Raw genomic sequence first — 123802 nt, forward strand, 5'->3', positions numbered from 1 at the left:
AGTGCTGTTGAGACTACTGTAGACCTTCATTGCAAAACAGTGTGTTTTAATCAATTATTTGGTGACGTGAACATATTTAGTACAGCTTTATCTAAAAATGATAACTTTTTATATGTTTCACTATTTGTATTTTTCTGAAATTCACTGAGGAGGATGGTCCTCCCCTTCCTCCTTTGAGGAACCTCCACTGATGGATATAGATGTTCCATGAACCCGCAAACGTGAGTAGATGACCTTGAAAATAACAGGCAGACATCTTGGATGCAGTCCAGTTCTTCCTACTCCTCGATCACACCGACAGCGTAATGGCATTTTGGTACACCAGAAGTACATTACTTTTCAAGGGAACGCTGAGTTTGCCTTGCAGCATTGCGTTGCAGAGGCAGTTGCAGTGCGTTCTGTGTGGTGCATACGTTGGATTAATCGAACGTACACTACCGGTTAAAAGTTTTTAGAACACCTACTCATTCAAGGGTTTTTCTTTATTTTTACTATTTTCTACATTGTAGAATAATAGTGAAGACATCAAAACTATGAAATAACACATATGGAATCATGTAGTAACCAACAAAGTGTTAAACAAATCAAAATATATTATATGTTCTTCAAATAGCCACCCTTTGCCTTGATGACAGCTTTGCACACTCTAGGCATTCTCTCAACCAGCTTTGCCTGGAATGCTTTTCCAACAGTCTTGAAGGAGTTCCCACATATGTTGAGCACTTGTTAGCTGCTTTTCCTTCACTATGCGGTCCAACTCATCCCAAAACATCTCAATTTGGTTGAGGTCGGGGGATTGTGGAGGTCAGGTCATCTGATACAGCACTCCATCACTCTCCCTCTTGGTCAAATAGCCCTTACAAAGCCTGGAGGTGTGTTTGGTCATTGTCCTGTTGAAAAACAAATGATAGTCCCACTAAGCGCAAACCAGATGGGATGGCGTAAAGCTGCAGAATGCTGTGGTAACCATGCTGGTTAAGTGTGCCTTGAATTCTAAATAAATCACAGACAGGGTCACCAGCAAAGCACCACCACACAATAACACCTCCTCCTCCATGCTTTATGGTGGGAAATACAGATGCGGAGATCATCCGTTCACCCACACTGTGTCTCATAAAGACACGGTTGGAACCAAAAATCTCCAATTTGGACTCCAGACCAAAGTACAAATTTCCATCGGTCTAATGTCCATTGCTCGTGTTTCTTGGCCCAAGTCTTTTCTTATTATTGGTGTCCTTTAATAGGGGTTTCTTTGCAGCAAATCAACCATGAAGGCCTGATTCACGCAGTCTCCTCTGAACAGTTGATATTGCGATGTGTCTGTTACTTGAACTGTGTGAAGCATTTATTTGGGCTGCAATTTCTGAGGCTGGTAAATCTAATGAACTTATCCTCTGCAGCAGAGGTAACTCTGGGTCTTCCTTTCCTGTGGCGGTCCTCATGAGAGCCAGTTTCATCATAGCGCTTGATGTTTTTTTGCGACTGCACTTGAAGAAACTTTCAAAGTTCTTGAAATGTTCCGTATTGACTGACCTTCATGTCTTAAAGTAATGGTGAACTGTCGTTTCTTTTTGCTTATTTGAGCTGTTCTTGCCATAATATGCATTTGGTCTTTTACCAAATAAGGCTATCTTCTGTATACCCCCCTACCTTGTCACAACACAACTGATTGGCTCAAATGCAGTAAGAAGGAAAGAAATTCCAAAAATTAACTTAAGGCACACCTGTTAATTGAAATGCATTCCAGGTGTCTATTTCATGAAGCTGGTTGACAGAATGCAGAGTGTGCAAAGCTGTTATCAAGGCAAAGGGTGGCTATTTGAAGAATATAACATATATTTTGATTTGTTTTACTTTTTTGGTTACTACATGATTCCATATGTGTTATTTCATAGTTTTGATGTATTCACTATTATTCTACAATGTAGAAAACAGTAAAATAAAGAAAAACCCTTGAATGAGTAGGTGGTCTTAAACTGTTGACCGGTAATGTATGCATATGCATAGGCTTGACCGAAATGGTAGCAGAAGGTGAATGTTGAACTTTTGTTGCACACATATCTAGATGATGCTGCGTAAAAACACAATAGGTGTGATCAAGGCATTATACCTCAGTGGCCAAGTCCCCAACAACCTGGATGCTCCGGTTTTCAGAGGAAATGGAAAGAGAGCCTGTGAAGAGTGTCATCACTAGTGTCATCACTAGTTACCACAGCCACAACGTCATAAACCCCGCCTATTTCTAATTTATCTTCTTAAAATTGTATATTAAACCTAAACCTAACCCTAACCTTAACCACACTGCTAAGAGTATGCCTAACCCTAACCTTAAATTGAGACCTTAAGGCAACCCAAAATGTTTTTGCACTTCTACTATGTAGCTGATTTTGACTTACTGGCTGTGATAACTACTGTAAACAGGTAGAAAGGAGACGCTCCATCTTAACTCCTCCTCCACATTTACTGGATTGGTTGAATAGTGCCCCAGGTTGCTCAGCATGCGTAACAGTATTGATTGGTACTCCAGACTGCCAGTCATCGTCTAGCTCTACTATGAGCCCGCCCCCTCGGTAAGAATCACGCAAGTGACGCCCTAGTTTCTGCAGGTGCAACACTGGGTACTACTGCAACGGAGCTGCAGATAAAACAGACAATTCACGGTAAGCCGCAACCTGTATTGTCTGGCGAGGCATTTAAACAAATAACAGTAGCACCAGAAAGTGTTTGAATATGTTGGCAGATGTAAATCAAATAATGGAGGGCAAATGTAGTCGCAAAATAAGGAAGAGTAACCTTCATTTGACATATAGACAAGGATGCTTCGCTAGCATCAATAATAGCCTAGTATGCTAGCTAAGCCTAATTGCAGGGAGACATGTATTTTCTGGTGAACTAATGTTTATGCTGTCTTTAAAACGAAAAATAGCGACATTTTGTCATTAAAGCAACAGTCCTTTTGAATGACCGTGAGCAGCTATTACTGGGTAGAAGTGTTATTTTTTTCTTCTGATTGAATTGTACGCGAGACCCTGTACCCTTTAACCAGTTTCTGGACCTAGTTAGGAAACAGTGGTGACCCAAAGAGATGGTCTTAGCCTAATTGAWCTCCCTGTGACCAAGACGGCTAACCCATGCAAATGCAATTAGCTACCAACATACGTTGACTATAGTAAATGTCAAGTTAAACCGCCTGATGTAACTGCATGTCCATTCAATGTTAGACATGCGCTAAAATCTATTCTCAAGACACCCAGCCATAGCTTGTTAGCCAGTTTAGCCAATGATTGCCTAAGCCGCAACGTTTCCGCCTTGTTGATCTTGGTCGGGTGCGTTGGCAAAGACAGGAGTGCCATAGACGATTTTAGTGTCTAAAATGTCCAACCAATGTAAGCAGTAACTATCTACGTTTATCTATAACAAAATGTTTTTTTATTGAATTGCTAAACTGTGAATAATATAAAGATTATCGCAGTATCGTTTATTTCTGGTTAAACGTTATAAGCGCACTATAATATGCGGGACCAGACTAGCATCCCAGGACTTTCCCCTATCTGTTGTTGAAGATGGGGGAAATTGAATAATGTACAATACACGTTCCTTTAGGAATACCCTACATTTGGGAAGAGATGGGAAGGAAATTTCCACTTCCCCAAGATGGGGTTATGGACATGTTATTTTTTTWKGGGGGGGGGGGGGGGTGATCCTGTGCTTTAGCGGAAAGATGTCTTTTGAAGTAGGTTAGCTGATTAAACTCAACTCCACGATTTACAATGTGGTTAAGTGGCAAATAGTGTCTGCGGACTGGAGCGCCGACTTCACATAAAATTATTTTTAATCAAAAACGACTGATTACAGCACAAAGAATAGCCCACAATTACAGGGAATTTGGAAAGTATTCAGACCCCTTGACTTTTTCCACAGCCTTATTCTAAAATGGATGAAATTGTTTCTCTCAATCTACACACACTGCCCCATAATGACAAACTGGTTTTTAGAAATGTTTGCAAAAATAACAATTAAATATCAAATGTACATAAGTATTCAGACCCTTTACGCAGTGTTTACAGCCTTGAGTCTACTTATGTATAACGCTACAAGTTTGGCACTAGAAGTCGACCGATTATGATTTTTCAATGCCGATACCGATTATTGGAGGACAAAAAGTAGATACCGATTAATCGGCCGATTTATAAAAAAATATATATATATCATACACACACACACACACACACACATTTTTGTAATAATGACAATTGCAACAATACTGAAAGAACAATGAACACTTTTATTTTAACTTAATATAATACATAAATACACACACGCACACAGCTCTGAAGTGACAATGATACTGAAGAGTCTGCTTAGGAGACAAATACTCTCAACTGTTTGAATAAAAATAGAGTTTAAGTTACCTGTGATGAATGTTGAAAACAAAAACTTTAATTTCTATATGCAGGAAATCCTATTTTAATAATGGGCATGGTAAGAATTGACAACTAAAGTGCGAGTCATAATTCCCATGACACCTTCTAGCAAAATTTGAAAAGCGGTTCCTTCATTTATTCCATAGGATATTTTTAGATTCACTTAAAATAAGGTCTGTTTCGTGTAGGCTTACATCACCGTGCCAATTTTATAACTGTGTAGATATCCATAGGACAAGGTAACTCAGATCAATATTGGCTAAATATAAGCGAAGATTTAAAAAATTGTAGAGTGGATTTATGAAAATATGTTGACAAACGTTACCTTATCCTAGTGAGATTTACACGGGTATCAAAACGTCGAGGCGGTTTAAGCCTGCATGAAACACAGACCTTATTTGAAGTAGATCAAGACATTCTCTATGGAAGACATGAACGGTAAAATAACGAAGGAACCCCTTTCAAATTCAGCCGCAAGTTATTACAAGAATTATAACGCGTCGACTATTTCTCTCTAAACCATATACCTTTGACTAATCYGGAAACTATCACCTCGAAAACAAAACGTTTATTCCGTTCCGTATTTTATCYAACGGGTGGCATCCATGAGTCTAAATATTCCTGTTACATTGCACAACCTTCAWTGTTGTCATAATTACGTAAAATTCTGGCAAATTAGTTCGCAAAGAGCCAGGCGGCCCAAACTGTTGCATATACCCTGACTCTGCGTGCAATGAACGCAAGAGAAATTACACAATTTCACCTGGTTAATATTGCCTGCTAACCTGGATTTCTTTTAGCTAAATATGCAGGTTTAAAAATATATACTTGTGTATTGATTTTAAGAAAGGCATTGATGTTTATGGTTAAGTACACATTGGAGCAATGACAGTCATTGATTGATTGTTTTTTATAAGATAAGTTTAATGCTAGCTAACTAGCAACTTACCTTACCTTAGCTTACTGCATTCGCTAACAGGCAGGCTCCTCGTGGAGTGCAATGTAATCAGGTGTTAGAGCATTGGACTAGTTAACTGTAAGGTTGCAAGATTGGATCCCCCGAGCTGACAATGTTAAAAATCTGTCGTTCTGCCTCGTTCCTAGGCCGTAATTGAAAATAAGAATGTGTTAACTGACTTGCCTAGTTAAATAAAGATTAAATAAAGGTGTAAAAAAAAAWATATATAAATAAATCGGCGCCCAAAAATACCGATTTCCGATTGTTATGAAAATTTGAAATCGGCCCCGATTAATCGGCCATTCCGATTAATCGGTCGACCTCTACTTGGCACACCTGTATATGGGGAGATAATCTCATTCTTTTCTGCAGATCTTCTCAAGCTCTGTCAGGTTGGATGGGGAGCATTGCTGGACAGCTATTTTCAGGCCTTTCCAGAGATGTTCAATCGGGTTCAAGTCCGGGCCACTCAAGGCCATTCAGAGACTTGTCTTGAAGCCAGTCCTGCGTTATCTTGGCTGTGTGCTTAGGGTCGTTGTCCTGTTGGAAGGTGAACCTTCGCCCCAATCTGAGGTCCTGAGTGCTCTGGAACAGGTTTTCATCATGGATCTCTCTTTACTTTGCTCTGCTCATCTTTCCTTCAATCCTGACTAGTCTTCCTGGCACTGCAGCTGAAAAACATCCCCACAGCATGATGCTGCCACTACCATGCTTCACTGTAGGGATGTTGCCAGATTTCCTCCAGATGTGACGCTTGGCATTCAGGCCAAAGAGGTCTTGGTTTTATCAGACCAGAGAATCGTGTTTCTCATGGTCTGAGAGGTGCCTTTTGGCAAACTCCAAGCGGGCTGTCGTGCCTTTTACTGAGGAGTGGCTTCTGTCTGGCCTGATTGGTGGAGTGCTGCAGAGATAGAAGGACAACTATCTCCACAGAGGAACTCTGGAGCTCTGTCAGAGTGACCATCGGGTACTTGGTCAACTCCCTGACCAAGGCCCTTCTCCCCCGATTGCTCAGTTTGGCCAGATCTAGGAAGAGTCTTAGTGGTTCCAAACAGTGTTCTTGGGAACTTAAATGCTGCAGAATATTTTGGTACCCTTCCCCAAATATGTGCTTCGACACAATCCTGTCTCGAAGCTCTACGGACAATTCCTTCGACCACATGGCTTGTTTTTTGCACTGAAATGCATTGTCAACTGTGGGACCTTATATAGACAGGTGTGTGCCTTTCCAAATCATGTCCAATCAATTTAATTTACCACAGGTGGACTCCAAGTTGTAGAAACATTTCAGGGATGATCAATTGAAACAGGTTTCACCTGAACTCAATTTCAAGTAGTGATGCACCGATATGACATTTTTGGCCGATACCGATATCCAATATTTTCCTTGCCATTAAACCCAATAACCGATATTTAACATTTTAGCAGCCTTTTAAGCATTCTAGTACTGTTAAATAGTTAACACAAACACACAACGTACCAGCATCATTGCATACATATCGATGAATCATTGTGACATATGAAATACGAGTGATAGTGTAATCAATGTGTAATAACTACGTAAAAAATGTATGAACGCATTCAATTATTATGTGACGTGTAGTCATATTCAGGTCCTGATTGGTCAACAAGCTTATTTGACACGTCAAACAGTGTTATTTGACGTATCTCTGACACGCAAAGACCCAAACGGCGTTCCATAAAAATCCTGGTTGAGAATGAAATGACTGAACAACGAAACAGTACAGCAAGTAAGTGAAAAAAATAGCAAAATGACATCATCTGTTTCAGTAGCTATAGCTTGGTGTCATCTAAAATAACCCTAATTTATAAGAAATGTCATATTTGATTAATGGTGGTCGGACCCATCTATGTGAAGCTAATCACAATAAGGATTACCCACTATAGTGGACTTTGCGGTTAGCCTTCAAATTAAAATTATGGCATAATTCTACTATTTGTATTAATTTGCGTCACTGTCAATGACATACTTTTATTTTGTAGGCAAACCGCAAATTCCGCTATTGTGCCTAATCCGTATTGTGGCTAGCTTCACAACACATAACCCTGTCCGGTCGAGCGTCACTAGCCAGATGAAGCTAGCTGGCTGCTTATCACGTTAGCTTTGGTCAACAGGGTTAAGTAGCTGGCTAGCTATTTATTTTCATAAATTTAATTTAAATTTAATAGGCAAACAACAAGTGGCATCCTAGCTAATACTTACTCACAAGGATTCCTAAATCATTGCTAAGAATAATTAAAATGACTGCAGTTTCTACAGGTCATTGTTTTCAGGCTGGTTGTGTTGGTGCTAGCTACGTACCAAGCTAAAGCTAGCTACCCCAGAAGTTGCGGTCGAACAAATTATGCTTTATTACCAACGCGGAATTGTAAACACATAATTTGTGACCGGTGTTTGCTTGTTTGCAGACTTTTGTTCAGCTTTGACAGTGCTACTATATCTTTTTTGACACGCAAAGACCCAAACAGTGTTCCATAGTATGTATGTCGTGAAGCTAATAGCAGTGATGCTATTACTGTGTAACTCCGGTAGGGCAACATCTGAAAAATAGCGCACTTGGTACTGTGTACCGGTGCTCGACCAGTCGGCGAAGCCAACATCACCCACGACAGAGAACGGTTGATTGTCGAGGGCAATGAATTCCATTATCTTGGCTTTAATGGATTTCGCCTTTTGAGCTGTCTCGCCAAAATATTCTTACTCTTTCAAATGACTGCTCAACATGTTGACTGCTCGATCCACACCGCAGACATTGTGGGCTAGGTTAATAATGCTGTGTTGCATGTGTAGCGCCAAATTTTATGTGGTGTTATTACGTCATGTACCTACGTTATGTAGGTATGCACGGTACTTTTGACATCGGTTTTAGACATCGGGCCGATACCGATGTTGGCATTTTTAGCTATTATCGGCCGATTCCGATATGTTCACTGATATATCGTGCATCCCAAATTTCAAGTCTTATAGTAAAGGGTTTGAATACTGTGGTGGTTAATTTCTTTACTATCAAATGAGGAGAGAAACTTATCACACAAGTCAGTTATACATAAACTAAATCTTTATTCACTTATTAATAAGGGAGCAGGTCAATATAATTCTATAAAAGCCCCTAAGATATTCTGTGTTTTTATTTACAGTGGTGATGGACAGCTGGAGGCATTTTGTTTTTCACAAGCATAGCGGAATGTGAATTCTGCAAACAACAATTCCAGGATTGGAGGATTCTAGATGAATATCTACGGGGCATTTTTCATTAGGGCAAATCTGGTCTGTGAGAATATCTAAGGGACTTTTATATAATTATAAGGCAGGGTTAATAATAATAATACACGGTGGGTAACAGATCGGCTCTCGGAACTCATTAAGAGGCGGCTTCTATCTTCAATATGCTTTAAATGCTTTGTTTACAGTAGTGATGGACAGCTGGAGGCATTTTGAAAACATGTTTTCATACTAGAGGTCAACCGACTATGATTTTTCAACGCCGATACCGATTTTATTGGAGGACCAAAAAAAGCCGATACCGATTAATCAGCCGATTATTTAAAAAAATATATATATATTTGTAATAATGACAATTACAATAATACTGAATGAACAATGAACCCTTTTATTTTAACCTAATATAATACATAAAATCWATTTATTCTCAAATAATGAAACATGTTCAATTTGGTTTAAATAATGCAAAAACAGTGTTGGAGAAGTGCAATATGTTGCATGTAAAAAAGCTAACGTTTACGTTCCTTGTTCAGAACATGAGAACATATGAAAGCCGGTGGTTCAATATTCCCAGTTCTTCAATATTCCCAGTTAAGAAGTTTTTGGTTGTAGTTATTATAGGAATTATGACGCGTCGACTATTTCTTCTATACCATTTGTATTTCATATGATATCATAAGGTGAATGCACCAATTTGTAAGTCGCTCTGGATAAGAGCGTCTGCTAAATGACTTAAATGTAAATGTAAATGAAATATACCTTTGACTATTGGATGTTCTTATAGGAACTTTAGTATTGCCAGCCTAATCTCGGGAGTTAAACAGCGCTGTGCTTCAAGCATTGCTAAGACCTGCTCACAAACGCAGTAAAGTGCTGTTTGAATGAATGCTGCCTACCACCGCTCAGTCAGACTGCTCTATCAAATATCAAGTCATAGACTTAATTATAATAAACACACAGAAATACGAGCCTTTGGTCATTAATATGGTCAAATCTGTCAAATATAATTTAGAAAACAAATGTTTATTCTTTCAGGGAAATACGGAACCTTTACGTATTTTGTCGAACGGGTGGCAACCCTAACATGCTGACCAGCCCGGACACGTCGTGTGCGCGAGCGTCGCAAAATAAATTTAGAAATCCATGTTGTTCAATTATTGCACCCACACTGCTCGCGCGCACCAACAAGCATCTGCGACGCCATGGGCTAAAATAGAAGTTGTTCCTATTTCTGACGCAGATCGCGCTGAAAGTCATCTCCTCATTGGTTTATAGAAGCAGGTACCCACGTGCCATCTCCTCATTGGTTATACCCACGTGGGTGATTAAAAGACGAACTTTGTTGCCGGTTGTCGTGGTAATACAATGAAAGTTTAGATGCGAAAAAGCCTGGAAGGAGGATAGATGACTAGAAACGATTCGGTTGGCCGTTTTATGTGTGGATTAAATGTCGGAGGTCCTTGTGCATTTCAGGTAAAATAACAACTCAATGTTTATATCCCAGGACAAATTAGCTAGCAACAGCAAGCTAGCTAAATAGGACAAATTAACGTTAGCTAGCAAGTGCAAGCTAGCTAGCTAAATTGCCATACATGTTTAATGCTTTTCGACCTGTACCCAAATTAATGTCATTGGTTGAGAGTTTGTTTTGATATTTTAACCTGCGTGTCGTGATCGCGTTTGGTGTGGGGGGCAAAATAAATGTATGCACGATAGCGCACGATGGCGCACGCCATCGGGGTTGGGTTCCGTGTAAGTCTAAATATTGCTATTACATTGCACAACCTTCAATATTAATTCTGGAAAATTAATTACAGTCTTTGTTAGGAAGAAACACAGTTCACAACGAGCCAGGTGGCCCAAACTGTTGCATATACCCTGACTCTGCTTGCACTGAATGCAAGGGAAGTGACTGTCACGCCCTGACCTTAGTTCCTTGTTTATGTCTCTATTTTGGTTTGGTCAGGGCGTGAGTTGGGGTGGGCATTATATGTTTTGTTCTATGTTTTGTATTTCTATGTGTTTGGACTGGTATGGTTCCCAATCAGAGGCAGCTGTCAATCGTTGTCTCTGATTGAGAACCATACTTAGGTAGCCTGTTCCCACCTGTGTTTGTGGGTAGTTGTTTCCTGTTTAGTGTAGTGCACCTTGCAGAACTGTTCGTTTGTCGTTTTGTTGTTTTTGTTCAAGTGTTAGTATTTATTAAAAGTTAATGTGGACACTTACCATGCTGCACCTTGGTCGTCTTCTCCTTCTCCCGACGACAATCGTTACAGTGACACAATTTCCCTAGTTAATATTGCCTGCTAACATGCATTTATTTTKACTAAATATGCAGGTTTAAAAATATATACTTCTGTATATTGATTTTAAGAAAGGCATTGATGTTTATGGTTAGGTACATTTGTGTAACGAATGTGCTTTTTCTCCCGAATGCGCTTTTGTCAAATCACCCGTTTGGCAAAGTTGAAGTAGGCTGTGATTCGATGATAAATTAACAGGCACTGCATTGATTATATGCAACACAGGACAAGCTAGTTAACTACACATGGTTGATGATATTACAAGGTTAACTAGTGATTATGTAAAGATTGATTGTTTTTTATAAGATAAGTTTAATGCTAGCTAGCAACTTACCTTGGCTCCTTGCAGCCACAAGGTCCTTTTGATGCTGCACTCGTGTAACAGGTGGTCAGCCTGCCACGCGGTTTCCTCATGGATTGCAATGTAATCAGCCATAATCGGCGTCCAAAAAGGCAGATTAACGATGCAAACAATGTTTCCATGATGGGCTATTAGCAGGGCAATAATAGACTCTTCATAGCCCGGGTATTGTAGGTGTGAAAATCCCCCCCTACTTGCAATGTGTTCGATGCTTAAGTACTCTAAAGTGTTACATTTCTAACTAAAAACCTCATGCAACCGCAAAATGTTGGATAAAGCATACAGTATACTGTACAGTAGCTGTTCATCAACCTCTTTATGCTTTTGTAAAAAAATTATGAGAAAAAATACTTTCAAAATGCAGATGTTTATTCCAACTACATTTTAGTGGCACTATTACCCCCCCCCTCCCCCAGCTCCACGACCACTGGTAAAACCTTGCTGAGATCAATGTATTTGTAGCATTGTTGTATCGTCAATTTCTCAAGCCAAAACGTCTTGATGGCCTTCACCAGTTCATCATTGCTTGGCAGAGTTACGGATTAATGTTTTCAATGGATACCGAACAAGTTCGATCGGGTTTAAATCATGAGACCTACATGTGGAGATGAAAAATATATTTTTAGATATACTGTAGGCGACATGAGTCTAACTAGTGTTGAGTAATGTGCTGTTAAGTGTTGTAGGTCTTTTATTTATTTTTATTTAACCTTTTGTTGACTATATAAAGGTCTACTTACTCTGCTGGCGTCTTGACCCAGTTTATGCCCTCATTTGCAATGCAAACCCAGGCTGGAGTTTCAGTAAGCAACAATTTGTTACGTTCATTAGCCTACTTTATTCACATTGTTCTGTTATTCAGTGATATTTATTCCCATAGTAATCTATTATGGATCTATCCATCCACTGTTTCGTGCTGCTCTGAGCCAAGCATGAGGACTGGTCTTGATAAATCTGAGATTTTTATTTTCACTGAATCTCCGTTTTGGGTATTGGTTAGCCTACAATTAGGGTGTGGAAATGTTAGGATTATTTTGCTCTTCACTCGCAGTCACTTAGTAGCCTACTCCCGACCGGTCRCATTGTACAGCTCCATATTTTCCTGACGAAAACCCTGAGGATTTAGTTTTTCTTGGAATAGAAACACCATAATATTAATCAAATTAATTAAACAAATGTTGTTATATTCTCTAGTACAGCCAATATTAATAACAGTCAAATGCTTCTCAAAGATGCCCTCTGGTGGTCAAACTAGCACGAACTAGCATTAATGGCAACAATGGCTGCTGACACTTAAATAACGTGTCATAGAATTCTACGACGCAACTTTTAAAGGAAGAACCACTATGTACACTACCGGTCAAAAGTTTTAGGACACCGACTCATTCCAGGGTTTTTTCTTTATTTGTATTATTTTCTACATTGTAAAATAATAGTGAAGACAATAAACTATGAAATGACACATATGGAATCATGTAGTAACCAAAAAAGTGTTACACAAATCAAAATATATTTTATATTTGAGATTCTTCAAATGGCCACCCTTTGCCTTGAGAGCTTTGCACACTCTTGACATTCCCTCAACCAGCTTCATGAGGTAGTCACCTAGAATGCATTTCAATTAACAGGTGTGCCTTGTGGAATTTATTTCCTTAATGCATTTCAGCCAATCAGTTGTGTTGTGACAAGGTAAGGGGGGTATATCAATCAAATGTATTTMTAAAGCCCTTTTTACAGCAGCCGATGTTACAAAGTGCTATACAGAAACCCAGTCTAAAACCCCAAACAGCAAGCAATGCAGATGTAGAAGCACGGTGGCTAGGAAATCTTTTCAGTGGCAGGGACTGGGAGACTTGTCAGGATCAAGGRAAAGATGAATGAAGCAAAGTACTGAGAGATCCTTGATGAAAACCTGCTCCAGAGCACTCAGGACCTAAGACTGGGGTGGAGGTTCAACTTCCAACAGGACAACGACCCTAAGCACACAGCCAAGACAATGCAGGAGTGGCTTCGGGACAAGTCTCTGAATGTCCTTGAGTGGCCCAGCCAGAGCCCGGACTTGAACCCGATCGGACATCTCTGGAGAGACCTGAAAATAGCTGTACAGCGACACTCCCCATCCAACCTAACAGCTTGAGAGGATCTGCAAAGAAGATTGGCTTGAAGCGTCATACACAAGAAGACTTGGGGCTGTAATCGATGCCATAGGTGCTTCAACAAAGTACTGAGTAAAGGGTCTGAATACTTATATATATTTGTTTTATTCATGACGCTCCTCATCCATAATTATCGGATATACGGTAATTGTGCCAGCCCTACTGTAGAGATCTTTTCAGTGTCAAAAGCACTATACACTGAGTGTATAACACCTTAAGAACACTTTCCTAATGTTGAGTTGAACCCCCCCCCTTTTTGCCCTCAGCTTCAATTCATCAGCGTAGGTTTTTCGAAAGCGTTCCACAGGGATGCTGGCCCATGTTGACTCTAATACTTCCCACAGTTGTGTCAAGTTGGCTGGATGTCCTTTGGGTGGTGGACCATTCTTTATACACACGGGAAACTGTTGAGCTTGGAAAAACCCAGCAGCGTTGCAGTTCTTGACACAAACCGATGCGCATGGCACCTACTACCATCCCCGTTCAAAGGCACTTAAATCTTTTGTCTTGGCCATTCACCATCTGAATGGCACACATACACAATCCATGTCTCAATTGTCTCAAAGCTTAAAAATCCTTATTTTAACCTGTCTCCTTTTTATCTACACTGATTTTAAGTGGATTTAACAGATGACATCAATAAGGGATCATAGCTTTGGATTCACCTGGTCAGTCTGTCATGGAAAGAGCACGTGTTCCTAATGTTTTGTGCACTGTGTTTGGTACCATTAATAATACCATAATCTCATTGCATTTTTGAATGGCAAGAGTACGCAGTGACATTCAAGCCATCAAAATCACATGGGTCATTATACTGTAATAAGCATATGCCTATTTCCAAATTCAGTTTGGTTTGATTCAAGATAATGTAACATAGCATAGCATCCAGTGCTTGACTTGGCAGGAACTCATCAAATCAAAGTTTATTTTTCACGTGCACCGAATACAACAGGTGTAGTAGACCTTACTGTGAAATGCTTAGGCTCTAACCAAGAGTGCAAAAAATGTATTAGGTGAACAATAGGTAAGTAAATAAATAAAACAACAGTGAAAAATAACAGTAGCGAGGCTATATACAGTAGCGAGGCTATATACAGTAGCAAGGCTACATACAGACACCGGTTAGTCGGGCTGATTGAGATGGTATGTATGTGTAGAAATGGTTAAAGTGACGATGCATATATGATGAACAGAGAGTAGCGTAAAGAGGGGGTGGCGGGACACAATGCAGATAGCCCGGTTAGCCAATGTGCGGGGGCACTGGTTGGTCGGGCCAATTGAGGTAGTATGTACATGAATGTATAGTTAAAGTGACTATGCATATATGATAAACAGAGTAGCAGCAGCATAAAATAGTCCGGGTAGCCATTTGATTACCTGTTCAGGAGTCTTATGGCTTGGGTGTAAAAACTGTTGAGAWGACTTTTTGTCCTAGACTTGGCACTCCGGTACCGCTTGCCATGCGGTAGTAGAGAGAACAGTCTATGGCTGGGGTGGCTGGGGTCTTTCGACAATTTTTAGGGCCTTCCTCTAACACTGCCTGGAGTAGAGGTCCTGGATGGCAGGCAGCTTAGCCCCAGTGATGTACTGGGCCGTACGCACTACCCTCTATAGTGCCTTGCGGTCGGAGGCTGAGCAATTGCCGTACCAGGCAGTGATGCAACCAGTCAGGATGCTCTCGATGTTGCAGCTGTAGAACCTTTTGAGGATCTGAGGACCCATGCCAAATCTTTTTAGTTTCCTGAGGGGGAATAGGCTTTGTTGTGCTCTCTTCACGACTGTCTTGGTGTGTTTGGACCATTCTAGTTTGTTGATGTGGACACCAAGGAACTTGAAGCTCTCAACCTGCTCTACTACAGCCCTGTCGATGAGAATGGGGGCGTGCTCGGTCCTCCTTTACCTTTTAGGTTGTGTCATCTGCAAACTTAATGATGGTGTTGGAGTTGTGCCTGTCCATGCAGTCATGGGTGAACAGGGAGTACAGGAGGGGACTGCGCACGCACCTGTGGGGGGGCTCCAGTGTTGAGGATCAGCGTGGCAGATGTGTTGCTACCTACCCTCACCACCTGGGGGTGGCCCGTCAGGAAGTCCAGGATCCAGTTGCAGAGGGAGGTGTTTAGTCCCAGGATCCTTAGCTTAGTGGTGAGCATTGAGGGTACTATGGTATTGAATGCTGAGCTGTAGTCAATGAATAGCACTCTCACATAGGTGTTCCTTTTGTCCAGGTGGGAAAGGGCAGTGTGGAGTGCAATAGAGATTGCATCATCTGTGGATCTGTTTGGTTCGGTATGCAAATTGGAGTGGGTCTAGGGTTTCTTGGATAATGGTGTTGATGTGAGCCTTTACCAGCCTTTCAAAACACTTCATGGCTACGGACTTGAATGCTACGGGTCTGTAGTCATTTAGGCAGGTTGCCTTCGTGTTCTTGGGCACAGGGACTATGGTGGTCTGCTTGAAATGTTGTTGAAAATGTCAGTGAAGACACCTGCCAGTTGGTCAGCACATGCCTGGAGCACATGTCCTGGTAATCCATCTGGCCCCGCAGCCTTGTGAATGTTGACCTGTTTAACGTCTTATGGCTGCAATCCCGTTAACGGGATGATATGACAACAGCCAGTGAAAGTGTAGGGCGCCAAATTCAAACAAGAGTTTTAGAAACTTCAGAGTGTTTTCTACCCAATGCTACCACCAATTATATGCATATCCTAGCTTCTGGGCCTGATTTAACAGGCAGTTTACTTTGGGCACGTCAGTCATCCAAAATTCCGAACCTTTCCCTGTATGCCGAAGAAGTTAAGGATGGTGTGACAAAGTAACTGTAACTCAGTGTACGCATCCTATATATTATGTTTACATCTAAATGTTGAATAACATATATGATTAAATATGAGAATACTTTTGTGAAGATAGCAATGTGATTTTAGCCTTTTTAAATGAGAATTGCTTTTCATATAAACTTGTGCCCATTCAGTAACCACGCCCAAGTGAGCACAGACATTGTGTCGGCGTGATGGAACTCCCCCTTTTGGCTTAAAAGGACCCGCTAACAAAATGTCATTAGACCATCCTGATGGACAGCGTTAGCTGAATGTCACGAAATGGTTTAAAACTACGAGACCAAAACATGCCGGGTTGCTGCTGGCGTGTAAAGTGGTTGGGAGCCTGACCCTGAATAATCAACCATTGATACCAAAAGACGTGAGACGTTAGTCTACACGTTGAAATAGTGCGAAACTCTGAAGCTCTCAACCTCAACACTAGAAGCTAAGATAACCTCACATAAATGTGTGTGCATTAGGCTTGTGCAGTATATTGTTTACTGAGTTATTTGGAAATGGCCATGGGATGATTTTTCACTACCGTCAATACCATTTGAAACTATTTMTTTTAAGTATTTCAATACATTTTAATATTTGTAGCTACTTTTTAAAGTAATAAATACCTGCAGTCAACTTGTGCAATACGTTAGGAGATAAAGCAGATCGCTTTTTGTCTTTTCACTTGTCACATTATTTCACATTAGGAAGCTTACCGTAGTTGCCCAGAACAGTTGAGACAGTCATGTGTTTGTTTGTAAGTAGCACAACGGGAGAAAGCAGGAGCAGGTCCAGCTGTGTATAGACTGGGATCGTGTTTTGTAATGCAAGTAAAGGTTTTATTTTTCTTCAATAGAGTAATCAGGGACGTGCAACTATAGTATTCCTTCACAGAAAATACATTAGTGCAACACATTCATGAGAAAATAGCTTAATTTTCATCAGATGGCAAGAGAAGTGCAACACTATTTGGCTAGCAGCCACACAAGTAGGCTAAATGAGCTTACAATGAAAAAGCCAGGTCTTTTTTTGAAAAAAACTATGCATGGCCATCAGATTTCTAATGTTTATTATAAAAAGAGTGTAGCCAGCTACATTTCCTAATGTTTTGCTAAAATGTAATCTTGCATTTTTACCGGAGAAAAGTAGCTACACATCAGTCAGAGCGCTGTCTGCTGATAGAATGCCCGTCAGGGGAATTCTCAGTGGAGAAGTGCAGCTGAAGCACTAAATGTGTCTGATGTCGAGCAGAAATCACAATAAGAAGCATTTCAGATCTTCATTTACAAAACGCAGAAAGATATTTCTTATGTGTTGCATCTTCTTTTCCTGTAAGAAAAATGCAGAATTCTGCATTAACACAACCCCTAAATTTGACTTGCTAGTTAATCGAAGGAAGTGGCTGAATTAATAAGGTGACTGGGCATCATATTGCTCTCTGCTATGTTTGAGATGTCTAAAGCCCTTTTGGATGAGTTAGTGGCAGCTGTACAAATATCTAGATTTTCTTTTTTTCTCTCACTTCTCGGCTGTTTTCTCTCCTCTCTTCTTAGAGCAGAGCAGGCCTGTTGCCCTAGCGACTTAATATTACACACAGACACCACGTGTACACATGCTACTTCAGAGCCGGTACTGTTCTTCCTTCAGACGATCATGCGTCAACTTTGTTCATTAGCATAATTTCTCTCATTCACATTCGCTTATCCAAATTCACCAAAATTTATATTCGGTAGCTCCTAACTATATATGCATGACTATGAGCTGGATTACCTGTCTTTGCAATTAGTTTATTTTTGTTTACGCTTGTTAGCATATTTAGCTAGCAGCCTCCATGGAAATTCCCTATTACTTGTGCTATTTTTGTTAATATTCTGGTAATAGACGCCCAATGGGCTTTTTTGCATGTTTTGGCGCCCCCTTGTGTACTAAGCCAGTAATACCATATATCCCGGTATGACGATATGAAAATCTGGATACCGCCCAACCCATGTGTGTGTTGGAGTGTCAGTGTGTAGAGTCCAGTGTGCATAGACAGTGCAAAAATAAAATACAAGGGGCAACTCAGTCCGTCTAGCCATTTTGTTAACTATTTAGCAGTCTTATGGCTTGGGGATAGAAGCTGTTCAGGAGCCTGTTGGTGTCAGACTTGATGCACGTTCGGAAGCAGCGATAACAGTCTATGGCTTAGGTGGCTGGAGTCTTTAACCATTTTCCGGGCCTTAAGGTGAAGTTACCATTTTATTAGGCATATAAAATATAAATAGCTCCAATACACATATTCCTATACAAAAGGTGCAGAGATGCATTCTATAAGCGTCATGGTTCCTACAGCGGGCTCAGAATGCACTGTTTGAAAACTAATTATTTTGTAGTGGACGAACGTGCGCAGGTCAACTTTTTTTTCAATGTGATTTGTTTGACAATCGGAAGAGAACCTCCTTGGCAGGTTGTGTTCATGCCACTTTAATAGGTAATGCATATTTACCATTAAAATGCATGTCTTTACTATTAGTCCCATTTTATATATATTTTTTAATCACAAACTGAAAGTCCTGGGGAAAAAATTGAGACCCCGAATGTCCCGGTATGATTTGCGCTCTGCTTTTCTCCCTCCAAAGATGGCCTCAGCAACAGCCACCTATGGACAGAAGGAGTCCTCCGACCAGAACTTCGACTACATGTTCAAGATCCTGATCATTGGCAACAGCAGTGTGGGTAAAACCTCCTTCCTGTTTCGCTACGCTGACGACTCCTTCACGCCGGCTTTCGTCAGCACGGTGGGCATCGACTTCAAGGTGAAGACCATCTACAGGAACGACAAAAGGATAAAGCTGCAGATCTGGGTGAGACACTGACCTTAACTGATTCTGTCATCCTTCTGTTAACCACAAATGAGGTCATGTTCGTTATTAGTGGTGTTCTGGCTTTAAAGGTCCAATGCAACTGTTTTTATCTCAATATCAAATAATTTCTGGGTAACAATTAAGTACTTTACTGTGATTGTTTTCAACTGTGATTGTTTTCAATTAAAATGGTAAAAAAAAGAAACAAAAATAGCTTCTTAGCAAAGACCAATTTCTCAAGCAAGAATTTTGGTTGAAGTGTCTAAGAGTGAGGAGAGAAACTGAAAACAACCTGTTATTGGCAGAGCGGTTTGGAACCGTGATGTCACAAGGCAGGCCGAAACTCCATCCCACCAAAACAGGCTGAAATTTCAGGCAGTCTTTTGAAACRGCTCTTACACTAAAAGGGCAGTATCATACTTTTCACAATTTCACATTAATTTGAACTTCATAGTGTGAATATATATATATACAGTACCAGTTAAAAGTTTGGACACACTTACTCATTCAAGGGTTTTTCTTTATTTGTACTATTTTCTACATTGTAGAATAATAGTAAAGACATCAAAACTATGAAATAACACATGTATTAATCAAAAAAGTGTTAAACAAATTTAAATATATTTTAGATTCCTCAAAGTAGCCAATCAATCAAATGTATTTATAAAGCCCTTCTCACATCAGTTGATGTCACAAAGTGCTGTACAGAAACCCAGCCTAAAACCCCAAACGGCAAGCAATGCAGGTGTAGAAGCACGGCGGCTAGGAAAAACTCCCTAGAAAGGCCGGAACCTAGGAAGAAACCAGGCTATGAGGGGTGGCCAGTCCTCTTCTGGCTGTGCCGGGTGGAGATTATAACAGAACATGGCCAAGATGTTCATAGATGACCAGCAGGGTAAAATAATAATAATCACAGTGGTTGTAGAGGGTGCAACAGCTCAGCACCTCAGGAGTAAATGTTAGTTGGCTTTTCATAGCCGATCATTCAGAGTATCTCTACCGCTCCTGCTGTCTCTAGAGAGTTGAAATCAGCAGGTCTGGGACAGGTAGCACATCTGTTGAACAAGTCAGGGTTCCATAGCCGCAGGCAGAACAGTTGAAACTGGAGCAGCAGCACGACCAGGTGGACTGGGGACAGCAAGGAGTCATCAGGCCAGGTAGTCCTGAGGCATGGTCCTAGGGCTCAGGTCCTCCGAGAGAGAGAAAGGGAATTAGAGAGCATACTTAAATTCACACAGGACACCGGATAAGACAGGAGAAATACTCCAGATAAGACTGACCCTAGCCCCCCGACACAAACTATTGCAGCATAAATACTGGAGGCTGAGACAGAAGGGGTCGGGAGACACTGTGGTCCCGTCCGACAATACTCCCGAACAGGGCCAAACAGCCACCCTTTGCCTTGATGACAACTTTGCACACTCTTGGCATTCTCTCAATCAGCTTCACCTGGAATGCTTTCCCAACAGTCTTGAAGGAGTTCCCACATATGCTGAACACTTGTTGGCTGCTTTTCCTTGATTCTGTGGTCCAACTCATCCAAAACCATCTCAATTGGCTTGAGGTTGGGTGAGTGTGGAGGCCAGGTCATCTGATGCAGTACTCCATCACTCTCCTTCTTGGTAAAATAGCCCTTACACAGCCTGGAGGTGTGTTGGGTCATTGTCCTGTTGAAAAACAAATTATACTCTGGATCTTCCTTTCCTGTGGCTGTCCTCATGAGAGCCAGCTTCATCATAGTGCTTGATTGTTTTTGCGACTGCACTTGAAGAAACTTTCAAAGTTCTTGAAATTTTCCGTATTGACTGACCTTCGTGTCTTAATAATGATGGATGATCGCTTCTCTTTGCTTATTTGAGCTGTTCTTGCCATAATATGGGCTTGGTATTTTACCAAGTAGGGCTATTTTCTGTGTACCACCACTATCTTGTCACAACACAACTGATTGGCTCAAACGCATTAAGAAGGAAAGATATTCCACTATTTCACTTTTAACAAGGCACACCTGTTAATTGAAATGCATTCCAGGTGACTACCTCATGAAGCTGGTTGAGGGAATGCCAAGAATGTGCAAAGCTGTCATCAATGCAAAGGGTGACTACTTTGAAGAATCTCAAATATACACATTTTGTTTTACTTTTTTGGTTACTACATGATTCCATACATGTTTTTTCATGGTTTTGATGTCTTCACTATTATTCTACAATGTAGAAAATAGTAAAAATAAAGGACCCTTGAATGAGTCGGTGTGTCCAAACTTTTGACTGGTGCTGTATATAACACAGAACAATCTGTTTTTTGACTGCACTGGGGATTGCTCCCCCAAATTACAAATGTATCTCATCTTATGGATACATAGTCGCCTGGTTTGGGTGAAAAACTGACATTGACAGATTTAACTACAGTGGTAAGTAATCGCCAACCCTGGCCTTGGAGAGCAAATGTACAGGGTATACAGGCTTTTGTTTCAACCAAGCACTAACACACCCGATCCAAAGAATAAACTGCTCGACAAGAGCATGATCAGTTGACTCGGGTGTATTATTGTTGGACTGGAACAAAAGCTTGCATAACCTGTAGCACACCAGAACCAGGATTGGTGACTACTGTTTTACCTTATTTTCATATGAATGAGCTCAAAGGTCTTGGCATGCAGGCTAGTTCTCCAAGTTTGATACCAACAAGCTATACAGTAATGGGGGAAAGATGGGAAATATTGCATGACAATAGGCTAGACTCATACTAGAATAGTAATATATGCCATTTAGCAGATGCTTTTCCGTATGAAAGTTTGGCTTTTTAGGRGGCGAGTTTGTTTAGGATTTTGTCAGACCCCTATGCTTTCATGCACACATCTCCATTAGAGGCCTATGACAGGGGTGCCGGGAGAGGGAAGGGGGCGGAGAGGAGCAGTATCCGCAGTATCGGTACACTAGCAGGAGGTTTGTGTCTCTAGTGCCAGTCTCTCTCTTTCTCTTGCTGTCTGATTCTCTCTCCACCTCTCTCTCTGTCTGTGGCTCCTGTGAGGAATATGTTTAGTTCTGAAGAAGATTGGTTGTGACACCACGTGCGTCATGGTGGGTTGTCTGCATCCACCCCCTTCAGCAGAGTAGACCTCGCTGTCGAACAACACATACAGTACCAGTCAAAAGTTTGGAGACACCTACTTATTCCAGGGTTTTTATTTATTTTTACATTGTAGAATAATAGTGAAGACATAAGGAATCATGTAGTAACCAAAAAAAGTGTCAAACAAATCTAAATATATTTTATATGTGAGATTCTTCAAAGGAGCCACCCTTTGCCTTGATGACAGCTTTGTACACTCTTGGCATTCTCTCAACCAGCTTCATGGGGTAGTCACCTGGAATGCATCGCAATTAACAGGTGTGCCATGTTTAAAAGTTAATTTGTGRAATTTCTTTCCTCAATGCGTTTGACTAAATCAGTTGTATTGTGACAAGGTAGGGTTGATATACAGAAGATAGCCCTATTTGGAAAAAGAACAGCTCAAATAAGCAATACACACACAGCTCAGATCTAAGGTGGTGGTAGCTATTCTCATCACAAGACTTTAATAAGGAGAGTACATCCACACCCAATATATAATCTTGATTTATATGCTGCTTGACGTGTGGAATAAATCAAGATTATATGCTGTCAGTGTGGGTTTACTTTATTCATATGATTTTGTCAGCACGACCACGTCCCTGTGTCATAAGATAGCTGAAGACCGAAAATGAACAGAGATGCTGATAAATGTGTGTGGTTTCCTAAATCGCCTCGATTAATATGCCAAAGCGGCTGCCATTGCTGTCTCTCAAGTGTAGAATAATTTATGGCCTAATGACGCCCATCTATCGCACTGCTATCTCACTGCTTGTTTAAATGTGAAATATGCATAAATCGCTCCGCCATTTCCAGGTTGCTAAAATTCAAATAGTTCAAGCAATCCACACTATCCACACTATCCACAAGCAATGGATAGTGTAGAGAATCATTGTACCATATAAACCGTTGTGAAATATATTTTCATTAAACAAAAAATATTGTATTTTCAGCTGTTTGAAGCTGGTGTACAAAACCGAATGTAAAAGACACAAACTAAACTTAAGAATGGGAAGCATAGAAATAGAGCACATAGAACCAATCTACCACTTCTTAGACAAGCTTTCATTGAGAGTGACAGATCTATAACTCACATTTCTATGTGAATGTGGTCGGGTCGCCCCGAAAGTTACATATTTCAGGTATAGAACAGTGTTTTACCCTGATATACTGCACATGTGCTGCACATGTGCACAATATTCTGAAGTTAGTATCTTGTCTTTTTTTTATCCACAACTACATTGTTATATGCAGCTACAATGTTTAAACATGGATGTGGGGTTAAACTTAATGCGTTCTTTTTATATGCTGTAGTACATTGGTATTTGGAGTGCTTTTTCTGCTGCAGGACTATTTTTGTGCATGATTATGTGTGTGTAAGATAATGATTCATTGTGTGATATGTGTGTTTCTCCCAGGATACTGCCGGACAGGAGCGCTACAGGACCATCACCACGGCCTACTACAGAGGAGCTATGGGCTTCATCCTCATGTATGACATCACCAACGAGGACTCCTTCAACGCCGTGCAGGACTGGTACGGGACCTGTGTGTGTGTGAAACAACTGTATGCATGTTTGTCTGTCTGTATCGGTATTTACGCTATATACAAAAGTATGTGGACAGCCACACCGTTGCTGACAGGTTAATAAAATCGACCACACAGCCATGCAATCTCCATAGACAAACATTGGCAGTAGAATGGCCTTACTGAAGAGCTCAGTGACTTTCAATGTGGCACCGTCATAGGATGCCACCTTTCCAACAAGTCAGTTTTTCAAATGTCTGCCCTGCTAGAGCTACCCTGGTCAACTGTAAGTGCTGTTATTGTTAAGAGGAAAGATATATTAGCAACCACGGCTCAGCCACAAAGTGGTAGGCCACACAAGCTCACAGAATGGGACCGCCGACTGCTGAAGCGAGTAAAAATTGTCCGTCCTCGATTACAACACTCACTACCGAGTTCCAAACTGGCTCTGGAAGCAATGTCAGCACAAGAACTGTTCGTCAGGAGCTTCATGAAATGGCTTTCCATGTCCGAGCAGCTGCACACAAGCCTAAGATCATCATGCACAATACCAAGCGTCGGCTGGAGTGATGTGAAGCTCGCCGCCATTGGACTCTGGAGCAGTGGAAACGCGTTCTCTGGAGTGATGACTCATGTTTCACCACCTGGCAGTCCGACGGACGAATCTGGGTTTGACTGATGCCAGGAGAGCGCTACCTGCCCCAAGGCATAGCGTAAACTGTAAAGTTTGGTGGAGGAGGAATAATAGTCTGGGGCTGTTGTTCATGGTTCGGGCCCCTTAGTTCCAGTGAAGGGAAATCTTAACGCTGCAGCATACAATGACATTCTAGATGATTCTGTGCATCCAACTTTGTGGCAACAGTTTGGGGAAGGCCTTTTCCTGTTTCAGCATGACAATGCCCCCATGCACAAAGTGAGGTCCATACAGAAATGGTTTGTCGATCGGTGTGGAAGAACTTGACTGGCCTGCACAGAGCCCTGACCTCAACCCCATCGAACACCTTTGGGATGATTTGAAACGCYGACTGCGAGCCAGGCCTAATCGCCCAACATTCGTGGCCGACCTCACTAAAGCTCTTGTGGCTGAATGGGAGCAAGTCCCCCGCAGCAATGTTCCAACATCTAGTGGAAAGCCTTCCCAGAAGAGTGGAGGCTGTTTTAGCAGCAAAGGGGAGACCAACTCCATATTAATGCCCATGATTTTGGAATGAGATGTTCGACGAGCATTTTATTTGGTCATGTAGTGCATGTTCTGCAAAATGTGAATAATTTGATGACTGGGTGAAAAAATGGCAGTACCAGTCGCTTTGCCCGCTTGGATGAGGGTCAATGCATGGAACTCAATTTTCTTTAGTTGTGATAGGACCTGTAATATAACTACAACAATTGAATGTGTGTGTACAGGTCCACCCAGATCAAGACGTACTCCTGGGACAACGCCCAGGTCCTACTGGTGGGAAACAAGTGTGACATGGAAGACGAGAGGGTGGTGGCAGCAGACAGGGGCCGGCAGCTCTCTGACCAACTAGGTGAGTTGGAACACTGTACTTAATTACCCAGTAATATAATAATAAATCCTGTGTCCTTTCCCTAGAAAATGAGTCATTGTTTTATGTGCCTACTCTGCTATTACTGTGTACAGCTGAGTAATTACGTTCTGGTTACCGGAGTAGTTATTGAGCAACTTCACGCCATAAATACAAGTTCATGTAAAGTGTTGCTCATTACAACAAATACACATCACGTTACATTCAAACTACTCTTTAATTAATCAGACATCTGTCTTTCCTCTCCTCTGCAGGCTTTGAGTACTTTGAGTGCAGTGCCAAGGACAACATCAACGTCAAGCAGACGTTTGAGCGGCTGGTGGACATCATCTGTGAGAAGATGTCAGAGAGCTTGGACAACGCCGACCCCGCCGTCACAGGGGCCAAACAGGGGCCCCAGCTCACCGAGCAGCCCGAACGCCCCCACCAGGACTGTGCTTGCTAAACACCCACTACACACGCACCATACACACACACACACACCTGACCCCTCACACACCTTTTCCTACAGCCTATGCTGGTGGAAGAGGTCTGTGATGGGTTTGTGTTTTAGATGGAAGAGCCTGGCTGAAAACTATGTTATTCCATATTTCAGTCCCCCGTCTATCCAAAGGTGTTTAGAGTCCAAAGTTCACATTCTGACTCCCCTTACTGCGGCCTCGAACCTGAAGGGATTTCATGTATTTTTTCGAAGGGCCACATTGCTTATTATCTGTTTACTGTTGATAGTTTTGCTGTTTTTTTTAGATGTCCTCGATTGGCTGGTTAGCAATCAAATCTATTTAAGTGGCGTGAGTGAGGTATGTTCAAAGTCCACATTTTGCATAACAAATATTTTTATGAGATTTGTTTTTTCAAACTTATCCGACCAAAATCCCATGCATATCGGTTATCAGTCATGGTCATTTCCTAATATTTTATCATTGCTGGATTTAAGAAAAAGAACTTGATGATGTGGTAAGTACTGGTCCCTGTCCCAGTTTAAATGTTTTATTGTTATTTTTTTAACCCATCTTTTCTTTTCTTTTTTTTGCAAACCTAGAAAAGTGTCTTTAAGTAGAAGAGTATATTTAAATGTTCAACTTCGTAATATAATAAATATGCATTTTAGAATTCTTAAATATATAATCAAATGGTATAAAATTACAATACTTTAAGGTGAAAAAATATCTGTCCTTTGTGAGAGGTGCATGTTTTTTTTTTTTTTTGTTTTACCATGGAACATCTAAGAGCTGTTGGCCACGTCCCGCTGAATCAAACTGGTTTGTTTGTTTGTTTCGCTGTCAGGGTCGTGTGAACAACAGTTGAAAATGTAGCTTCTTATTCCTTGTCAGTGTGCATCACTGCTATTCTACAGCACAATCGCCTCTTCATGTGTATTCATGTGTACAACACACACACCCACAGTCAGGACAACACTGGGCTACTGCACCCATATACTACAACACTGACCAATGTTAACATCACGTTCCAATCTTTTTCCCATAGTCCATATGATTTGTCTTTTATTTTTATTTTTTTAGCATGTTCAACATCATGTTTGTGTGATTTTGGTCTGTTTCAGTGTAGAGATAATTGCTTGTTGGTATATACATGAGGAAATCGTAGCAACGAAATGCACTCAGGCACATGAAGATATTTGGTCAGTTATGTCACGACCATCTATATTTACACACAGTATTATGTCTTATTTATTTTTAGATGAAGTTCTTCATAGAGCGCAGCCCGCAAACAATCTATCACAGTTGAAAAAAGGCTGTTATCAGTATTGTATGGGGTGGTTAGTTTAAACCAGGCTGTCCTTTTTGAGATTGAATTGGGTTGAAATACTCCAGCCCGAAAACACTTACATTCCACTGTATGTTCTCCTGATTATGTACAAGCTGTTTCAATGGGAACTGCTTTCACTTCCATTTTCCATGTTTCTAAACCAACTGAACCTTTTAGGGTGGGTGTAGTACCAGTGTGAATACTGTATTACTCTCAGAGAAATACTGTGTCATTGGCCAGCCTGGTTCTCCAATATTAACTGCCAACAAACCTGCTAAAGGTCATGTCTGTTACAAATACTGTTTATGTGAAGTCTTTAGGCAGCTTTGCGTTCATGTTTTTTTCCAAAGATGTCCCAATTAGACTACCAAGCCAAAAATGACACCCACTGGGACAAGACTTGTTTGACATGTTTTTGGAGCTGCACTGAGTAAAAGGCCTGTAGTCGTGTAAGAGAAGCATTTGGTATGTATGCCTACTCCCTGTGGCAGTTTTCAAAAAGGGAGAAGTGTGTAAAGTATAATCAGTACTTTTTTATTTTATTTAACTTAGCCAGTCAGTTAAGAAAAAAATATTATTTACAATGACGGCCTACCGGGGAAAAGTGGGTTAACAGCCTTTTTCAGGGGCAGAATGACAGATTTTACCTTGTCAGCTCGGGGATTCGATTACTGGACCAGCTCGGGATTTGGTTACTCGCCCAAAGCTCTAGCCACTCGGCAACCTGCCGCCCCTAATCACGTCCTATTATTTTTGATGCAACAACTTTAGTTTTCCTTGTTTTGTGTTTTGCTACAGCTGTAAACTTGCCTCTGACTTAGGTATGTGTCCAATTCAGCTTTCTTAGCTCTCCTCCCTTCCCCCTGTAAATAAGCATTTTTTTGTTGGGTTTTAGTCTTGAATTGTCCTGTAATACTGTAACTCCAGGTTTGCTAAAACCAAGGAATTAATAAACAAAATATAAAAGCAGTATTTGTATAAACTTAGTAAACATTTATTCGAATCTGAGAGAACTCCACATTTTAGCTTTCGATGTACAGTAAGTAGTCCCTTAGTCCAAACTGATAATTGTATCACCCTCATCGAGCCACTAGGTGGCAGAAGTATAGAGCTCCCAGTACATCAAATAAATTTAGGGATGTAGTTCAGTTCAAGCATTATTTTTTCCCTTTTCATTCTGGTGACCGGTATTGTACTAATGTAACAAAGCCTGTAATACAACAGGATAATAGAGGGGGAAAAAACATTTGCACCTATACTAATCTGTCTCTGGGAGAGGCCCTAATAATAGCTGGCACAGTGTGTGATAGGGCAGTCAGCCCACAAGAAGACTTGACAGATTAAACAATTCAGTGAATTTAATAAACATCTTTGAGATAAAATCCCATTAAAAATGGCTACATGGGGCCAACAACAATGAAGGCTACATTCATGGTGACAACACATAGAACTGCACAACAGAATTACTGTACACGAGCTTACAAGACATGCACAATTTATATTTGCAAAATAAGACGTTTTGGTAAATAAAATATACATTTGTCATTGGTAAATAAGTGCTTGTAAACAAGTAAGGCATATTACACAGTGGATGACAGGCACTCAATGACATCCTGGTGTTTAGTTGCACTCATTGAGATTGTCCAGTTTACATGCAGATAATGCTATCCTTGTAGGCTATGTATTACATTTGTCCATTGGAGAGCTGATATGCTTGTTGCCCGAAAGAGGGCAGCAAAAATTGTCTGTGCTACAAAACGGGCTTATAGCCAACATTTTTAAGAGACCCATAGTGTTCCAGTTCTAATGGATTTTCAGGTATGAATTTGTATTCTATTATATGAGAAAAGGCAAATAGCCTACTGTATTTCAGTTAGTCAATATCCTCAGAGGATAACTAACCCCATGATGTTGGTTGCCTAAACAATCCTCTAGTAAACTTGTACTTGCTTTGGCATAAGCTGACATCCATTACTGACATGGTTCATAACCTTTTGTTTCAACTGGGCCACTTGCTCTCTGAGCACACTGGCTGTGGAGGCCAGTTCAGTGTTCTGAGTCTTCAGGTTTTTGACCTTGTCTTCAAGACGCGATATTCTCTCCAGCTTTCTTTTGCGACACTTGGACGCCGCTATTCTGTTGCGCAGCTTTTTCCTCTCAGCTTTGATGCGCTCCTGGTTGTCCATGTCAATAGGAGACAACGGCGGGCTGTCTCCAAAGTACTGCATGTCGGGGACCGTCTGCGGCTCGTCCTTGAACGCCTGAAGCCGTGACAGCGCTGCCGCAGCCGCCTGTTGATGGACGCTCATCAGATTAGAAGGTGGCGGTGGGAATGGAATGGTATCCGTGGAATAATTCACTGTGGTGCCCAGTGGGCTATTTCCATAGCCGTTCAAAGTCGTGTACACTGGCAGATCTGACGGCAAGCCGACCGGGGCTGCGTTGGAGCCGATTAGGTCCAGTCTGTCCGGTGGTACGCACGTCCCCTCGCTCAGCTGGTTCTGCTTGTGAAGATCCTCAAGCGCCTTCACGAAGCCTTCCGCGAATTCTTGTTCGTCGCTGGCTGACTTCGGATAGAGGAACTGAGAGGTTGGGGTCGTCGTAACCATTCCATTCGATTGGATAATCAATCGTTCTAGGTCCGGAGTGGCCAATTTCAAGAGTCCCAAGTCCGAAGAGTTCAGAATTCCGTCTGCGTCCCGGAGATTCGGTTTCAGATTGGAGCTGTGGTCGTCCAGGTTTAGACTCATGTCTTTTTTCATCATGCTGTTGTAGGAATAGAGGCTTGAGATCCCTCGAGTATTCAGCACACTACCAGGGTAAAGGGTTATTTCCATTATAACCCTTCACATGAGGGTCTGTTGAGCTTTACGCATAAACTAAGACGATTCAACAGTTAAACTCAGGAAATAAAACAGAGTTCAGGTTAGTTTCCTGTATTTTTCCTCTCTTCAAACTCTGATCGAGTTAATCGACTGTCCCCCTTTAGCCTACCTTTATGCCTGAGGCTGAAACAATAGTAGTGGCTTAGCTTTTCCTGCTCTTCTCGCCCGCGTCTAGCGCTTTTTCCCAATGGAACGACTGCTATGCACACACCCAACCCGCTGCTTGCTTCCTAACCCTAAAAATTCCATTATGTCACTTCATCGCGCTAAGATTGGCCCAAAATGACGTATGCTTCCGGTCTGATTTAAATAATGGGCTGAACCAGTCATTATTACCATGGAAACTTTAGGTAAACTGCAAACAGTGCAGTGCATTGTGGTTTGATGTCATAAAATAGAATACTCGGGGTAGCCAAAAGAGACTGGGCGGGGCATTATTGGAAACTAGGAAGGCGCAAATAAGGTTTATTCAGCTCACTCCACTTGAATTTAGACAATGGGGTCGTTTTGAGCGGTAAAGCGAAAGCAACCGACTGTAGATTGAAGTCGACGAGTGAAGTTGGGGGGAGGTGCATCTGTGACAGCCGAAAATCGGACACTGATGTGGTTTTCCAAATCTAGGTTTAGTGCGACATGGCAGTGTTGCCATTGTTTATTAATGTCGAAATGAACGTGTCTCCAACAACCCCTATATCACACACTCACAAGCTGAAAATATGAGTGTGCATTGTAAACCAATTGTTGAGAGAGCCTCAAATATCATATTCATTTGAATTACAGTAAAGTTGGTTCCTGTTTCAGTCACGTCTTATGTCAACCACCCAAATGAGCCTCCAACAATGCAGGCGATTGCTGCAGGATGAAAGTGGTGAAGAGCAACTGCAGAAACTTGCAGTCGACTACAGTCAAAACTTTATGAGCTTTAATCAGATCATATTTTGCAAGTCAGACACTTTTTATCCCCAAAATGCAACACACTGAAAGGCGGTGACCATGACAAGTGATCAACTCGGACGAGCCCATTGTTCACACGCCATTTCAAATCAAATGTTATTTGTCACATGCACCGAATACAACCGGTGTAGACCTTACAGTGAAATGCTTACTTACAAGCCCTTAACCAACAATGCAGTTTTAAGAAAAATACCTACAAAAAAAAGTTACAAATAATTCAAGAGCAGCAGTAAAATAACAATAGCAAGGCTATATACAGGGGGTACCGGTACAGAGTCAAGGTAATTGAGGTAATATGTGCATGTAGGTTGAGTTAAAGTGACTATGCATAGATAATAAACGGAGAGCAGCAGTGTAAAAGAGGGGTCTGGGTATCCCTTTGAGTAGCTGTTCAGGAGTCATATGACTTGGGGGGGTAGAAGCTGTTAAGAAGCCTTTTGGACCTAGACTTGGTACTCCGGTACCTCTTGCCGTGTGGTAGCAGAGAGAACAGTCTATGACTAAGGTGGCTGGAGTCTTTGACAATTTCTAGGGCCTTCCTCTGACACCCCCTGGTATAGAGGTTCTGGATGGCAGGAAGCTTTGCCCCAGTGCAGTGATATACTGGGCCGTACCCAGTATAGAGGGAGAGATTGTTGTCCTGGCATCACACGGACAGGTCTCTGACCTCCCTATAGGCTGTCTCATCGTTGTTGGTGATCAGACCTACCACTATTGTGTCATCGGCAAACTTGATGGCGTTGGAGTCGTGCCTGGCCATACAGTCATGAGTGAACAGGGAGACCAGGAGGGGACTGAGCACGCACAACTGAGGGGCCCCCGTGTTGAGGATCAGCGTGGCGGATGTGTTGATACCTAACCTTACCACCCGGGGGCAGCCCGTGAGGAAGTCCAGGATCCAGGGGGAGGTGTTTAGTCCTAGGGTCCTTCGCTTAGTGATTAGCTTTGAGGGCACTATGGTGTTGAACGCTGAGCTGTAGTCAATGAATAGCATTCTCACATAGGTGTTTCTTTTGTCCAGGTCAGAAAGAGCAGTGTGGAGTGCAATAGAGGTTGCCTCATCTGTGGATCTGTTGGGGCAATATGCAAATTGGAGTGGCTCTAGGGTTTCTGGGATAATGGTGTTGATGTGAGCCATGACCAGCCTTTCAAAGCACTTCATGGCTACGGACATAAGTGCTACGGGTCGGTAGTCATTTAGGCAGGTTATCTTAGTGTTTTTGGGCACAGGGACTATGGTGGTCTGCTTGAAACATGTTGGTATTACAGACTCCGACAGGGACATGTTGAAAATATCAGTGAAGACGCTTGCCAGTTGGTCAGCACATGCTCGGAGTACACGTCCTGGTAATCTGTCTGGACCTGCAGCCTTGTGAATGTTGACCTGTTTAAAGGTCTTACTCACGTCAGCTACGGAGAGAGTGATCACACAGTCGTCCGGGAACAGCTGATGCTCTCATGCCTGCTTCAGTGTTACTTGCCTCAAAGTGAGCATAGAAGTAATTTAGCTCGTCTGGTAGGCTTGTGTCACTGTGCTTCCCTTTGTAGTCCGTAATAGTTTTCAAGCCCTGCCACGTCCGACGAGCGTCGGAGCCGCTGTAGTACAATTCAATCTTAGTCCTGTATTGACTCTTTGCCAGTTTGATGGTTTGTTGGAGGGCATCCTTGAAAGCGGCAGCTCTACCCTTTAGTTCAGTGCGGATGTTGCCTATAATCCATGGCTTCTGGTTGGGGTATGTACGTATGGTCACTGTGGGGACAACATCCTCGATGCACTTATTGATGAAGCCAGTGACTGATGTGGTGTACTCCTCAATTCCATCGGAAGAATCCCAGAACATATTCCAGTTTGTGCTAGCAAAACAGTCCTGTAGCTTAGCATCTGCTTCATCTGACCACTTTCTTAATGACTGAGTCGCTGGTGCTTCCTGCTTTAGTTTTTGCTTGTAAGCAGGAATCAGGAGGATAGAATGATGGTCAGATTTGCCAAATGGAGGGCGAGGGAGAGCTTTGTACGCGTGCGTCTCTGTGTGTGGAGTAATGGTGGTCTAGAGTTTTGTTCCCTCTGGTTGCACATTTAACATGCTGGTAGAAATTAGGTAAAACGGATTTGAGTTTCCCTGCATTAAAGTCCCCGGCCACTAGGAGCGCTGCCTACGAAAAATGCACATAAACTCTCTTGGTAAATAGTGTGGTACAGCTTATCATGAGATACTTAGGTGAGCAAAACCTCGAAACTTCCTTAGATTTCGTGCATCAGCTGTTGTTTACAAATATACATAGACCGCCACCCCTTGTCTTACCAGAGGCCGCTGTTCTATTCTGCCGGAAAAGCTTAAAACCCGCTTAAATTCATGTCGTTGTTCAACCACGACTCAGTGGAACATAAGATATTACAGTTTTTAATGTCCCGTTGGTAGGATATACGTGATTGTAGTTCGTCTATTTTATTATCGAATGATTGTACGTTGGCTAATAGGACCGATGGTAAAGGTAGATTACCCTCTCGTCGTCGGATCCTTACAAGGCACCCGAGCCTTCGTCCACGATACCTAGTAGCTTTTTTCAGTCATTAAACACGGTGGCAGAAACATTATGTACAAAATAGGTTACAAATAACGTGAAAAAACATACACAATAGCACAATTTGGTTATGGGATCGTAAAACGGCAGCCATCTCCTTCAGCGCCATTCTATCATTTGACAGCTGTATGTGAATAAGCGCACTTAAACACTTTTATTTACCGAATATACACACACACACCCCACTGGGCAAACACTGGTTGACTCAAGTAGTTTCCACATCATGTCAAAAAAGTCATCAACGTAAGGGAATATCACATTTTTTCACCCAATTGTTTTACCTAAATCCAATGAAATTGTGATATTTTTTGTTGATTTCATGCTGAATTCAAATTAGTTTACAACTCAACCAAATGTTAATCAAAACTAGATGATGAAATTACGTATGTGCTCAGTATGAGACACACACTTCAATGAAGAATAAACTGACACTTCAACAAACTGAACTGGGCTGTGTGTATGCTTGAGTGTGTGTGTTTCATTGTGTCACTCAGTCTATTCTTCATTACAAGTGATCTACTGTATATATACAGTATCTATATGATGACAAAGAAACAGACAAAGAGGATACATCTCCAGATACATTGTATCAAATTGTATTTGTCACATGCGCTGAATACAACTGTGAAATGCTTACTTACAAGCCTTTAACCAACAATGCAGTTCAATGTGAATAGTCCGAGTGGCCATTTGATTAATTGTTCAGCAGTCTTATGACTTGGGGGTAGAAGCTGTTAAAGAGCCTTTTGCTCTTAGACTTGGCGCTCCGGTTACCTTCGCTTTCTTGGGCACAGGGACAATGGTGGTCTGTTTGAAACATGTCGGTATTAGACTCGGTCATGGAGAAGTTGAAAATGTCAGTGAAGACACTTGCCAGTTGGTCCATGCATGCTTTGAATACACGTCCTGGTAATCCGTCTGGCCCCGTGAATGTTGACCTGTTTAAAAGTCTTGCTCACATCGACTACGGAGAGCGTGATCACGCAGTCGTCCAAAACAGCGTGTGCTCTCATGCATGCTTCAGTGTTGCTTGCCTCGAAGCGAGCATAAAAGGCATTTAGCTCGTCTGGTAGGCTCGCGTCACTGGGCAGCTCGTGGCTGTGTTTCCCTTTGTAGTCCATAATATTTTTCAAGCCCTGCCACAACTGATGGGCGTCAGAGCCGGTGTAGTAGGATTCAATCTTAGTCCTGTATTGTTGCTTTGCCTGTTAGATGGTTCGTCTGTGGGCATAGCTGGATTTCTTATAAGTGTCCGGATTAGGGTCCTGCTCGTTGAAAGCGGCAGCTCTAGCCTTTAGCTCGGTGCGGATGTTGCCTGTAACCCATAGCTTCTGGTTGGGAAATGTACATACGGTCACTGTTGGGACGATGTCGTCGATGCACTTATTGATGAAACCGGCGACTGAGGTGGTATACTCCTCAATGCCATTGGATGAATCCTGGAACATATGTGCTAGCAAAACAGTCCTGTAGCGTAGTATCCATGTCATCTGACCACTTCCGTATTGAGTGAGTCACTGGTACTACTTGTTTTTAGTTTTTGCTTGTAAGCGGGTTTCAGGAGGATAGAATTATGGTCAGATTTGCCAAATGAAGGGCGAGGGAGAGCTTTGTGTGCGTTTCTGTGTGTGGAGTAAAGGTGGTCTAGAGTTTTTTTTCTTTCCCCTCTGGTTGCACATGTGACATGTTGGTAGAAATGAGGTAAAACAGATTTAAGTTTGCCTGCATTAAAGTCCCCGGCCACTAGGAGTGCCGCTTATGGACTTATACAGCTCGTTGAGTGCGGTCTTAGTGCCAGCATCAGTTTGTGGTGGTAAATAGATGGCTACGAATAATATAAATTAGAATTCTCTTGGTAGATAGTGTGGTCTACAGCTTACCATAAGGTACTCTACCTCAGGCGATTAATACCTTGAGACTTCTTTAATATTAGACATTGCGCACCAGCAGTTATTGACAAATAGACACACCCCCACCCCTCATCTTACCAGATGTAGCTGCTCTGTCCTGCCAATGCTCGGAGAAGCCAGGCAGCTCTATATTATCCGTGTCGTCGTTCAGCCAAGTCTTGGTGAAACATAAGATATTACAGTTTCTAATGTCCCGTTGGTAGGATAGTCTTAATCCTAGATCGTCCAGTTTGTATTCTAATGATTGCACATTGGCCAATAATACGGAGGGAAGTGGTGGTTTACCTACTCGTTGGCACGTTCTTACAAGGCACCCTGCCCTGTAAGAATTCATTAACATGGGCTCAGTAATAGGTGTGCAGTCAAACACTGAGTGGAAACATTTGATCTCAAAAATGGTTTAATACTGTGTCTTTCAATCCAAGCACATTTCTAAGAGAGATGGCACAGCTTGGCCAAATAGATTAAGGGGCGTTTTATTGAGGATGCAATTACCTAATAGGTTTTAACAGAAAAGAGGAAGGAAATACTGCAGAGGGAAAAGGAAACCATGTTTTTTCTTAAAAAATAACAGCCAATGTTTGACTAAGAACTCAACCAAAAAAATGTGAATGGTTAGCTTATAGCTCTTCTGTTGGTTATTGCAAAGGATATTTTATCTGCCCGGAAACACAATATTAGACTGGTTAAGCATGAGAGATATGCCACCTCAGACCAGAAAGCCCGAGTGAGAAATAAGGAGTGATGAAAAATGGTTTCAAGCTCTAGGCCTATAAGACTGTAAAGAGTGATGGCTGTCTGCTGTTCCTATGAATAGCCCAGCGCAGCGGGGTGGTAGGCAGCCAAAATAGCCAAATTCCCCCAGTAAAAAGTAATGACGTCCATAGACTGGCTGCATCAGCACCACAGAATAGCAAGGGCATCATTTGTTTCCATGGCAACATTGACATAGGCTGTGACGCAAGAGCATGTGAATGAATGGGGGGGAGGGGATCGAGGTTGTTGAAGACTGCAGTACAGGATGATGCGTGGGTGGTGAATGGAGGATCGGGCAGTATGTGTGTGTGTGATTGTCTCTCACCAATAAGCACACACACACAATCTCCAGATTTACATCTTCCAGCATTCTTCAGAATATTATACATAAAAAATACATATGGTTAGGATGTCATCAATTAAAATAGGTTCCTTTAGTGAAATAATCTCCCTTTGATGTCTCTTTCTTGGAATAGATTACGCACACCAACCAAAAGTTTCCTATTTTGACAGAAACAACTGCATTTTTTCTTTATTCATCCATAAGCAGCATGGCATTTAAAATCAGGCTAGAATGTATGAGTCATGTACCGAAACAGAGGTGTGGACTGAACACAAACTATGTTATTATGGTGAACAGATATCAACATGGGAGTGCCTTTATTATCAAATTCAATTCATGGATTCATATTTTGCTTTACATATGTGACGAAGCTGAGAAGATGGCTGAAGTGAGTTGTAACAACATTTACCTTTTTTGCAATGAAGTTTATAAATGGCTAAATGCAAACTCTATCAGGTCCTATGAAGTTAAAGGCCTCTACAGCTGGCATTGCTCTATTCTGCTGAACCTGTCCTAATTTTGGGAGTTGGGAAAATCATTTTATTATATGCAAAGTGCCAATGTTACCAAATGAAGAGATTATAAATGCATGAGGAAAATACATTTGATAGTGAAAAGAAGACTTGAAATGCCTTATGAATACAAAACATTTATTCATATACATTTGCTATCTTCTGGCTTTAGACAGCCTTCACAAATTGATCATTGCATGTGTCATTTCAACAATAGACTAAGCAAATTAGTCAAGCCAATAAACTCAGGAGAATGAACTATGGGAGGATGCATGCAGGGTCAGCTCTAGCATTTTGGGGGCCCTGAGCAAGATTTGGTTGGGTACCCCCCCCACCTTGCGGCAAAACAAGTTTTAAAGATATTCGGGCACAGAGAAAATGTTGCAATTTCATAACAAATTTCATGCAATTCTACAAATTTTGCTTGTTAGTATGATATCTGAGTGAGAATGACTAACAAAATGAATGGGGCCCCCCTGCCCTGTGTGCCCAATCAGTAATCGGCCATGATTACTACAAGTTTAGATAGCTGGCTAGACTAACTACCAATCTCAAAATTGTTAGCTGACAAAGGGAAGCCCAGCCTCGAGCTACCCAGTGACACAAGCCTATTAGACTAGCTAAATTACTTCCATGCACACTTCGAGGCAAGCAAAACTGAAGCATGCATAAGAACACCAGCTGTTCCGGACGACTGTGTGATCACGCTATCCGTAGTCGATGTGAGTAAGATCTTTAAACAGATCAACATTCACAAGGCCGCAGGACAAGACGGATGACCAGGATGTGTACTCAGAGTATACGCTGACCAACTGGCAAGTGTCTTCACTGACATTTTCAACCTGTCCCTGACCTACATGCAGACCACCAAAGTCCCTCTGCCTAAGAATGCCAAGGTAACCTGCCTAAATGACTACCGACCCGTAACACTCACGTCTGTAGCCATGAAGTGCTTTGAAAGGCTGGTCATGGCTCACATCAACACCATCATCTCAGAAACCCCAGACCCACTCCAATTCGCATACCGCCCCAACAGATCCACAAATTACGCAATCTCTATTGCACTCCACACGGCCCTTTCCCACCTGGACAAAAGGAACCCCTACGTGAGAATTCTGTTAATTGATTACAGCTCAGCATTCAACACCATAGTGCCCTCAAAGCTCATTACTAAGCTAAGGACCCTAGGACTAAACTCCTCCCTCTGCATCTGGATCCTGGATTTCCAATTGGCTGCCCCAAGGTTGTAAGGGTAGGCAACAACACACCTGCCACGTTGATCTTCAGCATGGTGGCCCCTCAGGGGTGCGTGCTTAGTCCCCTCCTGTACTCCCTGTTCACCCACGACTGTGTGGCCAAGCACGACACCATCTTTAAGTTTGTCGATGACACAACGGTGGTAGGTCTGATCACCGACAAGCTTCCTGCCATCCAGGACCTCTATACCAGGAGGTATCAAAGGAAGGCCCTAAAACTTGTCAAGGACTCCAGCCACCCTAGTCATAGGCTGGACCTAAGTCTATGTCCAAAATGCTCCTTAAGAGCTTCTACCCCCAAGCCATAAGACTGTTGAACAGTCAAATGACTACTCTATTTGCATTATCTGCCCCTTTTTTAAACTCTGCTGCTACTCGCTGTTTATTATCTATGCATAGTCACTTTACACATTACCTACATTGACAGTCACTCAATTATCCATGTCAAATCAAATTGTATTTGTCACTTGAGCCGAATACAAGAAGTGTAGACATTACCGTGAAATGCTTACAAGCCCTTAACCAACGATGCAGTTTTAAGAAAAATAAGATAAAAAATGATTTACTAAATAATCTAAAGTAAGAGAAAATAGGTAACACAATCAAAGAACAATAAMGAGGCTATTTACAGGGGGTACCGGCACCAAGTCAATGTGCGGGGTACAAGCACATTGACCAAAATGTCAATCCAAAAATTTTATCTAGAATCGGCTTCCTATTTCGCAACAAAGCATCCTTCACTCATGCTGCCAAACATACCCTCGTAAAACTGAAAGCATACAGGTCGCAGTAGTGGGTAGTATTTAGGGCTTTGGTGACAAAATGGAGGATACTGTGATAGATTGCATCCAATTTCCTGAGTAGAGTGTAGGAGGCTATTTTGTAATGACATCGCCGAAGTTGAGGATCGGTAGGATAGTCAGTTTTACGAGGGTATGTTTGGCAGCATGAGTGAAGGATGCTTTGTTGCAAAATAGGAAGCCGATTCTAGATTTAATTTTGGATTGGAGATGCTTAATGTGGGTCTGGAAGGAGAGTTTATAGTCTAACCAGACACCTAGGTAGTTGTCCACATATTCTAGGTCAGAACCGTCCAGAGTAGTGATGCTGGACGGGCGGGCAGGTGCGGGCAGCGATCGGTAGGTAAAGCCCCTTCCTTATCTCAGCTCACTGGTCACCATAGCAGCACCCACCTGCGGCAAGCGCTCCAGCAGGTATATTGCACTGGTCATCCCCAAAGCCAACACTTACTTTGGCCGCCTTTCCTTCCAGTTCTGCCAATGACTGGAACGAATTGCAAAAATCACTGAAGCTGGAGATTCATATCTCCCTCACTAACTTTAAGCATCAGCTGTTAGAGCAGCTTACAGGTCATTGCACCTGTACACAGCCCATCTGTAAAAAGCCCACCCATCTACCTCATCCCCATATTGTTGTTTATTTTTTTCCTCCTTTGCACCCCAGTATCTCTACTTGCACATTCATCTTCTGCTCATCTATCACTCCGGTGTTTAATTGCTAAATTGTAATTATTTCGCCACTATGGCCTATTTATTGCCTTACCTCCCTAATCTTACTTCATTTGCACACACTGTATATAGACTTTTCTATTGTGTTTTGACTGTACTTTTGTTTATTCCATGGGTAACTCTGTGTTTGTGTCGCACTGCTTTGCTTTATCTTGGCCAGGTCATAGTTGTAAAGGATAACTTGTTCTCAACAAGCCTACCTGGTTAAATAAAGGTGAAATATTTTTTTTTTAAACAGATTAGTCGAGGTAATTGAGGTAATTTGTATGTGACTGACAAAACAAGAGAGAAACTGCCAAATGATGCGCATCCTGGTGTATTCTACTATTGTTACTCTCGATAGCAAATTGCGTTCCTAAAATTACTCTTTTTTTTCTTCTTTTTTTTAAATCTATTGGGTTGGTGGCCCCCTATAGGTCGAGAGAGCCGGCCCTGCATGCATGCCATTACAGTAGATGGCGATAGACGGCTGGATGTTGAGGTGTACAGTGTTGTCAAAGCGTCGAAGAAAGAACGAGAACGCTTGAGCTCCTGCAAAATAACGAATCAATAGATAGCGAAAGAGAATCGAGGAGGAATTCTCAACTCAACGGCGTTCAGAAATAATTGATGACATCTTTGCAGAATTTACAATAACTCACAAATTATGGCGACTAAAAGCACGGTAATAGTGACAGGTAATTAATTTATGTAAATTGCTGATAGTTTGCTGTCAGTTTTCACTAAACTGTTGATTGAAATTAGTTGCCTGCACTATTTGAGCCATAAGAATAACAATTTTAGGTTTGAAGGACTTTAGCCTCTATTGTTGTGTTTCTACACCTTGAAAACTAAATTATTTTTAAACTACTGTACAGTATTGTCATCTTCCATTCAGGAAATGTCTGTCTGTCAGGTAGCCGACGAAACTCAACTCCGCGATTTACAATGGAGTTGTGCGGCGACTTGTGTGGCCCGACTGGAGCTCCGACGCCACATAAAATGATTTCAAGCACCTGAAGAATAGCCCGCAATTACACAGAACAATGTCTAATTGCGGGCTATTCTTTGGGTGCTGATATCAGTCGTTTTTAAAATAAAAAACGTCATCTTATRTGACTTCGAAGCTCCGGTCCGCCCACACTAGTTCTCGCTCAACTCCATGTAATCGGCTATCTGTCAGGTTGAAATCTATGATTTGTGATGAAGCAGAAGAGCAAACCAACCAATGACAAGCATATCAAGACAGAGGCGGCAATGTAGCCATTCAGCCATTCATGGATACATTGTTGCGTTATGATACTCCTGTGAAATATGTAGGCTACATTCGTATTGACAAGAAGTCTGGTTTTAGGGTGCTCTTCTCCTATACAACTAAAATGAAAATTATAGCAGCCTATAGTGTCATCTATTCTATAAAACCCATGTACTGATTGGCATATATTGTTTGACAATTGACTGTACGTGTCAGCTGTTGTCATGGATCATATTTAACTTGATCTAACCTTTAGACTTTGAATGACGAGTCTTGTCACTCTCATTCACATAGGCCTGGAGTGATAAAGCAGCAAGCTATAAAAACAGTGTTTCCCTCCGGCATTGGTGTTGCTATGTGATGACTTGAAAAGGCTATCAATATCATCTATATTTTGTTTAGGGTTTGAACCTTTTGGCGATCACACCATCAATGCTAGCTGGGTGGCAGTACAGGTACGTGAGTTTGAGTGTTCTGCATGGCGCATCATTAGGAGATCTAATGTTATTGGTAACAACTTACATTGATTACACTTGTACATGAGTAGTAACACTGCTATTATTTAGTAGCAAAATTCTATCACATGAAATGTCATTTAGTAATTACATAGTAACACTTTTATTATTTAGTAACACAATTGTATAACATTAAATGTAATTTAGTAATTACATAGTAATGGAGTTTAGCGTTTTTCCTTATTACACAAGTTGAATAAAGAATAGCACTAATACCTATTTAACAATGTGTGAATGTTGTTACTACAGTTATTAGTGTTATCATGACACACTACACAGGTATAAAATCAACAGGTTTTAAAACAATGATGCACAATAAATAACTCGAGGTATAATAAAGCTTTAGCAAATAAAATTGGGTTTGTGGTTTCTCGCACCCTTCCTGTTTCCTCTGTGTACAGGAACTGGAGAGGTTAGGCTTGGCTCAGAATGTGGATCTGCACGTCTGTGAGGTGCCAGTGGAGTACCAGGCAGTTCAAAGTCTGCTTCCATCTCTATGGAAACAGCACCAGCCACAGGTAGCCAAAAGAAATCATAGCAAGAGTCAAGTGTTGTTCCTCACTTTATATGTATTTATGGCATGGTATAAAAGCCCTGACGTAGTGTCTAGGTGCACAGTCTGCACACTTACTATATGACATACTGTAGGCTATTTATTTCTACTGTATGATGTAAACATAATGACATAATTTGTTGTCTTTATTGATATTACTCAGTAGCTCATGTTACAGTGAATACAATAATCTCTTTAAATTCCCGCTAACAACCCCAACCCCACACATCCTCTTCTCCGCTGGTCAACAGTTGGTGGTCCATGTCGGAGTCTCTGGCATAGCCACCACGGTCACCCTGGAGAAATGTGGCCGCAACCACGGCTACAAGCGGGTGGACAACTGCAGCTTCTGTCCAGACTCTCAGTGCTGTATGGAGGGGGGCCCTGAATGCATCGATTCAGTCATAGACATGGACCTGGTATGCAAGAGGGTCAACTCCTCAAGGCTGGGTGTGGCAGTGTCAGTATCAAAGGACGCAGGCCGGTGAGTGGTGTGCTCGACTCTACTTTCAATCAACCAATCATACTGTATACATCTGGCCCTTCTTTGGACACTGTGCTGACAAATCTCCAAACAAGCTTCAACGCCATACAACTCTCCTTCCGTGGCCTCCAACTGCTTTTACGTGCTAGTAAAACCAAGTGCATGCTCTTCAACTGATTGCTGCCCGTACCCTCCCGCCCGACTAGCATCACTACTCTGGACGGTTCTGACCTAGAATATGTGGACAACTACAAATACCTAGGTGTCTGGTTAGACTGTAAACTCTCCTTCCAGACTCACATTAAGCATCTCCAATCCAAAATTAAATCTAGAATCGGCCTCTAATTTCGCAACAAAGCCTCCTTCACTCATGCTGCCAAACATACCCTCGTAAAACTGACTATCCTACCGATCCTTGACTTCGGCGATGTCATTACAAAATAGCCCCCAACACTCTACTCAGCAAACTGGATGTAGTCTATCACAGTGCCATCCGTTTTGTCACCAAAGCCCCATATACTACCCACCACTGCGACCTGTATGCTTTCGTTGGCTGGCCCTCACTACATATCCGTCGCCAAACCCACTGGCTCCAGGTCATCTATAAGTCTTTGCTAGGTAAAGCCCCTTTCTTATCTCATCTCACTGGTCACCATAGTAACACCCACCCGTAGCACGCGCCCCAGCAGCACTGGTCATCCCCAAAGCCAACACTTACTTTGGCTGCCTTTCCTTCCAGTTCTCTGCTGCAAATGACTGGAACGAATTGCAAAAATCTCTGAAGCTGGCGTCTTATATCTCCCTCTCTAACTTTAAGCATCAGCGGTCTGAGCAGCTTACTGATCACTGTACCTGTACACAGCTAATCTGTAAATAGCACACCCGACTACCTCATCCCATATCCCATATTTTTACTTACCTTTTTGCACCCCAGTGTCTCTACTTGCACATCATCATCTGCACATCTATCACTCCAGTGTTAATGCTAAATTGTATTTATTTTCACCTCTAGGGCCTATTTATTGCCTTACCTCCCTACTCTTCTACATTTGCAGACACTGTACAAAGATTTTATATATTTTTTCCTTTTGTGTTATTGACTGTACGTTTGTTTATGTGAAACTCTGTGTTGTTGTTTTTGTCGCACTGCTTTGCTTTATCTTGGCCAGGTCGCAGTTGTAAATGAGAACTTGTTCTCAACTGGCCTACCTGGTTAAATAAAGGTGAAATAAAAAAATACAGCACTATTTATGATCCCTTACTTTTTTTCAATGAAACTCCATTAAAGGGATGGTTTACTCAAATTACAAATGTATTCTATCTATGAACATCCAAATCTGTAATTGTAGCATACTTTTTAGGTACTGATAAGATAGTGTTATGTCATAGTTTGGGTGGTGTATGCCTTTATAATCTGAATTTCTAATTTAAGTTTCCGCTTCAGAAATCCCATTCACCTGAATGGCAAATCCATTGATTCTGATAAAAGCTAATGCCTATTTTTGTCTCTCTTACCCTAACTCAACCATTGTCCCTGTCAGATACCTATGTGACTACACCTACTACACGTCACTGTACCTGGGGAATGGCAGGTCAGCGTTTGTGCACGTTCCTCCTCTGGGGAAGCCTTACAATGCCCAGGACCTAGGCAGAGCCTTGCAGGCCATAGTGGGGGAGATGCTGGAGCTTGTGGGTCAAGCTGAGGATGATGACCACCACCACCACCACTGCAGCCACCAGTACCATCAGCACGCTCACTAAAGAAGGACTTCCGGTGACCTTTGTCCTCAACTCACTGCTACTGTCCTCAATGGACAGATAAAGCACTTAAACATCATCAGCATCTACCCATGGTAGTCTGGGGAGCGTTAGCTAAAGAGAGGGGCATCGGCACTCCCCTGTTGTAGAAACTAGAGAAAGGAAGAGTATATGAATAAACATAGGCAGAGCCATGGCTCTATCCATGGATAGTATATCTATGGCTCTGGGTATGGATATTTGACTGCATTCCACAAACAGAGTACTGGTCCAATGAACGGTGCTGTAGATGAGAGAAACATCTTTGTATATCCAGTGTGCACGGACATGTGCTTTTAAGCCACGTCCTCCTGACAGCTATACTATTGGCTGCTTCTCACTATTTTAAATAGTTCCCCTTTTAGTTCCTTATTCACCTCACCAATCACTCTCGCTTTGACATAATGGTTAATGTAGTGTGCCGTTTATTGGACCAGCTCCAGCTCCCCCTTTGTCGTGTCATTAATATTTGTTGTGAAATTATACAATATCTGTATATTACTATAGTGTACAATATAAGGAGGAAACAATATGTTTTCTTTGATAAATGTACCTCAATCTTGTGTTAATATCTCAGGTAATTTATTGCATATACAATCAATATTTATAATGTGATGAATCATGATATGACATTTTTTATCTTGTGTTCGGTATCTGTATTCTCTACTTCAGAATATGGAACAGGTCTAATGCTGTGATTAAATCACTCATGTCTCAGTTAGCCTTTTCTGTATTTTTGTAAGAAATTCACAAAATAACTATTGCTGTAGTGTATATGGTAGTACAGTACCTGATGTTCTTCATTACATCTATTGCAAATGAAAAGCATTCAGTTGAATGTCATCTGACATAATATCATCAGGAAGGGTAAGCACTTGTGCTAAGCAATTTCTGACTGTACCATAAAGCTCAGTGGACTGACTGTACAGTGGGCCGAATCAAGGATGGTGAAAAATATTGACTTATGTGTAAACGTCATGGACACTCCTGTGCTCTATGCATTTGTTCTGCGGTGCAAGGTGTTACGTCATTATTTCGAGTGGGAGTTGAGGCTCTCGATCCCGTATCTTGTCAGTTCTTTATTCATTTGCGCAGGTTTTTCGATATTTTTTCAAGTACACTTTTGGCAGGGATATCTACACATTGCTGAGTTAGCTACTGTACCTAAAATATAATTCTGAAATATCACTGTTGGTGGAGAACATGAGTGTTGAGGCGTACGGGCCGAGCTCGCAGACTCTCACGTTCCTGGACACCGAGGAAGCCGACTTGCTTGGAGCAGATACCCAGGGTTCGGAATATGAGTTCACAGATTTTACCCTACCGAGCCAGACTCAAACAGGCCAGACTCAGAGTCAGTTGGACAACCAGGTTCGTGGAATAATTGTTGCCTGCTTTGTGGAAATCTAGCTAACAGCGTCCTTGATATGGATCTTGGAGGTAGTTAGCTAGTTAGCAGAAGCTATCTATGTTAGCATAGCTAGCTGTCGAGCTACATAGAAAACACATGCATCTGCCCCACAGGCCACGCAGCTGGCTAACGAATTAGCTTAGCCAGAATGTTTACATAATGACTTAGCATGCTTACATTAGTTAATATGCGTTCTGAGATGGACACCAGGAATATTTGACCAGCAGTCTCATTTTCTTGATAAGGTAGCCATGACTATACCATGTATCTGCATGACAGTCACAACAGGTAGTTGGTATGCTTTTAGATAGCTAGTAACGTAAATGCCTACTAACTGCTGCGAGTTTGCTACAGCAAGTGCATTTAATAGCAAGTTAGCTAACTAGCTGTCAAATGCACTTTTAGCGAAAACCTTTTTATTTGTGGTGGTGTGTCCTTTTCCAGGTCATTTACATTATTTTGCCAGTGTCTTTAAATGTCCACGTTACTCTCCAGGTGAATGGGCCTGATGGAGTTCTGCAGAATGGGGAAGACTCTGTTGTAAAAGCAAGTCAACTCCTTGCAGAGTTGAACTTTGAAGAAGACGAGGAGGACACCTATTATACTAAAGACCTCCCAGTGCATGCATGCAGGTAATGTTCAGAAATACTTTTTAGTTCTGTCGGACAGATAACAAAAAGAAGAAAAAAAAGGTTTGAAGTGTTGATAGCTTGTTTTATCCGACTTTACCTTGCCCAAAACACCAATATTAAAGTTGTCATTGTGTTATTTTTTTTCCGCCCAGTTACTGTGGCATTCACGATCCGGCATGCGTGGTGTATTGCAACACCAGCAAGAAGTGGTTTTGCAATGGACGCGGCAATACGTCTGGCAGGTAGGCTTCAAAGACCAACCAACCGGCGGTTGTTGACCTTCCATCTGTGGTGTATTTAGCTAAATGTAGTTGCCGTCTACTCGACGTGGGAGGCTGCACACATGAAGTAGAAATGTGATGCAAATGGAGACTGAATTGACTTATACCCTTTTAACATGGGTCAGAAAGACATTTACCTGAAATGTTGATATACCTACATTTCACAATTTCATTTGAGTCATTTAGCAGACTCTTATTCAGAGCAACTTACGGTAGGTAGAGAGTGCATACATTTTTGTGCTTTTTCTCTCATCTTTCATCTCAGTCACATTGTGAACCACCTGGTCAGAGCAAAGTCCAAGGAGGTGACTCTGCACAAGGACGGTCCTCTGGGGGAGACGGTGCTGGAGTGCTACAACTGTGGCTGTCGCAACGTCTTCCTCCTGGGGTTCATCCCCGCCAAGGCAGACTCTGTGGTGGTATTGCTTTGCAGGTAAAGCAGATCTATGGTGTTTGTTAACCTTCTTTATACCATTCTGTATCACAGTGATCAGATGCCCTTTTCTTGGGCCTTCTCAGACCCAGACCCAATGGCTCTAATCATTGAATCMAAGAGATTTTGTAATAGAGTGCATTGATAGATGTAATGTGTGTGTTTTGGTAATGCAGGCAGCCATGTGCCAGTCAGAGCAGTCTGAAAGACATCAACTGGGACAGCTCCCAGTGGCAGCCGCTGATCCAGGACCGCTGCTTCCTCTCCTGGCTGGTGAAGATCCCCTCGGAGCAGGAGCAGCTTCGGGCCCGCCAGATCACCGCCCAGCAGATCAATAAGCTGGAGGAGCTCTGGAAGGTTCATAAGATGACTTATTTAGCATAAGTTAGCCAGCAATTTACTATAGGCCAGTGGCCTACTACTTTGGTCCTTTTGATATAAAAGACAATTATAGAGCAGCAGTCTTTTAGTGGTTGTTGTTTGACTGTATCTGTCTGTCTGGGTGTCTTCAGGAAAACCCCACGGCCACTCTGGAGGACCTGGAGAAGCCCGGCGTGGACGAGGAGCCTCAGCACGTGTTGCTGCGCTACGAGGATGCCTACCAGTACCAGAACATATTTGGCCCCCTGGTCAAACTGGAAGCCGACTACGATAAGAAACTCAAAGAGTCCCAGGTAAGGCCAACTGTGTTTTGCTGGACTGTTCAGGCTAGCTCGTCCTGCTTTTGGATGTAAAGGCAGTTTTGGTTTTACATGTTTGATTGATCGCTCTCTCGTCTGTTTGTTTCACAGACCCAAGACAATATAACTGTCAGGTGGGACTTGGGACTCAATAAAAAGCGGATTGCTTATTTCAGCCTTCCCAAGACGGACTCAGGTGGTAATTCCTTTTTTTGTTCATCAACGTCACGTGTTCCATTCCATTCCGGCCACAACCTCCCCTCGCATTCTCCCTGACGTGCATGCTGGCCTGTCTTATAGTCTAAGTCTGAATGTGTGTGTGTGCATGTACGATTTACATTTTTGTATGATGAATGTTCTAAAATCTATCAATTCTATATTGTGCCTTTCATAAGCTAATTCTCTTTTCATTCTCTGTATTTCTGTAGACATGCGCCTGATGCAGGGTGATGAGATTTGCCTGAGGTACAAGGGAGATCTTGCCCCACTCTGGAAGGGTATTGGACATGTCATCAAAGTCCCAGACAGTATCCTTTTCATTGCTATGCTGTAACGTTGCTATCTTTTACTCTTCAGCATCTTGTGTGCCGCACAATTGATTTACGTAATTGTTTCTTTGTTTGGCGTTCTCCTCTCAGTAGCACCACAGTATCTCCACATTAGTCTCTGGGATGAATAGGTGTAAGGTTTTGTGGTGTATTGTCCTTAATCCTTCCCTAATAGACTATGGCGACGAGATAGCCATCGAGCTGAGGAGCAGTGCTGGGGCTCCTGTGGAAGTACCACATAACTTCCAGGTTGACTTTGTGTGGAAGTCCACCTCTTTTGACAGGTAGGAATCTTCTGACACATCAATATGTGATGCAATGGGTTGGGCTCAGCTTGCTTGACACGGGGACTTGTTTCMACTTTCCTCCAGGATGCAGAGCGCCCTGAAGACCTTTGCCGTGGACGAGACCTCTGTGTCCGGGTACATCTACCACAAGCTGCTGGGTCACGAGGTGGAGGATGTGGTCATCAAGTGTCAGCTGCCCAAACGCTTCACCGCCCAGGGCCTGCCTGACCTCAACCACTCACAGGTGGGTGTTATCGTAGACAGAATCTGAGTAGATTTGAGTTATTCCTTCGATCACGTTCGCTGACAGTTTGTCAGATGCCAACGTCGTGTGTCATCACGTAGGTGTATGCTGTGAAGACCGTGCTGCAGCGTCCTCTCAGTCTCATCCAGGGCCCCCCTGGCACGGGGAAAACGGTCACCTCTGCCACTGTAGTCTACCACCTGGCCAGACAGGGCAACGGGTAAGATGTGCTCACTTAATAGGGGACACCATATACAGTACTTAGTAAATAACTTTCACTACAAGAGTGGCTACATTAGTATTGGTAGAGGTCATCACTGCAAATGACACATTGTTCTCAGTTGACCAACCAAAAGGTTAATAAAAGCACCTTTATCCATCCCTAACACCAGTTGCGATTGTGTGTGTGTGTCCTCAGGCCAGTGCTGGTGTGCGCTCCCAGCAACATCGCGGTGGACCAGCTGACTGAGAAGATCCACATGTCGGGCCTGAAGGTGGTGAGGCTCTGTGCCAAGAGCAGAGAGGCCATCGACTCCCCTGTGTCCTTCCTGGCTCTGCACAACCAGATCCGCAACATGGACAGGTAACCTGGGACTGCTACCCGGGGAGGAATGGTTTCTTTATCTCATCATGTGTCCTGTTAACTAGAGACAAAGGATCGATTCCACTTGAGAACTTGGCTATGGGCCACGAGACATACTCAGTTTGAAAGCATAGATGTGCAGGTCATGTTCCCGAGGTCTTTCCTCTGTCTTACACCTTCATTATAGGCTACATAATTCCAGCACAGTAAAGAGCACTGGTTTCTCAGTTTGTGTTTTGCTGTATCTGTGTGCAGTATACCAGAGCTTCAGAAGCTGCAGCAGCTGAAGGACGAGACTGGGGAGCTGTCCTCCTCTGATGAGAAGCGCTACAGGGCCCTGAAGCGCACCGCCGAGAGGGAACTACTCACAGTAACGCCTGCTCCTTTTCCACACTCCCTTAAAACAAAGTCCTAAAAATGTCTTAATTCCACTGTGAATAAATATCTACTTCAAGTTGATTATGACTGACCACGACTCCCTTCACTCCCATCTCTGCTCCTCAGAATGCTGATGTGATCTGCTGTACCTGTGTGGGAGCAGGGGACCCCCGCCTGGCCAAGATGCAGTTCCGCTCCATCCTCATTGATGAGAGCACGCAGGCCACTGAGCCCGAGTGCATGGTGCCTGTCATACTGGGGGCCAAACAGGTACGTCTCAGTCTCTTAAGAAATCTCAAACCTCTAAGAAAAATGATGCCCAGTCACTTAGTTCAATGACAGGCCCCAACTTCTCTCTGTTTCTCGTACAGAATGTTTATCAATAGTTGTTGCTGATGGAAACGTGTAGTGTCATTTATTGCCTGCAGGTGTCTGTGCTTGGTTGAATTCGACATTGTTGCAGGTGCAGAACACTGAGTGAGGCACTCTACCTACACCCAATGCTAGTTCCCAAACCACACGACATTAGATTTGAATTGGAATCACCTTTCTGTTCATACTAAATCTAGGATTTCTCTGTTTCTCTCCAGCTGATTCTGGTGGGAGACCACTGCCAGCTGGGTCCAGTAGTGATGTGTAAGAAGGCAGCCAAAGCGGGCCTGTCCCAGTCCCTGTTTGAGCGTCTGGTGGTGCTGGGCATCAGGCCCATCCGTCTGCAGGTGCAGTACCGTATGCACCCAGCCCTCAGTGCCTTCCCCTCCAACATCTTCTACGAGGGCTCCCTGCAGAACGGAGTCACCGCGGGTAAGTCGCTGAGGGAGAAGGGTTCGGGGCCAGTGTGTAGAACCCTCACAAACAGAGGTTAGGGTTAGCTTGTTCTGCTGATGTGCTTGGCCATCAAGTGGGGAATGGACTCCCTGCTGTCTACTAACTAGATGGGAAGTTTACATAATCTGGCTCGAAAGACCAAGAAAACAGAACAACCATGTATTGCTTTATAACAGCAAGTTTTTACTAAGTTTGAACAAGGTGGAAAACACCAAAAACAAAGCTAAAACATGTCACTGGCTTCTACACTTAATTCTGGATTAACCTTAATGTAAATGTACTAGCTCTCCCCATCTTGACCCCTTTCTGTTATTTATACAGCTGACCGCATCAAGAAAGGCTTTGACTTCCAGTGGCCACAGCCAGACAAACCCATGTTCTTCTATGTGACCCAGGGCCAGGAGGAAATCGCAAGCTCCGGAACCTCCTATCTAAACAGGTATTTGACAAATGGAAGCATTTGTCATTTTTTGACCTGTTTTTTTTTTTTTTTTTTGTGACTAAGCTTTTCTTCTCTCTTTCTCTCTGTGTACAGGACTGAGGCTTCCAACGTGGAGAAGATCACCACCAGGCTGCTCAAGGCCGGGGCCAAGCCTGACCAGATAGGCATCATCACCCCCTACGAGGGCCAGAGGTCCTATCTGGTGCAGTACATGCAGTTCAGTGGCTCTCTCCACACCAAGCTCTACCAGGTACAGCATGCTCACAGGGTTAGGGAGAAAGAACGTAAAAATAATGGCACGCCACTGTCTGTGCAGTGCTTTCTGCAGTGACTTAAAAAAAAAAAATGTCTACCTTTACTGTTTTTAAGTGGAGGCCAGATGGTGATTGGAACAGTACTAGTTCGTAGTTTCTGTCTCTTGGCTGTCCCCAGGAGGTGGAGATAGCCAGTGTCGATGCCTTCCAGGGCAGAGAGAAGGACTTCATCATCCTGTCCTGTGTCAGAGCCAACGAGCACCAGGGCATCGGCTTCCTCAACGACCCACGACGTCTCAACGTGGCTCTCACCAGGGCCAGGTAAATAACACCAGGACATGTGCAGTCCTTCTGTCTCCTGATGCTCAACAGATAATTAGAAACATCTTATCATCCTGTCTTTTTTTTTAAAATAACTTTTGCAAGACTATTTGAATGTTTGTCTTTGGCGTTATGTCAACGTTTTACTGTGAGGATTCACCAATGATCATTACTCTGACAGTAAAGGAACTGTGCCCTGTGTGTAGGTATGGGGTTATCATCGTGGGCAACCCCAAGGCCCTGTCCAAGCAGCCTCTGTGGAACCACCTGCTCAACTACTACAAGGAGCAGAAGGTTCTGGTGGAGGGACCCCTCAACAACCTGAGGGAGAGCCTCATGCAGTTCAGCAAGCCTCGCAAGCTGGTCAACGCCGTCAACCCTGTGAGTCTTGTCCGGCCCCTTGAACACGCGCGTGTGTCTGACCGTGTACATGTTTATGCGGGTTGCACAGTGTTTTCCCGATTTTACTTCAGTGTAGACGGTACACCGTTATATAAAAAAAAAAAAAGAACATGTGCGTCAGCTTCTGTTTCGACTTAGTGAAGTGTTTTTTTCTATGTGTGGGTTTTTCAGGGGGGCCGTTTCATGAGCACAGCCATGTATGATGCCAGGGAAGCTCTTATTCCTGGATCTGTGTATGACCGCAGCAGCACTGGTGAGAGGCGACGTCAAACTGTAAACTTGTGTGTCTTTGTACTTGTTTTGCCGTTGTCTAAAAATTTTATCTTTTTTTTCTCCCTTCAGCACGTACATCCAACATGTACTTCCAGACCCACGACCAGATTGGCATGATTGGCCCAGGCCCCATGGCCTCTTTGAACATCCCCATCCCCTTCAACCTGGTCATGCCCCCCATGCCCCCGCCAGGCTACCTGGGCCAGGTCAACGGCCCCCAAGCAGGCCGTGGCGGAGGTATGAAGGGTAAGGCGGGCGGAGGGGCACGAGGCGGGCGCCAGAGGAGTCGTGGTATGGCGAGCCATGGCGGGGGCAACGGGCAGCACGGCCACATGAGTGGCAGCCAGGCCAGCCAGGACCTGGGCTCCCAGCCCTTCTCCCAGGGACCCCTGACCCAGGGCTACATCACCATGAGCCAGCCCTCCCAGATGAGCCAGCCTGGCCTGTCCCAGCCTGAACTCTCCCAGGTAAGTCAACAGAACCCTTTACATATTCATTGTTTAGCAGACTTTATTGGTCTGACATAGACATACCAGGCATGAAAATCAGCAGGCTAATAGCTTCTCCTTTGTTGTTTTCCTTACAGGACAGCTACCTTGGCGATGAGTTCAAGTCCCAGATTGACGTGGCCCTCTCCCAAGACTCCACCTACCAGGGTGAACGAGCCTATCAACATGGTGTGACTGGACTGTCCCAGTACTAGAGTGTAAGACGACAGTTATCTGTGAACGTTTTGCACTGTACATTCTATGAGCTAAGCCAACCGTTACTGTAAGATGTTATTTAGTAATATCATAGTATCAGGTGGAGTAAGTAGGATACCAGAAGCTCTTTATCAGGGTATTACAATTATCTTTGTTTTTATTTTACTCTTAGGTCGTGGGAAAAGGAGCTAAGCCTGTGCTGAGCTTAGTTCGCCTGCATTTTAATCTGGGTAAAATCAAAAAAAGAAACATGGATACCCGTTTTCCACTGCTACAACTGAAGCACCACTGTGTGAAAGCAACAGGAGCGAGACCGAGAGAAACCAACCAATCACAAGAGTGAGAGCAAAATGGGGGTTGAGCTGGACAGGACGAGCGAGTGAGAGGGAGGGAGAGAGAAGGCCCTGCTCGCACACGGAGACATGGAGAAAAAGGAGAAGCAGCATACGTCGGAAGTAGCGCCATCGGAGAGACGGGACCTTCGGTGATGATTTGAGGGACGAAGGTTGTGGATCCTCTTGGAGGACACAGGAGTCACATCTCCGCGCCTCCCGGGACCACCAGTTAGTTGGCTGAGTTCCTTGCTCTTGGAGCAGAGAGACTGAGAAGAGGAGTTCTAACACAACCCTTCAAGCTCAATCCACAAAACCTTCTCCTGCCAGCCAGAGGGGGGGAAAAGCAGTCAGTCGATTTGGGAAAATTTCTAACCTCAAAGTTGAACCGTGCTCTGCATTTGAACATGTTTGAGAGAGGAGAGGGCTCGTGCGGACCAAGAGGTCGTGGTGGAACATCTCAAACGGAATCAAATGGTGCAGGAGTCGGGAAAGGATTCTGACCGTTCATCTTTTTCAGCTTTGAGTTGGAAAGTTTTCTACACGAGGTCTGTTGTCGCAGAGGTTCGGAAATAAGAAGCTTGTGAATTTCGCTGGCTTTCCGCTTGGGTCTTTCTCAAGGTGGTCTACTAAGGAAAAGTGGTGGAATGGCTCTTGGAAACTATTAAAGGAAGACATTATTGTCTCGAGATCCGAAGTGGTAGTTTGCGAGACAAGTTTTCATTTTTTTCTGCTAAGTGTATCGTTCTGTAGTACGAAAAAAGAGAGTAAAAAGAATATCATAACCAACCTATTGTAATCGAATGAAGCAGTTATCACTTGATCTTCTAAATGACATCCAGATTATTAGTTTAAAAAGCATCACAGCTCCACAGACATGAAAGCAGGACGCAGATATCTTTTCCATGGCTACAATTCATTAACCCACAGTAAGCGGGGAAGTTATCCCTAGAGCCCTACGTTTAAACATGAAATTCTGTATTGAATCATGTTTTCCTGTTATTGGTCATGATTAGCCTAGCTTCAGATAAGAGGTGCTTCACATGGGAACATGAATTTCTGTGCAGAGAGGTTATAGACATGAAGAGTGTGAATACTACAGTCATAAGACTGTGGAATTCTTGAAGTATAACTGACTACAAAGGAAGGTTGGAAGTGTCTGGCACCTGCTAAATGTAGGTATTCAGTGCTGGCTATCATTGGCCCCATATGAAAAAGATAACTGAAATGTATGAGTTTCTTGACAGATGGGAGGAATTTCTGTCTGTGCCAGAGGACGTGAATTCATTTTGGTCCACGTTGGTGTTGTAGACACCGGTAGTTTTTATTTAGTGCCCATTTTAAATGGTGTGGTGTAGATTTGTCTAGCCCCCACCACATCATGCCCCCTTTAAAAAATGTTGGGGGATGTGGTAGATTGTGTAAACTGTATTTTCCAGTTGAAGTTGACATTTGACTTTGCCCTCTGAATGTCCTTTAGTTTTGATGAAAACGCCAATACTTACATATTCAAACATGTAGTAGGCCTACCCTGTCACACTTAGAGAAACGATGTTGATGTAATTTGTATCATTGATGGTAAAGTTTCCCACGTGTAAAGCAGTATTTTGTGTAAGTCCTATTTCTGTCACTTCCCTGCCATGCAGTGCTTGACTTGGACTGAAATAGGTGCTGGTACTCATTTTGTGTGCCGGTACTGTTTATTTAGGTGCAGGAGCTAGGGTTGGGCGGTATCCAGATTTTCTTACAGTTTCTGTACCATACCAGGGTATACGGTATTACCGGAAGTGCACACAAGGGGCGCTATTTCAAAAGAATAATAACCACAAACTCCACCATACTGTGGGCAGTATTGAAAATCATACTGTCTGTATTTTGAAGTATACGGTATATTGCCCAAGACTAGCAGGACTCCACAATACTTTGAGCTCATATTCTATAAGAGGTACAGCAGTTCAAGCAGTAGAACATTTTAGGTGCCGGGTCTCCGCTCCGGTGAGCTCCTGCACAAGTCTAGCGCTGCTGCCATGTTCGTTTTAGGTCTGAGATCTTTCACTCTGATATTATGAAATGTGTGTAACCATCACTCAGTAATTGTGGTACCCTTCCTTCCATGCTTGTGATAATTAAGTATCATTTGACATTTTTCATGTCATTTTGTTGAGTCGTGAGAGGCTACGATTTTCAGAAGTCATAGTTGTATGCTAGTGACGTGGTTAAACAGTCTGTTATGAACACCTGTAGAAACATGTTTAAGATGCCATCCATTCTGACTAAATGTTTGTACTTACCAAAATATCTGATATCTGTATCTTATAGACATTAACCAGTTCCCTCAGATAAATTATGAAAATGTGTTATTTTCCCGTGACAACTATCCCTATCTGACAATATGTGTATGTGCCATTCAATTGTACACATCAATTGGCAGGTTTCATCACTAAACATTCATCTATTTTTGTTGTTCCTTTATGAAATCGGCCTATAATTTCAACGGGGGAACTACTGAAGAGAAAGGAAATGTTGCTACAACTAAATGCAGAGGGTTGAAATTCAAGTAGATTAAATATCAGCAAATGGTCCTTTGAACTGTATTTGAAGATGAGCAAACAAAACACCACTTTTGAGTCCCCCATGAGGTACAGGGAATTTGGAATGCAAAGAACCTTCAATTAGGACATAAAGTAGCCAACCCCCCCCCCCCCTGCCTGTCTGATCTTAATATTATTTGCCTCTGAGGGGGTTTTGTGTTGAAGTGAGCGAGGTGATATTTCTTTCTCTGTGGAAATTGTTTGACTATGATTGTAGTTCTTTGGTCATCTGTGTCGCTCAATGAAATATCATACTTGTAAAATCTTTGAAAAATAAAGGTTGCTTCTTTTCGTTCATTTTAASTGATTTAACGAATCACTGGAATTATAATTAACTCAACTGCTACTAGCACTGAGCTTTATAGACTTGACATCTAGGCCCCATAGGTAATTGTGGAACCCAAATCTCAAGCGTAGGCCTACATGTGGACTTCAGAATTGTGTTCTCGTTAGTCTGTCATTTTAATTCCTTGTGTGGTGTTCATGTTTTTGTTGTTCACCTAATGTTCACGGGTCTGATGGACCATAACAATTTACATAAAAATACTTAATACTTAGATGTTGCCTTATATATATATATTACAAGCAATATAGACAGCATACATGGTTCATATTTACCTCTGCTAGATCACATTTATCAATAAAAGCACAAAATCTTTTGCAAACAAATCTATGATAATCATGACAGGTGGAATAAATCATGTTTATCTTGAACAAATATAAGTGAAACAAGGTTTTCATCACTAATGGTTATTACTTTGAACTGAATAAATTGGAAGGACAAATGTTTGTATTTTATGGAAATGATAAATGAGCCCCATTGAACACAGGCTGGTCTACACCACAAATGAAGGCCCATCCACACCACATGAGGGACAGAGTTTTACTGTGTGTGTTGCATATGTATTTCTTGCACTTGATGCATGTGTACTGTGTCTTCCTGTCCTTGGGTCCACACACATTGCAGCGCTGCTTCTTGTTGCTACCAGCTTCATCTAGAATGATGAAAACACTTAGTTCAGGAATTTTACTAACATCTCACTCACATATATATACAGTTGAAGCCGGAAGTTTACATACACTTAGGTTGGAGTCATTAAAACTCGTTTTTCAACCACTCCACAATTTTCTTGTTAACAAACTATAGTTTTGGCAAGTTGGTTAGGACATCTACTTTGTGCATGACACAAGTAATTTTTCCAACAATTGTTTACAGATAGATTATTTCACTTAATTAATTCACTGTATCACATTTCCAGTGGGTCAGATGTTTACATACACTAAGTTGACAATGCCTTTAAACAGCTTGGGAAATTATAGAAAATTATGTCATGGCTTTAGAAGCTTCTGATAGGCAAATTGACATAATTTCAGTCAATTGGAGGTGTACCTGTGGTTGTATTTCAAGGCCTACCTTCAAACTCAGTGCCTCTGCTTGACATCATGGGAAAATCAAAAGAAATCAGCCAAGACCTCAGATAAAAAATTGTAGACCTCCACAAGTCTGGTTCATCCTTGGGAGCAATTTCCAAATGCCTGAAGGTACCACGTTCATCTGTACAAACAATAGTACGCACTTATAAACAGCATGGGGCCACGCAGCCGTCACACCGCTCAGGAAGGAGACGCGTTCTGTCTCCTAGAGATGAACGTAGAAGTGCAAATCAATCCCAGAAAAACAGCATGGACCTTGTGAAGATGCTGGAGGAAACCAGTAGAAAAGTATTTATATCCACAGTCAAACGAGTCCTATATCGACATAACCTGAAAGGCCGCTCAGCAAGGAAGAAGCCACTGCTCCAAAACCACCATAAAAAAGCCAGACTACGGTTTGCAACTGCACATGGGGACAAAGATCGTACTTTTTTGAGAAATCTCCTCTGGTCTGATGAAACAAAAATAGAACTGTTTTTTGCCCATAATGACCATCGTTATGTTTGGAGGAAAAAGGGGGGGCGGCTTGCAAGCTGAAGATCACCATCCCAGCCATGAAGCATGGGGGTGGGAGCATCATGTTGTGGGGGTGCTTTGCTGCAGGAGGGACTGGTGCACTTCACAAAATAGATGTCATCACGAGGGAGGAAAATTATGTGGATATATTGAAGCAACATCTCAAGACATCAGTCAGGAAGATAAAGCTTGGTCGCAAATGGGTCTTCCAAATGGACAATGACCCTAAACATACTTCCAAAGTTGTGGCAAAATGGCTTATAAGGACAGCAAAGTCAAGGAATTGGAGTGGCCATCACAAAGCCCTGACCTCAATCCTATAGAATATTTGTGGGCAGAACTGAAAAAGCGTGTGTGAGCAAGGAGGCCTACAAACCTGACTCAGTTACACCAGCTCTGTCAGGAGGGATGGGCCAAAATTCACCCAACTTATTGTGGGAAGCTTGTTGAAGGCTACCTGGAACGTTTGACCCAAGTTAAACAATTTAAAGGCAATGCTACCAAATACTAATTGAGTGTATGTAAACTTCTGACCCACTGGGAATGTGATGAAAGAAACAAAAGCTGAAATAAATAGTTCTCTCTAATATTATTCTGACATTTCACATTCTTAAAATAGGGTGGTGATCCTAACTGACCTAAGACAGGGAATTTTTACTAGGATTAAATGCCAGGAATTGTGAAAAACTGAGTTTAAATGTATTTGGCTAAGATGTCTGTAAACTTCCCACTTCAACTGTAGTTACAGCAGACCAAGGTAGGAGAGTCAGAAACACACACATGAAACATCCCACACTTCCAGTATTGGAGTTGTTGGTTCTGTGGGTCGGTCGGATGGGGCACCAGCATCCTCCTCATGAATCCTCCTCACGATGGCTGCAGAAGCTGGGGTCCTTGGATTTTAGGTCTTACCAATGCCTTGCCCATCTCCTCGAGAAAGCCGTCTCCTCTGGAGTTTCTCCTGTCCCAATCTGGGTTCAACATCATCCAGATGACAAATGTGCGCGTTGTATGAGCTGGTCTGGTGTCTCGGTTATCGAAGCGGATGATCTTGGAAATAATGTTTTCCAGAGACGTTGCATGGAAATGTTCTCTGCCAGTTTCTRCATCCCACATGGATTCTGTGGATTCCGCATTGGATCTGAAAACACCAACAAGGATAAGAACCCTAAAGTATGCATGCAAATGAGTTTGGTCCATCTCTCCCCAATAACACGCCTTCTCTCCATATTAGTGCAGTCCAGAATGATTTTCTGGATGGTTTCTGGGATGAACAGTTCAAAAGAAGACTATGTCCTGCACATGAGTAACCTCCATCCGCGTCGGTCCTGGTTGCATCCTTATCCCATTGGCAGCCATGCGGGGTTGCTCATTCCTTGAGCAAGAAGACCATTCAATTTCAATTTTGTTTTACATCTGTATTTCTCCTCCTTCAGGCTGCTGATGATCTGGTTGCTGACGGGCTGGTCCTGGACAGGCTGAGGGTCAATCTCATCCTCTCCTTCCAACTCACTGTCAGACTCTGAATTGACAGAGACATGATCCTCATATTTGGAAGATTTTTCATCTTCCAAAGAGGAAGATGCTCCTTCCACACCAGCTTCTCTCTCTGCAAAAAATATTTCTAAGGCCCTCTGAGCAGAGATTATTTTTGCCATAATGATTGATTGAGGTAAGGAGCCACACATGCAAAGATATTTATTTGTGTCCCTCCCCCAATTTGCACATGGCTGGGGTAGAGTGTGGTAAAATACATTATTTCGATACGTTGTAAAAAAAAAAAAAAAAAAAAAGTATTGTAATAACATTGTGCAGGATCCCGCAAAACATTGTGTAGTTTCACACACTACCACGGGTAAAGAGTGCGAGAAAAGCTGGAGACAGGCAGGGAGACAGACAGGTTCTTGGTGCTATGTTAAACAGCAGGCCCAGGGAGGAGGAGGACAAAGTGAAGRCACACAGCAAACCTTTTTGTTTCGTTTTTACTTGTTTTCACCTACACACACACTTTTCCACACTTTTATTACCCTCGGGTCCAGTGGACCCGAATACCACATATGTAATATAAATGTGTAGGGGGGTACAGAGTGTGCACTCAATAAAACTTTGTCATTTAACAGAAAACGAGCCAAGGCCAATGAGTCTCCGGTTGAAAAAATAATTAATTGTATAATTCTTATTTGAGTAAACTTTGAAAATGGGTCCCACAGTCCCCAACACCACACAAGGGTTAAGGAATTTGTTTTAATGTGAGCTACGTGAAAATGAAATACTGTATGGCCGAAATTAGTGTTAAGTAGGCCATATGTATTTGCTAATGGTCAACAATGAAGTAGTTTACAGCACGAGTTTTGTCACTGTAAAATGAAATGGAATTTGACCCACCACCAAACTGTAACCAGCAGGTGGTGGTATATAGACTGGTTGTAAACACAACTGTAGGAAATCGTTACCATGAAGCGCTGCACCGCGCGAGGTTCTTGACGGGATAATAAATGTAACCAATATAAAAGTAGCGATACTTTGTAGCCTACCAGTGCATAACACTGCATGCTTGCGACTCACATTGAGCCGTCAAGAGGAGTATAGCCTAGAACCAGAGCTTTGCGGGGCACTGCGCTACAACAAGGTTACTGAAGTACAGCCAAAGAGAAGAAAATCTGAGAAATATACACATGATGGACCGCCCGGACTGTGGCAACTGATACACGTTTCTCCAGTTTAGTGATGGCATCGATGTCCAACGTTGTGGTAAGCCTTTTCAAGTGAAGGGACAGGGCGCATATAATTGTATTGACAGCTAATGTCCACCGTAGCCTATTTACAGTCAAGTCTTGCCCTTTGCAGTGAAATTCCGGTAGTAAATTGGGAAGCATCCGTATCCGGACACAGGAGAGGAAGGATTTCAGCGCCACTATTCTAAAACATAAAGGAGCCCATATTAGACCTGGATCAATACATCTCATTAATATTTTACAACGACATGAGGTGAGTGTTTCGAGTAACTATTCAACTCTCACTGACTTATTGAATTGGACGCTGCTAAATTTGCTATGAGAGAAAAGTTTAGGTTATGCTGCAGTCAGGACCATATTTCAATAGCCGGGACAATTCGTTTTAATATTGGTGTACACATACCTTGATCTATAAATTGAAAGGCTATTGATACATAGACCACACGGCTCACTTTTTTCCCGTTCATTATTATCTAGTCCAGTTGTCTGTTAATGTCCAAATATTTTGTTGTTGTTGAAAACATTTTGTAACATTAATCAGTGTGTGTTAATTTCCTTCTTCCATAGAAAGAACACCTCTCCTGCTTAATAAGATGTATCCACACCATCGAGAAAGGTAAGTGGCTGTTATTTTCGATTTATGTTTCATACAGTGGTGATATCCTCTCCTGAACACCTACTCAATAGCCCCTGTTGTCTGTGTCGGTGGTGGCATAATGTCCACAAAGTCCAAAGAGATCCAGCCCAACAGTTGTCAGTAAAAGTATTGTCGTAATGACCTTGGGATGCCTATGACTCTTACAGGACCTCTGCTTCAACAGGACAAGAGAGAGTCTTCTCTTGTGCCTTGTGGAGTAGTAGTCTAATAGTGCACGGATCTTTGATCATAAAGCAAGTAGGTCAAATGGCTCTGGAATTACATTTACACGTTTTGGAGTGATGTTGATTTGCACYTGAGAATATCGCACTAGATTCATTGTTTATTGATGTTATATTGATAATAAGTGGTTTCAAACTTGATTTACAAAGTAAACCAGTTAGTGTTTGTGCTGTTTATCTGTTTATCTCATTATGTTAGTGGTACTGCAGAGACCAGCACTACCTGATTTGAGCAGTACATTTATGTAATTGCTCTAAGGCCACTGTTGGGCTATTATTGCTGTACTCATTTAGGGAGAGAAGTACTCGCCCAGCACAGTATGCCCCAGAATCTCCTCTACAAAAGCATCCATGTAAATTGTTCTGTTTACAGCGTGTAGAAGAATCAACTGTAATACTATGCCAAGAATACCTGTTAGAACTGATAGTGTGAGTGGTACCATTCTACAAAAAGAGAACATGAATTAAAGTAGTTGTTCATCATAATAGATATAGAAAAGCATTGTTGTGGAACTTCCATCACCAGAATCTTGTTTTTCATTATCTGAATCGGGTTCTTGTCCCTATCTCTATCCTGGTGGGATTCAGCTCACCTATTTAACAGCTGGAGCATATCTAATGAAACCAATCAATATTTTCAAACCGTGTGCAGGGTTCAAATTAGGGCCCCCTATAACAATTAAAATATAAATGTGAGCACCCCCCTGAAATTGTGACTGTATGTGTGTGCGCGCGACTGTGCACATACTGTGTGTGTGTGTGTTTGTGTGTGTCTGTGCAGCATATGTTCACACAGCATATGTTCGCACATCCCACTAAGCCATGTTCATCTGTTTAACATGAAGGAGGAATAGTGGATCCTGGAAAGAGATCCGTTATCCATTTAGGTCCAACAGAGAGACAGTCGTCTGAAACATCTGGGTTGCGCTGTGCCTGATGCCCTCAGGTCTCTCGTAGCGCCACACCTCCTTGGCACTGGAGGAATGTGTGTGGAAGTTAAAGAGGCAGCTCCCTGGCGTCCCGGTGGCTCAGGCTCTGCAGGGTGATCTCATCGCATTGGGGTGATCCCTGTGGAGCCGGGAGCCAGTCAAGTTGCCCCCTATGACAATAGAGGCTTGAAGGAAAAACCCAACTGACCAAAAGACCAATCAGATGGATGGTAGGTGTAGCTCAGTCCCCATAGAGGATCATTTCTCATGCCTGGTCAAAGTTGGGCTAACAAACCCTTCCCTAATTTCGGCACCAAACGCTCCATGACACTAACAATCTAACCCAGAATGTCAATCAATTGCATCATATGTATACTAATAATCGGGAAGCTTCGGTGCCAACATGGTAGTCGTTGAATTTCCATGTCTCAAAGTGAGATTGCCGAACTTTGTAGCCTACCAATTCTGTCTGACTGTTCCACGGCTCTGCTCCCATCCCCTGCCTGGCCAACCCTCTGATCAGTGTCTGTCTGAGCCTGGGGTGACTGCCAGCCTTATAGAAGCTGGTTATTAAGCATGAGATCAGCTGACAAGAGTGGGATTACTGTGTGATGAGACAGAGAATTACAGCTCAGGGTTTTTATCAGGGAGCTTGCCTAACATGGTCCACAAGCCCATCGGGGGGTGTGTGTGTTAGAGAGGGGGAGAGAGAGTCTGTGTGTCTGCTTTGACGGTGGTAGTTGTTATTAGCAGTAGGGTTAATGTGAAGAAAAGTATTGACGTGGAAAGTAATAACGCTGGCTAGCAACCAATAGTTGTCATTGTAAGCTAATTGTTTTTGTATACTTGGGATTCTTGAGGTTAGAATGTTAGGCCTACGCTAATTTACACCAACACTCATGAGATTTAGAGATCCTGGCACATATAATTAGAGCAAAGATTCAACACCCATTAACTTAAATCTGATCCTGTGTCTGCTTACCTTCATCACCGAAGAGGTCAGACTGGAGTTCATTTGAATACAGTTTAATGTGCACAGTGACCTGGTATTTGCCATGTCTTAAGTCATCCATAAATGATCTAGTTGATATTTGTGCTAGATTTATTTTACTTACAGCAATCATCAGCCAACGAAATGGACAGGATCGTCACTACCATATGTTGTTGTAATAATACACACTAGTACTCATCCAATACACATTAAATCAGACACGTAAACCCATATCATGTCGTACATGTCAGTATGAGATTTAGTGGGTCCTTTATACCATCAACGCTCTAACTGCAGTGGAGTGTATGTCCTGCATAGTTTGTACAGCTTTGAATTGAATATGATGAGGGTGAAAAAGGCAAACTATCAATCTGTAGCTACGTGTCAAGGTATAATCCTTTTGACCTTTTTGCGTACATAATCCAATGGCTTTTTGAATTAAAGTTATTTTTTATAGCCTATACTCGTCTGCTCACATTTTACATTAGTCGTTAAGCAGATGCTCTTATCCAGAGCGACATAGTGCATTCATCTTAAAATGACTAGGTGTGTAACRTATACGCTGGGAGTCAGAAAGCAGGTGCAGAAGGTGAGTTTAATACTGAAGAAATACAAAAGAACAAACATGGGAAGCATACTGAACGTGAGAGAAAACCAATAACACCTGACAACTGAGGGTTAAATAAAAGGGGAGTAATCAGGGTATTGATAAAGTCGAGGTGTGCCTAATGATGGTTGCCAGGTGTGTGTAATGATGGGTTGCCAGGACTGGTGTTTAGTAAACTGGCGACGTCGAGCACCGGAGCGGGAGTAGATGTGACAGTACCCTCCCCCGACGCCCGGCACCTGCCGCAGGACAACACCGGCCAGAGGGACTGCCCGAGGAGCGGGCTGGTCCGGACGGTGAGGGTGGAAATCTCGGATGATGTTGGGAACTAGAATGCCGTCCACCAGAACCCAACACCGCTCCTCTGGACCGTACCCCTCCCAGTCCACCAGGTACTGTAGCCGACCCCCACAACGTCGGGAGTCCAGAAGGGATCTGATGGCATAGGCGAGGCTTCCCTCGATGTTCAGGGGTGGCGGAGGGGACAGCATCAGCCAGGGGACCAGGAACTACCGGCTTGAGGAGGGAAACATGAAAAGATGGTGAGATCCAGTAGTCAGTGGGGAGCTGTAATCGGTATATTATCTCATTGACCCTCCAGAGGACTTTGAAAGGCCCCACAAACCGGGGCCTCAACTTCCGGTCGGGCAGGAGCAGCGGGAGGTTCCTGGTGGAGAGCCCTGTGGAGGAGTGACGAAGTGAGTTCTAGGCATACTCCGCCCAGGGAAGGAACCAGGCCCACTCCCCTTGCCGGTCCTGACAGTTACTCCTAAGGAACCTCCCCAGCTCCTGGTTGGTCCTCTCCACCTGCCGATTGGACTGAGGCCGGTACCCCAGATGTGAGGTTGACCGTGACCACCAGCTTCTCCATGAAGGCTCTCAGCGACCTGGAGAGCGTTAGGAAGACCAGAGAGAAGGATAAAACGGGAGAATTTGGAGAATCCGGCCACAAAAACCATAACAGTGGCGAAACCATCAGGGGAAGATCAGTAACAAAGTCTATGGACAGATGTGACCAAGGCCGCTGAGGCACTGGAAGGGGAAGTAGCTGGAGTGTGCTGGGGAGATTTGGATTGGGTACATATGGCGCATGAGTTGACATAGTGGGTGAAGTCGTGCGCCAAGGTGTCCACCAGTACTTCTCGGAGAGGGAATGGATGTTGTTGCGGGTGATACCTGGGTGTCCAGTGGTGAGGGATGTATGTGCCTATGTCAACAGCCGATCTCTCACCCCTGTGGGGACATAGATGCGTTCTGGAGAGCAGGTAGCAGGAGCAGGTATGAAGTTCAGGGAGGAGGCGAGGCCCTGGTCGAAGTTCCCAGCGGCACCGGAGTCCACTAGAGCTGTAGAGACAACACTTGAGGGCCAGCCAGCCAGTGAAATAGGAACCATAAAGGGTTTGGCGTAAAACAATGTTATTGGCATACTCACGCCTAACCTGGGAGACGGAAGGTCACGGAGCTGCCCTGGTTAGGGCGCACCGGACACCACTGAAGCTGGTGCCCCTCCTGGCCACAATAGGAAAAGAGCCCCAGCTGTCTCCGGCGACGCCGCTCTGACGCGGAGAGGTGTGTGGCCCCTACCTCCATGGGTTCAGGCTCTGCCTCAGGACAGCAAAAGGAGGGAGGGGAGTAGCGATGTGTACACCAGCGCTCCCGAAGAAGGTTATCCAGACGGATGGCCATCGAGATGTGAGCGTCAAGGATATGTTGTCATCCCGACATGCGCAGTCCACTGCTCATTCCATCGGCTGGAGGCTGCCACAGTCTGAAAGGTGAGGGCGTACTCCGCAGGGGTTTGGGCCCTCTGCCGGTGCTGGAAAAGTCACTCACCTCCCTCTGCCCTCTGGAGGATGGTCGACGATCGCCCTGAACAGAGCCATGAACCTCTCATAGGAACCCAGCTCTTCCTCTCTCCCAGACGGCCGTAGCCCACTTCAACGTCCGTCTGGTCAGCAGGGAAATTACCATGGCAACCTTGGACCTTACGGTGGTGGGAGTTCTCGTCTGATAGGCGAAATAGAGGGAGCACTGGAGTAGTAAGCCATGGCATTTTGATGGAGTACCGTCATATTTCTCTGGAAGGGACAGTCGGGCATCATTGACCTGGGCGGAAGAATGGGTAGGGTGGGGGGCTGGCTCACTGTAACAACCCGTGGTATGAGGCCCTCTGATAGGAGTATAGAGAACCTCTCTGGTGGTGTCCAGGCGGTATAGAATGTACCCAGTTTTGCCAGCTGGTCATGGTGTTGGAGTAGATGACCTTGTTCGTTAACCATCTGGAAGAGCGTTGAATCTTCTGCTGCTTCCATATTGTGAGGTGTTATTCTGTAACGTACAGGTGCAGAAGGTGAGTTTAATACTGAACAGATACAAAGAACAAACATGGGAAGCGTACTGAACGTGAGAGAAAACCAATAACACCTAAGGACTGATCACAACGGAGGGTTAAATAAAGAGGGAGTAATCAGGGTATTGATAAAGTCCAGGTGTGCCTAATGATGGGACGCAGGTGTGCGTAATGATGGGTTGCCAGAACCGGTGGTTAGTAAACCGGCGACGTCGAGCGCCGGAGCGGGAGAAGACGTGACAAGGTGAGACAATCACATATCACAGTCATAAGTACATTTTTCCTCAATAAATTCAACGCTAGTAGGGGGAAAAAGTGCAGKTTTTTTTTGTTAGTATTTAAGATACTCTTTGTTTGAAGAGGTAGGGTTTCAGACATTTTTGGAAGATGGGCAGGGATAGGGGGAAGCTTCTTCCAACATTGGGGTACCAGGACAGAGAAGAGTTTTGACTGGGCTGAGCGGGAGCTGACCCCTGTAGGAGTAGGAGGGCCAAGAGACCTGAGGTGGCAGAACGGAGTGCTCGGGTTGGGGTGTAGGGTTTGAGCATAGCCTGAAGTTATGGACCAGGGTCTTGAAGTGGATGCAAGCTTAGAATGGAAGCCAGTGTAGTGTGCAGAGGAGCGGGGTGACATGGGATAACTTGGGAAGGATGAACACAGTGGCGTCAGTTCAGCTAAACCGTGGGTATGGCAAGCCGAGTGATTTGCTGTATAGAGAAAAGAGGAGAGGGCCTAGAAACAAGCCCTGGAGGACACCAATAGTGAGAGCATGGGGTGCAGACACAGATCCTCTCCACGTCACCTGGTAGGAGCGACCTGCCAGGTAGGATGCAATCCAGGAGTATACAGAGCCTGAGACGTCTAGCCTTGAGATGGTGGAGAGGATGTGATGGTTCAGTGTTGATGGCAGCGGGTAGATCTAGGAGGATGAGAATAGAGGAGAGAGAGTCAGCTTTGGCAGAGCGGAGAGCCTCCGTAACACAGAGGAGAGGGGTCTCAGTTTAGTGAGCCGTCTTAAAACTTGACTGGTTAGGGTCAAGAAGGTCGTTCTGAGAGAGATAACAAGAGAGTTGGTCATAGACAGCACACTCAAGTGTTTTGGAAAGCATAGAAAGAAGGGATACTGGTCTGTAGTCAGAGGGGTCGAGTGTTGGTTTCTTGAGGAGGGAAGCGACTCTGGCTGTCTTGAGCCAATGGTCAGGGAGGAGGGAAGAGAAGAATGGGAGGTCTCCAGAGATGGTCTGGAGGAGGGGATGGGGTCGAGGTTGTTGGGTGGCTGAACATCACTGGTAACAGGATTTCCTCTGGAGAGAGAGGAGTTCAAGGCCCTTGGAGTTCAAGGCATAGGGTAGTTCTGTGTAATTGGGACCAGTGGATTCAGTAGGCTGAGTCAATGAGGAGTGGATGTCGTCAACCTTTCTTTCAAAGTGGTTGACAAAGTTGTTCGCAGAGAGGGAGGGGAAGCTGGTGGAGTATTAAGGATGGAGAAGAAGGTGGGAAAGGATTGGAGGCAGAAACTTGAAATTTATAGTGATAGAAAGCAGCTTTAGCAGGGCATACAGAGGAAGAGAAGGTAAAGTGGAGGGAGTGGAAGGATGATAGGTCCTCCGGAAATTAGTTTTCCTCCATTTTCGCTTAGCTGCCCGCAGCCCTGTTCTGTGAGCTCGCAGTGAGTCACTCCGCCATGCAGCAGAAAGGGAGGACCGAGTCGGCCTGGAGGAAAGGGGATAGTGAGAGTCATAGGATTCTGAAGGGGAGGAGAGTACGGTCGAAGAGACAGAATCGTGAAACAGGAAAGAAAATGATTTAGCAGAAGGGAGAGATGATATGATAGAAGAGGAGAGAGTGGTGGGAGAGAGAGGGCGAAGAATGTGATGGCGCATGCCCATCTGGGAAGGCTGAGTGGGCTAGGTGGACTAAGAAGGTAGGGTTGGAGGATGGGGTGAGGGGGGTTGCAAGGAGATTATTAGGCGAACAGCCTCTAGTAAATGAGGTGAAGCGCATTGCCTGCCTTGTGAGTGGTAGGGGACTGGGAATGGGTGAGGTCTAAAGAGTAAAGTTGTGGAAAGAAATTGAGGTCAGGCGTCGGGAGGTTGAAGTCGCCCAGTACAATGAGTGGTGAGCCATCGTCAGGAAATTAGTTTATCAAGGTGTCAAACACATTGAGGAACTCTCCAAGGGCACCAGAGGGGTAAACTACATTTGTGGCCAAAAATTCTGAGAATGAAACCAATATTAATTTCCACAAAATTTGCTGCTTCAGTGTCTTTAGATATTTTTGTCAGATGTTACTATGGAATACTGAAGTATAATTACAAACATTTCATAAGTGTCAAAGGCTTTTATTGACAATTACATAAGTTGATGCAAAGAGTCAATATTTGCAGGGTTGACCCTTCTTTTTCAAGACCTTTGCAATACGCCCTGGCATGCTGTCAATTAACTTCTGGGCCACATCCTGACTGATGGCAGCCCATTCTTGCATAATCAATGCTTGGAGTTTGTCAGAATTTGTGGGGTTTTGTTTGTCCACCCGCCTCTTGAGGATTGACCACAAGTTCTCAATGGGATTAAGGTCTGGGGAGTTTCCTGGCCATGGACCCAAAATATCGATGTTTTGTTCCCCGAGCCACTTAGTTTTCACTTTTGCCTTATGGCAAGGTGCTCCATCATGCTGGAAAAGGCATTGTTCGTCACCAAACTGTTCCTGGATGGTTGGGAGAAGTAGCTCTCGGAAGATGTGTTGGTGCCATTCTTTATTCATGGCTGTGTTCTTAGGCAAAATTGTGAGTGGCCCACTCCCTTGGCTGAGAAGCAACCGCACATGAATGGTCTCAGGATGCTTTACTGTTGGCATGACACAGGACTGATGGTAGCGCTCACCTTGTCTTCTCCGGACAAGCTTTTTTCCGGATGCCCCAAACAATCGGAAAGGGGATTCATCAGAGAAAATGACTTTACCCCAGTCCTCAGCAGTCCAATCCCTGTACCTTTTTGCAGAATATCAGTCTGTCCCTGATGTTTTTCCTGGAGAGAAGTGGCTTCTTTGCTGCCCTTCTTGACACTAGGCCATCCTCCAAAAGTCTTCGCCTCACTGTGCATGCAGATGCACTCATACCTGCCTGCTGCCATTTCTGAGCAAGCTCTGTACTGGTGGTGCCCCGATCCCGCAGCTGAATCAACTTTAGGAGACGGTCCATGATGTCAGCTGGTCCTTTTGTGGCAGGGCTGAAATGCAGTGGAAATGTTTTTGGGGGATTCAGTTAATTTGCATGGCAAAGAGGGACTTTGCAATTAATTGCAATTCATCTGATCACTCTTCATAACATTCTGGAGTATATGCAAATTGCCATCATACAAACTGAGGCAGCAGACTTTGTGAAAATTTATATTTGTGTTATTCTCAGAACTTTTGGCCACGACTGTACAAAGAAGATTCAACGAGTTAACCAGATAACTTTGATAAACAACCCGAAATAACTATTGATTTTCTGGTTCATTAAGAAGTCTAAACGTATGTGTTGTTGGTGTTGAGTCAATTGGACCATGCCCATTTCAAGCATATCTTTCTCAAAAAATCTAGTTTTAAATATTTTATGGAAGTTCGCTGGCTAATTTATTGATTCTGCTTTGTAGTATACCCCTCCTGTCAGTGATAGATAACAACAGCTTGAGTGGACAAGTGACAGTGGCAGCATGGAATTCAAATGAGGAGATGGACAGGTGAGAGAGGGGGGAAATTAAAAATCTCCACTTAGGAGAAATGAGTATCCCTTTGCCACCACAGCCACGACCAGATGCTCTTGGACTATGAGAGAACACATAGTCAGATGACGAAGTAGCAGTGTTCTCTGAGGTAATCTTTGTCTCCGTCAAGTTTAAAAAGTGTGGGGACTGAAGGACAATAGACTGAGACACACCGCTCAGCACTGATTGATGAATACCTAGCAGAGATGAAGATACCCCCTCCAAAAGACACACCCACCAATTATCACAAAGCTACTTCTCAAATTGACCTGAAACCAGTTCAAGTCAATGTTTCAACCCTTCACAGCCACAAGTACTGAGCATTCAGCAGTTCAAACAGCAATGATTTAGTAGACTACTTGGTAGAGGGACAACAGTTAACTAGAATTGCCCAAGCCAGACTATACCAACAATAACAACTTATTGAAAGAAAAGGCTACTCTTGCAGAGATTAGTTGTCTTCCGAGGGTATAGATGAGGCGCAGCCTCTCCACTTTGTCTAATTGCATTGCACAGTAACTGGACTTTAACTCCCCCTCTGTGTATGATCTTTCCACTGCTGTCATTCAGATTTGGTTTGGTTTACATTTTCCGTGCCGCAGTTGCCAAGCCAAACTCGAACAACAGTGGCATTGTTGCTTTGAAATATTTACCTCGTTTCTAGGATACCTAGCATGGTCACACTGGCAGGAGCAGGGGTTGGGAGGGGACTTGTGCAAAGGTTCTGGGCTTTTTAGTCAATGGTCTTGTGCCAACCACAACCACTGGGAAATGAGGATAGGACATAGAGAGCTGCCAAAGGTGACGCCACAACATCTGTAGCATTATGGCAGCCAGTCAAGTTTGGGAGCTATGCTCCATTATGGGAGGAATAGGAGGTTGTTTTTCCTCTGCGAAAGCACAAAGAAATTGCAGACATTTCTTATTCATCGATTAGAATATGAGGGTTGTCAACATGAGTTGTCAATTTGTTTAGTGAACTGTGTTCATTCAAAAAAATTCAACTGAGAAGAAAATAATTATTTAGAAAAATGTGTGAGCCTTGGTCAAGTTGTCTTTTCATTAGTCTTCACATACTCTAATTTGCTGGGACATGTTAAGGAAAATAAAATTATTGGCCACAATTTGTCTTCACATGCTTAGCTCCATGTCCCCTTCTTGCCTCAGGGAGCAACCGATCTTCAGCGCCAGGGCCCATGTGTTCCAGATCGACCCGAACACCAAGAGGAACTGGATCCCCGCCAGTAAGCATGCCGTCACCGTCTCCTTCTTCTACGACGGCAACAGGAATGTGTACCGCATCATCAGCGTGGGCGGTACCAAGGTGAGCCAGGCAGCTGTGCTGTACAGTGACTCTCTGGAACATGAATGCAGACCACAGTTAGAGTATGTGAACGTGTGGTCTTGATTTAGGGAAACATCCTTTTCGAGAGATGTYCTTAGGACATTGTGGGATGGTTGAAAATATGGTTTCCAGAGGTGCTTTCAGTTCACAATCGTTTGCTTCTAGCCAAAAAAGCAATTTACAGTTTGACAAAGAGAGTAGATAAAGATGGGTCTAGTATGTGTAGCAGATCAGCATTGGCCTGTTTAAGATTGTGTTCACTCTTACTTTTGCCTGTACTCTTATTTATCCTTCCATCTCCAAAGACCTTGGTTGTTCACGATGCTAAACATAAAATCAGTGGTTGTAGGCTTTTATTAATTTAAAAACAATTTAGCCATTGTTCAGTCAATAAGAACTGCAATGTGAACAGAAACTCAATGTCACCAAACAGCGCTCACAAGATCAAGGCACAGATTCCTCACAAGTTTTGAATTTAGATTCCCCAATGCTGCCCTGTAATTTATCTGATCTCCTCTTAACACCTCTGGTCTGACCCACATTCCCCACTCCCAGCAGACCCTGTGGTCAGCAACCTAATTCCACCCATCTGTTGTCTGGCAACGTGGTAATCTTTTGTACCATGTCATGTGAAACATGTTGCCCCTGACTCTTGTAATCGTTTCTTTAAAAAGCTTCCCTTGTCCTCTGATTCTGGGGTTTTAAGTCAGTCATATTATAGTAATTCTGGGTCTGCTTAATGCGTTTTCTCATGTGACGTGAAACCAAATGGAGGGGCTGTAGCCACCTCTCCGCACTGCCTGACGCAATGTTTGTTAATCTGTTGAAAGGGTCGGCCAGTCAAATAAATGCAGTTTGTTACGTCCTGAAAATAATGCAAGCCATTGATTGCCATGCACCCACAGTCCAATCTAAAAGATGGGCATGTCATGTTATCAGAATAAGCTCAAAAGACATTTCCAAAGGAGATAACTGTTTACAGAGAAGATGTGTATAACCATCTGTTTGTACAATGGATTTGAAACAATCCATTTGGATATTATGAAAAGGCAAACGGATGCTTCCATTATGATCCCAGATGTTTCACTTCTCTTTATTCAAAGTCCGAGAGAACAAGTCCTCACTTTGGCACAAACATGAACAACAATGGGTTGTGCATGATAGCGTTTGATGTTCATCAGGTGAGGTGAGGAACTACTACTGCAGTAAGCAATGATGTCCTCCTCCCTCTATCCCCAGGCCATTATCAACTGCACCATTACACCCAGCATGACGTTCACCAGGACCTCGCAGAAGTTTGGCCAATGGGCGGACAGCAGGGCCAACACGGTCTACGGCCTGGGCTTCGCTACAGAGCAGCAGCTGCATCAGGTGAAGATCTTCTAACTTCACTCTACATAAGGGTCTGGCGTCCCAAAATAACTCAGTTGAATTATGGACAACTCATTTATCTTGTACGATGATCATTTTAGGTACATTATCCAACGCTTACTGCAATGTCAAACTAAATGCATTTCGCTCTTGTCCGTCCTCAGTTTTCTGAGCGGTTTAAGGAGGTGAAAGAGGCTGCCCGTCTTGCACGCGAAAAGTCCCAGGATAAGATGGAGCTGGCCAACACAGCCCTCAGCATTGCTGCCCCACAGGTGAGCTCAGACAGAATGCTTTTAAGAGAAAAGCCATTGAGGAGGAACTTTTGAGTGTCTGTGGAACTCCTGCAGTACACATCGAGGTATTGCTATCTCCTGCAGGCTGCGAAAGAGAGAAGGGATGGGAAGGAAGGCATAAGAAGGATGAGCTGGGTCATTTGTCTCTGAGGAAAGTGAGAGGAAATCTAGGGCGATGGTAAAATTATCCCATGCAGCCCAGTGCTCTGCCTGGCTGGTTATGTCTGCTCACCGCAGAAGCCTCTGAAAGGATTTAATTGCATTGATCAATAAGCTATTTTGGTTATGGTGGTCACATGTTAACAAAATGTGTAATATACAGCAGGGCCTGGGACCCCTTTTGTGGTAGCAAATTCATCAGGGGACCCTTTCGTAATCAGAACACAACTTGAGTCAGATATAAAATGACATACAAGGAGTCCGGCCATACAGGCCATACAGCAGTGTAGGGCCGGACGAACCAAGTCTCGGGAAGGAACRTTTTAAAGGCCCGCCTCTTGGCTTCGGAGAGAACATTTAGCAGCTTTAAAGCTAATATCCTGCAATTGTACAAATGTTTCCATGTGTCAGAGAGAACTTTACATTTTTAAAGCTTAAAGATGGAATCCGCAGTAGGGGGAAACAGCGCCACTGGCTGCTCCACCGGCTGCCTCACCACCATTATTGTTTTTTGTTGCAGAGCTGAGGAGCGTCGTGAAGCATGGTATATTCTTTGTTGTTGTAATATCGAAAAACGGCCGTGTCAGTTTTACCATATAGGATTCCAGCTTTAAATTACAGTGCATTTATCTAAAAATGTAACATTTTGGGGGTGAGTACAATAAATATTGAGTTGAGAAATGTATAATTGGTGTGGAGTACTGTGATTAATAATATTACATTGTGTTGTATTTACACACTCTAAACTTATTCCATGGGTCCATTGGCCAAAATTCATTCAATTTGTTAGCAATATTCATTTAATATATATATATATACATATACATCATTCCAGGATTTTTCTTTATTTTTACTATTTTCTACATTGTGGAATAATAGTGAAGACATGAACACCATGAAATAACACACATGGAATCATGTAGTAACCAAAAAATGTGATCCAAATATATTTGAAAACAAATCAAAATATATTTTATATTCATCAAAGTAGCCACCCTTTGCCTTGATGACAGCTTTACACACTTGGCATTCTCTCAACCAGTTTCATGAGGAATGCTTATCCAACATTCTTGAAGGAGTTCCCACATATGCTGAGCCCTTGTTGGCTGCYTTTTCTTCACTCTGTGGTCCAACTCATCCTAAACCATCTCAATTGGGTTGAGGTCGGGTGATTGTGGAAGCCAGGTCATCTGATGCAGCACTCCATCACTCTCCTTCTTGGTCAAATAGCCCTTACACAGTCTGTACGTGTGTTAGGTCATTGTCCTGTTGAAAACAAATGATAGTCGCTCTAAGCGCAAACCAGATGGGATGGCGTATCGCTGCAGAATGCTGTGGTAGCCATGCTGGTTAAGTGTGCCTTGAATTCTAAATAAATCACAGACAGTGTCACCAGCAAAGCACCATCACACCTCCTCCATGCTTCATGGTGGAAACCACACATGCGGGGGTCATCCGTGCACATACTCTGCGTCTCACAAATACACAGCAGTTTGAGCTGTTCTTGCCATAATATGGACTTGGTCTTTTACCAAATAGGGCTATCTTCTGTATACCATCCCTACCTTGTCACAACTGATTGGCTCAAACACATTAAGAAGGAAAGAATTTCCACAAATGAACTTTTAACAAGGTACACCTGTTCATTGAAATGCATTCCAGGTAACTACCTCATGAAACTAGTTGAGAGAATGCTAAGAGTGTGCAAATATGTAATCAAGGCAAAGGGTGGCTACTTTGAAGAATCTAAAATATATTTTGTTTGTTTAACACTTTTTTGGGTACTACATGATTCCATTTTGAATTCAGGGTGTAACACAAGAAAATGCTGAATAAGTCAAAGGGTATGAATACTTTTTGAAGGTACTGTATTTTTGTATCTTTTGAGATCTGGCTGCGGACCCCCTGCAGTACCTTCATGGGAACCCCTGATATACAGTATGAGATGCCCTGATATACAGTATGTTGAATTGATATTGCTGTGTTCTTTATTCTCTTGCTATCGGACGACTTTTCTCCAGTTCTCACAGGTAGGTCTCATGTGTGTTTGATTTCCAACCTTCACCATTCACGTCTAAGCAGGGTCAGTTGGGGTACCATTGTGCTATGACAAGAAAGTAAATCAAACAGAAAATCTTGTGTCTTTATCTTCGCGAGGTTGAGTTGCTCAGAGTTTGATGAACATTACAGGATAATAGTCACTCCTCAAACTGTTCTTGCTGCTGAAATTGATATCCTTTTAACCCAGCTAACAATTGTAGGAAGAGCGAACGTTTTTGTAATGTTACCCGTAATGTTCCTGTGATGTTTGAAAAAATGTTAGCAAAAAACCTCCTGAGAATCTATTTAGCATGTTTTAGAGTTAGGAGAGCATTCCCTTGATGTCAAACAGAACATGGCTACCATGTTCTCATAATATACAATATTAATGTTCTAGACACATCTCATGAGATGTTGCAAAAACATTCGTGTCCAGTTTTCTGAGGGTTAGGAGAACATTCCATCAATGTCACATGAAACAAACACAGAACATGGTTGCCATGTTATCAGAATATATACTGAACAAAAATATAAACGCAACATGCAATGATTTTACTGAGTTACAGTTCATATAAGAAAATCAGTCAATTGAAATAAGTTCATTAGGCCCTAATCTATGGATTTTACATGACTGGGCACAGGCCCACCCACTTGGGTGCAAGGCTCACCCACTGGGGAGCCAGGCCCAGTCAATCAGAATACATTTTTCCCCACAAAAGGGTTTTATTATAGACAKAAATACTCCTGTTTCATCAGCTGTCCGGGTGGCTGGTCTCAGACAATCCCACAGGTGAAGAAGACGGATGTGGTGTTCCTAGGCTGGCGTAGTTACACGTGTTCTGCAGTTGACGTGCTGCCAAATGATCTAAAACAATGTTGGAGGCGGYTTATGCTAGAGAAAGGAACATTCAATTCTCTGGCAACTGCTCTGGTGGACATTCATGTAGTCAGCATGCCAATTGCACGCTCCCTCAAAACTTGAGACATCTGTGGCATTGTGTTGTCTGACAAAACGTCACATTTTAGTGGCCTTTTATTGTCCCCAGCACAAGGTGCATCTGTTTTAATTCGTTTCTTGAAATGCCACACCTGTCAGATGGATGTATTATCTTGGCAAAGGAGAAATACTCACAAACAGGGATGACATTTTTTTKGGAGAGAATTTAAGCTTTTTGTTTGTATGGAACTTTCTGGGATCTTTAATTTCAGCTCATGAATCATGGGACTAACACTTTACATGTTGCAGTTATATTTTTGTTCAGTATAAGTAGGACTGTTAAATTATTAGAACATTAAATCAAGTTAATCGCAGGATTTGCTCAAATTCCGAATTTGCTGAAATTGAGCTGTAATTTAATAGTCCTTATACAAAAAGCATAAGAATATTGATGTCTTGATTTTGTCTAAAATAACGGTAAGCAAAATCTGGCAAATTACTGAAGCACACTATCTTTAACCTCAATGTAAACTTGTTTTGACAACGCATTGTTGTTTTTAGCTCTATGTATTTTGAATGTTTTCTAAAAATCTGATTATTTGTGGAAAAAATTAATTGTGCCCTAAARTTACAAAAAGTTAACTTGAATTAACTGATTAACTCTGACAGCTAATAAACTCAGCAAAAAATGAAACGTCCCTATTTCAGGACCCTGTCTTTCAAAGATAATTCCTAAAAATCCAAAAAACTGAACAGATCTGCGTGAACGTGCCTTAGGCATGCTGCAAGGAGGCATGAGGACTGCAGATGTGGCCAGGGMAATAAATTGCAATGTCCGTACTGTGACACGCCTAAGACAGCGCTAYAGGGAGACAGGACGGACAGCTGATCGTCCTCGCAGTGGCAGACAACATGTAACAACACCTGCACAGGRTYGGTACATCCGAACATCACACCTGCGCGACAGGTACAGGATGGCAACAACAACTGCCCGAGTTTACACCAGGAACGCACAATCCCTCCATCAGTGCTCAGACTGTCCGCAATAGGCTGAGAGAGACTGGACTGATGGCTTGTAGGCCTGTTGTAAGGCAGGTCCTCACCAGACATCACCGGCAACAATGGGTGGGCACAAACCCACCGTCGCTGGAACAGACAGGACTGGGAAAAAGTGCTCTTCACTGACGAGTCGCAGTTTTGTCTCACCAGGGGTGATGGTCGGATTYGTGTTTATCGTCGAAGGAATGAGAGTTACACCGAGGCCTGTACTCTGGAGCGGGATCGGTCTGGGGCGGTGTGTCACAGCATCATCGGACTGAGCTTGTTGTCATTGCAGGCAATCTCTGTGCTTTACAGGGAAGACATTCTCCTCCCTCATGTGGTACCCTTCCCGCAGGCTCATCCTGACATGACCCTCCAGCATGACAATGCCACCAGCCATACTGCTCGTTCTGTGTGTGATTTCCTGTAATACAGGAATGTCCGTGTTCTGCCATGGCCAGCGAAGAGCCCGGATCTCAATCCCATTGAGCACGTCTGGGACCTGTTGGATCGGAGGGTGAGGGCTTGGGCCATTCCCCCCAGAAATGTCCGGGAACTTGGAAGTGCCTTGGTGGAAGAGTTGGGTAACATCTCACAGAAAGAACTGAGGAGAATGAGGAGGAAATGAGGAGATGCACTGCAGTACTTAATGCAGCTGGTGGCCACACCAGATACTGACTGTTACTTTTGATTTTGACCCCCCCTTTGTTCATGGACACAATATTCAATTTCTGTGGAACTTGTTCAGGTTATGTCTCAGTTGTTGAATCTTGTTATGTTCATATTTACACATGTTAAGTTTGCTGAAAATAAACCCATTTGACAGTGAGAGGACGTTTCTTTTTTTGCTGAGTTTTGCTGAGTCCAGTCAAAAGTTTGGACACACCTACTCATTCAAGCATTTTCAAAACTATGAAATAACATGTGGAATCATGTAGTAACCATGTAGTAACCACCCTTTGCCTTGATGACAGCTTTGAAAACTCTTGGCATTCTCTCAACCAGCTTCATGAGGTAGTCACTTGGAATGCATTTCAATTAACAGGTGTGCCTTGTTAATTTGTAGAATTTCTTTCATTCTTCATGTGTTTGAGCCAATCWGTTGTGTTGTGACAAGGTAGGGGTGGTATACAGAAGATAGCCCTATTTGGTAAAAGACAAAGTTCATATTATGGCAAGAACAGCTCAAATAAGCAAAGAAAAACGACAGTCCATCATTACTTTAAGACATGAAGGTCAGTCAATTCGGAAAATGTCAAGAACTTAGAAAGTTTCTTCAAGTGTAGTCGCAAAAACCATCAAGCGCTATGATGAAGCTGGCTCTCATGAGGACCGCCACACGAAAGCAAGACCCAGAGTTACCTCTGCTGCAGAGGATAAGTTCATTAGAGTTACAAGCCTCAGAAATTGCAGCCTAAATAAATGCTTCACAGAGTTCAAGTAACAGACACATCTCAACATCGACTGTTCAGAGGAGACTGCGTGAATCAGGCCTTCATGGTCGAATTGCTGCAAAGAAACCACTACTAAAGGACACCAATAAKAAGAAGAGACTTGCTTGGGCCAAGAAACACGAGGAATGGACATTAGACCGGTGGAAATCTGTCCTTTGGTCTGATGAGTCCAAATGTGAGATTTTTGGTTCCAACCGCCGTGTCTTTGTGAGACGCAGAGTAGGTGAACGGATGAGATACGCATGTGTGGTTCCCACCGTGAAGCATGGAGGAGGAGATGTGGGGATGCTTTGCTGGTGACACTGTCTGTGATTTATTTAGAATTCAAGGCACACTTAACCAGCGTGGCTACCACAGCATTCTGCAGCGATACGCCATCCCATTTGGTTTGGGCTTAGTGGGACTATAATTTGTTTTTCAATAGGACAATGACCCAACACACCTCCAGGCTGTGTAAGGGCTATTTGACCAAGAAGGAGAGTGGTGGAGTGCTGCATCAGATGACCTGGCCTCCACAATCACCCGTCCTCAACCCAATTGAGATTGTTTAGGATGAGTTGGACCGCAGAAAAAGCATTCTAGGTGAAGCTTGTTGAGAGAATGCCAAGAGTGGGCAAAGCTACCATCAAGGCAAAGGGTGGCTACTTTGAAGAATCTAAAGTCAAAAATATATTTTGATTTGTTTAACACTTTTTTGGTTACTCTATTATTGTGTTATTTCATAGTTTTGATGTCTTCACTATTATTCTACAATGTAGAAAATAGTAAAAAATGTAAAAAAGCTCTTGAATGAGTAGGTGTGTCCACACACACTTTTGACTTGTACTATATATATTATATATAATATACATATATATAGTGTGTGTGTTCTAGACACGATTCATTGGAATGTTGCAATGACATTCCTGTGTCCAAGAACGTTTAAAAAACATAGGACATTCTGTGATGATCCCCTGGAGGTTTTTGTCTAGTTCCTGGCTATTTCCGGGGACGTCCCTTAAGATGGTCCCAACGAAATGTTCTACATTTTTTAAATACATTTTTTTCATTACACAGCACCCCTTGTTACTGATGCCCAGCCCATCAAGGCCCTGATTAGTGAACCACTTATCCATTTGTCACGTTCGTTTAGAGATGGATTGGACCAAGGTGCAGCGTGGTAGGCGTACATTTTTATTTWATTTAAATGACACCGAAAAACCAACAAAATACAAAAACGAAYGTAAAGCTACATGCAGTGCAGAAAGCAACTACACACAAACAAGATCCCACAAACTAAAGGTGGAAAAAAGGCTGCCTAAGTATGATCCCCAATCAGAGACAACGATAGACAGCTGCCTCTGATTGGGAACCATACCCGGCCAACAAAGAAATAGAAAATCTAGAATGCCCACCCAAATCACACCCCAACCTAACCCAATAGAGGAATAAAAAGGCTCTAAGGTCAGGGCGTGACACCATTGACCGCTATTTGTCTGTTGGCAAGGTTAGGGGCACCCACACTGTGCTTTCAACTTACATATTTGACATTCATTATTACATTGTGCATGTATACAGTCATCATTTTTCAACATGTCCCCACAACCTCTTGGTTCGCGGCATTCCTTTGCACCCCAGTATCTCTACTTGCACATTCATCTTCTGCACACCCTACCATTCCAGTGTTTAATTGCTATATTGTAATTACTTCGCCACCATGGCATATTTATTGCCTTACTTCTCTTATCCTACCTCATTTGCACATGCTGTATATAGATTTTTCTACTGTATTATTGATTGTATGTTTGTATATTCCATGTGTAACTCTGTGTTGTTGTACAGTATGTGTCGAACTGCTTTGCTTTATCTTGGCCAGGTCGCAGTTGCAAATGAGAACTTGTTCTCAACTAGCCTACCTGGTTAAATAAAGGTGAAATAAAAAAATGTAATAAAAAAAATTCTGTTCATCCAGCTACGCCACCATGTCTGTAAGCAGGCTTCCATCAACCATTTCATGTGGATGAATTAACTGACGCATGAAAAAAGTCATGACCGGGCTGATGGAAACAGAAAATGTCAGTACAATTTCATAATTGTCGACAGACAATTTGTTCGTTCGACATGGTTTAACCATCAAATTCTAAACTTGGAGTCACGSGATATGTTGTGTGGTCCTCCCACTACGATTCAGGAAAGCATGCAGTTTATTAGGTTGCAGATGAAATAAGTTATGTTGAACTTCACAGGGTGGTGAAAGTACACAGTTATGAGCTTGATGCTGCTTTCCAATAAATATCGAGGGTCTTATTCTGGTGACATGATCATCGATGCTTGGCTGAAGTTTGACAAATAAAAATAATCTTRCTCTTATCCATAATAGGCTAATCTTATCAGGCTAATCTTAATAGGCTAATCTTGTATAAGCAAGCTGTTGGCTAGAGCGCWCGTGCCAAGACCAGAGTGGGCACATTTACCATTAACTCAACAGTTTTTGTGACAAAATCATCAGTAGAGTTGAAAATGTGATGGAAATACTTTGGACTTTAGATYTTTATTCAGTAGGTGAAAACTAAAGCGAAAAAGTACCTTTTTTATGTGCACTACGTCATCACACACTTCTTTATATCTGCAACAAGTCCGTTTGGTGGAAACGCACCACTGGTGGGAAAATGCAAATGTTTTCTTTATGTCAATTTTTGAATATTTGCATGGAAATCTGTTACTAATTGGATAGAAACCTAGCTATTTWCTGATTTCACCTGATTTGCTACACTTTGAAGTAAATCTCAGCTCTGTTAAAAGTACACTAAAGAATATATATATTTTTTTATCATAGTGATCAAGGACAATACATAGATTAGTGGTTCACCAATCAGGGCCTTGTTTGTCTTGGCAACAGTAACAAGGGGTGGGAGGGGGGGGCGTTTATTTGGGAACATCAGGCAAAGTCCTAAAAACGTCTTTAGGGACGTTCCCGGAACAAGCTTGGAACTAGACAAAAACCTCTAGAGGATCATGACAGAACACCCGATCTTTTAAATGTTATTGGACACAATGTTTCCATGAAATGTGTCTAGAACATTAATACTGTATCTTATATTCAGAGAACATGGGAGCCATGTTCTGTGTATGTTTAGGTGTGACGTTGATAGAATATTCTCCTAACCCTCAGAAAACAAGGCACATTAATATTCTTGCAACGTTCCATGAAACATGTCTATCACATTTAATATTGAATTTTCTGAGAACATGGCAACCACATTCTGGGTAAGTTCTGTTTGACATTAAAGGTCCAATGCAGCGTTTTTTTTTTTATCTCTGTCAAATCATTTCTGGCTAACAATTAAGTACTTTACTGTGATTATTTTCAATTCAAATGGTAAAAAAGAAACAAACATAGCTTCTTAGCAAAGGGCAATTTCTCAAGCAAGAATTTTGGTTGAAGTGTCTAAGAGTGAGGAGAGAAACTGAAAACGACCTGTTATTGGCAGAGCGGTTTGGAACCGTGATGTCACAAGGCAGGCCGAAACTCCATCCCACCAAAACAGGCTGAAATTTCAGGCAGTCTTTTGAAACAGCTCTTACACTAAAAGGGCAGTATCATACTTTGCACAATTTCACATTATTTTGAACTTCATAGTGTGAATATATATATATACAGTACCAGTTAAAAGTTTGGATACACCTACTCATTCAAGGGTTTTTCTTTATTTGTACTATTTTCTACATTGTAGAATRATGGTGGCCTCGCCAGGCAGGCCAAACTCCATCCCAGGCAAACATTTCAGGCAGTCTTTTCAAACTGCTGTTACACTAAATGGGCATTATCATTTTCACAATTTCAGTATTATTTCAACCTCATAGTGTGGACATGTATATAAAACACAGGGAAATCCCGTTTTGGACTGCACTGGGCCTTTAAGGGAATGGTCTCTTAGACACAGTCCTTGCACATCACATTCCTATGAAAACGTTAGGTAATAACCTAATGAGAGTTAAAGGAGAAGTTTTCTTTTTACAACCGAATCTCAATTTCTGTAAATGGTATGTTATAGAAGGTACCAGACACCTTTTTTTGTGATTTCACTTGTTTTTGAGAAACTTACCCCAAACAGCAAGTGCCGATGTTTGCCTGAAGCCCAGTCCACTCTGGGTTGCGGGGCTTAGCCTACCAGTGACGAACCCTGATTGGCCGTTGTCACAGTGAACATCTGGGGAGGAGGGAAAGGGGGGACCCCAGCCCGTGCCACCTCCCCTATCATCGCACTATGTGCGTGGGGGCTGCACACATTAAAAATAGACTCAGAAAACAAAATGATCGTGGAGGTTATCAGGCCCACCAGTCATAGCTACCGGTGACACTGCACCTTGTATCCCAGCTTGAAAAGAGATAGAGCGCTGAAAAACGGACCCCATATGTGATAACAGACAGGGCGATTCCAATTTGAATCTAATTCCCAGGAACTAAACGTGTTGAGCAGGAGACCGACAGCTCAGTAATGTGGGATAATAACATGACTGCCAATCGCCTACCGAGTCCATAACCTGTATCACTTAGCACCTCATAGGAACTGGTGAGCTACAGGGAGGAATCAGCAATGAATCCCAGTAATAAGCCACCAATGGGGAGGGGTGCCCACTTGTGGACAGAGAGCGCCGTGATACTGTATAGCCCCGCCTGAAGCCCACCCTTTTATGGGTACAGGAGCTCCAGCAATGGCCAAACTGTTGTCATAGTACTGTATGCAAGCCTACATCAGCCATGCGACTTCTTCTCAGTCTTGTACCTTGCATTATCCCCGTGGGCTAGCACTTGCCAAGCCCACTGGCAGCACAGAGCTAACCAAAGAAAATGTGTGGTATCTTCCTTCGGTGTCGGGAATCTCTCTGATCGCAGCGCGGTCCATTTAGAATAACCAAGTCTAGATCGAGAGGTAAACTGTGTCTGACTATGGCAGACACAGGTGGCAGGGAGTGCCCACCGTCCCGGCCGCCCTGTTCCTTCAAGTCGCCTCCCTTAGCTGGTAACAGAGCACACAGCAACCGGGTTTAGCTAGGGCAGCTTTCGCAAGCCTCAACCCAGGCAGACAAGACATTTGATACGACCAAAGCCCCAATTCATCCCCGGGTCCCGTAACTCAGACCCAGCTGAGGTGAGAGGAAGCCATAAGAATTCCACGTTTGCCAAGGGAACCTGCATGCACCATGGACTAGTGTCAGCCGTGGGCAAGCCACTGTTACTGACACCGTCCCTTCTTCACGCACACAAGCTGACCCGAGTGGGGGCAGTCGGAGCATGCACCACACCGAGACATACCAGACAACAAAACGTCAGTTTAGCCTTCGTCGCTTTGGTTGTGTTAGCCATCGTAGTTAGCCAGGCTAAACAGGCAGAAGAATAACTAACAGAATCAGTACGAAACTCACTAAACCAGTTACAAAGCTTTAACACACAACATCCAGAAGGATGAGCATGCCCTCCTTAAGTGGAATACTTAAGTTGGAGCAAAGCCTGATAGATTCTCCGTTCCCATGTTTATTTTAAAGAGTGCGTAAAATTGTTCTGCTCATCTCGTGGTGAAGAGAGGAAGAATTGAAGGAATGAATCCGTGCCTTGGGTTTATCACTTGTGGAACGCGGAGCTTCCGGTGAGGCACGGTGTTTATTGGCCTTGTCAGGCATGATTCCAATGTTTTTCAGTAAAGGGTGCTAGCACGTGCAAACTCTCCATAGATGTGTTGTACTGAGTTGACCGACTGAAAGAGAACCAGCAGACACTGTACCCCCCAGGACTTTGGTATTGGTTTAAAGTGTATTTTTGATGTTGTGTTGTGTGTTAGGACCTCAGTGATGAGCTCCAGTCGCCGCCGGTGATGTGTGTGAACGGTCCTGAGGACAAGATGTTCCGGAGCCAAAGCGCAGACATCACACTGTCTTCTGAGAAGGAGCGCATTAAAAAGATGCTTTCTGAAGGGTAACCCACTTATACACACTCTTGTCCTCAACTTTTCACTCAAGCCAGGGTTTGCTTCATTGTCTGAAAGTACACCGAATGTTTTGTGGAAATGTTCTTGGTCTCAAACCCGACTGTTCCATTTTAGAAGGTAAGATAATTGGTCTGGATCTCAAAGGTTCACACACGAAAACAGAGCGTTGGTAAAGAGGATTTTCCAGTCGTTGCTTTAGTTATGATGGCCTGTTTTGATCACGCTTTCCCCATTGAATAGAGCTGTTTATGGGACACATGGTCCAGACAAGAGCAAGGGGGAGTGTGGCAAAGCTAATGTGCTGACTCACACAAAGAGAGAGAGAAGGTTACATATTACCCTGTTATTCAGTCGCCCATTCTACTCACTCTGCTTTTGTCCCTGTTGCCCATTACACTGTTGTACATTATCACTGCACAAGGCAACTCTTATGGTTGCTATGGTGAGTTCTAACGATTGGATAATCTCTAGCTTTCTAATGGTAAAATTACATGGCATCTAAAGGCACAGGATCATGGAGCAGGAACATATTTAATGGACCAATTTCACAAATTTTACCCAAGAGTTGGTAAAGTACGGACACTCTTGGTTACCGAGCGTTATCATTAAGCTCTTCTCCACCATGTAGTGAATGTCCCCTCAAATCTGTTCCATTCCTGAGAGGTCAGAGGATGTTTGTCTGAGGTCTCGGACGATGTCCTCCAGGTCTATCTGCGAGATGAACCTGGAGGCAGAGCTCTTCACCCTGCAGGACAGCAACTCCAAGCTGGTGGCGGCGCTACATGAAGCTAACAATAACGTGGAGCAGTGGAAGAAGCAGCTAGTTGCCTACCAGGAGGAGACCGAGAGGCTACGAGACCAGGTGAGTGTTGTCACGATGAAAGATCCACCAGATCGCTTGACTTTCTTTGATCTAGAACTATGGACGCCATGTCAGAAGGGTAAATCCATTTGAATTCAATCACTTTTTGACAGCATCCCTTTTGATTCAAACAAAACGTTCCATACACATTTGCCCATGGAAGAAGTGGTCAGAAAGTTACTTTTTGGACCTGAATGCCAAAACATTRAGGAGATCAAGGTGCTCAAAGTTGACCCATTTTGCATAACCCACCATATCATGTGTTCATCACTGGAAAAGATAAACGGTTGAGTTTGATATAATTTAAAAGCTTCTAAACATGGTGGTCAAACTATTTTATAGTTTCTTGATAAAAAACAAAAATCTATATTATGTCTTTTTTTTTTTTAACCTTTTAACATCAATTATMTAAAACCGCATAAACTTCATAAATTCATATTAAAATATGTTGTAGCTTAGACCCTATTTTACATAATTTGTGTTTTTTGTGTTGTGCCCGCCATCGGTTGAGACACAACATTTTTTATTTTTTATTTTATTTCACCTTTATTTAACCAGGTAGGCTAGTTGAGAACAAGTTCTCATTTGCAACTGCGACCTGGCCAAGATAAAGCATAGCAGTGTGAACAGACAACACAGAGTTACACATGGAGTAAACAATAAACAAGTCAATAACATGGTAGAAAAAAAGAGAATCTATATACAATGTGTGCAAAAGGCATGAGGTAGGCAATAAATCGAATAATTACAATTTAGCAGATTAACACTGGAGTGATAAATCATCAAGATGAGTCATGTGCAAGAAGAGATGACTGGTGTGGGGCAAAAGAGCAGAAAGTAAATATAAAGTATCAATTAGCAGTATTGGTGGGTTTAGAGGTAGGTACGAATGTGGGTGGGGTGGTTTTGAGCCAAGCATGGACTAATCGACTACGAGCTGCACGCGATCACGGCTAGTATAGACTGAAGACGCTGGGCACAGATGCGAAGAAGCAGATTTCTTGTAAAGTTGTTGAGGGAAGATAAAAGGTCTCCAACTTGTCAGAGATTTTTTGCCAATTTCCGTTGCACGAGTCGCAGGCCAGCAGAGAAACTGGAAGGCAGAGCGCCAACATGGGAAGGTCTTATTATAGCTTGTTAGGGATGATCAGTGAGATACACCTGCTGGAGCGCGTGTGGCGGGTGGGTGTAGCCATCGTGACCAAGTGAACTGAGTATAAGCGGCGCACTTTACTTAGCTAAGCCTTGTAGATGACCTGGAGCACCAGTGGGTCTGACGGACGACATTATGTAGCTGAGGGCACAGCCGACCTAGAGGCAGTACAGGTCGCAGTGTGTGAGTCCCGTATCAAGGTGCTTTAGGTAATCAAACGAATGGCGACTGTGATAAAGAACTGCATCCTAGTTTGTTGCTGAGTGAAGAGTGTTTGGAAGTCATTTTGGTATGATGACATCGTGCCGTGAAGTCGAGGATGCGGTAAGGATATTGTTGTTCTCCAATGTTTTGGTTAGTGCGTGGTAGACAGTGGTTGTTGTGCGGCGTGAGTGGACGGAGGCTGGTTGTTTGCGGAATGAGAGAAGCCGACTTCTTGCATTATGGTTTTGGAGTGTTTGGATGATGGAGTGTTTGATATGAGTCTGGAACGGAGAGTTTGCAGTCTCAGCCAGACACCTAGTGTACTTATAGATGTCCACATATTCTAGGTCGGAGCCGTCCAGGGTGGTGAGCTAGCTCGGGAGGCCCGTGGCGGTTGCCAGGCAGCGAACGGTTGATCGAGAAGAAACAGCATGCATTTGGGTTTTACTTAGACGTTTAAAGAGCAGTTGGAGGCACGGAAGGAGTGTTGTATGGCATTGAAGCTCGTTTGGAGGTTAGATAGCACAGGTGCCAAGGAAGGGCCGGAAGTATATAGAATGGTGTCGTCTGCGTAGAGGTGGGTCAGGGAATCGCCCGCAGCAAGAGCAACATCATTGTGTATACAGAGAAAGAGTCGGCCCGAGAATTGAACCCTGTGGTACCCCCATAGAGACTGCCAGAGGACCGGGACAACAGGCCCTCGATTTGACACCACTGACTCTGTCTGCAAAGTAGTTGGTGAACCAGGCAAGGCAGTCATTAGAAAAACCGAGGCTACTGAGTCTGCCGATAAGAATATGGTGATTGACAGAGTCGAAAGCTTGGCCAGGTCGATGAAGACGGCTGCACAGTAATGTCTTTTATCGATGGCGGTTATTGATATCGTTTAGTACCTGTGAGCGTGGCTGAGGTGCACCCATGACCGGCTCGGAAACCGGATTGCACAGCGGAGAAGGTACGGTGGGATTCGAGATGGTCAGTGATCTGTTTGTTGACTTGCTTTCGAAGACCTTAGATAGGCAGGGCAGGATGGATAATAGGTCTGTAACAGTTTGGGTCCAGGGTGTCCTCCCCTTTGAGAGGGGGATGACCGCGGCAGCTTTCCAATCTTGGGATCTAGATGATACGAAGGAGAGGTTGAACAGGCTGGTGATAGGGGTGTCGACATGGCGGCGGACACGTTTCAAAATAGGGGGCCAGATTGTCAAGCCCAGCTGATTTGTTGGGTCCAGGTTTTTCAGCTCTTTCAGAACATCTGCTATCTGGATTTGGGTAAAGGAGAAGCTGGGGAGGCTTGGGCGAGTAGCAGGCGGGGGGCGGGGCTGTTGGCCAAAGGTTGGAGTCGCCAGGAGGAAGCGCATGGCCAGCCATTGAGAAATGCTTGTTGAAGTCTTCGATTATCACGGATTTATCGGTGGTGACCGTGTTACCTAGCCTCAGTGCAGTGGGCAGCTGGGAGGAGGTGCTCTTGTTCTCCATGGACTTTACAGTATCCCAGAACTTTTGGAGTTAGAGCTACAGGATCGAAATTTCTGCTTGAAAAAGCTGGCCTTTGCTTTCCTGACTGACTGCGTGTATTGGTTCCTGACTTCCCTGAACAGTGAATATCGCGGGGGCTCTTCGATGCTATTGCAGTTCGCCACAAGGATGTTTTTGTGCTGGTCGAGGGCAGTCAGGTTGGAGTGAACCAAGGCGTATATCTGTTCTTGGTTCTGCATTTTTTGAACGGAGCATGCTTGTCTAATATGGTGAGAAGGTAACTTTTAAAGATGACCAGGGCATCCTCAACTGACAGGATGAGGTCAATATCCTTCCAGGGTACCGGGCCAGGTCGATTAGAAAGGCCTGCTCGCAGAAGTGTTTTAGGGAGCGTTTGACAGTGATGAGGGGTGGTCGTTTGACCGCGGACCCGTGGCGGATACAGGAATGAGGCAGTGTATCGCTGAGATCTTGATTGAAGACAGCAGAGGTGTATTTTGGAGGCAGGTTGGTGTCAGGATAATGTCTATTGAGGGTGCCCATGTTACGGATTTAGGGTTGTACCTGGTGGGTTCCTTGATGATTTGTGTGAGATTGAGGGCATCAAGCTTGGATTGTAGGCACTGCCGGGGTGTTAAGCATATCCCAGTTTAGGTCACCTAACAGAACAAACTCTGAAGCTAGATGGGGAGCGATCAATTCACAGATGGTGTCCAGGGCCCAGCTGGGAGCTGAGGGGGGTCGGTAGCAGGCGGCAACAGTGAGAGACTTATTTCTGGAGAGAGTTAATTTTTAAATTAGAAGTTCGAACTGTTTGGGCATAGACCTGGAAGTATGACAGAACTTTGCAGGCTATCTCTGCAGTAGATTGCAACTCCTCCCCCTTTGGCAGTTCTATCTTGACGGAAAGTGTATAGTTGGGTATGGAAATCTCAGAATTTTGGTGGCCTTCCTAAGCCAGGATTCGGACACGGCAAGGACATCAGGGTTGGCAGAGTGTGCTAAAGCGGTGAGTAAGGCAAACTTAGGGAGGAGGCTTCTGATGTTACATGCATGAGGCCAAGGCTTTTTCGATCACAGAAGTCAACAAATGAGGGTGACTGGGGACATGCAGGGCCTGGGTTTACCTCCACATCACCCGAGGAACAGAGGAGTAGTAGGATGAGGGTGCGGCTAAGGCTATCAAAACTGGTCGCCTAGTGCGTTGGGACAAAGAATAAAAGGAGCAGATTTATGGGCGTGGTAGAAATAGATTCTGGGCATAATGTGCAGACAGGGGTATGGAGGGGCGCGGGTACAGCGGAGGCAAGCCCAGGCACTGGGTGATGATAAGAGAGGTTGTATCTCTGGACATGCTGGTCTCAATGGGTGAGGTCACCGCATGTGTGGGGGGTGGACAAGGAGGGTAACAGAGGTACGGAGAGGTGGAACTACAGGGTCCATTGCAAACCAAAAACAATGATAATGATAACTAGCCTGAACATAGTATGCAAGGCATTTGAATATGAGAGAGACATACAATAAGGCATAAAGTGATTGCAGTGTCTGTGATTGGGAGAGCTAGCTAAAACAACAGGTAAGATAACAGCAGCAATAACAGGGTGCTAGTCTAACACAGCAACAACAGGTAAAAATGGCGACGACTCGGCAGAGAGGGTCGGATTAAACTACACACAGATCCTGAGTTAAAGCACAGAGCCGACAGATAAAACAAATAAACAGAATGGAGTACCGTGAATTAATGAGCAGTCAAGCATGCATCAGCTATGTAGCCAAGTGATCATAGTGTCCAGGGGGCAGCCGTAGATGGAGCAGGGAGGCCTCCACTAAGCTAGCACGCGGCGTTTAAAGTTGGTAGCGCCGGGGGTGGTCTGCTCAGACGGGGGGTCTGCTCAGACGTGGTCGTGTCGACAGAGAATCCAAGCCGGATGGCGAAAGAGAGGTTGTGAATTGTAGAATTGTGTGTTTGCTAACGGTGGCTAGCTTCGTGGCAGTGGCGCTAGCTGCGCTAGCTGCAAGCTAGCTGTGAGGATCAGAAGTAGTGGCTCAGGGATTACGGCAGGAATCCGGCGTTGTTGTCGAGAGACAGTCCGATGCTGGTAAATTGGTGAGTAATATCCAGGCTAATAACAGGGCTTGGTGTCTGTGCAGAAGGTAAAGCTACTAGCAGCAGCAAAAAATTTTGCTAAAGTTAGGCTTGGTCGGCTGTATTTAGACCAGTGTGTGATGGATTGGCAGGGTCTCTGTGTTCGGCAAAAAATAAAAGGTCCAGGTCCAAATTGGCGAAAAAGAGGGTATTGTCGCCCAAGAAGTTCGCTGGATGCACCTGCCTTGGGACTAGCCGGCAAGAATGGCCTAGCTCGAGGCTACGTCAAGGCTAACTGGTGATTGCTGTTCGCGGGACAGTGGTGTTAGCCAGTATTACCCACTCGGTTGCAGCTAGCTAGCTGTGCATGAAATACGGGTGTAAGATGTGAGTCCAGAGCTTGCGTCAGGAATCCGGTGATGTGGTAGAGAAAAAGCAGTCCTATATGCTCTGGGTTGATATCGCGCTTGCAGACTGGCAGGTATTGGCCCGGTATTGAAGCTGGCAGTGTCCGAGTTGAGGGTGAAGACCGCAGCAGTGGCTAACTGACTACTAGCTAGTAGCTAGTTATCTGGCTAGCTTCTGATTGGGGTTACGGTTCTAAAGTATTAAAAAAAATAGCAGGTCCGTACCACATTGGGTGAGGCGGAATGTAGGAATGTATATTCAGTTCCTAGATGGAAAGTGAAATTAAAATATATACGAAATGTATACGAAAAATACGAAGACTATTTACACGGGACAAGACAAGACAAAGACACGTCCTACTGCTACGCCATCTTGGATTCAAAAAAAAAAACATGCTCTTGAATACATGATGGGTGCATTTCAATCATAGAAATAGGATGCATAGAATGGACCTATCCCTTCAGACCACTGCAATTTATCTGGTACGCCATTTAAATGTACATTTGATTGAAATTGCTACCACAATGGCCACCCACTGTTGAATGTCAACTTAAATGGTCATGTGTAATCTATCTATATTCCCAGATATTCCCATTCAAATCAACATTGAACATTCTGATGTCTGGACCTCCAACCATCTTTGTGGTACCATTTGTCAGCCAAAACATGACACCCACCCTGTATTCAAGATCATGTTGTGTCTGATGGCAGGCAAAACACAAAAACCTCAGATAAAATAAGTAAAACAGGGTCTAAACTACAACATATGCAAATATGAAAAAAAACAATGGGCAAATATGTATGGGAGTTTTCGTTCAAATCGAAAGTGGGGTTGTCAAAAAGTGATKAAATTCAAATGGATTTACCCATATCCGTTCCCACAAATGCTGAGGGGACCTAATCTCAGTGGAATCATGGGTTAAAGTTCAATGTAATTATGCAAGTGCATGTAACCGTTCAAGAAAACAGATTTGTGAAAAATACATTGGTCAAATGTAAAGATATGTTACATTTCCGGTTGTAGAATGTAAAGTACAATTAAATACATGACCACGATGAAGATTTTAATTTATTTTCATGTGCTTCATACCTCACCTCACGTTCGCTCACACCATAAATATCTCCATGCTGTGACCTTGAGGTCACATGTTGATAGTTAAGGTCACATCTAATTATCAACGCTGGTGCTGTAAAATGCTGCATACAGAGTTGAGACAGAAGGCGGTGGGGCCAGTGTAGCAGCAAAGCCTTATTCAAACATGAACAGGTGATGAGTCACCGCCGCTGATAATGACAGCGTTTGAACGTCTCCGACATGCCCTTTCTCTGCCGGGGAGGTCATGTAAGTTTTGATTGGGTCATCGTTTTTCAGACAATGGGTTTTCGTTTTATGAAAGTCTTTGGCGAAAAGGGAAAGGACACGTCTGTTGGTAGCTCACTTTATCATCTTTTGACAACACTGGCCTTAAGAGGCCTTTTCACTGAAGCTTTAATCAAGGTGTGTTGGTTGGTTTGGATTACGGGGCACCCCTTGCAGTATGTTAAACATGCTCTTTGCATGTTCTCACTATCCCACGTATGTTTCTAAGGCAGGGGTGTCAAACTAATTTTGCCTGCGGTCCACATTTGGTCTTCACTGAGGTCTGGAGTAGTGCACTGAAATTTGTGTTATAAACTCAGCAAAAAAAGAAACGTCCTCTCACTGTCAACTGCGTTTATTTTCAGCAAACTTAACATGTGTAAATATTTGTATGAACTTAACAAGATTCAACAACTGAGACATTAAACTGAACAAGTTCCACAGACATGTGACACAGAAATGAATAATGTGTCCCCGAACAAAGGGGGGTTCAAAATCAAAAGTAACAGTCAGTATCTGGTGTGGCCACCAGCTGCATTAAGTAGTGCAGTGCATCTCCTCCTCATGGACTGCACCAGATTTGCCAGTTCTTGCTGTGAGATGTTTACCCCACTCTTCCACCAGGGCACCTGCAAGTTGCCGGACATTTCTGGGGGGAATGGCCCTAGCCCTCACCTCCAATCTAACAGGTCCCAACATGCTCAATGGGATTGAGATCCGGGCTCTTGCTGGCCATGGCAGAACACTGACATTCCTGTCTTGCAGGAAATCACGCACAGAACGAGCAGTATGGCTGGTGGCATTGTCATGCTGGTGGGTCGTGTCAGGATGAGCCTGCAGGAAGGGTACCAAATGAGGATGTCTTTCCTGTAAGCGGACAGCGTGGAGATTGCCTGCAATGACAACAAGCTCAGTCCAATGATGCTGTGACACACCGCCCCAGACCATGACGGACCCTCCACTCCAAATCGATCCCGCTCCAGAGTACAGGCCTCGGTGTAACTCTCATTCCTTCGACGTTAACCGCGAATCCGACCATCACCCCTGGTGAGACAAAACGCGACTCGTCAGTGAAGAGCACTTTTTGCCAGTCCTGTCTGGTCCAGTGACGGTGGGTTTGTGCCCATAGGCGATGTTGTTGCCGGTGATGTCTGGTGAGGACCTGCCTTACAACAGGCCTACAAGCCCTCAGTCCAGCTTCTCTCAGCCTATTGCGGACAGTCTGAGCACTGAAGGAGGGATATTGCGAGTTCCTGGTGTAACTCGAGCACTTGTTGTTGCCAACCTGTACCTGTCCCGCAGGTGTGATGTTCGGATGTACCGATCCTGTGCAAGTGTTGTTACACGTGGTCTGCCACTGCGAGGACGATCAGCTGTACGTCCTGTCTCCCTGTCTTAAGCGCCTCACAGTACGGACGTTGCAATTTATTGCCCTGGCCACATCTGCAGTCCTCATACCTCCTTGCAGCATACCTAAGGCACGTTCACGCAGATGAGCAGGGACCCTGTCAGTAGAAAGGCCTCTTTAGTGTCCTAAGTTTTCATAACTGTGACCTTATTTGCCTACCGTTTTTAAGCTGTTAGTGTCTTAACGACCGTTCCACAGGTGCATGTTCATTAATTGTTTATGGTTCATTGAACAAGCATGGGAAACAGTGTTTAAACCCTTTACAATGAAGATCTGTGAAGTTATTTGGATTTTTACGAATTATCTTTGAAAGACAAGGTCCTGAAAAAGGGACGTTTGTTTTTTTGCTGAGTTTATTTCCTTGCCGTCCAAATTAATAAACTTTCCTCTATCCATAGTTTTGGGAATTTTCTATGCTCCCTGACTATCCAGCTTTAATTTCTGTGATTGATAGCAACATGGAAAGAGTGAAGAGATTGTATAAATCTAGATCCAACATAGTTCCGATTTCGTTTTAGTCATTTCAAATGTAGACGGAGGTTGAACCACCGACAGACCGCATTGAAGTTTGACACCAGCTCTAAAGCAGGGTTTCCCAAACTCAGTCCTGCCCGATTCAATTAACCAACTCAAACTTTTTCTTATCAAAGACCCCCAAATAGTAGATCTCCCTACTAAGGTTTTTTTGTTGTAATATATATATATTTTCACATATTTTCATGTGTAGACCTATAGGCTATAATATTCCTATAATGAGTAGTAAATAATACAGGCTTCATACAGACATTGGTATGTCAAGTTCAAGGACTTTTTCAAGCAATTCATTGTAATATTCAAAGACCTCAATTATATATATTGTTATTGGCATAATACAACTACAAAAAAATCTCCTCAAAAAGTATGCATTACCATTTTAAGAATAATGCATTTTATATACCTTTCTAATGACATWATGCATTGGCATTCAAATGATTTATTACATTCTAAAATATGTCAGAATAGTGTGGACATAGATTGGATGTATGAATGGTGATTTGAATACTGGTTGATGTTGCTGAAGCAAGCTCATTAATAAAGTATATTTATTTTATCTTTATTTAACCAGGACAGTCAGTTAAGAACAAGTTCTTACTTTCAATGACAGCCTAGGAACAGTGGGTTAACTGCCTTGTTCAGGGGCAAAACGACAGATTTTTACCTTGTCGCCTCGGGGATTCGATCTTGTAACCTTTCGGTTACTAGTCCAACGCTCTAACCACTAGGCTACCTGCCGCCCCATTGATAAAGTCTATGTGGCGGTAGCAGTAATCTCACCTTCGCCATTGGAGATGTTGGGTCATTGTATCGTGTTTTTAAAACAAACAAGTGACCAAAAATGAGATTCCTATTGTACTGTAACGCTATGTATGAAAAGTTGAAGCCAACATTCGATGTTGTTGTCCTCATAAGAACCCCACATGGTTTTACAACAACAACAGACCAGCACAGCATCCATCAATTGAACAGCAGGCAAAACCTGATCCTAAATTAAATCACTGCATCGAAAAAAATATGATTGTCAGTGGCGGAGGATAGGAGAAACAGAAATATAGATAATATTACCCAACTCATGTTCTACAGGTAGGCTATAATAAAACCAATATCTAATTTAGCGAAAAATAATAGGACTGAATTTTTTTTTGTAAATTTTTTTCCGTGGACCACCCCAGTTTGTAAACCCCTGCTCGAAGGCATTATTAGTCTGAATGCAGAGAATCTCATCCATCTGTGGCTTAGAGTACACATGGATTCCCATTTTACCTCTCACCCCTGAGATATATTTGAGAAATCATATAATACTGTTCTTAATGGATATTCTGTGACGACTAGAGAAGTGGATGATGAGACATTCTCCAATGCCTCATTGCTAGCTGGGTCCATTAAATRTAAAAGCTTTGTCAATTTTTTCCAGTTCTATGTCATCAATATAAGGTCTTTTCAGGGTCGCTGGCTGCTAAGTACTGAGTCACTAGGGAATTTGCTGGCTCCAAGCCTGTTGATGAAATCCTTTGGATTCATCAACATTCGGATTCGACCACTTCAATGGTTTGAGTGGTGCAAGCTTATAATGTCTAGCCAGAGAACATCGATCTCCACAATTATTTTACCACTTCATGCAGTGTTTCACTGTACTGTGGATATACATCAATAGTCCCAGACGATTACGATCCTCCCCGTCTTTACATTAATCGTCCTCTAAAAAGGCAAGCCATCCAGGTCTAGTGGTCCAAGATCTCTCGCTTTCTTGATCTGAATTGGGCGACCAGGTGGCTGAAAATGGTTCACGTCTCCTGGGGGTGAAAGAGAGAGGGGTTTGTAGGACAGCGATATCCTACTTTCAATGCCCTAGTTAGGAGAAAAATGAAAAATCACCAGAGGGAGCTGGCAGCTATCTGCCCACCCCCGCCATACACAGTTAAAAATAATCCAGCCTCTCTCAAGGCTCTCCAAGAGGCAGAGACCTTTTAGAGGTCTCTTTTTACTTTAGCTCCTATTTTACAGGCTGAGTTAACACTGCAGTGAGGTTTCAATTCCCAGTTACCTGATAGTGGTGGTGTCTCGGTCCTTGGCTTGCGCAATGAAGGCAGCAGCCTTGAMCATGGTAAAGGGGGATCAGGGGGATGTTGTATGCTGTGTGTATTATTGAGACCACAATATCTGATCCTTACAGGAGGCATTATGCCTTTGACTTCCAATGAGAGATATTTACTTTAACTACTCTATACTATAGCTTTGTTGCTTGCCAGTTTTTGCATTTGGGGCTTTGTACTGTTGTATATGTTTAGTGTGTATGACTTATTGTTTGGTTAGCAAGAGATGCTGCAGTTTTGCATGTCTATGAACAGTATTTTTAGGGGGCACTGCTGTTACTTAATTGGGTTGAAGAGGGATAAGGGGGTTGGAGGGGTGTATCCTGCGGGAATTATCCAGGTTGAAAGATGGCAGGGTTCCTCACTTTTCCTGTATAACCAAGGACATTTTTATCCATAGATGGGGGAAAGGGTTTTGTATTTTCCTTTACCTGCAGTGTGGTAAAACAAAGTCAAAGCATGGATTGTTCTCAATAACCTGTAAATATCAGGATGTAGGATGGGACAAACCGAACAACTTCAATGACTAATTTCTCTAAACGGGGGGGGACGGACACATCACCTAATTCACTGAGAATACATAGGATGAAGAAACAATACTGCGAGCCGCAGCTCCATACTACTTGTCAGACACATAGAACTGATACTATAAACTTGTTGTTGGGATGGGATTGGCGTGGAGTGTGGGAGGTCCGTGAGTAGCTTTTGACCATTCCTTTGGATTCCTCATGTCTAACTCATTGTTAGAAAAAAGTTAGGTCCAAATCGGATGTTAGATACTATATTTATTGAATGTTATATGAATCCTATACATTAAAATGGCCAATTTGCGTGCAATACAATTAGCTTATATTTCAACCAAATAATGTTGCAGTAATGCTAATCTTATCTGTTTCCAACAACAGAAACCGTTTCAGAAYAATCTGAGATGGTGGGTGTCGAAATCCTCTTTCTTGTGCTTTTTGAGGTGGAACGACCCTATTAAAGAGAAAAGATTCTGAAGGATTTGAATGACCACAACTGGGAATACACTGTAAAATGGCAGGGGCAAGCTGTAAAGACCAGGGATAATTCCTTTCTGGACTCAAGTATAGTACCATTCATGAGTGCAATCGATAAAGTGTCAACAAGAAAGTTGGACCCAGGGGTCCTGTCACACATGTCACAATAACGTTCCCGCTCCCTGTAGAGATCTGACAGGAGCTGCAGTCTCAAGTCTATGATCATTTCCCCTGGTCGTGACTGAAACCTCTCGTCTTTTGGCAGGTGGCTGATCTGGAGGCACATGGCGGACACGGCCCTAGTGACATGCTCAAAGACGAGTTGACTCGTTCTCTGGAGGAACTGGAGGCCCTGCTCAAGGCTAAAGATGAGGTCAGGGGGGCAAGATATACACAGGGGAAACGGGAGGTATTGTAGGTACATTTATATGCCCTCCGGCAACAAGCGTAAGGCTGTTATTCTCATGTTATGGATGAGGGTAGGGGGAGCCGTGTCTAGATCAGACCAAGGCCGAAATTAGCTGGGTTTAAATGTTTTAAATGGGATTTTATACCATTTTATAGATGGAGAACATAGTCTTATCACAAAGATGGCAATTGAGATCAAATCAGTTGTGGTCTTTAAATGGAAGAAAGGCCAATGTGAACCTGTAACCTTCCTTTGTTTTGTGTTGCTGATGGCAAAGGTCCTTGGGCTAACTTGTGAATGATCATGTTTGTTTTCCAGGAAATCCACATTCTGCAGAACAAGAAAGAAGAATACCATGAGATGGAGCAGGAAAGAGAAGAGGCCATACATCGATTACAGGTAGACCTGCACACTGAAGAAGGCGCATTTAGTAAAACCTTGCATGATCAAGAGACTGAAAAAGACTGAAAAACAGCTTCTATCTCAAGGCCATCAGACTGTTAAATAGCCATTACTAGCCGGCTACCACCCGGTTACTCAACCCTGCACCTTAGAGGCTGCTGCCCTATGTACATAGACATGGAATCACTGGTTTAATAATGGAACACTAGTCACTTTTTAATAATGTGTACATACTGCTTTACTCATTTCATGTATACACTGTATTCTATTCTACTGTATTTTAGTCAATGCCACTCCGACATTGCTGGTCCTAATATTTACACAACCGTTCAAAAGTTTGGGGTCACTTAGAAATGTCCTTGTTTTTGAAAGAAAAGCAAATTTTTTGTCCATTAAAATAACATGACATTGATCAGAAATACAGTGTAGACATTGTTAATGTTGTAAATGACTATTGTAGTTGGAAACGGCTGATTTTTTATGGAATATCTAAATAGGCGTACAGAGTCCCATTATCAGCAACCATCACTCCTGTGTTCCAATGGTACGTTGTGTTAGCTAATCCAAGTTTATCATTTTAAAAGGCTAATTGATCATTAGAAAACCCTTTTGCAATTATGTTAGCAGAGCTGAAAACTGTTGTGCTAATTAAAGAAGCAATAAAACTGGCCTTTAGACTAGTTGAGTACCTGGAGCATCAGCATTTGGGGGTTCGATTACAGGTTCAAAACAAATAACTTTCTTCAATAGTCAGTTACAACATTAACAATGTCTACACTGTATTTCTGAGAAATGTTATGTTATTTGAATGGACAAAAATGTGCTTTTCTTTCAAAAACAAGGACATTTCTAAGTGACCCCAAACTTTTGAACGGTTGTGTAAATATTTCTTAATTCTTTTACTTTTAGATTTGTTTGTTGTTGTGAATTGTTAGATACTACTGCACAGTTGGAGCTTGGAACACAAGCATTTCGCTACACCCGCAATAACATCTGCTAAATATGTGACCTATACAATTTGATTTGAACAACAAGCAAGTAGGATGCTCTGTGGTTTCTCAGGAGATGGAGATGCGTAACCTGGAGCTGGAGCGGCGGGTGCAGAACGTGGAGCAGAACCTGTCCGCCTCCCTGGAGGAGCGGGACCGCACGGAGAGTGAAGTGCAGAGGGCCATTGAGATCCTGGACGTCAAGATCTTTGACCTGAACGACCTTCGGCAGAGCATGGTCAAGCTCATTGACAAATAGTGTGAAAGAGAAGAGGATGGGTCTCTTAGCGAAGGCCAATGCAAAGAGAGGAATTTGGAAAAGAGAACGAGCTGGTCCTCTCTTGCTATAAAGCACAACACCACTTCTGCTGTGGGRAGATGGCTGCTCTGGGTCCTTACAGCAGCAGCAGCATCACTGTACAGCTTGTTAAGCGTAGGTTGTGGTGTTACCTAGGCAGTGTATCTGCTATGTCCGATGTTGTGCTGTAATTCATGTTGCTGTCTTAACATTCTAGGCAATGATCTAAATGCTACTGTTCATTTGAGATTAAGAATATTGTCAAGAATGAGAACAATAAGGAGATCATTAGGTGCTTGTAGATATAGTTTTCATACTTTTGAAATCAACTGATTTTATACAAAATTGGGAATGTAATGCTATAATGAGCAATGTGGATTATTCTCCAGTGAGATAAAAAATGGTTTTGAGAGATCTTTCAGTGCAACCAAACTATGTATTTGGAAAGAAGCAGTACACCATGCAGAAAATAGATTTTTTTTTTTTTTTTTATGTGGTTGACAGCTATCACCTCATCCAATTAGAATACAACTCAAGATAATTGACAAAATATTCACTTTTTTTTTTATACATCTGAGCAAAGTTAGTGAAAGTGTCAGAGGCCGAAAGACATGCTGCCGCAGTGGAGTTAACCTGTGACATGTTAACGATTCATGCATCCAATAAGAAACTAAAACGCATGCGTCAAAGAATGAGCGATCTGTAAAGAAACAATGATTCACTGTACTGTTTGACACGTCAGCTGTCTCCGGGTTTGAGTTGTAGATATAGAACTTTATTGGTACCATGGCATGTTGGTAGTAGTGTGATAAGAGGTATGAAGCATGAGGGTATCTTGAATTCCTGTGAATGTTCCATCTAAGAACTAAAGACACCAAAGAGAGTTGAGTTCTCAAAGTAAGAGCTTTCGAAAGCTTGACTCAGCTTCTCCTGTGTTCATAGAATGTTAAATTAAAGCTTAGATTAGTCCTGATAATTAGGTAGATGATTTAGGCGATAAGAATTACATGTAAGTGCTTGCTCTTGCAATAAATCAATGTATAAATTAAGATTTGAGCAGTTGTCTCTAGCCAATTGTCCAGTAGTGAGATTTAATTGATATAAATGTATCATTGACACTTGAATGAATTCATCTGATCAGTGGTTATTTCCCTCCAGCATCTAACCAGTAATAGCAGTAGATGAGGCTTAATGTTTAGCTTAGAGACAATACTATATGCCTTATGTGAGTGGCTGTATTTGCATTTACTGTTAAAGAATGCCTGATGAAATTGCAAGTTTAATTGCACATATATTTAAATCAAGGCACACAAGTGGAGAAAAATTTTGCATTTTTAAATGAGCCTTGTTCAAGGAAATTGTAAAAAAAAAAAAAAAAAAAAAGGACATGGAATAATCAGAAAATTTGCCTTGTTCTGTATAGTAAGTCAAGGTTTATGGTAGCATGAATGACAGTCTTTACCATTTCAATTTTATTATTGAAAACATTGACAAAACATCAAAGAGAATGCTCGTTTACTTCAGCTTCTTCTTGGGGCGCAGGTTGCTGGTGTGCCCACACTTTTTTTTGCGGCAGTTGACTGCACGGGGGTGAAGACGTGCATAGCATCTGAAATGCAGAGAGCACCAACATCATAAATGATAAGACCCCAATCTCCACACAGACCTGGATCAGTAGATGGCTGTAACTTGGTGTACATTTTATTTTGTCTTCAGTTAATGGACGCAGACATACTTGCGGCAGATCATTTTGTCACAGTTGTATTTCTGTGCAAGCTGTCTCAGGGAAGGCTCGATGATACCTCCTCTCAGACGCAGGACGAGATGAAGAGTGGACTCTGGAAAGCAAAGTGGTGACACGTGAACAAGATTACACAGTATTCTTTATTTCATTGTATTTGAAATAAAGGATTGTCCACTCTGTAACACTTGCCACTGTTTTCCATGGAGTATCACAAAATGTGTTTCTAAAAGTTGGACATTTGAACTGACATTGTATTTATATAAACATTTCAATAATGTAGGAGGCATTAAACCTGCTAATATGTGATTTGGGAATATTACAGCATGCATACCATTAGACAGAAGGTCCATAGGTTCCCATGGACTATGAAGAGATGATATAAGCCTCGATGCCATGATTAGGGTAAACACTGAAGACTGAGCAAATGTCCGTCATGGTCTGAACAGTATTATTGATAATTGGATTTGTCAAGTAGTACCTTTCTGAATGTTGTAGTCTGACAGCGTGCGGCCATCCTCCAACTGTTTGCCAGCGAAGATGAGTCGCTGTTGGTCAGGAGGAATACCTGAAAGGGTAAGCAGCAAACATAAGTATGTGCGGCAGAAACCATCCACATGTACCCTAAATGAAGTAGTTGCCCATCTACAAAGATTTAATGTGAAGTTTATGTCCTACTAAGGTTGAAGGATTTAGAGAAGGAAAGCCTGGGCTCTCCAACCTTGTTCCTCTCTTCCTGTAGGTTTTCCCACCAACCCCAGTTGTAACTAAATTGATTCAGTTTTATCAACCAGTTAATTATTAGAAAAGGGTGCGCTAGATTACGGTTGGAGTGAAAACCTACAGTAGCTCTCCAGGAACAGGGTTGACAGCCCTGGGGTAAACTGATCCTAGATCTGGGCCAAGCAACGTTTGCTGAGATTGATTTACCTTCTTTGTCTTGAATCTTGGCCTTCACATTCTCGATAGTATCACTGGGTTCCACCTCAAGGGTGATGGTTTTACCCGTCAAGGTTTTCACAAAGATCTGCATATTTGATGGCTGTAGTAGAAACAAGGCGGGGGTTGCATTTATTAAATTGACAGTAGTTGCTTGTTTCGTAAACATAGCTAGGCCAGTTTCCTAGAAAAATATTCATCCTAGTCCTGGAAGAAAAAAAATGCATGCTCTAATGAGAATGTCTACTTAGCTTTATCATGCGTCTGTCTGGGAAATCAGCAGGCTACTGGTTTCATACATCTAAGTTACTAGTTGGCTGGCAATGATTGTCAGCTTGGTCCGGGCTGTTTAGTTAACTACTTGTCTGAATAACGTTACAGTAATTTATTTCACCAGTCACCCATCTGATAACTATTCCTAGATAACATGATTTAAATATTCGTAATATGGCTGTTGGTTTAGCTAATTTGGAAATGGCCCACGGGTGTTAGTAAGCTAGCCATCAACTAATGTTAGCCCACTAGCCAACCACCTGTTCTCACACACCTTGGAGCTATCAGCCAGCCATTTTCAGATATCTAGACACTTAACTACTGATAGCTGATACTCAACATATGTTCATAACAGAGGATATATTGACGCTTTAGCTAGCTGGTTAAACAACTCACCGTCAAACACCACTGCTGGCTTCAGGAGAACAGAACATCAGGAACTTGAACGTTTTCTTCCTTCTAACACATCATGCACCGTTACCGCCATCTACTGGTCTGGAGGATTCTTGGCGCGTTGACCACCAGACATGATAGGATTGCAAATCGGGATGACAGATCAGTGTTGCAAATCATGCCACGCTGGAAGATAATTGCCTTAATCAGTGTTCTAATGCATCCCGGGCTTTGTCCTTTTCTATATATGTTGTCTTTGGAAGGGTGGAGGCCCAATAAAATCGTTACTGCTGTTGCATGATGCGCAACCAAATTTTGAAATTGCACCTTGCGTATTCTATTACACTATTCTAACTCTCGACAGTAGGTTGAGACCCCGACTGAGTTCACCAAAAACAGTTGCCTGTAGCTCAGGACCTGAAGCAAGGATATGCATATTCTTGATACCATTTGAAATGAAACACTTTGAAGTTTGTGGAAATGTTACATGAATGTAGGAGAATATAACACATTAGATCTGGTAAAAGATAATACATTATCTTTGAAATGCGAGGGAAAGGCCATAATGTATTATGCCAGCCCGGGTGCAATTTAGATTTTGGCCACTAGATGGCAGCAGTGTATGTGTAAAGTTTTAGACTGATCCAATGAACCACTGCATTTCTGTTCAAGCTTTTGTATCAAGACTGCCCAAATGTGCCTAAATGGTTTATTAATACATTTTCAAGTTCATAACTGTGCACTCTCCTCAAACAATAGCATGGTATTCTTTCACTGTAATAGCTACTGTAAATTGGACAGTGCAGTTAGATTAACAAGAATTTAAGCTTTCTGCCAATATCAGATATGTCGATGTCCTGGGAAATGTTCTTGTTACTTACAACCTCATGCTAATCACATTAGCCGACGTTAGCTCAACGGTCCCATGGGGGACCCACCGATCCTGTAGAGGTTTTAAAAACAGGTAGGCCTCGTCTGTGGGACCATACCAACAACACACACTTATCCCTAGTTCTGTGTCATGCAACAATTGATACACTGCATTTCACATGATTAAAAGTTTCAACCAAACGACAAAAGTTACTGAAGGTAGGCCTATACATTCCAAAATGATGAAGGTTTATTCACCATTTAGAGGACGCTATTAGGCCAAGCATTTGCTATGACACAATGACCTGCACCCCTCTGCCCAAAGGTAAATTGAGTCAATTCAATGCAAAAGATCATTAAATATTGAAAACGCAAAGCGTTAGCATAGCAGGACTACAGTGAATTAAATCATGTATTGTTCCAAAATCATACTTTTTACCAATGTCTTGGTAAAAAAAAGTCATACATTGGTCAAACGAAAAGAACACCAATCACACTCGGTGATACAACATTTGATCCATGCAAAACGAGTCAAATCTGTTTTTCTGCAATTGCATTACAGCTGTTGTATAGCCCTATCATTTACAACAGTGTAGCCTACTCTAACCTCGGTAAACCCAGAACTAAAGTCTTGTGTAATTGGTCAGATGCTGGATTCTGGGTCCATACGTGTTAAGAGAAGAGATGTATCACTTACAAATTCATAACATATTGTACGAATTGGATGACGTAGTACACCATTGTGCACAATTTTAGGGGACCCGTTTTGGCTCTTGAGCAATACTTTCTAAATTACTGGCTGAAATTATACAAAAGCTCTGGAGCATCACAATAAGCCCACTATTATAAATCTTGACCATGAAATACAATTATATAGTTGAAAAACGACATGTTGAATTACAAAACAATTACATTTACAAAAACTGCACTCAAAACAATTCCTACAGAGATATCAAACCTTTTTGTAACAAACATTCAGTATACTGAAGCATGAATCTCTTAATTCAACAAATAATCTGTAGCCAAAATGTGAAAGCAAGTCTCTTTCATACAGAGTTTTCCAGTCTTGAAAAGACTGAAATAGGCAGACCAATTGCTATCAAGTAGACTATGCGGAGAGGAATAGAGGCCAGATGGAGAAAAAGTACTCCATCCGAACTGGTCTATAATGTAACTTAATTGTTGACAGAAAACAATCACTCTGTCTAGGTTCATAATTCTACCTCGCTTTGCGCATCTTGCTCACAATAGCAGCTCTGTGATTGGTCAGGTTGTTTAAGACAAAGCTTTTGCTCAGCATTTTCAGTTTGGAGTTCAGGGCATCTTTCCTTCTCTCCCAACAACACTCCCCCTCTTCGTCTTTCTCCTCCCCCTCTCCCTTGTCATCCTCCTCCTCCTCACTCTCTTCATCACTGCGTTCATCTTTATCCAGCTAAAGACACAAAAAGATACACATCATGAAGACTCATGAAACATGTGATAGACTACTTGTTTCCTGGACATTTTGTGACCTCATATACTCACCTTGCCCAAGAATAGAAACTTGTTGGCCATCCGTAGGATTAACACGGCCCAGAAGACATGAAGTGCTTGTAGCACCATCAGAAGAATGTTGAAAAAGTAGTAGCCAGCAAAGGGTTCAAAGACTTCCATGGACAACACAAGGGTTGTGTGGATTATTCTAGAAATCAGGGCAGGGAGGGGAAGAGGAAGCAAGTAATGCAATGATTAGAGTCAATATATCCCAGTTGTAAACCATTATATTCTAAGACATTTTGTTCATTAAATTGTTGCTCCAACAAACATTGTTGTGGATTAGATGGCCAATAAAGTCGTTTTGATACAATTAAGTAACCAATGAAAAGTAGTGTAACATTCACTATCAACACGAATAAATTCACAAATGCAGATAATGTTAATTGTATTATAATGTCATGAAAAAAACATTTAGAACTAAAAGACACCACTGAGTTGGTCTTACTTGCTGGGAAACACCACCAGGCGAGTCACCAGGAAGACAGCAGCAAAAATGACAAACAACGTGTCGCACGTCTTCCTCCAGCCCGTGCCATAGTTGAACATCTTGGCAGACTGTAAAAACAGTAAGATATTCTAAGATGGATCCATAATGCAAACAAATGCTAACATTGAAATATGTTTCTATTGGAATAAGTTAGGTGAGGCTAATATGTATGAATGTGCATAAAATGCATTACACTTAGCTTTTGGTCTTTTGAATTCTCTCTCTATTGGTATTGAATGATAATTGACAGACTGGTTCACATTCCTGGCACTACAGGTAAACCAAGGTCACACTAATGTCTGACTATGAATAAGAAACCTCGTTTATACCTGGTGCTAACATGGGKCCTTTGTCCTGATSTTGTCTACATTCTTTAATTGTGCCCACATTTCCAGAAATGTGTCTACACATGGTATTAAAACGTGGCCGTTATCCGTCCACTGTGTCTGGATTGTGACCAGATTTCCTGGTCCCTTCCTTTATGCAAATTATTTTACAGCTATTCTTTCAAAATAATATTTACTTATTGTAAGACACATATTGATTTAACCAGTCAATGGTGCCACCTGTCAATAATTTTAGAGGGCGGAATAATTATAATTMAAATRGTTTCTCTGTCCATATCTGTCTACACTTGTAAGATATCCAGACACAATGCATGTCTGACTCTCTCCGGGGGTGGTCAGGAAGATCTGATCACAATCAGATCACAATGTGTCTTTTGATGGTCTACACCTGTCTAAATACAGTTGAAGTCAGAAGTTTACATACACCTTAGCCAAATACATTTAAACTCAGTTTTTCAAAATTCCTGACATTTAATCTGAGTAAACATTCCCTGTCTTAGGTCAGTTAGGATCACCACTTTATTTTAAGAATGTAAAATGTCAGAATAATAGTAGAGAGAATTATTTATTTCAGCTTTTGTTTCTTTCATCACATTCCCAGTGGGTCAGAAGTTCACATACACTCAATTAGTATTTGGTAGCATTGCCTTTAAATTGTTTAACTTCGGTCAAACGCTTCGGGTAGCCTTCCACAAGCTTCCCACAATAAGTTGGGTGAATTTTGGCCCATTCCTCCTGACAGAGCTGATGTAACTGAGTCTGGTTTGTAAGCCTCCTTGCTCGCACACGCTTTTTCAGTTCTGCCCACAAATTTTCTATAGGATTGAAGTCAGGGCTTTGTGATGGCGACTCCAATAGCTAGATTTTTTTGTCCTTAAGCCATTTTGCCACAACTTTGGAAGTATGCTTGGGGTCATTGTCCATTTGGAAGACCCATTTGCGACCAAGTTTTAACTTCCTGACTGATGTCTTGAGATGTTGCTTCAATATATCCACATAATTTTCCTGCCTCATGATGCCATCTATTTTGTGAAGTGCACCAGTGCCTCCTGCAGCAAAGCACCCCCCAACATGATGCTGCCACCCCAGTGCTTCAGGGTTGGGATGTGGTTCTTCGGCTTGCAATCCTCCCCCTTTTTCCTCCACACTAATAGCGATGGTCATTATGGCCAAACAGTTCTATTTTTGTTTCATCAGACCAGAGGACATTTCTCCAAAAGTACGATCTTTGTCTCCATGTGCAGTTGCAAACTGTAGTCTGGCTTTTCTATGGCGGTTTTGGTGCAGTGGCTTCTTCCTTGCTGAGCGGCCATTCAGGTTATGTCGATATAGGACTCGTTTTACTGTGAATATAGATACTTTTGTACCTGTTTCCTCCAGCATCTTCACAAGGGCCTTTGCTGTTGTTCTGAGATTGATTTGCACTTTTCGCACCAAAGTACGTCCATCTCTAGGAGACAGAACGCGCCACCTTCCTGAGCGGTATGACGGCTGCGTGATCCCATGGTGTTTATACTTGCGTACTATTGTTTGTACAGATGAATGTGGTACCTTCAGGCATTTGGAAAATGCTCCCAAGGATGAACCAGACTTGTGGAGGTCTACAATTTTTTTTCTGAGGTCTTGGCTGAATTCTTTTTATTTTCCCATGATGTCAAGCAAAGATGCACTGAATTTGAAGGTAGGCCTTGAAATACAACCACAGGTACACCTCCAATTGACTTAAATTATGTCAATTAGCCTATCAGAAGCTTCTAAAGCCATGACATAATTTTCTGTAATTTTCCAAGCTGTTTAAAGGCACAGTCAACTTAGTGTATGTAAACTTCTGACCCACTGGAAATGTGATACAGTGAATTAGAAGTGAAATAATCTGTCTGTAAACAGTTGTTGTAAAAACGACTTGTGTCATGCACAAAGTAGATGTCCTAACCGACTTGCCAAAACTATAGTTTGTTAACAAGAAATTTGTGGAGTGATTGAAAAACAAGTTTTAATGACTCCAACCTAAGTGTATGTAAACTTCTGACTTCAATTCTATGTGGGCACAATCAGAATGTGGACAAGATCAGGACAAAGGACACAAATTAGAACCAGGTGTAAACAGGGCTAGTGAGTCATAAGACATGCCATGCTAATTTGACCATTATGTTCCTCATTGAACCTCAATGGCAAAAATAGTGAGACCAGTGGGGGAAAAAAGAGACACATTTTCTCAACACGTCAGACAAGCTCTAACCTGTTTAGGTGCAGTACATTTTCACCAGTCCCAAGTGAAATACATGATTTTGAATATCTTAGGAAATACAGACTGATGTTTATGGGGAGATTGGCTGGGCTGTGATCCAGCTCTTACCTCTAGGAGGAAGTCAGAGGAGTCGTGAAGCAGCATCACCAAAGTACCTATCCGTACATAGTTGGAACAGTAGGAGAAACCAAGCAGGAAGATTGTGGCAATGTGGTGAATCACCTGCTCCTTGAAATCCTAGAAATCAGAGAGCTAAGTAGAGTAATGTGATAGCTAATGTCAAAAGTATGACTTTATGTACTGTACATCCAAAAATGAAGAAACCTTTCTGGGGAATACCAAATGCTTTGCTTTAGAATACTATACCGTATTTGTTCAACGTGATCTCAATGACTAATCAGACCAGGGATTAAATCATTGAAAGACCCTGTTGACCCTTTATTTCTCTGAGGAAGAAATGTGAGCATTGAAGTAGATTATCCATTCACCTGACAGGTCTTTGAGTCTATTATTATCCGTAATACAAGTAACATGTACAGTATCTTTAAATAGCAGAACAGCCAGTAGAGCTGATCATGTATGAAATATGAGGGAGCGCAAATAATGTCCCACCCTGATCCTTGCTCTTCTCTATTAGGACGTGTGATAAATAGGGACTGCTTATTATCATGGTCCTGGCAGGAAGTGAGGAGCAGGCAGATGAAGGGACTTACTTTTCTCTTGACGTCCACAGAGACACAGAGAAGCAGGGAGAGGTAGAAGCCCAGCTCCAGCTGGTAGTACCAGAAGTGGGCCCTCTCAATTGGCTGCAGAGGATTTACACATCCTACATTACTCATCTCATATGTATATACTGTATTCTATACCATCTACTGCATCTTGCCTATGCCGCACGGCCATCGCTCATCCATATATTTATATGTACATATTCTTATTCATCCCTTTACATTTGGGTGTGTATAAGGTAGTTGTTGTGAATTTGTTAGATTACTTGTTAGATATTACTGCATTGTCGGAACTAGAAGCACAAGCATTTTGCTACACTCGCATTAACATCTGCTAACCATGTGTATGTGACAAATAAAATTGTATTTGATTTTATTTGAGGACAGGGAAACACAGTGTTAGCCTACAGCATGACTATGGTTGGGTGTAACATATGCACTTCCACTGGCTATGTACCGGTGCTGAATATCAAGGAAAATATACATTTTCATCTGCAAAAAACAAGATTTTAGAACCATAATAGAAAAGGTATATACAGTAGTTGAATAAGCACACTTGGGATTATACAGTTAAAGTGTGCAGAATGTTATTTTTGCCGATGACAATGAGCCATTGTTTTGAGCGGAATGTCTTTGTCCACCACCAAATGAATGGGGAAATTAATGAGTGGGAATTCCATAATGAACCATACTGTACATCCTCATACTTAGGTAGGGCCAGTGATGTTTTGTCCCATCACGACTATGCACCAAATACCAACACCTGGTTTTTGATTGCCAGAGATACAGTATGGACAGGATCTAACAGTAGTAGGTCATATCATTGTTGGTATAAGGTTAAGCCTACAGTATGTCATGTACACTCAAGGGACAAAAACAGTACAGTACAGAAAAGTACAGTGCCTTCAGAAATTATTCACACCCCTAAAACTTTTTCCATATTTTGTTGTGTCACAACCTGAATTTAAAATGGAATGAATTTAGATTTTATGTCACACAATACCCCATAACGTCAAAGTGGAATGATGGTTTTTGTCATTTTTTCAAATTAATAAATTTCTGAAATCAATAAATATTCAACCTCTTTGTTATGTCAAGCCTAAATAAGTTCAGGAGTAAAAATGTACTTAAGTCGATACTTCAGGATTTTTTATTTACTTCCCCAGAGTCAGATGAACGTGTGGATACCATGTTTATGTCTCTGCGTGCAGTTTGAAAGAAGTTGCTAACTAGCGCTAGCGCAATTACTAACTAGCGTTAGCGCAATTACTAGCTAGCATTAGCGCAATAATTGGAAGTGTATTGGTATTTGCTAGCTGCTAGGAGATACCCATAGACTTCCAGTCTTCCAGTCATTGCTCTAACGCTAGTTACCATTGGCTCGCAAAACTACCTCTAACTTCCTTAATACTGGACACAGAGACATAAAAATGGTTTCCAAAAGTTGATATGACTTTGGGGAAGTAGAAAAAGGGCCCAAATGCCAACATCCCGAAGTGTCCCTTTAACAAGTCACATAATCAGTTGCATGTACTCACTCTGTGTGCAATACTAGTGTTTAACATGATTTTTTAATGACTACCTCATCTCTGTACCCCAAACATACAATTATCTGTAAGGTCCCTCAGTCAAGCAGTGAATTTCAACCACAGATTCAACCACAAAGAACAGGGAGGTTTTCCAATGCCTCATAAAGAGGGGCACCTATTGGTAGATGGGTAAAAATCAAAAAGCAGACATTTAATTTTCCTTTGAGTATGGTGAGGTTATTAATCTCACTTTGGATGGTGTATCAATACACCCAGTCACTACAAAGATACAGGCGTCCTTCCTAACTCAGTTGCCGGAGAGGAAGGACACCGCTCAGGGATTTCACCATGAGGCCGGGTGACTTTAAAACAGTTACAGTGTTTAATGGCTGTGTTACGAGAAAACTGAGGATGGATCAACAACATTGTAGTTACTCCACAATACTAACCTAAATGACAGAGTGAAAAGAAGGAAGCCTGTACAGAATACAAATATTCCAAAACATGCAATAGGCACCAAAGTAAAACTGCAAAAAATTTGATGTTTGGGGAAAATATAACACAACACATGACTCAGTACCACTCTTCATATTTTAAAGCATGGTGGTGGCTGCATCATGTTATGGGTATGCTTAGCAAGGACTAGATACATTTTTAGGATAAAATCCTAGAGGAAAACCTGTTTCAGTCTACTTTCCAACAGATACTGGTAGACAAATTCACCTTTCAGCAGGACAATAACCTAAAACACAAGGCCAAATATACACTGGAGTTGCTTACCAAGACGACGTTGAATGTTCCTGAGTGGCCTACAGTAGTTAGTTTCACTTAAAGTTCACTTAAAGCGACTTGAAAATCTATGGCAAGACATGAAAATAGCTGTCTAGCATTGATCAACAACCAATTTAACAGAGCTTGAAGAATTTAAAAAAGAATGGGCAAATATTGCACAATCCACATGTGGAAAGCTCTTAGAGACTCACCCAGAAAGACTCACAACTGTAATCGCTGCCAAAGGTGATTCTAACATGTATTTTTAATTTAATTAATTTATTTATCTGTTATTTTACCAGGTAAGTTGACTGAGAACAAGTTCTCATTTACAGCAACGACCTGGGGAATAGTTACAGGGGAGAGGGGGTTTGACTCAGAGTGTAACGTCCTGACCAGAGTTATTATGTGTTTTGCTTGTTTAGTGTTGGTCAGGACGTGAGCTGGGTGGGAATTCTATGTTGTGTGTCTAGTTTGTCTGTTTCTGTGTCCAGCCTAATATGGTTCTCAATCAGAGGCAGCTGGTAATCGTTGTCCCTGATTGAGAATCATATATAGGAGGCTTGTTTGGTGTTGGGATTTTGTTGGGTGATTGTTTCCTGTCTCTGTGTTTGTGTTCTGCACCAGATAGGACTGTCTCGGCTTTCACTTTTGTTATTTGTTAAATGTTCACCGTGTATCGTCACATTAAACATGTTGAACACTAACCGCGCTGCATTTTGGTCCTCTCATTCATCCCAGGAAGAAAGCCGTTACACAGAGGGTTTGAATACTTATCTATATTAGTGAATTTTTCTTCCACTTGACATTAGAGTATTTTGTGTAGATCAGTAACACAAAAAATACAATTAAATTTGTAACACAACAAAATGTGGAAAAAGTCAAGGGGTGTGAATACTTTCTGAAGGCATATACATATTTGTGCTCTCTAAGTTAAAAGCTATATGGTTATAAATGTAGAGGGTATAGACATGGATTGAAGGGAAAACAGAACATGTGAGCTTACTTGTTGTGGATATCCTGTCCAGCATTCTCTCTGGTCCCAAAACCAGGATTTCTAAAGGGAAAGGAGGTCGGAATAAACAAGTTTCTCATGGAGATGAAGCCCATGTGACCTGAACAGACCTGGGTTCAAAAACTATTTAGGGTATTTCAATTACTTTCAAATACATGTGGAAGTAAGTATTTTGGTATTTTGTATTTGAAAACACAAGTAGTTATATATTTGTTTTATAAAAAAATATATATATTTGATTTGATATTAGAATGTATTTGGAAATAGACTTGGAAAGTAATGGCGGTTATTTGAAAATACTCAAATACACAAATATTTATATACTCCCATGCATTTGAACCAGGTCTGTTTGGTATTGAAATAATATATTTGGAAATAAGTATTTGAAAATTCTTTCAGATAGTCGGCTGTTTATTGGAAAGTAATTGAAAATACTTCCAACAGATGTAGTTGATTCGGGCCACATTATTTGAAAATACTCAAATACAAATAAATAAGTATATAAATTACACATAATCAAATACACATGTATTTGAATGCAGGTCTGAAGGGTTTTGGTTCATACTAATACCCACATTGATCAAAGTTGCGAGTCCAGCTAGGAAAGCTATGAGGTAGAAGAAAAACCTCCAACTGCAAAATGACACAGGTTTTAGTTACAATTTAAAGGGCAAGTCCCCCACTTTTCAACCTCATATTCATCATATCCAGCACCAAACCAGTGTCTACATAAAGTACCAGTCAAATGTTTGGACAAACCTACTCATTCAAGGGTTTTTCTTTATATTTACTATTTTCCACATTGTAGAATAATAGTGAAGACATCAAAACTATGCAATAATACACATGGAATCATGTAGTAACCAAACAAGTGTTAAACAAATAGAAATATATTTTAGATTTTAGATTCTTCAAGTAGCCACCCTTTGCCTTGATGACAGCTTTGCACACTCTTGCCATTCTCTTAACCAGCTTCATGGGGAATGCTTTTCCAACAGTCTTGAAGGAGTTCCCACATATGCTGAGCACTTGTTGGTTGCTTTTCCTTCACTCTGCGGTCCAACTCATCCCAAACCATCGCAATTGGGTTGAGGTCGTGTGATTGTGGAGGCCAGGTCATCTGATGCAGCACTCAATCACTCTCCTTGGTCAAATTGCCCTTACACAGCCTGGAGGTGTGTTTTGGGTCATTGTCCTGTTGAAAAACAAATGATAGTCCCACTAAGCACAAACCAGATGGGATGTCGTATCGCAGCAGAATGCTGTGGTAGCCATGCTGGTTAAGTGTGCCTTGAATTCTAAATAAATCACAGACCGTGTCACCAGCAAAGCACCCCCACACCATCACACCTCCTCCTCCATGCTTCACGGTGGGAACCACACATGCAGAGATCATTCGTTCACCTACTCTGCGTCTCACAAAGACACGGCGGTTGGTACCAAAAATCTCAAATTTGGACTCATCAGACCAAAGGACAGATTTCCACCGGTCTAATGTCCCTTGCTCATATTTCTTGGCCCAAGCACGTCTCTTCTTCTTATTGGTGTCCTTTAGTAGTGGATTCTTTGCAGCAATTCGACCACAAAGGCCCGATTCACGCAGTCACCTCTGAACAGTTGATGTTGAGCTGTGTCTGTTACTTGAACTCTGTGAAGCATTTATTTGGGCTGCAATTTCTGAGGCTGGCAAATCTAATGAACTTATCCTCTGCAGCAGAGGTAACTCTGGGTCTTGCTTTCGTGTGGCGGTCCTCATGAGAGCCAGTTTCATCATAGCACTTGATGGTTTTTGTGACTGCACTTGAAGAAACTTTCAAAGTTCTTGACATTTTCCGAATTTATGTCTTAAAGTAATGATGGACCGTCATTTCTCTTTGCTTATTTGAGCTGTTCTTGCCATAATATGGACTTTGTCTTTACCAAATAGGGCTATCTTCTGTATACCACCCCTACCTTGTCACAACACAACTGATTGGCTCAAACGCATTAAGAAGGAAAGAAATTCCACAAATTAACTTTCAATAAGGCACACCTGTTAATGGAAATTCATTCCAGGCTACTACCTCATGAAGCTGGTTTAGAATGCCAAGAGTGTGCGCAAAGCTGTCATCATGGCAAAGGGTGGTTACTTTGAAGAATCTCACAAATAAAATCTATTTTGATTTGTTTAAAACTTTTTGACTGGTATTGTATGTAAAAACAGCGTGTTTCTATTATCTGTGGTTAAAAAGATAGGAAAGTTCCTCAAAGGGTAGGATTAAAATTAATTAAACAGTGATTTAAAAAATATATATAAAGTCATAGGGTAGAACTTTTTAACTTAATTTTTTTTTTCTACAAAAGGTAAAAATGTGCCATTTTCACATATGTAGACACTGGTATTGTGCTGGAGATAATGAAAATGATGTTGAAAAGTGGTGGAATTGCCCCTTACAGTCTTACAACTAGAGCTGCATTGGCAACATGAAAATGGAATGACATCAAACATCATTGAATTTTACAGTCCTTTTCTGGATAACCAGGTCTTCATTGTAAATAAACAAGACTTTGTTCTCAACTGACTGGTTAAATGAAGGTTAAATTATTGAAAAAAAATGGTCATACAAGTGAATGAAGCTAAATGAAAGGGCAAAAACCGTTTGCTTAGTCAAGACGGGACTTACCAAGCCTCGCAGAACCTCTTGGTGTAGCTGGGCCTGTCTTGGTTTCTGCGGTGACGGAACCAGGTCTCAATTTGTCTCTGGGTTTTGTCACATTGTGCCATTAGACTGATGATATCACTCTAAAAATGAAGGGATATAGACAGAACATTACTACAGCTGTAAATATACTACAGCTCTCGCTAAAGGTAATTATTTATTCGTCCAATATGTCCAAACCTATTTGTAATCTGTTACTATTCCAATGTAGTTACACAGTAACTTAATTCTGTGGTTATGCGCTGTATCAACATTTTCCAGGAACTTGTAGACCAGGATGCTTGTGCGTTATCTATTTCACTATCATAGCAGGCATGTCCCCGTCAGCCTTCCATTCCCACAGTGCAAACACTTCCAGCAGCTATGTTGACGTAAGAGATCAAGACCGGCACATACTATTATCAGAGTTTGATGTCTCTGACACTAACCTGAGATGGATGTCGGTTTTGTTGGGTGTAGAATGACTCAAGCTTCGTGGAGGGAGCGACAGCCATGCGTAGTCTGTTCCTCAACCCCACACATCTGCCCAAAGGGGGAGCCACAACCCTAGCCGTGAGGAAAACATAAGCGCAAATGTTGATCTTCACAGCAAGAAGTGTAGTAATACTAATGACAACATGACAATAGGTGTGTTTCTATAGTTCTTTGATAATCTATACATGATGTGTGTGTGTCTGTGCTATACAGAATATCTGTGCTCGTCTTTTATTATTATTATTGTGTGTCCTGTACGTATGACGAATAAAACTTTAACTTAAAACTTGTCTCTGTTTTGCTGTAATAACCTCTTTAAGCCATTTATTAGGCCAGAGAAAGCTTACGGGGATCAGTCGGGTTACCGTGGGAAACGGCTGCTGTAGCAACAGAGCCCACCCTCTCTCCGCTCTACCTGCTGCTGCTCTCTCTTTCAGCAAAGTGCTGACACCTGCTCCCTCTACTATTCCCAACTGTCCTACGCTACCGCCAACAACACCCGCCAAAGCACCTGCAGGCATACAGAGCAGGGCAACCAACAATACAGCCTCGACCTATGCGGATTTCATTTCACTGCTACTGTTTGTTGTCGGGTGATGTTGCATGACAAGACTTCATCAAGAATTCAATCAAACCCGTGCTGCGGAACAGTCACACTGTGGAAAAATCATGCTATTCTTCAACTATAAAAATACTTGATGCCATTACTCAAACATTTTCACCCGTTCACTTGATTTCAGTGAAATGGTGCAGTTTCACATTTCTGTACAATCAGATTGTTCCATTGTGTGAGTTGAATCTTCCCCTTTTTACATGTCACTGAATCATATTTCAGACACACATTCTTGTTGATTACTGGCCAAAGTATTGTTGCAAATGAAGATCGTATCCAAGATGTGGTCCATACAGTAGTTCCAAAAAAGTTACCTGTCAAATACTAGACGGAGGACAATGAACCCTAGAGCCAGAGGCAAGGCGAACAGCAGGTCACGGGGTCGCGGACACTCCTGCATCTGCTCCATGTCTCTCCAGGTGATCCCAGGAGGCAGCCAGTACTCATGCCTCCACAGACCTGGCAGGAGGTCCATGCTGGATGAAGGTGTGAAGAGGGATTAATGATGGCTTAATGATATATAATTGATTTGAGTTGAATTTGTGAATCGTGGATGTCAGTCTGACAGTGTGATTATGCTCTGAATGTTTCTTAATCAGATAACATTTTTGTGTCATCTTTACGATAATGTTGACATAGCAGGTAATATGTGTTGTACCAGCAATAGACTTCTGTCATTCCACGAAATGAGTCCCTTTTGATATTATAAGTAGAAATTGTACACCAGTAATGAATTGTAAAAGCCTGTTATATTAAATGAAGATTCAATAAATTCAATAAATCTGATTTTTAATATAAAGACTTGCTTAAGTGCCAAGATTCAGCCTTTTGACATGTCCCTCTGTGCACTCTATGTGACTCTATGTCTCCAAGTTGTCACCATCATTGTAAAGCCCTCGTTATTTTGTTGCTTTTGCAAAGTAACTTCTGAAGATTATTATTTATTACATGTGATTTAGTGATTCAATTATTATTTATTTAATGTGATTAGGGATTCAATTATTCATTATTTCATGTGATTAGTGATTCAATTGTCCCTCCCTGTTATACACAACAAGCTTCCATTCCCCCTGTCACAAGGGGATTTATGGCTGATTTAAGATGAAATCATCAACCCTGTTACTTTAATTGGCACCTAATAAGTACTTACCTAATAGGAAAACATGTATTTTATTAAGCTGAACATGTGCTCTTCATCACAGAATGCTAAAATTTGTTGAAATCAAACGTTTTTTACTAAGTTACACTGCCCAAAATTGACTAATTTCGTGGAGCGACCCAGGTAATATGTTCTGTTTTGCATAATAATAATATATAATAATAATAATAATAATATAATAATAATATAATAACACAATAATAATGTTCTGTTTTGCAGGCGTCTTTGATTTAAAGGGGCAGTGCAGTTAAATCGTGATTTTCCCCCCCAAAATTATCAGAGTGGATGTGGTTCTGGATTTTTTTCATGCGCACGATCATCTGCATGCTTCCCCCTCCGCTGCGCACTTCCCCCTCCGATCCTTTCAGTTGCTGCTCAGTGCTCGCTCACTCTGTGACTCCGCTGCCGCTGTTCGAACAAACGTAGTTCTTAGTCTGTCGTAACAGTAATGAAAGCAAACATAGGCGCGACACAACAGGCAGTCTAGCGATTTCATGTTATTTTGTTCAGGAGGGGAGTTAGCTTGCATGCAGCTATTTAGGCAAACTAGAAACTGAGTACACCAAACAGGAACACCTTCCTAATACTGAGTTGCACCCCCCCTTTTGCCCTCAGCCTCAATTCGTCATGGACTCTACAAGGTGTCGAAAGCGTTCCACAGAGATGCTGGCCCATGTTGACTCCAATGCTTCCCACAGTTGTGTCAAGTTGGCTGGATGTCCTTTGGGTGGTGGACCATTCTTGATACACAGAGGAAACTGTTGAGTGTGAAAAACCCAGCAGCGTTACGGTTTTTGACACAAACCGGTATGCCTGGCACCTACTGCCATATCCTGTAAATCTTTTGTCTAGCCCTTTCACCTTCTGAATGGCACACATACACAATCCATATCTCAAGGCTTAAAAATCATTCTTTAACCTGACTCCTCCCCTTCATCTACACCGATTTAAGTGGATTTAACAGGTGACATCAATAAGGGATCACAGCTTTTACCTGGATTCACCTGGTCAGAATCTCAAATATAAAATATATTTGTATTTGATTAACACTTTTTTGGTTACTACATGATTCCAAATGTGTTATTTCATAGTTTTGATGTCTTCACTATTATAATACAATGTAGAAAATAGAAAAATTCAGAAAAACCCTTGAATGAGTAGGTGTGTCCAAAACATTTGACTGGTACTGTATATTTTGGGGGAATGTTCATTCAAATCGCCACCAAGTTTTTAYTTCAGCTGTTCAGAAATAGGAGGCAGAAACATAGGCTACATCATACATCAATGTCCATCAAATTGGTTGACGGTTCAGAAGAGGGTGAGTAAAGCATAGAGTAAAAACAGAAACTTGAATGTGTGTGTAAAATAACACATTCGGATCCTTACCCACTGGGCACACAATGGTTAAATTACTGTTGTTTCCACGTCGTTGCAATGAAATTATGTTGAACCAACAAGGAATAGATCGATGTTGAATTGACAGTGGGGGGAAAATGTTGTATTCGTAGCGTCTGCCTTTTAAAAAGTATATTTCTACACCATGAGGTCGAAAATGACACCCTGAAATTCTGAAAATGATGATTATGTCCTTTTTGTGTAAGAGCTGTTAGAAAAAAATCCTGTAATTTCAGCCTGCTCAGGTGGGATGGAACTTTTGGCCCACATCATGACGTCACAATGTGAACTGACTATAATAAACCAGAGCCATGTACTGTATAGAGAGTTGGGCCACTTTCAGAGATCAGAGATCGCCACTTTCTCCTCCACAGCCATTGCAATTCCTGACATTTAATCCTAGTGAAAATTCCCTGTCTTAGGTCTGTTAGGATCACCATTTTATTTTAAGAATGTGAAATGTCAGAATAATAGTAGAGAGAATAATTTTTTTCAGCTTTTGTTTCTTTCATCACATTCCCAGTGGGTCAGAAGTTTACATAAACTCAATTAGTATTTGGTAGCATTGCCTTTAAATTGTTTAACTTGGGTCAAACGTTTCAGGTAGCCTTCAACAAGCTTCCCACAATAAGTTGGGTGAATTCCTCCTGACAGAGCTGGTGTAACTGAGTCAGGTTTGTAGGCCTCCTTGCTCACACACACTTTTTCAGTTCTGGCCACAAATTTTCTATAGGATTGACGTCAGGACTTTGTGATGGCCACTCCAATACCTTGACTTTGATGTCCTTAAGCCATTTTGCCACAACTTTGGAAGTATGCTTGGGGTCATTGTCCATTTGGAAGACCCATTTGCGACCAAGCTTTAACTTCCTGACTGATGTCTTGAGATGTTGCTTCAATATATCCACATCATATTCCTGCCTCATGATGCCATCTATTTTGTGAAGTGCACCAGTGCCTCCTGCAGCAAAGCACCCCCACAACATGATGCTGCCACCCCTGTGCTTCACGGTTGGGATGGTGTTCTTCGGCTTGCAAGCATCCCCCTTTTTCCTCCACATATAACGATGGTCATTATGGCCAAACAGTTCTATTTTTGTTTCATCAGACCAGAGGACATTTCTCCAAAAGTACGATCTTTGTCCCCATGTGCAGTTGCAAGCCGTAGTCTGGCATTTTTATGGCGGTGTTGGAGCAGTGGCTTCTTCCTTGCTGAGTGGCCTTTCAGGTTATGTCGATATAGGACTCGTTTTACTTTGGATATAGATACTTTTGTACCTGTTTCCTCCAGCATCTTCACAMGGTTCTTTGCTGTTGTTCTGGGATTGATTTGCACTTTTCGCACCAAAGTACGTTCATCTCTAGGAGACAGAACGTGTCTCCTTCCTGAGAGGTATGACGTCTGCGTGGTCCCATGGTGTTTATACTTGCGTACTATTGTTTGTACAGATGAATGTGGTACCTCCAGGCATTTGGAAATTGCTCCCAAGGATGAACTAGACTTGTGGGGGTCTACAATTTTTTTGATTTTCCCATTATGTCAAGCAAAGAGGCACTAAGTTTGAAGATTGGCCTTGAAATATATCCTCAGGTACACCTCCAATTGACTCAAATTATGTAAATTACCCTGTCAGAAGCTTCTAAAACCATGACATAATTTTCTGGAATTTTCCAAGCTGTTTAAAGGCACAGTCAATTTAGTGTATGTAAATTTCTGACCCACTGGAATCGTAATACAGTGAATTATAAGTGAAATAATCTATTCTGTAAACAATTGTTGGAAAAATTACTTGTGTCAACCGACTTGCCAAAACAATAGTTTGTTAACAAGACATTTGTGGGGTGGTTGAAAAACGAGTTTTAATGACTCCAATCTAAGTGTATGTAAACTTCCGACTTAAACTGTATGACTCTGTAATAGACCAATGACTGTTCAGTTGGGTAAGGGGTGGGCTCAGACCATCATATGTGTATGTAAATATCTTCACATTTGTTTCCTAATGCCCACATGATCAGACTGAGCATTTCAAGTGCCAAAAGGAGGCTCAGGGAAATAAATGATAAAAAAATATATATATATTTTAGAGTTATTTTCATTAAATAAGCACACAAATTGATTTATTAGACATAAAGTGATGATTTAAAAATAAAATTACAAAGACTGCATGGGGGCTTTAATAATTAAAAACCCATCAGAATTGCTTAAAAGTTAGGCTACAGTGAGAGGATGTTAATCATGTGATCATGAGAAGCGATCATCTTTGTGGGGGAAAAGTGTATAATTCAATGAATTAACGAGATCGATGCATTTTGTTATTTTAATGGAGAGTCAAATAGGCAACACTATTTCACCTGGTTGACCTATATCAAAATATATAATAATTACCTATCTTAACTTGTTGACTGTTGATTCTATATAAAGAACATACTATTTATATTGAGAACTAATAGTTTAGGTAAAAACGGTTGCAACAAGAACAGTTATAACGACCTACCTGTCAGAGCTTGGCTGGAGTAATTGAGGGTGCGTTGACAAATAAAAAGACGAATCACCAATTAATCCATCCAACAGCGAGTTTTCACTCTCTCTTTTCTTTGTAAAACTCCGTCGGGGATGAATTGAAGATCCAACTGCGCTGTGCCCTTTGATTCCACTGATGCCAAAACAGCGTTTGCGATTAAACAAAAGGGGTGTGTTCAGTGTGCGAAAGTTTGTGATGACACGATTTTTAAACTCTACTGATGAACGAAGACCAGAAGAAAAAACGGTAATGGTTTTATGGCTCCATTATTTATTAAAGGTGCTCTGCTTAAATTCCTCTCCCTAACCACCAAGTACAAAATGTGTCTATCTACCAGTAATTGAAATGTGACTGAAATTGACCATATAGAATATTGATGGCTATATGCTTACAGTATAACTTGTTTGAGGATAGCACTTTGTCCATCCTTGAATCAAGGCCAAATGAAATGTCAGTGTGCTACTTGACCACTGTGTGGCACAGAAGTTAAATTATTTAGTGCCTGTATGGAGTTCTTTTGTATTGTTCTGAGGCATACATGAACTTTATCCTTTTTACATCAGCAGATGGCACAAAGTGCTATTCAGAAACCCAGCCTAAAACCCCAAACAGGAAGCAATGCAGATGTAGAAGCACGGCGGCTAAGAAAAACTCCCTAGAAAGGCAGGAACGTAGAATGTAGGAACCTAGAGAGGAACCAGGCTCTGAGTCTTCAACACGCATGTAAATGAAACCTCTAAGCTAAGGAATTTGTTGTGAGGTCACAAGTTTAGTGATCTAATAAATATGTTATTTTGGAGAAGCAGGGACCATATTTCTCTCCAAAGTTGTGCACAAAGTGTTTACATCCCTGTTTGTGAGCATTTCTCCTTTGCCAAGATAATCCATCCATCTGAAAAGGGTGGCATATCAAAAAGAGATTAAACAGCATGATCATTACACAGGTGCACCTTGTGCTGTCTCCAAACAACACAGGTTAAATGTGAATTTCTCCAATGATACTGAAAATCTATTCCATCTGGGAAATAACTAGTATCGTACAAACCATCCTGATCTTGCGAGACTTACATTCTGTTTTCTACACAGAATGTGAGCTCATGAGATCAGGATGGTCGTACAAGGATAGGAGAAGACAGCGTTTCTGAACATTCATTTTTCAAACATGGCACTCAGTCACAACCTCTTTGCTTTGTTGAGAACTTTCATCGGTTAAAATTGCAAATACCCTCCTAGAGCGTCAAAGTTTGTCCACTCTTCACCATGGAGCTTTTATTGCATAGTCAAGCTTGCTTACCTTCACTTTGAAGAGGTCAAAGAAACCAAGCCAACTTGAAGTATAGAGTCTATGTTTGGTCAGCCACTCCTTGTGTGTACTCAAGTGGATCAGCAGTCAACCCGCACACCCTTCACACTTACTGCCAGCCAGCCACACAGGCCGTTAAAATAGTTATGCTGTGTGATAAGGACCAGACGACTTCACTAGATGTAATCACTATTGTTAGCAGATGCCACAATCACTTTTTCTTATGCACGTACATGGATAGTACATCTTATCCATAATATTATGACAGTGAGCTGCAAGATGATTCGCTTGCTATAGGCTTTATACACTGAACAAAAATATAAAGCAACATGTAAAGTGTTGTCCCATGTCTCATGAGCTGAAATAAAAAATCACAGAAATTTCCATTACACACCAAAGAGGCTTATTTCTCCTCAAAGTTGTGCACAAATGGGTTTACATCCCTGTTTGTGAGCATTTCTCCTTTGCCAAGATAATCCATCCATCTGAAAAGGGTGGCATATCAAAAAGATGATTAAACAGCATGATTATTACACAGGTACACCTTGTGCTGGGACAATAAAAGGCCACTTTAAAATGTGCAGTTTTGTCTCACGAATGCACAGATGCCACACGTTTTGAGGGAGCGTGCAATGCTCATGCTGACTGCAGGAATGTCCACCAGAGCTGTTGTCAGAGAATGTAATGTTCATATCTCTCCTATAAGCCGCCTCCAATATCATTTTAGAGAATCTGGCAGTACATCCAACCAGTCTTACAACCGCAGACCATGTGTAACCACGCCAGTCAAGGACCTCCGCATCTGGCTTCTTCACCTGCGGGATCGTCTGAGACCAGCCACCTGGACAGCTAAAGAAACTGAAGAGTATTTCTATCTGTATTAAAGCCCTTTTGTGGGGATAAACTAATTCTGATTGCCTGGGCCTGGCTCCCCAGTAGGTGCAGTCATGGGTGGGCCTGGAAGGGCATAGGCGCACCCACTTAGCAGCCCGGCCCACCCATGGCTACACCCCTGCCCAGTCATGTGAAATCCATAAATTAGGGCCTCATTTATTTAAATTGACTGATTTCCTTATATGAACTGTGACTCAGCAAAACCTTTGAAAATGTTGCATTGTTGTGTTTATATTTTTGTTCAGTATAGATTCAAAGATGAAAACATACAGTGGGGCAAAAAAGTATTTAGTCAGCCACCAATTGTGCAAGTTCTCCCACTTAAAAAGATGAAAGAGGCCTGTAATTTTCATCATAGGTACACTTCAACTATGACAGACAAAATGAGAAAAA

General features: G+C 42.4%; 7 protein-coding genes across 12 annotated transcripts; 4 read left to right on the forward strand and 3 right to left on the reverse strand.

The window, feature by feature from the left end:
• The first annotated feature begins 2566 nt into the window (after nt 1-2566).
• Nucleotides 2567-28027, forward strand: LOC111956790 (ras-related protein Rab-3A-like). 2 transcript variants are annotated; one of them, XM_023977408.2, is made up of 5 exons: nt 2567-2660; nt 18881-19105; nt 23632-23750; nt 25146-25270; nt 25543-28027. In XM_023977408.2, the coding sequence occupies exons 2-5, from the start codon at nt 18881-18883 to the stop codon at nt 25731-25733; spliced, it is 660 nt and encodes a 219-aa protein (XP_023833176.1). In that variant the 5' UTR covers nt 2567-2660; the 3' UTR covers nt 25734-28027. The 2 variants fall into 2 exon arrangements, with proteins under 2 accessions (XP_023833176.1, XP_023833177.1); XM_023977409.2 differs by lacking the exon at nt 2567-2660 and adding an exon at nt 18280-18732.
• Nucleotides 28028-28398: 371 nt separating this feature from the next.
• Nucleotides 28399-30194, reverse strand: LOC111956789 (transcription factor JunD-like). The gene has a single exon (XM_023977407.2). It carries the CDS (start codon nt 29893-29895, stop codon nt 28990-28992), a length of 906 nt encoding a protein of 301 aa, XP_023833175.1. The 5' UTR covers nt 29896-30194; the 3' UTR covers nt 28399-28989.
• A 10142-nt stretch (nt 30195-40336) lies between these two features.
• LOC111956991 (pyroglutamyl-peptidase 1-like) lies at nt 40337-44523 on the forward strand. The gene is made up of 5 exons (XM_023977697.2): nt 40337-40463; nt 41423-41475; nt 41937-42053; nt 42340-42572; nt 44114-44523. Exons 1-5 carry the CDS (start codon nt 40433-40435, stop codon nt 44331-44333), a joined length of 654 nt encoding a protein of 217 aa, XP_023833465.1. The 5' UTR covers nt 40337-40432; the 3' UTR covers nt 44334-44523.
• Nucleotides 44524-45380: 857 nt separating this feature from the next.
• Nucleotides 45381-56290, forward strand: LOC111956547 (regulator of nonsense transcripts 1). 4 transcript variants are annotated; one of them, XM_070436800.1, is made up of 23 exons: nt 45381-45740; nt 46276-46412; nt 46565-46654; nt 46959-47126; nt 47303-47483; nt 47639-47800; nt 47918-48005; nt 48235-48333; nt 48530-48638; nt 48726-48885; nt 48987-49105; nt 49304-49468; nt 49724-49838; nt 49973-50116; nt 50437-50650; nt 50996-51113; nt 51210-51366; nt 51549-51691; nt 51898-52081; nt 52265-52346; nt 52436-52833; nt 52953-53072; nt 53243-56290. In XM_070436800.1, exons 1-22 carry the CDS (start codon nt 45573-45575, stop codon nt 53067-53069), a joined length of 3318 nt encoding a protein of 1105 aa, XP_070292901.1. In that variant the 5' UTR covers nt 45381-45572; the 3' UTR covers nt 53070-53072; nt 53243-56290. The 4 variants fall into 4 exon arrangements, with proteins under 4 accessions (XP_070292901.1, XP_023832790.1, XP_070292902.1 ...); XM_023977022.2 differs by having other exon boundaries at nt 51898-52072; XM_070436801.1 differs by having other exon boundaries at nt 47918-48002.
• A 4110-nt stretch (nt 56291-60400) lies between these two features.
• Nucleotides 60401-100525, forward strand: LOC111956782 (homer protein homolog 3). Of its 2 annotated transcripts, XM_023977396.2 has the most exons (11): nt 60401-60694; nt 60791-60931; nt 61246-61294; nt 71349-71505; nt 72766-72897; nt 73062-73169; nt 84641-84774; nt 85493-85649; nt 97644-97751; nt 98106-98186; nt 99252-100525. In XM_023977396.2, the coding sequence occupies exons 3-11, from the start codon at nt 61272-61274 to the stop codon at nt 99435-99437; spliced, it is 1086 nt and encodes a 361-aa protein (XP_023833164.1). In that variant the 5' UTR covers nt 60401-60694; nt 60791-60931; nt 61246-61271; the 3' UTR covers nt 99438-100525. The 2 variants fall into 2 exon arrangements, with proteins under 2 accessions (XP_023833164.1, XP_070292829.1); XM_070436728.1 differs by lacking the exon at nt 60401-60694 and having other exon boundaries at nt 60706-60931.
• A 400-nt stretch (nt 100526-100925) lies between these two features.
• On the reverse strand, nt 100926-102988 carry LOC111956783 (ubiquitin-ribosomal protein eL40 fusion protein). Its single transcript, XM_023977397.2, has 5 exons — nt 102826-102988; nt 102148-102259; nt 101699-101785; nt 101212-101314; nt 100926-101085 (listed from the first exon to the last, which is right to left on the reverse strand). The coding sequence occupies exons 2-5, from the start codon at nt 102248-102250 to the stop codon at nt 100992-100994; spliced, it is 387 nt and encodes a 128-aa protein (XP_023833165.1). The 5' UTR covers nt 102251-102259; nt 102826-102988; the 3' UTR covers nt 100926-100991.
• Nucleotides 102989-103517: 529 nt separating this feature from the next.
• On the reverse strand, nt 103518-121344 carry LOC111956364 (ceramide synthase 2-like). Its single transcript, XM_023976822.2, has 11 exons — nt 121186-121344; nt 116451-116612; nt 115478-115595; nt 115014-115132; nt 112926-112983; nt 112342-112392; nt 109024-109116; nt 108419-108547; nt 105674-105783; nt 105217-105373; nt 103518-105124 (listed from the first exon to the last, which is right to left on the reverse strand). The coding sequence occupies exons 2-11, from the start codon at nt 116609-116611 to the stop codon at nt 104912-104914; spliced, it is 1209 nt and encodes a 402-aa protein (XP_023832590.1). The 5' UTR covers nt 116612; nt 121186-121344; the 3' UTR covers nt 103518-104911.
• Nucleotides 121345-123802: the final 2458 nt, after the last annotated feature.

The sequence above is a fragment of the Salvelinus sp. IW2-2015 genome, linkage group LG32 (assembly GCF_002910315.2).
Source record: "Salvelinus sp. IW2-2015 linkage group LG32, ASM291031v2, whole genome shotgun sequence".
NCBI lineage: Eukaryota > Metazoa > Chordata > Actinopteri > Salmoniformes > Salmonidae > Salvelinus > Salvelinus sp. IW2-2015.

What these genes read in the sequence shown, in the direction of transcription:
- LOC111956790 (XM_023977408.2), top strand. Translation starts at nt 18,881, where the DNA reads ATGGCCTCAGCAACAGCCACCTATGGACAGAAGGAGTCCTCCGACCAG. An exon ending in GGATAAAGCTGCAGATCTGG is followed by an intron (nt 19,106 to 23,631) that starts GTGAGACACTGA and finishes TGTTTCTCCCAG; the next exon opens with GATACTGCCGGACAGGAGCG. An exon ending in TTCAACGCCGTGCAGGACTG is followed by an intron (nt 23,751 to 25,145) that starts GTACGGGACCTG and finishes GTGTGTGTACAG; the next exon opens with GTCCACCCAGATCAAGACGT.
- LOC111956789 (XM_023977407.2), bottom strand. Translation starts at nt 29,895, where the DNA reads ATGGAAATAACCCTTTACCCTGGTAGTGTGCTGAATACTCGAGGGATC.
- LOC111956991 (XM_023977697.2), top strand. Translation starts at nt 40,433, where the DNA reads ATGGCGACTAAAAGCACGGTAATAGTGACAG. An exon ending in CTAGCTGGGTGGCAGTACAG is followed by an intron (nt 41,476 to 41,936) that starts GTACGTGAGTTT and finishes CTCTGTGTACAG; the next exon opens with GAACTGGAGAGGTTAGGCTT. An exon ending in GTATCAAAGGACGCAGGCCG is followed by an intron (nt 42,573 to 44,113) that starts GTGAGTGGTGTG and finishes TGTCCCTGTCAG; the next exon opens with ATACCTATGTGACTACACCT.
- LOC111956547 (XM_070436800.1), top strand. Translation starts at nt 45,573, where the DNA reads ATGAGTGTTGAGGCGTACGGGCCGAGCTCGCAGACTCTCACGTTCCTG. An exon ending in TGTCATCAAAGTCCCAGACA is followed by an intron (nt 48,334 to 48,529) that starts GTATCCTTTTCA and finishes CTTCCCTAATAG; the next exon opens with ACTATGGCGACGAGATAGCC. An exon ending in AAGTCCACCTCTTTTGACAG is followed by an intron (nt 48,639 to 48,725) that starts GTAGGAATCTTC and finishes ACTTTCCTCCAG; the next exon opens with GATGCAGAGCGCCCTGAAGA.
- LOC111956782 (XM_023977396.2), top strand. Translation starts at nt 61,272, where the DNA reads ATGTATCCACACCATCGAGAAAG. An exon ending in TATCCACACCATCGAGAAAG is followed by an intron (nt 61,295 to 71,348) that starts GTAAGTGGCTGT and finishes TTCTTGCCTCAG; the next exon opens with GGAGCAACCGATCTTCAGCG. An exon ending in TCAGCATTGCTGCCCCACAG is followed by an intron (nt 73,170 to 84,640) that starts GTGAGCTCAGAC and finishes GTTGTGTGTTAG; the next exon opens with GACCTCAGTGATGAGCTCCA.
- LOC111956783 (XM_023977397.2), bottom strand. Translation starts at nt 102,250, where the DNA reads ATGCAGATCTTTGTGAAAACCTTGACGGGTAAAACCATCACCCTTGAG. An exon ending in AGACTACAACATTCAGAAAG is followed by an intron (nt 101,315 to 101,698) that starts GTACTACTTGAC and finishes TTTGCTTTCCAG; the next exon opens with AGTCCACTCTTCATCTCGTC. An exon ending in GACAAAATGATCTGCCGCAA is followed by an intron (nt 101,086 to 101,211) that starts GTATGTCTGCGT and finishes TCTGCATTTCAG; the next exon opens with ATGCTATGCACGTCTTCACC.
- LOC111956364 (XM_023976822.2), bottom strand. Translation starts at nt 116,611, where the DNA reads ATGGACCTCCTGCCAGGTCTGTGGAGGCATGAGTACTGGCTGCCTCCT. An exon ending in AAGAGGTTCTGCGAGGCTTG is followed by an intron (nt 112,984 to 115,013) that starts GTAAGTCCCGTC and finishes GTCATTTTGCAG; the next exon opens with TTGGAGGTTTTTCTTCTACC. An exon ending in AGTTTCTATTCTTGGGCAAG is followed by an intron (nt 105,125 to 105,216) that starts GTGAGTATATGA and finishes TTGTGTCTTTAG; the next exon opens with CTGGATAAAGATGAACGCAG.